The sequence below is a fragment of the Vitis riparia genome, chromosome 10, assembly GCF_004353265.1.
Source record: "Vitis riparia cultivar Riparia Gloire de Montpellier isolate 1030 chromosome 10, EGFV_Vit.rip_1.0, whole genome shotgun sequence".
Classification (NCBI taxonomy): domain Eukaryota; kingdom Viridiplantae; phylum Streptophyta; class Magnoliopsida; order Vitales; family Vitaceae; genus Vitis; species Vitis riparia.
This window is the reverse complement of record NC_048440.1, coordinates 14,122,126-14,231,238: the sequence shown is the minus strand read 5'-3', so window position 1 is coordinate 14,231,238 and position 109,113 is coordinate 14,122,126. Positions and strand designations below refer to the sequence as shown.

The 109,113-nt window shown below is 35.4% G+C and overlaps 10 protein-coding genes and 1 non-coding gene across 13 annotated transcripts; 4 read left to right on the top strand and 7 right to left on the bottom strand.

The window, feature by feature from the left end:
* Positions 1-7,161: 7,161 nt before the first annotated feature.
* On the top strand, positions 7,162-17,536 carry LOC117923927 (3-oxoacyl-[acyl-carrier-protein] synthase I, chloroplastic). The gene is made up of 7 exons (XM_034842423.1): positions 7,162-7,702; positions 9,574-10,005; positions 14,467-14,640; positions 15,954-16,067; positions 16,191-16,292; positions 16,785-16,851; positions 16,950-17,536. The coding sequence occupies exons 1-7, from the start codon at positions 7,268-7,270 to the stop codon at positions 17,015-17,017; spliced, it is 1,392 nt and encodes a 463-aa protein (XP_034698314.1). The 5' UTR covers positions 7,162-7,267; the 3' UTR covers positions 17,018-17,536.
* Positions 17,537-18,731: 1,195 nt separating this feature from the next.
* LOC117923790 (DNA replication licensing factor MCM3 homolog 2) lies at positions 18,732-32,508 on the top strand. The gene is made up of 17 exons (XM_034842239.1): positions 18,732-18,913; positions 18,986-19,098; positions 19,798-20,006; positions 21,212-21,342; positions 21,432-21,670; positions 21,755-21,991; positions 22,213-22,367; positions 22,449-22,657; positions 22,768-22,930; positions 23,016-23,218; positions 23,446-23,505; positions 23,593-23,682; positions 23,762-23,943; positions 25,439-25,510; positions 31,339-31,480; positions 31,615-31,710; positions 32,021-32,508. The coding sequence occupies exons 1-16, from the start codon at positions 18,848-18,850 to the stop codon at positions 31,672-31,674; spliced, it is 2,331 nt and encodes a 776-aa protein (XP_034698130.1). The 5' UTR covers positions 18,732-18,847; the 3' UTR covers positions 31,675-31,710; positions 32,021-32,508.
* A 283-nt stretch (positions 32,509-32,791) lies between these two features.
* Positions 32,792-35,880, top strand: LOC117923791 (uncharacterized protein At2g34460, chloroplastic). Of its 2 annotated transcripts, none has more exons than XM_034842240.1 (5): positions 32,792-32,969; positions 33,227-33,421; positions 33,556-33,675; positions 34,998-35,270; positions 35,365-35,880. In XM_034842240.1, the coding sequence occupies exons 1-5, from the start codon at positions 32,832-32,834 to the stop codon at positions 35,527-35,529; spliced, it is 891 nt and encodes a 296-aa protein (XP_034698131.1). In that variant the 5' UTR covers positions 32,792-32,831; the 3' UTR covers positions 35,530-35,880. The 2 variants fall into 2 exon arrangements, with proteins under 2 accessions (XP_034698131.1, XP_034698132.1); XM_034842241.1 differs by having other exon boundaries at positions 32,883-32,969; positions 33,156-33,421.
* Positions 35,881-37,571: 1,691 nt separating this feature from the next.
* TRNAR-ACG lies at positions 37,572-37,644 on the top strand. Its single transcript has one exon. It is a non-coding gene; the product is annotated as a tRNA-Arg (tRNA).
* Positions 37,645-38,441: 797 nt separating this feature from the next.
* LOC117922869 (uncharacterized protein At4g18257-like) lies at positions 38,442-42,658 on the bottom strand. Its single transcript, XM_034841059.1, has 3 exons — positions 42,337-42,658; positions 40,866-41,186; positions 38,442-38,858 (listed from the first exon to the last, which is right to left on the bottom strand). Exons 1-3 carry the CDS (start codon positions 42,615-42,617, stop codon positions 38,699-38,701), a joined length of 762 nt encoding a protein of 253 aa, XP_034696950.1. The 5' UTR covers positions 42,618-42,658; the 3' UTR covers positions 38,442-38,698.
* Positions 42,659-44,247: 1,589 nt separating this feature from the next.
* On the bottom strand, positions 44,248-48,770 carry LOC117924121 (urease accessory protein G). The gene is made up of 7 exons (XM_034842688.1): positions 48,357-48,770; positions 48,074-48,262; positions 47,445-47,505; positions 46,393-46,594; positions 45,743-45,864; positions 45,522-45,626; positions 44,248-44,578 (listed from the first exon to the last, which is right to left on the bottom strand). Exons 1-7 carry the CDS (start codon positions 48,701-48,703, stop codon positions 44,495-44,497), a joined length of 1,110 nt encoding a protein of 369 aa, XP_034698579.1. The 5' UTR covers positions 48,704-48,770; the 3' UTR covers positions 44,248-44,494.
* A 4,685-nt stretch (positions 48,771-53,455) lies between these two features.
* Positions 53,456-54,388, bottom strand: LOC117923113. Its single transcript, XM_034841357.1, has one exon. The coding sequence runs from the start codon at positions 54,386-54,388 to the stop codon at positions 53,456-53,458; it is 933 nt and encodes a 310-aa protein (XP_034697248.1).
* A 3,957-nt stretch (positions 54,389-58,345) lies between these two features.
* LOC117923426 (cytochrome b561 domain-containing protein At4g18260) lies at positions 58,346-60,903 on the bottom strand. The gene is made up of 4 exons (XM_034841706.1): positions 60,466-60,903; positions 60,170-60,331; positions 59,201-59,349; positions 58,346-59,007 (listed from the first exon to the last, which is right to left on the bottom strand). The coding sequence occupies exons 1-4, from the start codon at positions 60,595-60,597 to the stop codon at positions 58,656-58,658; spliced, it is 795 nt and encodes a 264-aa protein (XP_034697597.1). The 5' UTR covers positions 60,598-60,903; the 3' UTR covers positions 58,346-58,655.
* Positions 60,904-64,583: 3,680 nt separating this feature from the next.
* Positions 64,584-82,424, bottom strand: LOC117923488 (60S ribosomal protein L18a-like). Of its 2 annotated transcripts, none has more exons than XM_034841803.1 (4): positions 82,358-82,424; positions 67,433-67,548; positions 67,270-67,333; positions 64,584-65,153 (listed from the first exon to the last, which is right to left on the bottom strand). In XM_034841803.1, exons 1-4 carry the CDS (start codon positions 82,370-82,372, stop codon positions 64,812-64,814), a joined length of 537 nt encoding a protein of 178 aa, XP_034697694.1. In that variant the 5' UTR covers positions 82,373-82,424; the 3' UTR covers positions 64,584-64,811. The 2 variants fall into 2 exon arrangements, with proteins under 2 accessions (XP_034697694.1, XP_034697693.1); XM_034841802.1 differs by lacking the exon at positions 82,358-82,424 and adding an exon at positions 67,870-67,979.
* Positions 80,009-82,448, bottom strand: LOC117923487 (60S ribosomal protein L18a). Its single transcript, XM_034841801.1, has 4 exons — positions 82,358-82,448; positions 81,954-82,069; positions 81,791-81,854; positions 80,009-80,570 (listed from the first exon to the last, which is right to left on the bottom strand). The coding sequence occupies exons 1-4, from the start codon at positions 82,370-82,372 to the stop codon at positions 80,229-80,231; spliced, it is 537 nt and encodes a 178-aa protein (XP_034697692.1). The 5' UTR covers positions 82,373-82,448; the 3' UTR covers positions 80,009-80,228.
* A 7,352-nt stretch (positions 82,449-89,800) lies between these two features.
* LOC117923489 (60S ribosomal protein L18a-like protein) lies at positions 89,801-96,797 on the bottom strand. The gene is made up of 4 exons (XM_034841804.1): positions 96,507-96,797; positions 92,905-92,980; positions 90,956-91,070; positions 89,801-90,119 (listed from the first exon to the last, which is right to left on the bottom strand). The coding sequence occupies exons 1-4, from the start codon at positions 96,691-96,693 to the stop codon at positions 90,060-90,062; spliced, it is 438 nt and encodes a 145-aa protein (XP_034697695.1). The 5' UTR covers positions 96,694-96,797; the 3' UTR covers positions 89,801-90,059.
* Positions 96,798-109,113: the final 12,316 nt, after the last annotated feature.

The window sequence follows — 109,113 nt, the reverse complement described above, 5'->3', positions numbered from 1 at the left end:
TAAATACAAATATGATTTTTTAAAATAAAATATCCCAAAATATTTTTTATTTTGGGATATTTGATTAAACGATTCAAATTAATCCTTATTCAAAAAAATAAAAATAACTCACGTTTTTTAGAAATAAAAAATAATAATTTTTTTAATTAAAATACCCTACATCAAAATTTTTGTATACTTGTTTAATATCAAAATATTTTTCTAAAATAACATTAAATATATTTTTATCCATTTGATTCTATATTTATAATTTTGAAAGGATCAAAATTACTTTGGTAAAGTGAAAAAAATTTTGGTATTTTGGTCTAAATATTTCTTTTATTTTTTGGATTTTATACTTTGTTTTATAGGCAAATAAATCTTATTTAAAATGGGAGCTAACAAAAATAGGTAGCTATCAAATGACAGATAGAGATAGCTATAATGTGAAACAATTTTTTAACTCCTTTTCATCCCTCCAAAAGAGTTGAATTTGAATCATCTTTAATTTCTATTAAAAACTTTCAAGATTTTCATAACATTGAAAAAAAAAATAGTCTATTTTAATTAAATAAATTAGAGTTAGCCCAATAACGAAAAAGATTCATAACTCTGGGGAAAAAAAAAAACCCTTATAGCGATCTCAAAGAATAATAAGATGCATGAATTAGAGATATTGAATCATATGGGTCACTATCTGACTAAGTCTTATATTTGATTATGGTTTGTTGTTTTGTAGTCCATAAGAGTCTATTACTAGGGTAGTGGAGTAATGTTTTAGCTATTTGTTTCTTATTGTTACTATTTTTATGTTAAACGTGGGTCTAGTTGAGGTGGTCATTGTCACATGATATGTGATATAGTGTATAATTCCTTATAAAAAGGCTAAGTATAAATGCATAAACTTTTATTATTTTACTTTATTGTCTCCTTTATCAAATGATATAAATTTTGTTTTCTTTGACTTTGCCCGGTTTGGAACAGTTTTTATCAAAGAATATAAATTATTTAATAAAGAAGACAATAAAGTAAAATAATAAAAGTTTATGTAGTATATTGAATCTATTCATACTTAGGCCTAATTTTACATAACCAGGTGGTTGATCGATAAACACTTGTTCTTCCAAGTCTCCATGTAAGAAAATCGATAATAAATAAAAATTGTTAGAAACTGAGCAAAGTGAAAGAAAACAAATTTTATATTATTTGATAAGGGAGACAATAAAGTAAAATAATAAAAGCTCATGCAGTCATTGAATCCATTCATACTTGGCCCACCTTCACATAACTAGGTGGTTAATTAATAAATACTTGTTCTTCCAAGTTTCCATGAAAGAATGTAGATTTCACATCCAACTAAAATATAGGCCATGAGTTTCGTGTTGCCAATGTGATCATCAATACGATTGCGTCATGTCTTGCAACAAAATCTTTATATAGTCCACGCCTTGTATTTATCAATTTCATCATTTTCCTTCAATCTAAGCGTGTTTATTTCAATAGAAGTAATTTCATCATTCATCGCCTCTTGTCACTTTGTTTATTTGACAACTTCTTCAAAATTTACAGGATCACAATATGAAAATAGAGAAAAATAAGTGGATCATTAGTTTGATCAATTCCAATTACCTTATAATAAGTCATCTCTGTCGATATTTTTCTATTGCGTTCAGGCCTTTGTTCTTCATTTGCTTTTGTTTCAACTGAACTTTGAGAATTTGTTAAAACATTTGGAATTGATTATTGTTTGCTCTCCACGAGCTGCTACCTTCCATCTTCATTTTCACCATCAAAGTTTGTTGAAATTTGTTGTTTGGTAAAAGTATTACTCTATGACAAGGTCAATTATTCATCAAAGATGACATCACTACTAATAACAATTTTATTGGTGATAGGGTTATATAATTTATGTGAAACCAAGGTTTGGTTAATCTTGATTTTGATGATAACAAAACAAAGTTTAGAACTAATGATCATATTTCAAGTGTGATTAGGCAAGACAACTTCCAAAGTGGCAATCCAAAGACAAATCAAGCCAATGAGAAATCATGAAGAAGAAGACCACCTCAAAGAGAAAAGTTTTTCAAGACCAAAGCTTCTTAAGATCTCTTTGTAAGGTTGTTGGTGCACTAGGACTTTCATGCATTTCATTATTTATTTATGCACCAAAATCATCAAAGAGTAATATTGTTTTAAATATCTTAAGAATTGGATGATTTCATGTTTTCAACTAAAACCTTGTGTTAAATGATTTTCAAACTTGTGTTAAAAGATTTTAAGTTGAAAAAGGTTGAGTGTTGAGCAAAAAAAATGGCTCAACCGGTTCAACCGGTAGACCGGTTGTGCTCGTCCGGTCGAGGACCGGTTGAGGGAGGCCAAAAACTTGATCTCTCTCCCAGTGGCCTTCTCTTCTCGGTCAAGGTTGAACCTCAACCGGTTGAGGTCTGGTTAAGGTCCAGTTGAGGTCCGGTTGAAGCCCAACGGTCACTTTTCCTAACGGCTAGTCAATTGGTCGACCCCTAGCTCGACCGGTCGAACCCCCAACGGCTAGTATGATTTTTTTCTTCTATAAAAAGGCTTCAAACTTCATTGTTTCATAAGCTAAACCTTCCCAAATCTTTCTTGATTATATTTGAGCCTTGGAAGAGTATTTTTGAGTGCACCATTATTCTAAAACTTGCATATCTTTAGTGCACCATTCAATTCTAGTTTCTCTTGTATCATTTGAGCTTAAAGTTCTTGTGCTATGATTTTTGTGAAATCATTATTTGTATATCTTTGAGAGGAATTTTCTCAAGTGAGGGGTATCACTTGAGAGGTTGTCAAGAGTGGGATAATTCTTGAGAAGTGTAAAGGGTGCTTGGAACCAAAAGTCCAAGAGGGTGAATTGGAACCATAATCCAATTATAAAGAGATTGGAAGCTTGGTTGAAGCTTCAAGATAGTGGAACCCTCACTCGGTTAGGAGGTTGAGGAGAGTGGACGTAGGCAAGGAAGTGTCGAACCACTATAAACTCTCGTATTTGCACTCTCTCTTCCCTAACTCTTTTAATTTTTATGCAATTGTCTTTACATTGCTTATTATATACTTGCATATAATTGTCTCTTCATTCACATAGTTTATATTTGCGAAAAGAGACCATCACCCTATTCACCCCTCCCCCTCTAAGGTGATTATCATAATTTGGATTAGCCTCAAATTCATAACAATTTATAAGCTTTTGATTGATCATTAACATTAAGGGAAATGCATTTTTCTCCTTTATCATCAAGTTTTCTCCTCTTCTCATGTAGAATACAGGCATATGCAATACACCAAAAAATTATGAAATGATCAAACAATTGGTCTTCACCCATTCCATGCTTTCTTGGGTATCATATTTTGAACAACAAATGTGGAACTTTTGTTCAATATATGAAAGCTCCAATTGACTGCTTCAAGCCATAAACTTTTTGGAACCCCACTCCTTGCCAATAGACTTTGCACCATGTTCAAGATTGTGTGGTTTTTCTTCTCTGAGACTCTATTGTGTTGCACTGTAAAGGTTGTTGTCATTTGTTTTTTTATTCCATACATCTCACATAAATTTACAAATTCATGAGAGTTGCATTCGCCATTAGATCATTCTGAAGAATTTTTATTGGCATGTTTGTTTCTCAACAAGCATTTTAAAGCTTTTGAAGGCTATAATAGGTTATGATTTCTCTTGTAGAAAGTAGATCCAAGTTTTTTTACTATAATAATTAATAAATTTTATGAAATACCATTTACCTCCATTTGATATCGATTTAATGGGCCCACAAATATTTAAATGAACCAACTCTAACATTTGTGTTTTGTTCTCCATGATTTTTCTTTTTGAAAGGGAGTTTAGTGTTGTTTGCCAACGACGTGTTCTTCGCAGACTTGAGAAGGACATGAAATTTGAGAAAGTCTAATTACCATATTATTCTATTGCAATGTCTTCAATCCACCAAAATTTAAATGCCCAAAGCGAAAATGTCATAGCCATGCAATATATATATTTTATAGGGAAATAAAAATAAGTATTATTAGTCAAATATAAAGGAAACATATGATTTGTTGTCGTATTGACTTAAGCAATCAAGCCTCTTTCTGGATCTTGAATACGACATGTTCCATCTTTAATGGTGATCTCATACTCCTTCTCTTGAAGTTGACCAACACTAACCAAGTTTATTTTCAAATTTGGAATGAAAAAAACATTAGAGATAATTTGATCAAAACCTTTATTGGTTTTAATTTTGACATTTCCTTTCCTCATAATAGAGATCGTAGAATTGTCTCCAAACTTTACTATATTCCAAAAAGATTCATCCAAGTTAAAAACACAGAGACTTGTTTTCACATATATGGTTGTTGTAGCCAATATATAAATACCACAACTTCTGGTGAGTTTCTTCCTTTGCACGACACACCATTAAAAATGACACGTCTTGATCTTCTTTTCTCTACAAAGTTTGATTTTTCACCATATTCTTTTCTGAAATTTATATGATACTCAAAATGATAATAGTCATACTTGTGGCATTAAAGCATTCAATATTTGATTATCTACATAATTTGAGTCGTTGTTTGTTAAACGATGATTATCACGAGCTCTCCATTTTCTTTGGTTATCAATAACTTGATTTTCTTCTTATTTGTGGTGACTATACTTGTCTTTCCATTTTCCTTTGCCATGACCAACTCCTTTAGGATTTGTTGTTGCTTGAAATGCATGGTCCCCTCTGTCTTGTTTGTTAAATTTCTACTCATGAACCAACAAAGAACCTTGTAAACTATCAATTGAAAGTTCACCAAGGTTTTTTTTTTATTCTTCAATAGTACAGACAACATAATTAAATATTGTCATCATTAATAAAAAATTTCTTAATTGTAGTGATATCCCTTAGCTTCTTTCTATGAATCTATATCTTGTTTGCAATTACCATTGTTTCAGAAAAGTGATATGTACTCAACTCTCCCAATTTTATGTGTAATGTTTCAAATTCACCCGAAAGTATTTAAAGTTGTTGTCGTTTCACTTTTGTCATTCCCTTATATTTCTTCTCCATAAAGTCCCAAATTTGCTTGGAGGTTTCGTGGTTAAGAATTGTCTCTAGGATTGAGCAACCAATATATTGGAAAGATAATTCCTCACCTTGAGATTTTCAACCTATATCTTTCCAATTACACTCTTTGTGTTTATGTTAATACTTCCCTTACTACTATGTTTGTTATTCTAGCTTCGATGACTTGCCAATATTCTTTAGATCTAAGAAGTTTTCCATCAACATGCTCCAATGATCACAGTGACCATTAAAGTGAGGAATGGTGGGTTGCATGAAATTTTCAGATGCCATAGTTAACTTTGGCTTCTACAAAACAAAAAAGAAATATGTGTAAGAAATTTTATATTGGTTTGAAATGAAGAATTGCACTTCCATGCAAACTCTAACTAAGGTTGGTTTGAAGCCAATCAAGGATTCTGAAAGGAAGGAAGATTGACAACGCCCTTTACAAGCAAATCGTGGGAAGCTTAATGTATTTGACTATAACAAGACTTTACATGATGCACGTTATGAGTCTCATTAGCAGATACAAGGAATGCCTAATTGAAATTCATTTTCTTGTTGCAAAAAGATTTTTTTGTTACTTGCAAGGTACTGTTGGCTTTAGGCTATTCTACGAGAAGGGAGAAAAATTAGGTTTGATTAGCTTTACTAATAATGATTATGTTGGAGATTTAGACAATCGAAAAAACACTTGTATGTTTTCATGCTTGGTTATGGGTTTGTTTCTTTATCATCAAAGAAGCAGTCAATCATCACTTTAATCATCTATTGAAGTTGAATTAGTTGCTACAACATCATGTGCATGTCAAACTATTTGGTTGAAGAAAATTCTTAAAAAGCTACACTTCAAGCAAGAAGAACCTACTATAATTTTTTGTGACAACAACTCAACAATCATGCTCTCTAAAAATCTTGTTCTACATGACAGAAGCAAACATATTGAAGTGAGGTATTATTTCTTAAGGGACCTTCAGAAAGATGAAAAAATTGATTTCATTTACCACAAGAGTGAAAATCAAATTGTCGATATTTTAACTAAGCCTCTCAAATTAGTTTCATTTCTAAAGCTGAGAAAATTGCTCAGTGTCTACACATTGAAATATCAAGTTCTATAACTAAACTAAATGTTTGTAATACAATTCAGTTTAAGGAATGGAATATTGAGTTAAGTGGGTCACTATTTGACCAAGTCTTATATTTTATTATGGTTTGTTGTTTCATCCAAGACTTTGATACCATTGTTACTAGTGTAGTGAAGTAATGCTTTAACTATTCGTATCTTATTGTTGCCATTTTTTTTGGTTAAACATGGGTCTAGTTTTGGTGGTCATTATCACACCATGTGCAATGTAGTTCAATGCTTAATTGCCCCATAGAAAGGACAAGTATGAATGGATTCAATGCATTGCAAAAACTTTTATTGTTCTACTTTATTGTATCCTTTATAAAAAAAAATAGTTATATTTCTAATCGCAAATCTTTGTTGTAATTAAAATATTAAGACCTAAATTTTATTATAACCCTAGTCAAGAAACATCAAAGATAAAATTATTGTGATTTTGTACTATTTTGTGTTTTCGTATTTATGTTCAATTATTTTTAAATTAAAAGAATTAATCATTTATTAAAACTAATAAAACCTTAATTTAAATAAATAATGATATTAAAGTATAGATGCTAAAATGTTCCACAAAACCTAAACAAAATAAATAAAAAAAATTGATTTTTAATCTATCTAGATAAGGTAAAATTTTTTGTTAGTTGAGAATTAGATTCGATGCAAGACTAAATTGTATCTTAATATCGATTTAAGTCTTTGTTTGATGGTTGCAAATATTCCGTCGGTTTTAAATTTGTATTAATCATTCATAATTATGTTACATTATTATCATTATCATACTTCTAATTTTCTATATTTGCTATTGTTTTTGAAAAAATTAAATTTATTTAATTATTTATTTCCTTACAATTTTGAAAATCATATTATTATATTTTTGTCCTGGAAGTAGGTAAAAATCAGAGCAAGCCACTTTAATTGAGTGAATAAAGTTTTTACCTTTCTTGTGTGAAAAGTGGAAGATTTTCAACCGTGGCCACATCGGTATCATCGACTCATCGTCCATTTTTCTCCCCCACATCTCAGTGCTCCACGCTCATCTTCACTCTCCTCTTCGCCTCTCTCCTCCGACGTCACCACCGCCGTCGCAACCATGCACGTCCTCCAATCACCGGCTCTCTGCCCCACGCCGCCGCATCGCCTTGGTCGGTTCAATGCCAAACAGCCTCGAAAGAAAGTGTCATTCATATCCGCCGCCGCCTCCCCCGCTGTCGCTGCGCCCAAGCGCGAAAAGGATCCGAAGAAGCGGGTGGTGATCACCGGAATGGGGCTCGTCTCCGTCTTTGGAAACGACGTCGACGCCTACTACGAGAAGCTGCTTGCTGGTGAGAGCGGCATCAGCCCGATTGATCGGTTCGATGCCTCTAAATTTCCGACACGGTTCGGCGGCCAGATCCGCGGATTCGACTCCCAAGGTTACATTGACGGCAAGAACGATAGGCGGCTCGATGACTGCCTTCGCTATTGCATTGTCGCTGGAAAGAAAGCTCTCGAAGACGCCGATCTTGGTGGTGCTGATAGCTCGAAGGTCGATATGCTCAATGTGCATTTTATTTTAGATTTGTTGAACTTGATGGAATGGTGATCTTGCATTTTGTTGTGGATTTGGATTTAAAGCTGTGTTTGGCCGCATGGAATTGGAATTGGCAGTTGGAGTTGGAGGGATTCTAAATCCATGGAAAGATGAAATCCAATTCAATTCTTCGCAGCTAAACCCAGCCAAAAGCTGTTTTTTTTGGTAAATTGCTTTAAGCAGGCAATATGCATCACCAAATGATTGAACTTCGAATCTCTCTCCATCAATGTGTGTGTTTAGTTTCTTACCGTTGAATTAAATTGTTCTTTTATTATCAAGGGACTTATTGACTACTTCTGAAAAGGGCTTTCTCGAAAGAAAATCCTTTTATTTCTTTAATCCGGTTTAATCTGTATTTATAAACCTGGCGGAAATTCAAATTTTATGTTGATTGCAATTTTTATTTATTTTTATTTATTTTATTCATCTAGAATGTTTGACCCCTTTCTGTCATTTTGGCGCATCAGACATTAGAACAGTATGTGGGTCTATCGTGGGTATGTTTATAGAAGATAAAACAACATGAATGCCAAGTGATTTGAGTTTTCGAAGATGCAAAATACTTGAATAATGGTTTTAGCTTTCAATGTGTAGCTGAGTTGTTGAATCATGAAAACTTGATAGTGATATGAATAGCTGGAGGTTGTCTGATACCTGGGTAAGAAATAATTATTGGATGGCCAAATTTGTATCCATAAGAATGAGGCACACCCAGCAACTTTGCCAGTATAAGGGTCAGAGATGCCTCATCTAGGGCCATATAGTATGTCAAATCTCTCACTTTTTTTTTTCTTTTCACAATCTTGATATAGTAGTTCCTTGATTTCTCCTTGTTATTGCAGGTCAAATGATGCGCTGATCCCATGAATTTATCATATTAGGTGCATAGCTGTGCTTAGCAGCATGGCTTGATCAAAGAAACATGTTGCCTACAGGCTCATTGCTGTTGCACATTAGACTAGTTCTGATTTCTGGGTCCATGCATTTGTTATCCATCCATTAAGCAAGTTATTTTATAATTGTACTTTACTTTCTTGTTCATTTAGAATTAATATGCAGCTAACCCTCAATATATCCTAGATAGAGATGAATTTAGGAAAAGGTCTGTATAGTCAAATTGGTTGGGGTAAGGTTTTCTTATAATTGTAAATTTGAACCGTCATCGTTGATTAGAGTTGTTACTTGAATAATTCTACTTTGTACTACATTCTTTATTTTATTTATTTTTAAGTTTAGGCCTTCAAATCATGTCTAAGTAAATAATGAAAAAAAACTTCCAAATACTAGGACAAAATTTAAACTGCTTGATTATCTGTTAAGGCTGGTGGCTTGTACTTTGTAAACTTACTCTGCATCATTTGACCAGCCTCATGCCTTGAAGCAAATAGAAACCACTGGAGGTGAGTGCAAACACTCAGGTTTGCTTTTATACATGTGAGCATGTGTCTTCATACCATTGAAGTTTGAAATGTTTTTCATTAGCCTTTGCTGTGTCTTCCATGTCTCTGGTGATGAACTTGTAGCTGCTTCTAGTTCTTTTTGTACTTCGAGGAAGTGTTGGAGCATTGCCCTTCGTTTGACAGAATCTCATAACTAATCTTAGGAAACCTGTATGTAGAGAGAGTTTTGTCCTTAATACTAATTTGATCTTCCCCTAAAAAATTTTTGAATTGATATTGGTTTCTTGGCTCAAGCATCTGGGCATTGTCTTCATTGAAGCTTTTGTTGTTTATGGACACATATTTTCAGGTGTTTGCCCTTTTTATTCTGCTTAAAGATGTATACCTTGTTCACTGAATTTATCGAGTCTATGCTCTTTGCAGATTGATAAGGAGCGAGCTGGTGTGCTTGTTGGAACTGGGATGGGTGGTCTTACAGTGTTCTCTGATGGTGTTCAGGCTCTAATAGAGAGGGGTCATAGAAAAATAACCCCATTTTTCATTCCTTATGCTATCACAAACATGGGGTCTGCCTTGCTTGCAATCGATCTTGGTTTTATGGGTCCAAACTACTCAATTTCAACTGCTTGTGCTACCTCCAATTATTGCTTCTATGCTGCTGCTAATCACATCCGCCGTGGTGAGGCTGATTTGATGATTGCTGGTGGAACTGAGGCTGCCATTATTCCCATTGGCCTAGGTGGTTTTGTTGCTTGTAGAGCTTTATCTCAGAGAAATGATGATCCTCAAACTGCTTCAAGGCCATGGGACAAAGATCGAGATGGTTTTGTCATGGGGGAAGGTGCTGGTGTATTGGTAAGCTTGTCTGTACACATGCTAATGTTAAGGGTTGAATCTAGGGCCTAAAATTATTTATTTGGGTGGTTTTGTTCATCAAACACACTCTCATTTTCTTAAGAGGAAATTATATATTGATCATCTGCATGATAAAGATACTTATCAAAAAAAAAAAATCTGCATGATAAAGATAAAACACGTTCATGCAAGATCACTAGACAGCTTAGTCATATGGTGCTGGTAAATCAAGGTTGACACTTGCACAATGAATTGCTTGGTGGACCAACTGCTTTAAACTTGGAGCATGGTACCAGACAAGGTGCAGCCATAATTTATGCATTTTATATTTTCTAAAGCGAAATGCTTATAGGTCCTTTTGTTTGAATTAGATGAAATTGAGCATCATGTGGAAATCTATTAAGAGAACATTATTTAGAAAGAAGCAGTACCATTTTTACTCATTACCTATCAAAAAAAAAAAAAAAACAAGGAAGAAGCAAAAATTCTGCTAGCTACAGTATATTAGTTGAATAGTAAGGCTGGATTCATTGGCTTGCAAGCAAAATAGTTTTTGCTTCTTGACTTATTTACCTTTTTTTTTTTTTTTCTGATAGATAAAGAGAAAATATATTAAAAAGGGCTGCCAGAATAGCAGCCCAAGGTATACAAAAGTATACAGCTACCACCAACCACAACCACAATAAACCAAAGTTACAAAAGAAAAGGAACAAAACCAAGCCACCCTCACCAAGCCCCAATCAATCTAGAAAGCTAAAAAAAGTTAGAGGAACATCATCTAAATAGCCCTTTGCTTCTGACCAAATACAAGAAATGAAAGAACTTTTTAGCCTTTGGATAGAGAGCTCTTCCCCCTCGAAGGCAATTCTATTTCTTACCTTTCACACTATCCAAAACAAACATCATGGTCCCACCTTCCACACCTTCCTGTGCTCCTTGGCCACAAACGACCCATGCCACCCTAAAAGAGGTTCTCTAACCAACGATGGAAGCACCCAAGACACCCTAAAAAGGGCAAACAACAACTCCCACAAGACTCTTGTTGTTGCACAATGGACAAGGAGATGGTCTATGGATTCTTCCTCAACATGACACAAAAAACATCTATTTGCTATAGACCACCCCCTTTTCTAGACTTGATCCAAAGTTAATGCTTTTCCCCAAGTTGCCTCCCAAGAGAAGAAATTGACTCTAGGATGCACCCATGCCTTCCATATGTTGCTCCAAGAAAAAGAAATTGAAGTCCTCAACGCCAAAGCCATATGGAGCGACTTCTTAGTATACTAGCCATTCTTAGTCTCTGTCCAAAGCATCCTATCTTCCTCGTCCTTGTACACCCTCATCCCCTCCAAGCTTGAAAGAAACCTCTTTGCACTTCCCACTTCCCAATCATTGAGGGGTCTAGAGAAAGATAGGCTCCAACCCCCCTCCCTAGGGATAGAAGAATCCCACAAATCCTCCACCCATGCATCCTTTGAACTTGCTAAGACAAATAATGATGGAACAAAGTCACACAATGGACCATTCCCACACTACTTGTCTATCCAAAATTTGACCCTTTGTCCATTACCTACCACGAAGGAGATTCTACTACTCACAAGCCCCCACTCCTTCCTCATAGCTTTCCACACACTACCAAACCCCTCCCTCACTTCCCTAGTACACCACCTCCCTTTTTTGACCCTTTGTGATAATGAATGTAAGACATAGCCCCACTTTCCCACCTTCCAACATATAGCACAGACATGCACGCGATGAAACGAATCTCATTAGCAAATATTTATGATTTTTATTACTTTAGGAGAAATGCAAACCAGTGGTATAAGATAACAGTGCTTAGATTTGGTAGCTTGAAAGGTAGATGGGATGGGCTTCTAAATGGAGGTATGAGAATTATAAGTTGGAATATTTGAGGTTTGGGGTCTAGAAAAAAAAGGGTAATTAAGGATTTATTAAGAGTCTTTATGGAGTTTCACAATTGTGGGATAATAAACCAAAGCACCAATGCCACTTGCATAGTGCTTGTGCCAAAAAGAAGTCATACCAACAAAATTAAAAATGTCAAGCCTATTAGTTTAGTCAAAAGCCTATATAAGATCATAGCTAAAGTTTTGTTAGGTCATACCTGAGGTGTCTTTCATGAAACCATTCATATCTCACAGAGAGCTTTTGCAAAGGGGAGACAAACCTAGATGTGGGGTTGATAATCAATGAGATGGTTGATGAGAAAAGACGATCAAGAGAGGAAAGAGTAGTCTCCAAGATTGATTTGGAAATGGCCCATGATTATGTGGACTTGGGCTTTTTCTTAGAAAGAAAGGGATTCAACACAAGATGGAGGACTTGGATGAGGAGATGCATGTCTTCAACAAATTTTGTGGTTTTATTGAATGGAAGTGTCGAAGGATGGTTTAAAGTTACTAGAGGTTTACCTCTTGCCTATCCCTTTTCATCATAGCAGTTGATGTCTTAAGTAGGATGTTGTTGAGAACGGAGGAGAGTGGTATCCTAGAATTAGAAGACTTCCTAGTAGGAAGGAGTAGAACTAGGGTGCCACACTTGTAGTTCATAGATGACACCATTTTTTTTTTTAGGAGCTTGCATGGAAGATTTTTTTTTTTATTGGTAAATTTTTGTCCCTATTAGGACTTGAACCTGGAACCTTGCACAAACCCTCCCAACCCTTTACCATTCGAGCCAGGCCTCAAGGGCAGCCTGCATGGGAGATTTGCACAACCTTAATTGCATCTTGATGGTTTTTGGGTACCTTTCAAGACTTAAGATCAATTTAGATAATAACACTTTATCAGAAATTAACATGAGTCAAAATAAGTCACTACATTGGCTTTGATGCTAGAATATAAAGAATCTGATTGACCATTGATATGCCTAGGTTTCCTATTAGGGGGAACCTTAAAGCAAGTGTTTTTTGGAATCCAGTGATTGATAGAATTTCTTGGAGATTGGATAATTGGAAACAAGCTTGTGTCTTTATGAGAAAGAATAACTCTAATTTAGTCATGTTTGCCTCACATCGCTAATTACTTTCTCTTTTTACATACAGTCCTATCATTAATAGCGACTAAGATTTAGGAAAATGTAAAGGGATTTTCTGGTCAGGGTATGGGGAGGGTAAGAGAGATCATCTTATTAGAAGTATGTATGCCAAAGGAGGAAGAAGGTTTGGATTTCAAGAGGATTTCTTTAAGGAATAGAGCTCTCTTAGGAAAGTGACTTTAGAGGTTTGCTAGGGAAAGTATTGCTCTTTAGCACAAGTTCATATTGAGCATCTATGGTATACACCAAAATGGTTGGGACTCCAATATTATAGTCAAGCAGTTGCATTGTTGACCTTGGAAATCCATTGTATAGGTTTTCTAGGATTTCTCTAGTCATACTTAGTTTCAAGTGGAAGATGGACAAATATTTGTTTTTAGGAAGACTTGTGGTGGTGGGATCGACCCCTTAGCTCTTTATTTTCAAATCCTTTCAAAGTTGTCGTGGTAAGAAATTCTCTTATCTTATCTATTCATTGTGTCTTTGACTCATGTTCTTGGAACTGTAATTCATGTCAAAATCCCACAGATGTTGAGATAAAAGATCTCAAAAGGCTCATGTTATCTATCTCTGTGAACTTTCACCATCCTTCCTAGATGTTAGAATTTGGTCATTATTATCTTCATGTTTATTTAAAACAAAATCTTTCTTCCTAGCCTTATCCAAACCAACTCCAAATTCCTTCTCTCTAGCAGAATTCATGTGAAGATTTAAAGCCCCATCAAAGAATAAGGCTTTTGCTTGGTTAATGGTCAACGAGATGGTTAACACCAATGACTTGCTTCAGGTAAGAAGATTTTTCAAAACCTTTAGTCTTGATTGTTGCACCATGTGCATGGGAAGTGGAGAATTGATTGATCGCCTTTTTTTTTTTTTAATACTATCCAATGATCTTGGGGCTTTGGCACAAACTATTCAAACTAGCCAAGTTAGATTGGGTTCCTCCTAGAAGGATAAGTGACATGATGACGATCTTCTTTAAGGGCTTTAGGAGTGCTATTAGAGGCAAAGTTCTATGGTAAATTGTCTGCTTTACGTTGATTTGGATGGTGTGATGGGAAAGAAACACAAGAATTTTTTATGACTAGTGAAGGACCTAATTTATTTCTATTCCTCCTTCTAGGCCTTTACTACTAACGCTTTAAGGGCACTTCTCTCAATGTTATTCAACTCAATTGGAAAGTGGTATGTGGATCTAAGGGTTAGGAAAGCAAAGGGAGGAGATGCTTTTATTGTAAAGTTTATTGTGGTTCTCTAATGGTATACACTTCTCCTTAGCATCTTGTAGGAGGTTTCTCCACCTCTTCTTTTGATTAGAGTTTTTAAATTTGGGAAAGATTCCTTATCCTTCACTTGCACTTGTAAATTCATGTTAATGAATGTTTGTTTCTGATAAAAAAAAAGGTAATGGAGAGCTTGGAACATGCGATGAAACGAGGTGCTCCAATTATTGCTGAGTACATGGGAGGTGCAGTTAACTGTGATGCTTATCATATGACTGATCCAAGATCTGATGGGCTTGGTGTTTCATCGTGCATTGAGAGCAGCCTTGAAGACGCTGGTGTGTCACCAGAGGAGGTACTCTTGTTTCCCTTAATGCAATCCTCATATCATGATGAGACGTGTCTTATTCTTTGATGCTAGATATTGATGTATTTTATTCCAATAGTTTTATATTTAATTTGTATTTACCATTGTGTGTTCATTGACACATGCTGGTGCCTGCCTTATTTATCTTAATGGTCTCCTCTTTCTCTCTTTCTCTCTCTTATTACTATGATATAAAAATGCTCCTTTTTCCATAGTTGCATTTACCATCTAATCATGAATCTACTCTTATTTGTACCTACTCACACTGATGTGGAGAAAAGTGAAGTTTTATCTTCAACATTGGGCTTAAGCTTTCTATTTTCATCAATATGGGGTTCAAGCTGAAAGGCATCTTTGTATACAAACTAACCTGTGGTTAACACCTAGATAATATGGTTGTGGCTAGATATATATATATATATATATATATATATATATATATATATATTGAAATTGCCTTTGTTGTGCAAAGTTGTATGGACTCCACACTTCTTTGTTTTGTCTTATTAGCTTCGGTGTTTGTCAACAATGAAAGCCACTGAACTTAAGACTTGAGTCACTTATAAGGTACTTGCAGTTATATAGCACTTGTTTCTTGTTTTGGTGCAATATGCATGATTACCAATTTTCCATAGATGAAGCAACTTCTTAATCATTAAGTTTGATTGCAATCTCAAAATGAAGGGAAAATCTAAAGTGTTAAAAGAAGTCAAATTCACTTTTTAGTTCATAGAGGAATGCTTACAATGACAATGACTGATTTTTGTTTTGCAAAAATTTGAAGATGCTATTATCATTTTATCTTATGTTGCTGAGGTATTGTTGGCATCCAGCTGGTCCTACTGTAATTCTAGTTTGTACTAGTTAGAGGCAGATGAGATGCATTTGGTTGGGGTGTTAATGTACATTCTATTACAGTGAGACATCATTTAATCTTTATAGAAGGTTCCCTCAAAACTTTGCTGGTATTCTAGACTTTGTCTACCACATTTCAATTGAGGTTTATCCATATGTAAAATTTAAGCTAGAAGGAAGTGACATGGAGCTAATTGCTTGAACTCCTTGTATTGCACCTCAGAAGCCTTGTGCTAAGATGAAGGAAAGGTGGCATTGAAGTGGTCTCTTATACTCCAATTATGATGCACTCTCTATTTAATTTATTTATTTATTTTCCCACTTAGGATTCAGTGGTATCGTTGTCATTCGCTTTGAGTTACATTCTATTCTTAGCTAAGGAACAGAATTGTGTTGAAATTTCTGAAGGCCATGGGTTAGTGAATCAAAATTGTCTGTTTTTTCAGGTTAACTACATAAATGCGCATGCAACCTCTACTATTGTTGGTGACCTGGCTGAAGTGAATGCCATAAAAAAGGTATTCAAGAGCACTTCAGAGATCAAAATGAATGCAACCAAGGTTCGCTCTCTCTCTCTCTCCCCCCTCACATTCTTCCAAATTTAGTGAACTGTAAAATGATGTTGTTCTCTTGGCATTAACTGATTGAAGTTCATCCTCTCGTGGGATTTCATTTTGTGTCAGTCTATGATAGGGCACTGCCTTGGTGCTGCTGGGGGTTTGGAAGCTATTGCAACAGTGAAAGCCATAACTACAGGCTGGCTGCATCCTACCATAAATCAATTTGTATGTGCTATTTTCTTGGTTTTCACTTGCTTTGGGGCAATTTATCAGACTTATATCTTGAATTGAAATATCAGAGTGATAGGATTTTCATAATCATTATATATTGTTATTATGTTTATGCAGAGGTTTCTTTCAATTTATGGTCTTTTTTCAACATTTTATTGGGATGTTCTAACCAGACCTTGAAAAAACTATCTAGATACCATTTCATTTTTCCATCCTAACATTCTCTCGGTTGGTAGTGCATATTCATACGGATCCTTATATCCAATTTAATTAGTATGAAGTTAAATTATAATGCTGGTTTCACAGTTAGGCTGGCATGCCAATTGTAAAATTTGGTTTACTCATATAAGATTTATTTTTAAATTAGGTTTCATTTTGTTGTCAAGGAAATAGAGAAGAGAAGAAAAATTGGAATGGTCAGTTGAGTTTGGGAAAGTTGGGAACAACTGTAATGATTTTTTATGTGTTCTTTTCCATAAAATGCAGAATCCAGAACCATCAGTTGAGTTTGACACAGTTGCAAATAAAAAGCAGCAGCATGAAGTGAATGTTGGTAAGTGCTGAATCCCCAAGTTCTGTGACATCTTCGTTTTTAGTTACATTAAGCTAGGACCCCATATTTACTCATTGTGAAATTTTCATGTTTTGCAGCCATTTCAAATTCATTTGGATTTGGTGGACACAACTCTGTGGTAGTCTTTTCTGCATTCAAGCCCTGATCATCCAGCTTGTCTGGATTTCCTGCAATTCGAGATTTAAACTCTCGAATAAGCATCCAAAATTGTTCTTTTACAAGAGTGAGGAGTAAACTTTGGGGTAGAGGCTGTCATTTTCTAACTCTTCGGAGTCATTTCATGGACTCTGAGCCATTTGTAGTTTTTCATGTTATAATTACCTTGAGCTCCGCTTTAACATTATTGTTAAGTGAACTATTGGAATCTGATGAGCTAGACATGAAATTTTGTAATGTTTTTTATTCTCTAGTGGTTAGGAGGAGATACCCTGAAGGCCCTCTTGCGTTTTGCTGTGAGTTCCCATTGCTTTTCTGCATTGATGTTTGGAGCATGTTGTGCATTTTTGGTAATGCAGATGTAGACTGTTGGGATGCAATAATGTTGGCTTTAAGTCCTAGGGACAAGTTACCCAAATGATGACTTTGAGAACAGGGTCGAGGGGTGTGATATTGAATCCCATAAAATGTTTGACCTATTCTCTCTTGGTATATATTGGTTTTTTATAAGATGGTGGAATCATGATCCAACATAAACAGTATAAGGGTTTGTAAAGTGTGGTAATCAAGGTTTTCAATATGCTTGCATTGTGCTGATGGAGGCTAGATTAGATTGGCTGGCCTAGAATGAGGCCAATTCATTCCAAAATTCTCCAAAGAGCCCTTGAATGTTCAACATATGACATTGTGAATCCAACACTGCTGCTTGGCCATCAAATATTGGAGCTGTCTGAATCCTCGCCGGACTTGTTTGATTCATGTCATGCAAACCCAAAAGAAAAAAAGAAAAAGGGCACAACCATTTGATCAAGTTGGTTTTATCAACCAAAAGGGATTTGTAAATGAATTTAATCTGAATGACACAGAAGTTGAATTTTAAATGAAATTGCATCTTGGAAATATGAATTTACAAAATTAGAAATCATATTTTGAATTAAAATTGTATTATTTGCATTTTTTATATGTGGTTGACTTGTGGTGTTTGTTTTTTTTATTTTTTACCGAAAACAATTTATTTTCAGAATTTAGGTAATTTGTTTTTCTATTTTTTCATCACTTATTATAAATTTTTTACTAAATAGAAAAAAAATCAAAATATATAGTTTTTTCAAAATAGAAAAAATAATGTATTGGTTTTTTTAGTATTTTTTAATATTTAATATAAATAAAATATTACAAAAACAAACAACCTAATATTTGACATTATTAAGTATTAAATTTTTATTTAAAATTAAGTAAAAAAACAAAATCATCTTAGATGGTGTTTGTTTTTTAGGCTTTTTACTGAAAATAATTTGTTTTAAGAATTTATGTTGTTTGTTTTTCTATTTTTTTATGACTTATTATAAATTTTTTATTAAATAAAAAAATCAAAATATATAACTTTTTCTAAATAGAAAAAATAACATATTGATTTTTTTTTTACTTTTTAATACTTAATAGAAATAAAATACTAATATTTAACATTATTAAACATAAAGTTTTGGTTAAAAAAAAAAAAAAGGTAACATTTTTAATGCACAGCATTGACTTAAGTTGTTTTGTTTTGTTTTTGTAGCCTTTATTTTATAAATTATTTTTATTTATAAAAAAAAAAAAAAAAAAACCAAACGTGGCTCCCCTCGGTCAGAGTCTCCAAGACTCCCAACTATATCAAGTATATCGTTTTCCCGCCAAAAGCAAAGGCAACAAAAGGCACCATCCCTGTTTCCCGCCAAAACCCTCGAAGCCCAGAGCCAAAAGCGCCCCCTCAACACAAACCAGAATCTCTCGTTATCTCTCTCACCGGGAAGCGGAAGCAGGAGACTGAGACGAAGCAATGGAGATCAGCGAGGAAGTGAGAGCAGCTCACAAGCGCGACTTCATGGATTTCTTAGATCAAGATGTAATCATTCCCCCTCTCTATCTTCTTCTCTACTAGCTCTCTCTAACCTTTGATTTTTCTCATTTTCATCAGATTGGAAAGGGTATTTACATCGATGAAATCAAAGCCATGATCAACCACAAGCGCCATCGCCTCATCCTTAACATTTCCGATCTCCATGACTACCGCACTGACTTAGCCCACAGGTTTCCTTTTCACTTCTCTTTTCCATTCTTCTGGGTTTTTTTTGGATTTATTTTATTTGCGTTTCATTTGGTTCCTCATAATCGCGGGAAAAAAGAAAGAAGAGAAGAAGAAGATGAAGAATTGGAATTTTAGGGCTTGTTTGGTTTTGGTATTTCGTAAACGGACCGTTTTTAGGGGTTTTCCTTTTCTGCATTTTTAGGTCAACAAAACAAAAAACTTCCTGAAATTCTTCTTTGATGAAAAGAGTAAAGATCTTTTGGAATATGGACTGGTTTGGTACTGAAAATGAAAATGACACGGAGACTTGTTTGCCTGGACATTTTTGCAATGTGAATTTTCTTCTTAACATTCTCGTGCACAGTGATGGCCAAATGGTTGTCTTCTCCCCTTTCATCTCGCTTCATTTTTTTTAAAAAAATAAAGGCCTCGTTATTAGCAGCGGACTTCCCAAACAGGTTATTGGAAGTGTTCCTATAAACTGTCATTGTTTACATTTCTTTGGAGATGCAGAATTGAAAACCATATTCAGAGGCTTTTTGGTGTAATCAACTTAAATGTGCTACACAATTTGTTTGGCTAGATATTGCTAATTCTTTAGTTTTCCTAGGAACAAACATAACATGTTAATTTCACATTTTATTTTATTTTTCTTGGATAGCAAAGCTGATGATTGGTTTCATTTTCTCTGAATTGATAAGGATCCTCAAGAATCCAGGTGAGTACATGCAACCCTTCTCTGATGCAGCCACTGACGTCTCACGCAACCTTGATCCCAAGTACTTAAAGGAAGGAGAGCAAATTCTTGTTGGCTTTGAAGGTCCTTTTGTTTCCCGACGTGTTACACCGAGAGATCTTCTCTCTAGCTTCATTGGATCCATGGTCTGTGTTGAGGGCATTGTCACAAAATGTACTTTCTCTTTACCATTCCTTTTCTTTTTTGGGTATTCTTATATTTATTTTGAAGAAGTGAATTTTAATCTTGGTACTTAACTGTCACTGCTTCAATCAGTTTCTAGTTTCCACTGTCTTATCTTTTAAGACCCTGAGAAACAAAAGCCCCCAATTCAATTAAATTGAATTTAATTAATTGATTTTTCATTAGGAAACTGAAATTCGATAAAACATAGACCTTGAAATTTTACTTGTGCTTTTTGGTTCCTCCAGTGAGCAAGCAAACAGAGGTAACTGGACATTAGTCCTTGGTAATATGGTTGCTTTGAGTAGGTGATACAAGGATTGTGAAAATAGATTAATCTTAAGTTTTGAATTTATACAATGTAGTTTGAGCTGGAAAACCTGTAAAACCTAAGGGTTCGAAAGCCCATGTCTGAGATTTCCAAGGATTTTGAAACTGAAACTGGCATTAGTTTCTGACAACATTCTGTTCTGTTTTGTTTTGTCTTTTATGCTCATTTTTCTGAGAAATAAAAAGGTGGGAAACTGTGACATTTCCAGATGATTGGCTTTTTTCAGGAGAAATTTTAGAAACAGAAAATGGTTATCCAAATGTTTTCTATGTCATTTTCATTTTTATTGTTTCTGAAATGAAACACCATTTTTGAGCATAGAATTAAACAAGGTCTCATATGCTTTACTGACCCAAATTCTTCAATAGAGATCTTAGATATTTTGAAGGTATTCTATTAGATGGAATAGTAGCTGATCCTATTTAGTGTGGAGATGGGACATATGAACCCCTGGAAGCTTTCTGACCATTTTCCATGTATCCAGCTAGTTCATTTCAGGCAACTGTATGAAGTGCTTGAGTAAATGAAAATTTATACATTTTTAGGAGAATGATAACATCAGGATTTCTCAACACAAACATATGTAGTAGGTTCTTACATTTTTCTTTGTTGTACCTTTTTTCCATTTTAATGGAAGAGGGATGGATTCCTCTCAAACCAGAATGTTTGAAGTAGAAATCAGTGCTCCAACTTGACAATATCTCATATTTCAACCATAAAACAGGTTTATTCATATCTGGCTTCTTTCACATATCAAAAGTTGTGTTTGCTTAGTTATAAACTAATTCATTTCCTTGTCAATTCTTGATGGTATATTGACGTTGGAGCATAGATATCTAACCTGCTCATTTTTCCTCATCTCTAGGTTCTCTTGTAAGGCCAAAGGTTGTTAAAAGTGTTCACTTCTGCCCTTCATCTGGGAATTTCACTACCCGTGAATATCGAGATATTACTTCCAATATGGGTTTGCCCACAGGGTCTGTGTATCCTACACGGGTAATGTCATGTCATGTCATTTTCTACTCAATATTTTTATATATATATAACATAAGGGATAGCCTTTCAAGAGAAACACACTGTTTCAGGATGAAAATGGCAACTTATTGGTGACTGAGTATGGGTTGTGCAAATACAAAGACCATCAAACCTTATCAATGCAAGAAGTGCCTGAGAATTCTGCTCCAGGTCAGCTTCCACGAACTGTGGATGTTATAGTTGAGGATGATCTGGTGGATTCATGCAAGCCTGGAGACCGAGTGGCAATTGTAGGAATATATAAAGCTATTCCAGGAAAAAGCAAGGGCAGTGTCAATGGGGTATTCAGGTTGCTCCCATCAAATTTTCTGCACCATTTTTCTTCTTACCTTTGGATCATAATGTTTGCTGATAGCATGATTTTGTTATGTAGGACTGTGCTCATAGCAAACAATGTTTCTCTGCTGAACAAGGAGGCAAATACACCAATCTACACTCCTGAAGACCTAAAACACATTAAAAGTATAGCTGAGAGAGATGATACGCTTGACCTACTTGGTAATTCACTTGCACCATCTATATATGGGCATTCATGGATAAAGAAAGCTGTGATTTTATTAATGCTTGGTGGAGTGGAAAAGAACCTTAAAAATGGGACCCACTTACGAGGGTGAGTTATTCTCTTTGTGTTTTTATGATATGCTTTAAGTGATCAATTCCAGTTGAACAAAGTACTGTCCCAATTATTGTCCTTTGCCTATAGAAGCCCTGCATCCCCTAACATTCCCCCCTCACTCCTCCGACTTGTTCTATTGTGGGCCATATCTGAAAGCTCCTGTCATAAAATCAAATTTTTACATCTTAATAAAACCGAATTCTTGTTCCTTATAGTGACATAAACATGATGATGGTTGGTGATCCTTCCGTTGCCAAGTCTCAACTGTTAAGAGCAATTATGAATATTGCTCCTTTGGCTATATCTACCACTGGTCGAGGTTCTTCTGGTGTTGGTTTGACAGCTGCAGTTACTTCTGATCAAGAAACAGGTAATTTATCTCACCAGGCTCAAGCATGTTAGCGTTATTTGGCAATTGCTTCAGACTAGTTTTCTCTTTCCTTGTGATCAGGAGAAAGAAGGCTAGAAGCTGGTGCCATGGTTCTTGCTGATCGAGGTGTTGTTTGTATTGATGAGTTTGACAAGATGAATGATCAAGATCGTGTTGCTATACATGAAGTGATGGAGCAGCAGACAGTTACCATTGCCAAAGCTGGTATCCATGCATCATTGAATGCTCGATGCAGTGTAGTGGCAGCTGCAAATCCAATATATGGAACTGTGAGTTTTACATTTATTACTAATATAAATCCAGTAATACTCATATTGCATAATAACGCATCATTGCTGCCTTAATTTGATTTTCTGCTGGCTATTGAATTGATGTACAGTATGACCGGTCATTAACCCCAACAAAGAATATTGGACTTCCAGACTCTTTGCTCTCCCGTTTTGATTTACTGTTTATAGTATTGGACCAAATGGATGCTGATATTGATCGTCAAATCTCAGAGCATGTCTTACGTATGCACCGCTTTCGATCTGCAGCTGGAGGTAGTGACCGGTATCATCTTAGTTGGTAGCTTTCTAGCTGTTTCTATCTATATGGAACTGCTCAACTGATGCAACTTAATTTTAGGTCTGGGAACACTTGATGGGGGTTCAAGATATGGAAAAGATGATGAAGCTGATACGGGTTCATCTGTCTTTGTCAAGTACAATCGCATGCTACATGGGAAGAAAACAGAGAGGGGTCGGAAGCGTGATACCCTCACCATCAAGTTTCTAAAAAAGTATATTCATTATGCAAAGCATAGAATTCAGCCTGAGCTGACAGATGAGGTGGTGATTTTTTCTTTTTTCTTTTTATCTATTTATATTTTGTACTCTCCTGTGAATTTTCACTCTGTGCTATGTCTGCAACTTGACAATGGAAAATGTAGGTTTTTCTCATGATGTCTTTATGGATCTTAGGCATCTCACTTTTTAGGTTTAAATGGCTGTTGCAGAGTAGGTTCTAACAACTTCTTTGATAAAAAAAAAAAGGTTCTAACAACTTCTATATGCAGGCATCTGATCAGATTGCAACGGCATATGCAGAGCTCAGAAATTCCAATTCTAATGCAAAGGTCGGTATTATAACCTGCTATATACAGACATAGAAAATGCTTTGGAGAATTTTCTATATTATTTGACATGGTTCTTTCTGTTTGTAGACTGGAGGAACACTTCCAATTACTGCCAGAACCTTAGAAACAATAATTCGTCTTTCTACTGCTCATGCCAAAATGAAGTTGAGTAGACAGGTACCTGGTTTGTATTCAATGGGTATTCTATGCTTGTTCTTTTGAGTTGGCGTTGTGGATGATTAATTTGTCTGAGCAGGTTTTGAAGTCTGATGTTGAAGCTGCTTTGAAAGTTCTAAATTTTGCTATATATCATAAAGAATTGACTGAGATGGAGGAGCGTGAGGAAGAAAGGGAGAGAGAATTGGAGAAAAAACGCCAAGTTGATCGCAATGCTGGTGAAACTGATACTGTTGACCATGATTCTGCTGATAGAGAAGGGTAAGCATGTGATGAATCGTATTTTATTAGCGGACATAACATATGGGTATTGCTTTTAAACATTGTTCTCTTAATTACCATGCTGTTGATATGCTGATTTTAGATCACTCATTATTTATCTTGGGCCTTATCATGGACTAAATTGTGATCCTCCTTTTATGGTTTTTGCATAATTTTCCAGTTTTTCTCAATCCCCATGATTGGGCCATGTGGGCTTGCCATTATCTTTGTTCTCACACAAAATATTCTGTTATCTGCTCACTGTTCAAATATTTCTGGTTTGATTTGTATGTTCAATAAAAACAGATTTCAAGAATCAGAAGTTTTGGTTTGCATTCAATTCTTATTTTACTTTTGTGAACCTAAGTATTCTCAATGTTTTTTTTTACCTAGCAAAGTTCAGCGCTTTGTTTTGAACATGTCATTCTATTAAATTAATTTCTGGGCATTATTGCATTTTCAGTCTTTCCTTGATGTTAGAACTATTAGTGGAAACCTCTGCATGTGAATGAAGATCCAGGCAGTCAAGGAGATACATAATGCTTGAAGTAGTCATGCTAATTTCTTGCCTACAGAGTCCATTTGTTGCATTTCTCATCTAGTAGTTACATGTGCTTAGGTTATGTGCTATTGTCCTTCTGGTTGTTGGATGGTTCTCTATATGCTATCTGCATCCTTGTCATCTTGAACAATGTTGCAGTTGTAGTCTCTTTCTCTTTCACTCTTTCTCTCTCTCTCTCTCTCTCTCTCACACACACACACACACACACACCCCCATTTTGATCACATCTTTACCTTATTGGAGGCTCTTTAGTCAGATAATGTGGTTGAGAGGCAAGACTTCTGTTCAGTGGATAAATTCCCCCTTACTTACTGTTATTTGAATCATCTTAAAAGGTGTATAATAGCATGTGTATGGACTTGATGTGATGATACAACCATCAGGAAAGCTAGAAGAGCAGTATATTTTCTAGCCATCTCTTTTATTTTTATTTTTTTGGGAACTTTAACATCACTTTTCAAAAATAAAAAAATACAATGTACAAAATAAATCAGGACGAGATAAAGTCAGCCTAATGAGAAAAGGGAGGGAAAGATAAGCTTACAAGAAAAAGTAGTCGCCCCATGCTTGCAATTAATAATTAATGCCCTTATGATTGAAATTACTTGAGATTTCTAGGACAAAGAAAAATAAATCAAGAATCTTGAATTGTATTCTTAAAACCTTGGGAACTGAATGGATGGTGGATCCAAAATAATTGGATGCCCCAGTACTAAACACTTATTGGTTATCCATTGTGATTTTTCTAGTGGTAATTTGATATTATCAACAAGTAAGCTGAGGAAGTTTTCTTTATTTTTAGATTTTTTATAAATCAATTATTAGTTATTTTCCCCCTTTTCTCCTCTTTCTTTTCTCATGGGTATTGTTTGTGATGCCTAATTTACACAATCACATGGTTGACATTTTTCTCTTGTTTCTTGATTTGATAAGTGCAACAGCGGATGCCATGGAAGTAGATGCCTCTCCTGCAGCCCCATTCAGTGGCAATATTTCTTCAGAAAGGTTTGTATAGTAGAAACCACTTGGATCAGCATATGCTGTGTTTTACCCCGAGTTAGCAGTTTTACTTCAATGCTTTTATTGCATCAGCATGGACATTTCTAAAGAGGATTTTGGCAAACTGCATGTCAGTGCCCTGTCCAATATGGTGGCTGAGCAAGTGTCTTAGCCATGTCCACATTCTGTTTGTTTTGAAAAAATAAGTAATAAATGGACATTCCTGAAGAATTTCTGAATTCCTTTTTTTTATTCTTTAGGTACACACCATACACATATATATACACAACTGACTGAATAAGAAAAAATCAATCTAGCTTGATTCTCTCCTAAAATTAGGAAACTGAATCATCCTAAATGATCTCTCCTTCTTTATTCCTAAAATACTTTCCTAAATTAAAAAAAACCCTAACTTTGAATGCCAAATTTCAACACTCCCCCTCAAGCTGGAGAATATATATCATATAATCCCAGCTTGCAAGTTAAGTCTTCAAAGTTAGGCCTAGGTAAAGCTTTGGTGAGGATGTCTGCGGTTTGGTGCTTGGTAGGAACATAGTTCAATCTAACCGTCTCACTAGTCACCTTCTCTGTGATGAAGTGTCTGTCAATCTCAATGTGCTTGGTCCTGTCATGATGCACGGGGTTCTTTGCTATGCTTATAGCTGCCTGATTATCACACATCATCAGAATTGGAGATGAACTCGTTTGCCCCAGTTCACTAAGAACCCTTTTTATCCAAATCCCTTCACAGATTCCCTGTGCAAGAGCTCTGTACTCAGCTTCTGCACTACTTCTGGCTACAACTGATTGCTTCTTACTCCTCCAGGTAACAAGATTTCCCCAGACAAAAGAACAATATCCAGAAGTAGACCGCCTGTCAATGATATTTCCTGCCCAATCCGCATCTGAGTATACTTCAGTGTCACGGTTCTCTGTTTTTCTGAAGAATAGACCTTTCCCTGGTGTCATTTTTAAATATTTAAGAATCCTGTAGACTGCTTCCATGTGTTCCTCAGTGGGGCTGTGCATGAATTGACTTACAGCACTCACTGCAAAGCCAATATCTGGCCGAGTGTGTGAGAGATAAATCAAGCGCCCGACGAGCCGCTGATATCTCCCCCTATCTACCGGTGTACTTTCTTTCTCGATACCAAGTTTCTTTTGACTATCCATAGGAGTATCAATTGGTTTGCATCCAAGCATACCGGTCTCCTTAAGAAGATCGAGTATGTATTTTCTTTGAGAGACTACAATTCCCTTCCTTGATCTAGCCACTTCCATACCAAGGAAATATTTCAAATTTCCAAGGTCTTTAACTTCAAACTCCTCTGACAAATACTTCTTCAAATTCTGTAATTCCTCCATATCGTTTCCAGATAGAATAATATCATCAACATAGACTATCAATATGGCCATTTTCCCGGCATGAGACTTCTTGACAAATAGAGTATGATCAGCCTGACCTTGTTTATAGCCCAGCTTCAGGACTGCTTTTGTGAATCTATCAAACCAGGCTCGGGGAGATTGTTTAAGGCCGTACAAGGATTTTTGGAGTTTGCAAACCTGATTCTTTGCCATACTTCCTTCGAAACCGGTGGTATTTCCATGTAGACTTCCTCTTCTAGGTCACCATTTAGAAACGCATTTTTTATGTCCAGTTGTTGCAAGCACCAATCTTGATTGACAGCCAATGAGAGAAGAATCCTGATAGTGTTCAGTTTTGCAACAGGAGCAAAAGTCTCCTGATAGTCTATCCCATAGGATTGCGTAAACCCTTTAGCTACCAAACGAGCCTTGAATCTCTCGACTGATCCATCTGCTTTGTATTTTATGGTGAAAATCCACTTGCACCCCACGGGCCTCTTCCCAACCGGCAAATCTGTGATAGTCCACGTCCCATTCTTCTCAAGTGCATCAATCTCATCTTGTACTGCCTTCTTCCATTCTGAAAAGTTTAATGCCTCTTGTATTGTGTTGGGAACCTGAGTATCATCAAGAGAAGTAGCAAATGCTCTGTAAGATGGTGATAGCCCTTCATATGTAACATAATTCCCAATTGGGTGATCTGTACATCTCCTAACACCCTTCCTCAATGCAATCGGCAGAGTAGAATCATCAATGCTGGGAATTAACACCTCTCCAGCCCTATCCTCACCTATGTTCTCTTCAGGAAGACTTGAATTGGAGTCAATATATTGGCCACATGTTGACTGTGATCCGTGCTCTAATTCCTGTCTTTTCCTCCTCCTGATGTAAACTTGTAAGTTCTCATTAGCAAGTTGTGGGGCTATAGTTGAATAGGCATGGGAGACTGGAATGGTCACAGGAGATGGCTGGACTGATGACGGTATGGGTGTGGACAACTCAGTGGGCACGAATTGAAGAGGATTTGGTGACTCTGAGTGAAAAGAAGGTACACCCTCAAGAAGAGACTCCCAAACTTGATGTTCATTCATGCTCTCCCCCTGAACATGAGATTTGGGATAGAAGAAGACATGTTCAAAGAAAGAGACGTCCATGGTGGTGTAAAATCTTTTGTTGGTTGGAGAATAGCATTTGTACCCTTTTTGGGTTGGAGAATACCCTAGGAAAATGCACTTATTCGCTCGAGGAGCAAATTTGCTACGATTTTGAGGATACACATGAACGAATGCCGTGCAACCAAATACTTTGAGTGGTAAATCAGAAAAGGCTGCACGGGTGTGAGGAAATTGTTTTAAGAAAAGTTGACGTGGGGATTGAAGGTAAGCACCCTGGATGGCATACGGTTAATCAAATAAGTAGCTGTGAGAATAGCTTCCCCCCAGAAATAGTTTGGAACATTAGAGGAAAACATAAGGCACCGGGCAACCTCCAAGAGATGTCTATTCTTGCGTTCAGCCACCCCATTTTGTTGTGGGGTGTCAACGCAAGAACTTATGTGGATAATGCCGTGATTTTGAAGATAAGTACTGAGACTACTAGTAAAGTATTCCTTTGCATTATCTGACTTGAGGACTTGAATTTTGGAATTGAATTGATTTTGAACCATAAGATGGAAGGTTTGAAAAATGTGCCCGACCTCTGACTTTTCTTTCATAAGGAAACCCATGTTACCCGTGTATGATCATCAACGAATGTCACAAACCATCGAGTGCCAGAAATATTTTTTATCCGGGAGGGACCCACACATCACTATGTACTAGAGAGAAAACAGTCGAAGGTTTGTATGGGATTTGAGGATAGACTGTTCGAGTATGCTTTGCAAATTGACAAATTTCACAGTGATAAGATGCTGGATTTTTATTGATAAATAATTTGGGAAACAATTTTGCAAGGTAAACAAAGCTAAGATGACCAAGGCGATAGTGTAACATTATAATCTCACTATCTTTATTGACCTTAGAATTTGACACAGAATTGAAAGACTCTAACATACTCTGAGATTGTACGCAACTTGTTTGAGAGACTTGGTTTGAGAATTGGCCACATGAGAGGAGGTAGAGCCCGGAACACAGTTCAGCACTGCCAATCATCTTCCCCGATTTCAAGTCCTGAAAAACACACAGTTTGGATAAAATTTAGTAACACATTGGAGATCACGGGCCAATTTGCTAATGGACAAAAGATTACAATCCAAGTTTGGAACATGGAGAACAGAGTCAAGATATAAGTCTTTAGTAAGTTTTATAGAACCTGTCCCGGCAATTTTTGACTTTGAACCATCAGCAATATGGACGGATGAATGACCATTACTTGGCTTGTAATTTTGAAGAATGGTAGCATCTCCTGTCATGTGATCAGAAGCACCTGTGTCCACTATCCACGACTTCATTCCTCCTCGATTAGCAGTGAAGGCTACACCGGTAGTACTGCCACTGCCAACTTGGCTTAATAGTTTCTGTAGCATCTCCATCTGCTCTTTGTTGAATGGACTCGGCTCGGGAACAGAGGTGCTCTCAGAGTTGGCAGCCACGTGTGCTCTGCCATCTCTGTCAGACCGTGGCTTTGGTTTCCAATCAGCCGGTTTGCCATGAAGCTTCCAGCAAGTCTCCTTATAATGGCCTGGTTTCTTACAATAATCACACCAAGGCCTATCCCGTTTCTGACGATCTCCACCACTACTATTAAATGACCGAGTCGCAAGGGCAGAGGCATCCAATGTTGGGGCAGGTTGCTCTTTGGATCCCATCATCACTTTCTTTCTACTTTCTTCACGCCTAACCTCTGAAAAAGCCTCCCTGAGACTTGGCAGGGGTTTAATGCCCATGATTCGGCCTCTAACATCATCCAATTCCCTGTTTAGTCCTAGGAAAAACTTGAACAGTCTCTTTTGTTCCACAATTTTCCTGTATGTTGCTGCATCATCAGGACATTTCCATGAGTGAGTCTCGAATAAGTCAAGGTGCTGCCAATACCTTGTGAGTGTGTTGTAATACTGAGTAACTGTCTGCTCTCCTTGGCGGAAGTCATGTAGGGCTGATTCAACCTGAAAAAGTTCTGAAATATTTTCAGAACTTGAGTAAGTTTCTTTGGCTGCATCCCATATGTCCTTTGCAGTCCTAAACAACAAGAAATTTTCACCTATGTCATTATTCATGGAATTGATAAGCCATGACATGATCATGCTGTTTTCAATCTTCCACTTCCTGAAACCCGGTTCTGTAGTTTCTGGCATGACTGCTTCTCCAGTGAGGTACTCATCCTTTCCTTTACCGCAAATGAACAGCAACACAGATTGTGACCACTGTAAGTAGTTATGGCCATTTAATTTGTGTCCTGTGATGAGAATAGGAGAGGAATCACTACCACCAAGGTTTGGAATTTCAGATCTGCCTCCTAATTCTGGTGACGTGACGCTGGATACTTGTGATGATGCCATTCCGTATTTCGTCATGGACCGGAAAGGTAGAAGAACACTTCCCAAGGCACGTGCAGGGATTGGAGTTGAGGAAAAATAGCCGGAGGACGTCGGAAAAGCTGATCGGAGGGCTCGCGGAGGCAAAAAGACCCCAAAAGAGGCACGTGCAGGGCTTGGATGGCAGAAACAGGTACGTAGGGTGGCTGGTCGGCGTCAGGCGAGCTTGGAGTAGGAAGCGCGTCGCCGGAAAGTGGCTCACGCGCCCTCACGCGCCGGCGCGTGAGATGCAGTCGCCGGCCGGAAAAACGCGCGTGGGCGGCGCGTGGATGGTTTTCTGGCTCCGGTGTTTTTGGAAAAGTTGTAGATCTCCTCCAGACGCTCCTTGCGGTGTGAAAAAAACCGTCGCCGGAAAAGTTCGCCGGAAAAGTTCGCCGGCGGTGAATGTTTTTCTGACGACGATTCGACCGACCGGAAAGCGTTTTCCCCTTGGCTCTGAGAACAGGGACTGATGACCGGAATGAGAGATGGTCGGATTGAGAGATGGCCAGAGAGATTTGGCCGGAATGAATGATGGCCTGAATACGAGGTGGCCAGAAGGGATTAGGGTTTCAGAAAACTGGCTCTGATACCATGAAGAATTTCTGAATTCCTTTTTTTTATTCTTTAGGTACACACCATACACATATATATACACAACTGACTGAATAAGAAAAAATCAATCTAGCTTGATTCTCTCCTAAAATTAGGAAACTGAATCATCCTAAATGATCTCTCCTTCTTTATTCCTAAAATACTTTCCTAAATTAAAAAAAACCCTAACTTTGAATGCCAAATTTCAACAATTCCTAATGCAATAAATACGTGTACTAGTGTGTTCCCATGTTTTTTTAAGCAGTTTGTGGCCTGGCATGTCCATGTAGTATAAAATCAAAGAATCCATGCCATGCATCAGTCTGTTTCTAATGGTAATTTCATTTCTTCTGCTGGCTTGCAGGGTAGAAGCATTTGATTCTGTATTTGGTCAGCATATACGGGCAAACCATGTGGATCTTATATCCATTGCAGATGTAGAGAAGGTTGTGAATTCTGGAGCAGCTGTCCAGTATTCAAGGGCAGAGATTTTATTCCTATTAAAGGTAAAGTCTTTTGGTAGTAAAAGTAAATAGAACAGTAGCTGCTGTGTTTTATTATTCAGATGTATGAGGTAAATTCAAATCTGCTTACTAGCAGAAGAATGATTAATAACAGAAAATTGTTCTTATTTGTTCAGAGACTGGAAGATGTTAATAGATTGATGATAGATGACAATGATGTGGTGCATATCATTTGAAGAATTGCAGGAGTATTCCAGTGGCAAGTGTAGGGGGTAAGTGATTGTTTTGAATAATGCCAATATTATCCTGACATTGCTGAAATGGATTGGCTACTGTGCTATTTATAGTTCCTCAAATTTTTTGACTTATTTCTATTCCCCTTTGGCTTGTTTCCATCGATTTTGTTGACAAGTTTGGGGAAGTAGACCTGCATGGTCCTTTGGTAGGTTGATTCCAATTTACCGAAGTGTTGATTTGAGTGAGTTTATATATTATTTAATAAAATCTTACCCTTCAGTTACTTTGCTAATAACAACTTGATTATCTAATTTTTACTAATCAATTGAAAGGGATGGTTTGCAGGGGGAGAGCATAATATGACAAATCAAGGCACAGAAGTAAACGTCGTTTTCGGAAGGGAGACAAGGGATGGAACTTTCTAGTTGGCCAAACTCATTTGTAGAGGCTTGTAGAGAGCTACTTCCACTAAAAGTAAACAATGGTGAAAACTAGATGGAGCATTGCAATAATGTATCTTCACATTATGTATTTTGTGAGAAGTGGAAGAAGTTTTATGCAACATGATGAAACATTTTGTGAGCATTTTAATCATTGCAACTCCATGGGAAATTTGGAGCAGTTCTATGCTTGGATTGGCCAGTTTTATTAGAACTTGCAGAACTTTATTTTGTAATTGCCACTGCTGGAGGTAGAGGAGACCATATGTTTTTCATTTGTACCCATCTTTGCACATCCCTCATTTTGTAAGGTTTCTATTTTTCTTGTTTTGAGCCAAAATTATAAAGACAAGCTCGTGGTTTGAATAAAGATGCCCACTAATAATTTGAGAATTTGCATTTAGATTTGGAAAAGATCCAAAAAAAGCATGATGTTTATCAGTGGATTTGCTTCAAATTTTTTGGCTGGTACAGTTGAACAAGAAGGGTCAGCTGTCATTTTCTGGATTTGTTCCAGAATCCTGTCAAAGTGTAACTCGTGCTAAACTGGTGGTTTTGAAAAAAAATCTTTCTAAGCTATCTATTTAGGAATAAGGATTTGAAGTGGTTTAAATTCAAAATTATTATTTCCTTGGGTTAGGACGTGGCTTAAAAGGAATGGCTTGTTGTTGAGGGACAAATGTGTGGTGAGTGGCGAGGGAAGCGTAAGGAATATCATGGCCAGTCCTCTGCTTCTCTTCAGAAACACTACTCTCTCCACTTTGCACAACCACTACCGTCACCACCGCCCTCCCCTCCCTGCCGTTCTCTTCTCCACCAAAACAAGGCGGTCTCATTCCCTCTATTCCACTCAGGTAAAACCTCTCGCGTGCTGCCATTACTATAATCCTCTCTTTCCGCCTTCTTTTTTGTTTTCAGAACTCAGCCCAGTTTAATGGCATTAGTTGTTTCCAGTTGAGATTTTTTTTGTTTTCTGGATGTCGAAAATTTTACTACTCAAAATTATTTAATTTCTTTTTGTTTTCTTTGCGTCCAAGCAGACCGTCAATGGATTATATGAAATCAATTCATCCCGTTGCTGTATTAATTCACGAGCTGTGTTTGTTGATAGATGGAAGGAAGTGAAATCACGGAGGAAGAGGAGGTGACTGTAAAAAAGACAATTTTTGTCGCCGGAGCTACCGGGAATACGGGGAAAAGGATTGTTGAGCAGCTTCTGGAAAAGGGCTTTGTTGTCAAGGCCGGAGTTCGCGACTTGGATAAGGCCAAAACTACTTTTCCCGGTGGGAATCCGTCTCTTCAAATTGTAAGAAAGTGCGGGAATGAATTAAACAACTTAAATTTCAATTGACTATTGGGTTTGGTTGATTCTGGGTACATTGGGTTAAATTTATGTAGTTTTGAAAGCATATGTTTAATATTAGGTTTTTTCTTGGACAGGTGAAAGCGGATGTAACCGAGGGTTCAGTGAAACTAGCTGAAGCCATTGGTGATGATTCCGATGCTGTAATATGTGCCACCGGTTTTCAACGATCCTGGGATTTACTTGCACCTTGGAAGGTCAGCTTAAGTTTTTAATCATTCAGGTGATCTGTATCCTCATTCTATGATTATCTATCAATCAACATTTTTTTATTCAAATTCTGAAATTTAAGTATTGCTGATTTATGACACTAAGGTACCTACAATTGATCATTCACTAGAAGGTCTCCCTTGTTCTAAACCAAGAAATGAAGAGGACTACAATTCTTGGTGTAATTGATACAAATTTCAAGCTACTAGTATGGCTTGTTAGATATATATTGCTAAGAATTCCACCCAATATATTGTTTGGGTTTCATTTTGATTCAACTGCTAATTATCTTTCCAACCCTGTGCTGGAAAAATACTTCTTATTAGAGAAAAGAGAAAAATAAAATGAAATGAGGGCACACTTGCCAGAAAATACCTCCAGTTCAAATTTTGCACAAGGATGTTAGCCAGGGAGTCATTTTCAAAGCCTGGAGCTGTCTTATCTTATCCCAAAACACAAAGGAAATTGAGTTTTGAATGAGATTTCTACTGAGTTGATTTGTGAAACCCCAGTACTTCCCATTTAATCATTATCGATTCAACTAAGTTTTGAACTGTGTCACCATTTTTGAGCTTACTGGACAAGGCTGCTTTTTTCTATCAGAGCATAAAGTGATATGTATTGATTTTATCTGAAAGCATTTCCATGATGGAAAAGTCTGTTTTTGGACAACAAACTGAGTGCCTTTGGTAAAGAGGAGAATTATTCCGTATTGGAAAGATATTGTTTGAATATGAGAAATGGGGTGAAGCATTTGTTTAGTTCTTTTGGTTTCTCTCACTTCAATCTATTGGAGAATTTCCAAGTGTCCCCTTTTTGGTTTGCAGCAAACTTGCAGTGTTTGTACATGCATAAATAAACAAATGCTCACATGATACTTAAACTGCAATAAGTATTCTTAACCCCAAAGGAAATACTGGGGGTTTTACTAATCCAAAATAAATATGTACAGCAATTTTCAAGATGAATTAAGGATAGTCAAACAGTAACAGTCTTCTCAAGGGAAACTTATGGTCTTCTACTTGGAGCAATCGTGTATGCAGGAAAGTTCCAATGACCATTTACCTAATCAGTCTTTGCTCCAGTGCATTGCTAGTTATTCCATGTCAAATCTTGCTGTTACAAAATCCCATGTGTTGGAATAGTGGTGAAAATGTTGATTATGCTGATGTGGAATAGAAGTCAAGAATTCGTACTTTGTCTGGGTTGAATGTTTGGGAAAATTTTCATGGTGTTAGTTTCATAATTAAAGCATATCATACTGGCTGGCTTTGTTCAGTGGTTTTAAAGTTTGTCTTTTTGACTTCAGGTTGATAATTTTGGCACCGTGAACCTTGTTGAAGCATGTCGGAAACTTGGTGTGAATCGATTTATTCTTATCAGTTCCATTCTAGTCAATGGAGCTGCAATGGGGCAGATACTTAATCCAGCTTACATCTTCCTCAATGCATTTGGGCTCATCTTAATAGCGAAGCTTCAGGCAGAGCAGTATATAAGGAAATCTGGTATAAATTACACAATAATAAGGCCTGGTGGGTTGAGAAATGACCCCCCCACAGGGAATATTGTCATGGAGCCAGAGGTAGTGGCATTCATCTGAGACCTTTTTGAGTTTTGCTTTTGTATTCTCTCAAATAATAAGAGGTCTGTTGTCTTTATGGTCTCTATTTGTGTAGGATACTCTCTCTGAAGGCACCATATCCAGAGATCATGTTGCAGAGGTTGCTGTTGAGGCATTAGTCCATCCTGAAGCTTCTTACAAAGTTGTGGAGATCGTTTCTCGCACTGATGCTCCTAAGCGATCCTTTAAGGATCTTTTTGCTTCCATCAAGCAACGGTGATTTCAAGTTTAGATTTGGATCAGAGTATGAAATGTAGAGTAAGAACTTTCTCTTATAGCTTGCTTCTTTCAATTCAGTTTTGGGTACCTATGTTAAGCTTATGTATAATTCCTTTACCTTTTCTTCATAAATTTGGTTATAAAAAAAAAAAAAAAACAATTTTCTGTGTGATGAGACTGCATCCAAAGCAGGATTGAAAAACACTATCCCTTGAATGCAACAAAGAATACTCACTTCAATTAAATTTCAAATCTCATATTCTGTAGAGAGATTGGCTCATGGATAAGACACAAATATTATGAAAAATTAAGGAGTATGAAAAACTGAAAATTAGAAAAAAAAAAAAAAAAACCAGTTCACCCACAACAACATTTGATCAAATTCAAAGAAGCCAAGCAACCAAAGAGACCAGTGCTGCAACTCCAGCTGAAGTGCAGAGAGCAACGCCTGCATTTTCCATATGGGGTGAGGGTGCAATCCCTCCCACATCTTCAATCCCTCCCACATCTTCACTCGCCGCTGCAACATTATACGTTGCAAAAGCCAAGACGACCATCAAGTAGATAGTGAAAGCCATAGCCAGCCTGCTGCCCTCCATTTCAGCCTTCTTGACTGGTTAAGAAACTGCAGAAGAAATGGGTGTTAGTGAGGATTATGAGTTTGTGTGGTGGAAGCTAGAGATTGCAAACGTTTTTATAGGGGTTTCTATGGGATTAATAATAATCTTCCAGCTGTTTGATGTTGGTTTAACCACAAACACAATCATTTGAGGGTGTTGGGCTTCATATAATTTTCATTACACACATGTATTCCCTCTGTACCAGCCTGGACAAACTGTGAAAACCCCACTCAGACCTTACTTATATTCATGTCTTAGGAACTGCTATTTCCATGCAGGTTTTTGCTAATTCAAATGGAGTTGATCTTATAATTGCATGTCATTTGACAACATTGTCTTTGGTGGAATTAGTAAAATTTCAAATGCAAATAGACCCACCCCATATGATTACTTATGATCATAACATTTTTATGTTCCTTGACTTAAATTCAAAAACGTTAAGCTTAATCATTGTCCCCCTTTTTTCCCACCAAAAAGCAAACGGTAAAACGGGCATCACGGATGATCTAATCTAGACTGCCACCTTTGCAACCTTCAAAAAATTTAGGCGCAGTGTCATTTAAAAACATTTTTTGTTCCTCAAAAAGAACAATTTTCAAAAATCTTATGAAAAACTATTTTTGAGAATTGTCGTCGAAAACACTTCCCGAACAGGGTTTAAGCCTTTTATCTATTAGGATTGTGGGAATACATTAACCAAAATAATTGAATGCCTGAACTGAAACAAGGAGTGGCTTGTTGTTGAAGTAGAGGCCAAAGTCCAAGAATGATGGGTTGAGTTTGTTGGCACTGGGGCAAGGTCAAATGTTGTTGAAGATGGATGTTGGAACTTTGAACCCTCAGAACACCTTTATATTGCCTAGGAAAGTTGGGATCTGTAATCAATACTCTGGGCTGAATTGTCCCTAATTGGAATATACAAATCATTTTTTCTGGTTCATAATTAAAAAAGAATATAATTATTCTTGTAAGTAAAAAGGTTGGCATTCTCAAAACAGTGGACCTAAGATACAAGTATTTTGGTAAAAAATAAATAAATAAATAAATAAATAGAATAAAGTAGAAAGGTTTTATTAATAAAATTGTGAAATCCCAGGTGAAATGCCTTGGAAGCTGCGTAATGAACTGAACACACCCCACCTGAACCATTTGGCGTAGAGGTTAAGTTTGTTAAATTCGGTTTGTCCTCAACGCAACGCATTACTTATTCCTCCATATTTATAAAAATATATATTAATATTTTGAATGGCTTTTAATCCTTAAAGTGCTGACATTTTTAAATATCAAGAATCAATATTTCTGAAGGGTTTTTTTCTTTTTGTAGAAGTGTTTATCAAACATGTCTCTTTCTCCCTTTTTACCCACCTATATTATACATTTAGTTTTCTTTTTAAATTTAATATAAGGAAACAATGGCATCAAGGACTCCGTGGCCCAATGGATAAGGCGCTGGTCTACGGAACCAGAGATTCTGGGTTCGATCCCCAGCGGAGTCGTGTACAAAATTTTCCATTTTGTTTTTACAAACCCTTGAAAGCATCCAAGATCCTGCTCTTTTCTTCTTCCCTGCGTCTCCTAGTCCTGATGACCATGCTGTTGTACGATGCTAGAACTTGGTACAACCTGGTTTGTCTTCAAGTTCAACTCCATGGCTTTTTAAGGCCCAACCATTGAAGAGCTGATTACTTGTACAAGTGTTCCCACAACTACCTCTATGGCATTCGAAGCTTTAGGTTATGTTTGGTTCTCGGAAAATACTAAGAAAAGAAAAAAAATGTAAAGGAAAATGATTTTTTCATATTTAGTTGTCTTATAAAAAATATAAAAAAAATCAAATATAATTAAAATTAATTAAAAACTTATGTATTTTAAAATTATTTAATCTTTATATTAATGTATTAAAATAAATAAAATGAGTTTGAAGTAAAAAATAAAAATAACTTATCAACTTTTAATCCATTTTTTATTTTTCTTTACTTTTTCTTTCCTTCTATTTTTTCTTTGTATTTTCTTTCCCTTACATTTTCCCTCAAATTTTATGAGAACCAAACATAGCATTAGGATTTGAATGTGGCCTCCTCGTAACATACATGAAAGAGCTTTTATGCATGGTATGTGGAAACCTGATATATGATTAAATAAGTTATAACTAATTTAAAATAGATCAAGATCATCATATATCTGAAATGGAAATCTACATGTACGTAGATATCTGTAAGGGATCATATGGATTATTCCTAAAGGTTCACATCAGTATAGTGCAAATTGCTGAAAGTTATTTTGGAAACAAAAGGGGTTAAGTAAAATTCATTTAGGTATATTATTCAAATCTGTTAACTTCATCATTTGATTTATATCATTAAAGCATCTTTTCTCTACTGTACAAAAATTTTAAAGGAAAAACAAGATGGAAGTTTGGGTGGTTTTTTTTTTCTTTCACCCAACAGCCACAGCACTCGGTGGAGAAAAAATGACAGTAAAATGTTACATTCTTGAGCTGGACGACTTATGGTGACTTAATAAAGCCCCTAATCATCTCCTATCTACCAGTCATGTCTGTTCGGTTTTTGATGCCGCTTTCAGTTTCTCTAGCTGTTTCCGAAGATATGCCTGCTTCAGTTTCTCTCGCCGTGCCATTGCCTGCTCTTGCCTTCGCAATTTGAGTTCAGATACCTCTTCTCTTGCTTGATTTGCTTCTTCATGCACTTCCCTGCAAGAAATCATAACCAAAATAATGGTTTGATGGGCATGATGACAATCAGTTATGGGGGATAAGGACAAATTTAGGTAATAGCAATCACAATGAATTAGCAATTAAACAGAATCAAATAGTGTACTCAAAGGGAAAGAAAAGGTTCTAAGTGAAGAGAAATGCAAATGGGCCTACTAAATTATTCAAGAAGAAGAATTAGAGGAAGCCCAAATGTTTATCAAACCCTATATTTATTATAGTCAATTGTTAAGCTTAAACAAGGAATAATAAACCATGAAAAGGTCTAAATACCCCTCTCTAAACAACTAATATAGGGTAAATTCGTTCAGCCGCCGAATATGTTACAAGACACCCAAGACTATTAAAATCCAAACAGCTAGAAATCAATTTTATTTTCGGATAAGTTATTGAGGGTCTTAAATCAATGACTAACTCCACCCTAAGGGGTGGGGACTTATGAAACTGGGACAATCCTCAACAGAGAAGCCTCTATGGAAATGGCAGATCAATGTATTGACACGCAGTTTAACCGTGGTGCTGGTTCTATGTGGGATCTGGTTGTTAGGTGCTTGGGTAAAAGTAGAGAAAGGAAAAGCAAATTGGCTTCACCTTTCGAGAATGGGTTCTGTCCTCCTCTTTGGGGGGTAAAACTAAGAAATGTGAGCTGAAAAATGACCTTGAATTCTTTTAGGGGAGGACCTTACTCTATTCCTTACAACATAGTGGCCCTTGGGAAGTTGAGTGTGGTTAAGGCCTTATCCAATTCCTTAGCCAGGAATTGTGGCCTTTTGGTAGAACAACTTGTAGTCCTCATTAACAATCCCTATGAAAGCAACATATACCTTAAACAGATTCCAAGACAAAAAGGTGGTTCCCATTTGTGCCTTTTGTTCCCAAGGGGCACTCACTCCTTATGAAGAGGAAAGGAAGGAGTGACTTATTATCACTTCACTTGACCAAAGGGCAGATCCTAGGGCACCCTTCTGTCTTTACCTCACCTGCTTTCCACTTCCTAAGCTAGGGATACACACTAAGCTCGATCCTTGTTGAGAGGCCCATAGGCCCCATACAGGGGCCTAAAACAAGAAGTAGCAGAGAATCCCCCCAAACAATCCCCCAGAGGAGAAGCAGACCTAGTAACTCGAATATACGTAAAATATTTTCAACATGCAGCACCTCTAATTATACAAAGTTCTTATGAATACAACTACCCTACAGACCTTTTGCTTGTGTAAAGAGATGTCATAATTCTTGCTCAATATGTCTCTCCAAGATTGGTGCAGCTCCAATTTTCCTCCAGCAAGAGAAATGTGACTCCCCTTAAGTATCCCTCCTCACCAACTCATCAATTAAAAAAATAAAAAAAGAACCTAACTTTACTGGCCAATGGTCAAGCAGGAAGTTAAACAAGCTATGTCCTCCTTAAATCCCCTTCATTTCTTCTATTTGTTTTTCTCAAAAATTTAGTCTGCTTTCTTACCAAACACTGACAGTGTTAAAAGTCCCCAATCACTCCTAATCTAGGTTGACTGACAACAAATATGTGTGTGATATGTGTCAACACCGCAGCCAGACTGATGCAAAGAGATAGAGTCTTTTCAGATATCAGAGAGTTATCATTAAATGTTGAAATTTTTATTAAAAAAAAAATCGAATTGGTAAATATTCCTTGGGATATAGTAAGTTCCATTAGAAGCCCTGACATGGGTGCTTTTTTTTTTTTTAAATCAAGGCAAGGGTATAATTTAATTCTATTTTCACATTCAATTAAATTTTAATTCTATTTTCAATCAAGTCTTAAACTTTTTTATTTTATTTTTTGATAAGCAAAGTTTTAATATTATTTCAACAGAGTTTTAAAACTTTTTTTTTTTTGATAGGTAAATGAGAATTGTATTAAAGTGCCAAAAGGGGTGCAATAAAGTATTCAATAGAGTTAACCTCATTTATTGGTTATTACTACCAATGCTACATAAATCATATTACAAAAACCAAAACCCTTACCTTACAAAACGCTTGTGCTCATCATTGTCCATTACTCCTGCTGTCCGCCCAGGTCCAAAAGTTTTTTTGTTAAAAAGCACAGAGGAATCATCCTCAGCATCCTCAGTTTCTGGTGGAACTGTAGCCAAACTATCATGACCTTGCACCTGTTGTGACTCATCCTGCACAAGGCTCTTGCGAAAAAAATCGACACAATACTTCTCCTTGTCTTCCTCATCGGATAGTTCCCCCCTCACTAGTTTATCATATAATGCAGCCTTCTTCTCCAATGCTGCATAACTGACTGATCCATCATTTACTGCTTTCAGCTCAAGCTTGTCCCTGAAATTAAATCAGGGAAGCATTATTTATCTGTGCAACATGTAAAACCATTGTCTACAAGCCAATCAAAATACTCTTATGAAGAATAAATATGAAACTAGCAAAATAACATCCGTGAACATGAAGAAAAGCTATCCTATTACTAAACTTGGCAGGTGTATTAAATAAGATGACCTAGAACCAGTCAATTCTCAGTATGATATGGATATTTCCATGAATATGTCTCTCCCAATCTACAGAACTACATTAGGTTGTCCAACTCAATTGACAGTCCCATGATTAGATGATAAGTTCTTTGATCATGTCAAGCCAATATCTCACTTCAACCTAATGCACATCTTTTTCTCTGAAGATAAAAAAGAAAAATATGCAGAAACAGAACTAAGATGTGATGAGCATTACATCTAATAGTGGGCATGATGAAAAGCAATGTGGTGGGTCTTCAAGATAAAAAACTAGTTACTGTTTTAGCAGTGGGCATTTAAATAACAAGCCATCAAATCCATTGACCAGTCGCTGCCCTAGTTTCCAGCCTTCCTCTTAAGTCTTTGGACAGTAGGATGATAAGAGGATAAAATCTGTCCTATCAGTTTCTTCGCTGCATTTCTTTTTATCACCTAACCCGACTTTTGCAAGTGACCACATCACAAAATTATCATCATTTTTGAATAGGCAAATAAGTTATATGTTGAAAGGGACCAAGCAAAAATTGGTGTGCAATCCATGTGCCAGCAAAGTATCTATGGATTACTGAAAAATCAAAACAACAATGCGGAAAGCATCAGCAAGAGGAAAATCCCCAACCTCCAACTCAAGCTATCAATAAAATCTGATGTAGAGAAATCATAACCCCATGGGCTACAGTGGAGATATTGATACACCTCAGCAATCAAGTCAGGTGTTAAGACTAGCTTCTTCCTTTGAAGAAGAGCAAACTTGAAGATCAACGTTAGAATTTAGGGTTTTTTCTTTTCGTGTGATAGCAGAAGAATTAGCTACTTCGTGTCATGTGTCTTTGAGAATTTTCACAAGAACACCTAAAATATGAATTAAAAAAGCGCCCTAACAAAAAAGGAAGTGAAATAAAAGAAAAGAAAAACCCTACGAAAATAGAAAGAAAAATCTGGTGGGAGGACGGGATATCACGTACTTATGAGCACGGGAGTCGACGCCGGAGTTCTTGAGAGAGAAGGTATCGAGTTTGGATATCTTGCTTTTGGCGCGGTGGTAGTTGAGGTCGGTGCCGGAGACTTCCTTAGATTTCCTGGACTCTTCTTGGGATCTGTAGAGTTGGGCCTTGAGTTCCATAATAGATGATGCTCCGACGCCGGCGATTGCGCGGTGCTTCTTCGGCATGATAGAAGATTCCGTTAGCCATCCCAGCGATTCCACCACCACCCTCTTCTTCTCCTTCTTCTCCTCTTCTCCCATCACGCCTCTCTCTGTCTGTCCCTCTGGCTCTCTCTCCCCCTTGCTTTTTCCCTTCACGACAAAAGTACTACGAAAATGTTCACTGCGTTCCTGTATGTATACCTGGCCCGTTGAACTGAATGCTGGCCCAACCCATTCTCATGGTAATGCGCTCAGGCCCAACTTTGGGGTAGCCCAAAGGAGGAGGGGGCCCAAATTTCCTCTTTCTCTTATTTTCCACATATTTTCCCACAATTTTTTCAAAAACATCCCCGGTCACACCAGCGATGTCTGTTATCCACAGTCTTCCATTCTCTTTGTCCATTTTCTCATCCCTCTTAGCAACTCATATGCAATGTGCATTAAGAAACCCTCCCATATTTTAGGATCAATCCACACCTAAAAAACTTTGGGCTGTTATTGCTTTAAATTCCAGAGCCAATTTTGTTCATAACAACCATAAGCCAAAACCAAATTAAAGAAGTCACAAAAGGAGAGCAGTCACACAACCTATGATTTTCTATGTCATATCTGAATTTGCTTTGAGAGTTTGAGCATGTTTGGGAAGTCCTTGGTGGGTAACATCATCCTAGTGACATCGGGTTGATTTCATTTGTTGGGGCACAACAATGTTACTCTTAAAATCATAAGTGGATCATCCAAATGATGACTCTTAAAATAAGTTTGTGTGCGGGGATGTAATATCAAATACCATAAAAGATTTGATTTATCCTCATTGGACATAACATTCCCATATCATGCAAAGTTCGATCTATTTTCATTAAACACCAATTGATTTTCAGGTGAGATGATTAAAATCCAATCATAGAATTGGCATTAGAGCCGAGACTCATAAGGTCGAGTCATGAGAGCCGTATCAACAATATCATAGTGTTAGTAATTAAAACACTATTATCCATGGAATCATAGTGTGCAGTCTAGTTGCTTCTCTGTATCTGCATTTTTTTTTTTAGAATGAGGGGAGTAGAAGAGGGAAGGATGAAGGTGGAAAAGGAATTAGGGTTTTTTCAAATGTCTAAGTTTAAGAATTGAAAAGTTAAGGAAGAAACAAATAGAGATTAAGATTTGGTGAAGATGTATCAACATGAATCAATTAAGATTAATTAGTTATTAATGTAAGATTACTTCGAAATTGATATTAGTTGTCTGGAAGAATAATATGTTTGCATGTAAGGATAGGAAACAGAGCTTTTACATAAGGGAAATATAGTCAATACAAAAAATTGTTTCCATGACTTAGACCAAAAGCCCACAGCAGCCAGGAGGCAGAGAAAGGCCCAGTTGTTTGACCACCAAAACCTGGATGGAAATTACAGGCAGGAGAGGGCCTAATTATCTTAGACCAAAAACCTCAAAGGAGATGGAGAACAAGAGATCACTGCCCAATTTATCCCAGAATTTAAAAAAAAAAAAAAGGAGAAAAAAAGTGAGATGAACTGAATAATTTACAGAATAGAAAATGGTTTAAGCATATGATTTGAAGGCTAGTCCTATCAATTCATGAGCAATATAAAGCATTAAGCATTTAGGTTCCAGGATCCCAATGTATCTGGAAGGCTAATATTTCACCCAAGTAGTAAGTAGATAGGTCATGCAGCTATGGAAATTCAAGTTAACAAACAAATCTAACTGAAGTAAAACACATAAAATGGCAACATTTAGTACTTAATTATTAAGATTCATTTCAGCATAAAAGGGTTCACTAACAGATCCTTGTTTAACAACTTCCACACTCAATCCTCACATATCCAAGTACATGACACTAGAGCCAGGTTTATTGGTGAATGTGGATAAAAAAGAAAGCAGGACTAGACTTAGAAAAGCTTCCAAATTCAATAGTAACAGAAAAACTAGGTAGCCGACTCCCAGAGGAAGAATTAGTGCCGCTTCCCCCCAGTTGCCACTTCCCAAGCATCTAAAACATGGTCCACGATATCCTCTATGCCAACCCCATGCCTCACCTGCACAAACATGTATGCATTGTCATTGCCACAAAAAACAATCAACATTCTCAATGAGAAAAAATTAACTTTCAAGATAATTATAGCTCCCGTGAGGGATTATATATAACTCAAGGTGATTGTTTCATTTTTCTGTAATGGCTCTCAGTAAGTATATATTATGAAATTTCATTTTTCATAAGAACCTCCAGTTGAGCTTGATGTCCGTGTTGTTGTCTACACCAAAATCATTCTCCAATTCCTCACATAAAGCATAAAAAGCAATACAGATTCAGTCATGTTCATATGAAAGAAGAAACTGTAAATCATATTCTTATACACTGTATAGTGGTCAGAGTCCTGTGGAATATTGTCCTTGGGTTATCAGGTGTGCAATGGGTCTTTTCAGAAACTGTAAAGGAGGACTTAACTAGCTGGAGGGGCCCTTTTGTGGGGAAGAAAAGAAAAAAGATATGAAAATCCATACCGTTGTGTATTTTTTGGACGGTTTGAAAGGAGAGGAATAGATTAGCTTTTAAGGGGGGGGGGGGTGTGTTAGATATTCAGAAACTTAAGAATTTTTTTATTTGTAATTTATGGAGCTGGGCTAGATTGTATATTAGAGAGAAGTCTCTATCCCTTATAGGCTTCTTGGAGTGGTTAGCTGCCAATTAAGGGGTGGTGAGGTTCTGTTGGCTTTCTTTTTTACTTGAGAGGTGTTAGTTGCCTTGTATACAAGGGGTATGCTTTGTGGCTTTTCGCCTATGTTTTAATACAATTATGATTTACTTATCAAAAAAAAAAAAAAAAAAAGAAGAAGAGTCAACTGAAACATGGTAATTAGCATTGTCATTATCTTCCAAAAAGAAGAGGATTGGTAAAACCTTTTATTTATGTCAATGATATGCAAAATCCTACTGCAAATTTGCTACGAAAGAAAAAAAAAAGGATCTAATCAATGTACCTGAGCAAAGATAAATGGCCCTCCATCTCGCATCCGAAGTGAATCACGCTCCATCACTGCCAAGTCAGCTCCAACTGCTGGTGCAAGGTCAGTCTTGTTTATCACCTACAATTCAAAATCAAACCCTCGTTACTGCCAAACTTCCTAATGCTTGGATCTTCTTTCTGAGTGCCAAAAGTAACTGCAGCAGGTATAACTGAAGAGAATTAGAAAACACATACTAGGAGATCAGCTTGGGTTATGCCTGGGCCTCCTTTCCGAGGAATTTTGTCACCACCAGATACATCTATTATATAAATAATATAGTCGGCCAATTCCCTGCTGAAATTGGCAGCTAAATTATCTGCAGTGACACAAATTGAAGTAAATGTTAAAACTTCTTATCCCAAATTATCAAAAACATTCCTTTAAGTATCCATAAACGAGTCAATGGTAAGTTGTTAAGGAATGCATAGATTATGAATAAGTACCATGAACATCATGATTAAACCCAAAATTATTCGTGAATGTTCTAGATATTACCAGAATGACAACATGTGCTCCTTTTTTCATTCAAAAAATTCATTTCCATTTCCCAAATCTTTTTTTTTTTTCTGAATTACTACAACAAAAGAATATTTTTATCACAAAAGGCACTCAATTTACTTCACAAAATTTCAATAAATTCCACAATTCAAATTATTTCCTGATTCGTCATGACTCCAAAATCCATCACTAGGTTCAACATGATGATCATTGCTCAATTTGTAGCATTTTAATATGCCAACTTAAATTATCAGTTGTTACCAGTTTGATGCCAATGATAACCACTTAACATGAGAAATCATTTATAAAAATGAAAAGTGAGGAAATATGTCCACTAACAAATTACCTCCCCCAGATTCACAGAGAAGTATGTCAACTTTGAACAAGTTGGAAAGCTCCTCAAGAGGGCCAAGATTGATGCTGATGTCTTCACGAATTGCAGCATGAGGACAACCTCCTGTTTCTACAGCTCGTATCCTTTCCTCAGGAAGTGCTCCATGCTTCACCAAGAACTCACCATCCTCTTTAGTGAATATATCATTTGTCACCTAAAATGATTTCATACTTACATTTTTGTTACAATTGAAATTTCCAAGAAATTAGAACAATATGAGATATGAGAAGTGGATACTTATATACCTAGATTAACAACACAAACTGTCAATTGATAAGATTAATTATTTTGATATTGTTAGCCTCGAAGAAATAATTGGCAGCAAGGATACTCCAACACTATAATGCTGAAAAGAAGGGGATTCAACATGTCTTTTAAAGAGTGTAGGGTGTAACAAGAAGGGCTGCAGCAATTATGAGGATGAAACACTGCAGGTTCTAGGAAATTCAAGGTTTTCTATCAGATTGGCACACAAGTTACAACAGTTGTGAAGAAACATTGGCTGGAAAAGCCATAAAATTTCAAGCGCAGGATGCTGGATGCCAGGGTGGACTTTGCAGCAGGGCTGCTGGGGTTTGGTGGTGTATAAATGGCAAGGCATAGAAAATCCCTTGATTGTATATATAAGAAACTAAGCATATGCTTGAGAGGAAGCTGTTTAGTTCACATGGAGCACCAGAAAGCTTTGCCTTCCTTGTGGAGGAAATATGTCATATACCTTTTGCATCTTTCTGAAACAAAAGTGGTGTGGAACTGTGTCTCAAGAGTCCACAAGTCTAAGAAGATGGAAAAGACATGGAGATTGATTAAAGCATGAGTGGCTTACTGTTTGGTAAGGTGCGGGAAAGTCAAAAGAATATTATCCTGACATTAGCAGAATTAGCACTCACCAGAATGGGAAGCTACTCATTTAGCATAGTTCATTAACAGTCTCTACTAACGGAATATAAAAAACAGCTCTGCAGGTATAATGAATGAATGGGATGCTTCAAAACGATACTCACTGCAGCGAGGCTGTATTTTTCGCGCAAACATTGACACAGTGCCAACATCAGAGCTGTTTTCCTGCACAGTGAAACAGAATATGTTGGCACTCATTCATTGAGCTTAGTTCAGGCTTGCAATGTAGATAACGAAATAAGATAAAAATAGTGTTGAACAAAAGGGGAAAATCCCCTTTTCTTCTTTTTTGAAAAAATTCGAGTGCTGCAAACAAGGAAGACTAAGCTACCAAAATATAAACAAGAAAAAGGCTAAAAATAAATATAAATACAACAAAAGGACAAATTATTGCTCAATGAATTCAAATGTCATCCAGGTATCAAGGAACCATGTCATACAACATTATCAACTATTCAAGTTAACTGTGGATCCTGTATCATCTCAACATTTATATAAAATAACCATGAAAATTCTCAAGAATAAAATTTACAGAGTAGAGGTCCAAGGTAGAGGCTCTACTTATACCAGGAACATGAAAGTAGTGTACTGCAGAAAAATCCATTAAACTAACAATTCAATAAGTAGCAGCATTTGATTTTTTATTTTTCCCTTTGATTTAAGAAACAATTATGAGGAAGTAGAGACTCCATTCATGGTGTTTGGGGGGAAAATGGAGGGAAATAAGAAATACCCAGTCCCAACAGGGCCGCCAATACCCACTGTGAAAGCCCTTTCATGGAAATTCCTGGTGAGAAGTGGTGGAGCTCTTCTGCTGAAGTAGCCAGGTGAGTATATGGGCTCATGGGTGTGTGGTGCCAGTCCATCATGGCTATGGTACAACTTCCCATCTGGCCCCACCCACGATTCTGCTTTCAGATCCCTGGAATCAATTTACCAACAAGAAAATGTCACAAAAATCAACCAAAGAAAAAACGAAAAAGTAAATTGAATGCCAAAAGTTTGAGAGGGATTACGGATGGCCATGGTGGTGGTGCTTATGGTCATCGCTGCTCTCATGATGATGATCATTACCAGGCTCATAATCCTCACCATGGCTATCATTCCCATCACGATCGTGGTCATCATCGTGACTATCAGACTCTTTTTGCTTCTGGTCATCACTGCTAGGATGATGCTGATCATTGCTAGGCTCCTTATTATCAGGGTGGCGACGGTGATGGTGGTGGCGGTGGTGATGGTGGCCATGGTGGCCATGGTGGCCGTGCTTGTGACCGTGGTGATGATCGTGGTGATGGTCGTGGTGGTGGTCATGATGATGCTTGTGATCATGGCCAAGGGCCACCTCATCTTGGGATGCCATTGGCTCAGTGTTTTGAGAATTCTAGCTCTGAAAGTGTGTTCACAGAGAGAGCGTGGGCTGGAAGTGATCCGTGACCGATGACTGATTTGGCTACATATAGATGATGATCTATTTGATTTTACAAAAATGCCCATCCCTAATACCAATGGTGATAATGTCAGCATTATTGGTTTTGGATTATTAGGTCATTTAGTGGGACGATAGACGAAAGTGGGTCACTAGTGGTGACGGGTGAACCCATACACGTCACTAATAATTATCACTTATTTAAAAATTAATAACCAAACCTTATATTATATTATTAGTACATAATGCATTAAGAGTACGTTTATTAGTGATTTTACGAACCGGTTTTAACTTAGTATTTTTCCTACTTAGAAGATAAATTTTTTTAAATGTTATAAAATTAAAAATACTTTCTAAAATTACTTTCAAATATATTTTAAATTTATCATATTTTCATATTTATTTTTATGACAAAATTTATGGGTAATACATCATTGAATAAAATTTATCTATTATCTTAAAATCATTGTTAAACGCTCTCCAATCGTATTTTCATATTTATCTCCATGGTAAAATTTACGGGGAATTGATAAAAAGGATATGATTGGACGGAATTTATCTACCAAAATCAATAATGTTTGTAAAACAGGTGGAAATTGGCCAGATTTATGCTAAAATGGAAGTTTCCTAAAGAAACCTCCATAGGACAGGAAGCTTCCCAGACAAGAGACCCACGTGAAAAATGAGCCTTCCAAGAAGGGCTCCATACCCTATGAAGGCAGCAACATCCAATAAGGTTCAGGCTTTGCTGGTGTGTGGTATTTTTTTTTTTTGTGTGTGTTTATTTATTTAAATTATTATGACTATTCTTTTTATTTTTATTTCATTTTGTTTTTACTTTAGATGGGAAATGAAATAAAATTGTAACACTTTTGTTATTATAATAAATATTGCGTTACATAATATTTCTAAACTATCTTTTTATTGCAAAATGATTTAATTATGTAAATTACTATTTTTTTTATCTTTTTTATTATTATAAACAATTTTTGGTATTTTAAGATATTAAAAGATATATCACATTACTAAATTTTTTGTCGTGTTATTATGAACCTACATGAAATGACTATGAGTCAAGAGCAAAGTATAGGAAAACACCTAATATTATATTCTAAGGTGATAAAATGGAGCATCTATGATTATATATTTTCAAATAGCTTATTTTAATTATATAAAATAAGAAAAACATAATAATTAATTTTTGACATGAAAGAGACATCAAATTACTTTGTTATTTTGATTTATTTGAAAATATGCTAAAATTTTATTTTATTTATTTTATTTTTGTCAAATTATTGTTAAGAAAAGCATAATAATTATCTTTTGTAATCTAATGTCTTTAACATGTGAAAACAAACCTCTGCATTATTAAGGTCTACACTTGTAGATTTATTTAAATTTAAATTAAATTAAAATTTATTAAGATTTAATAGAGAAGAGTGAGATTTTTTTTTGTTTTTTTATATAAAAAAAAGGATCTTACTAACCTACTTGAATCGATTTGAGCCCATCCAAAGCCCATACAGATTGGGCCATTTTGATGGCGGTAGTTGGCTGTGTGCAGGCCATCCACCCGTGCCAGGCCAAGACAGGCCAGGCCCAGCATCATCTCAAACCATTTTGGCCCAATCTTTGCAGCAAAGCTCTATAAGAAAGGTTAAAATTTGACAGTAATTTTAAAAAGTATTTTTAAAGTGCGTTTGGCATCCCATGAGTTAGAAGGAACTCATCCTCTCTTAATTTTGGGCTCCACCAAGCTATACAAGATGGTACACAATAAGTTTTCTCTTTTCATGCTTATTGTTTAATAATTTAAGTTAATTTTAAATTAAATTACTTTTAAGTTGTTAGTTAAAATTTATTACTTAATTTTTTTATTTTAAGTATTAAAGTAATCTTTCATGAGACTTGTTCCCCAAGTTCTATTCATTCCTCTTGTTGGAAAGTATTTCAAATTCCTAATTGATGAAAATTCTATATATAAAATATTTCCTAAGTTGTTCATTATTGAAATATTAGATTTCTTTATAAAATAAAAAAAGTTATTAAGAATATCTTTATAAATATTTTAGATGAGTTTATATAGATTATACGAGGTGAATAGAGATGTGACGAAGAATAGTACCTGATGGAGCGAACGAGCTCATGGTTCAAGGTGTGGATATAAGGAGTGGGGAAACATGAAATGTTTTGAGAACCTAATAGTTGTATTTGGTTCTATCATTTGTAATATCATATATGGTATAGTAGAAAGTTTCTCTCTTATCTATAAACGTAAACATGATTCATCTAATCATGTTAAAACCTTATGTATCATTGTATCGATTGTTTTATTTTTGTGTTCTTAATATATTTTTTTTAATAGACAAAGAGAAAAATAACATAAAACACGCCAAAACAGGGGGTGCTTCCTACGTACACAGACAATATACAAAGAAAGTCAAAACAAGGCAACAAAAGAAAGAAAAAACCTAGAGAGAAAAAAGTTAACCAACAAGCTAATCACCCAAAAAATTCAGAAAAGAAAGAGAGTCCAGGTCCAAAAACTATTGAGATCACTCAAGAAGAGACCGAAAAAAGAGGTTCCTCAAGCAAGTATCTGACATCTCTTCCTCTTGGAACGTTATTCAGTTTCGCTCTCCCCAAATACACCAAAAAAGACAAATAGGCATCAATCTCCAAACTGCTCTCCTTTTCTTCCCTAGCCCCTTAACTTTCCATTCTAGAAGCAGATTTCTCACTGAAGCTGAGACCACCCACACCACCCCAAAAGAAGAAAGTAACAAAGTCCAAAGCTCCCTTGTCTTACCACAATGAATTAGGATGGGGTCCATCGATTCCTCATTCTCTTTACAAAGACTGCACCTATTAACCATAGAACAACCCTTCCTCATTAACATATCTACAGTAGAAATTTTACCCCAAATTGCTTTCCATGCAAAAAAACGAGTTCTAAAAGGGACATACGAACCCCAAACCTCTTTGGCTGAAAATAAGGGGTTATTCTCATCCTTTAAAGACCTATAATAAGATTTAACATTAAACTTTCCCCTCCTTTCTATCTTCCAAAATAAAGAATCATTCGCTTCTTGAACCTTTACTGCAGAAATATGATCCAAAAAACTAGTCACCTCCTCCAATTCCCAATCTTGGAAGGATCTTCTAAATTACACCTCCCAACCCCCGCATTCACCTCCTTGTCTCCCCCAAAGATCAGCCACTAAAGCATAATTATGGGTTGCAATTTTGAGCAGCAAAAGGAAAAGATCCTTCAACTTAGAATCTCCTACCTAAATGTCCCACCAAAATCTTGTGTGTCTACCATGTCCAATACGAATACTAGTTCTAAAAAGAAACTCCTCCTAACCCTTTCTAATGTCTTTCCAAAGGTCCATCCCATAAGACTCTCTCACCTCTCTAGTGGTCCAACCCCCTTCCTCATCTCCAAATTTACCAACAATGACTTTCCTCCAAAAACTCTCCATCTTTAGAGGAAATCTCCAAAGCCATTTTCCTAGCAAAGCATGATTCAAAACCTTTAAATGCCTTAACCCCAACCCTCCATGCCTCTTATCTTTGCAAATAACTGTCCATCTTACCAAGTGGATCTTCTTTCTCTCCTCTAAATCTCCCCACAAAAACTCCTTTTGGATTTTCTCCAATCGAAGTCTCACTTTTCTTGGGATTACAAAAAACGACATAAAATAGATAGAGAGATTTGAGAAAGTGCTTTTAATGAGGGTAAGTCGACTTCCCTTACTTCCCAAACTCTTGAATCTTTCCTCTACAACATCCCAAACTCTACACGAATTATGAGGGGCTCCAAAAGGTAAACCTAAATAAGTAGTAGGGAGATTCCTTACTTTACACCCAAAAACCGTAGCTACTCTATCCACATCTTCCACTCCTCCAACTGGAATAATTTCACTTTTCTGCATGTTTATTTTTAGGTTTAATACCACTTCAAAACAAATAACAACCCACTTCCAAAATTCCAACTGATCTCTGTTATCCTCACAAAAAAAAAAAAAAAGAGTGTCATCTGCAAACAACAAATAGGAAACTAAAACCCCTTCTCCACGTCTCCCCATTACCTTGAAACCCCTAATGAAACCTTTCTCTTTAGCTCTTGATATTAAACTGCTAAAAGCTTCCATAATTAGCATAAACAGATAAGGTGAGAGTGGGTCTCCCTACCTTAAGCCTTTAAACGTTGAGAATAACTATGTGGGAGTGTCATTCACTAAAACTGTCATTCTCACAATTGAAATGCATAATAAAATCCAGTTTCGCCACTTGGGTCCAAAACCCATTTTCTCCAAAACTGAAAAAAGGAACCTCCAGTTTACGTATCGTAAGCCTTTTCAATGTCCAATTTACACACTAAACCTGCACCGACGCTTCGTTTCCTTAAGTCAATCGCCTCATTAGCTACCAAAACTACATCCAAAATCTATCTACCTCCCACAAACGCATTCTGACTGTTCGAAACCACTTTTCCCATCACTTTTTTTAGCCTATTTGCTAAGACTTTGACAATAATTTTATAAAGACTTCCCACAAAACTGATGGGCCTAAAATCATACACGTCACTAGACCCCTCTTTCTTCGGGATAAGCATTAAGAAGGTTGCATTAAGGCTTCGAAAAACAGCGTTCTACAAATAGTGCTTCTCAAACACCTGCATCACTTCTCCCCAACTATAGACCAACAAAAATTCCAGAATGCCAACATAAAACCATCCGGCCCTAACACCTTATCTCCCTCCAAATCTGAGAGAGCTTTGGAAACCCCCTCCTTCGAAAATGGCCCCTCCAAAGTCTCATTATCCAATGAGTAAAGAGTTCTAAAAAGACCTGACTCCACAGCAGGTATTCTCACTAGAGATTCTTCAAACAAGGATTTAAAGTAGGATCTAATCCCTTCTTTAAGCTCCTCCTTTTTATCTAGCTGAACACCCTTAACTGTCAGGCTACTGATAAAATTTCCCTTTCTACTTGCATTAGCTATACGGTGAAAGAACTTGGTATTGCTATCTTCCTCCTTCAGCCAAAAAGCCCTTGACTTTTGCCTCCAAGAGATTTCTTCAAGGATGGCACAATGACTAAATTCATCTCTGGCTATCCGTTGACTACTCCTATCTTCATCAGATAGATATCCAAGTCTTTCTAAGCTATCCAAATAGTTTAACTTCTCCAAGGTTGCATCCTTCCTAGTTGACACATTGCTAAAGGTCCCTTTATTCCACATCTTCAAGTCGTATTTCAAAGCCTGTAGCTTCTTCGCAAGCACAAAACTGGGTTTCCCCCTAAAATTGTAAGACCGCCACCATTCTTTAATATTATCCATAAAACCGTTCACCCTTAGCCACATAAATGAGCTTTTACCTATTCTTATACCACCGCAGTCTAACAAAATTGGGCAATGGTCAAAAACGGGTCTTGGAAGAAGAATTTGGATTGCCCCCGACACAAGGTCCTCCCAGTTTCTTGAAAACAAAAAGCGGTTTAATCGAGCCTTTAGGGAACCTCCTTCCCCTCCACTCCAAGTGAATACTCCACCTCCCAGTGGTGGGTCTACTAATTCAAACTCCTCAATAAAGCCTGAAAACTCTCTCATCGTGGTTGATATCTGCCTGCCATTGCTCGTTTCAACTGGAATCTGCACCACGTTAAAGTCCCCTGCTATACATCAAGGTTCATTCCAAAGCCCCTTAACAACGGCTAACTCCTCCCACAACTCCTTTCCCTCACTTCCTTTGAGCGGGCCATATAACCCAGAGAAAACCCAAACAAAACCCTCCTCGCAATTTCTAAAGCGGCATGAAATAGAAAAATAACCCACTTCGACCTCCAATCCCTCTAAAACTCTCTTATCTCACAGTACTATCACCTCACCCATTGTACCCTTTACATCTAAAGACACCCAACCCAAGTTCCTACCAATCCCCAAACTTCTAACAATCCTATCAGACATTTCCTTCATTTTTTTCTCCTGAAAACAAACCAAATGTGGCTTATGTTTTCTCACCATCGACTTAATGACCATCGTTTTATCTGGGTTATGCATGTCTCTAACATTCCAAGACAATATCCTAAGCTTCATAAGGGACCACATCAATTTGCCTTCCTAACTCCCCTTCATCTGCCACTCTTCCAGCCAATCCATCATAATTAATAGTGCTGACGAGCTGCTTCAACTCTCTATCATTCCTTAAACCCGACAAAGTTCCCATTTTGCTCTCATTAGGCTTACTGATAAAACATCTCGTATTCTCAATCTCCTCAAGGATTCTCAAAATATCATCTTTGAAACCTTCAATCGAAACCCCTACAAACTTATAGAACCAAAAGAATTTCTTATTCACCCAAGGGGATTTGTCTTTTTCCACTTCTCCTGCTGCAGTGGTATGAAGATGTGGCGTCTCCTCCTTTGAAGAAACGGGAAAATTGTGCAAGATGGGAACCTCATTATCTCGAGACCTAAGGGATACCGCCTCATCCCCTCCCTCTAGGCAACTGGCCCCATCATTACCTGGCAGGGTGAAGGAGCGTCCATCCTTGAGAACCATACAAAGCGGCAACTCAAGCTCCAAAGGGTCTTCAGACGTCCCCTCAGACTCCCTTGTCTGCGAGTACCCCACAGAATCCCCCAACCTTGAAAAAAAAAAAAAAAAAAAAAAAAAGGCTAGAAGATTCCCCGGATACCCCCCACCTCCCAAGAGCAGGAGAACACGAGATGAGGAACATACCTGAAAGATAACTCTTCAAAAGTGAACGACTAAGGCCTTGGTCCAGTGAGAACGTTTCCTGCTCTGAAATCTTCCTAGTAGAAACTGGCTTTGGGATCTCCGACTTGAACTCCCTAGACTCAGAAAAATGGAACCGTAGGAGAGAAGTTTGGGCCAACCCCATTTCAAGCCCTTTTTTTCTATTGTTCCTAATAGAAACAACCCAACACCCCACCTTATTAGAGAAACCCAATCCCATTTTCTTAAATGAAAACTTGGTTCGATGGAGACTAGGCTTCCGAGTGCTAGTAGGCCCTCCCAACGGGTCCCTAGATACGGCTCGACCCACTTAGAAATTTGGCCACCCTGTCCACCCTCAGGACCCCTTCCACCGCCAAAAAATTCTTTCCATCCAACCTTACAAATTCAGACACCCCACTTTTTGTTGCATCAGAAGTCTCTTTCACCAAACCGGCTTCCTCTTGCAGAGAAACAAGACCTTCACAGTCTTTTTGCCTAGTTTTTTCCTCAGGAATCCGTAACTCCAATCCATTAACCTAACACCTACGCCTGCATCAAGAGTTCCTTCTCCACAAAGCTCCCTTTCCACGCGCACCACACTACGTGATGCACATCCCCCGTCTTCCTGCTTGAAAGGGAACCTTACTCACTGGTTCATCCCTTTGAGGCTTTAGATCAGTCACCACCCTAAGGGCCGAGAACCACACCGAATCCTCCCACTACAACGGGATAGAGAACGAAGCAAACCCAGCTATCACCTCTAACCTTCAAGGCACCTCATTCCATTATTTTTAACTATGATTCTAGCCCTTTTCCTGTAACGGGTCTCTTTGGTCTCCTCATCCACAGCTACAAAACCCCCACAAGCATCCCCCACATTTTTAAAGAACTCCATACTCCAGAACTGTAAAGGCAACCTTGGGATTCTCACCCAGGATACATCCCTCTGGAACTCCATCCTAGAACACCCCACAGTTGGAACCCACCAGTCTAGGGATAATCGAATGCCATTGAGAAAGCGACTCCCCTCCTCCAACACTTTTTAGCAACACTCGCAGTAGAAAATTCAAACAGAAACAAAGAATCTCTTAAAGTAGCAACGCTTACTTGACCGCAGAAAATCTAATGGGAGTTTGCCCAAATCTCCACCACCCTTAAGTTAAGCGCTGCCTCCTTCTCAATATCCCATATGCCCACCAAAAATTGGCTAAGATCTTTCAACTTCGAAGTATAAGCCTCATTCCCAACTTCAACCCAAACTTCCTCACTCCTCATTTTTGCCTTGCTCTTGGTTGCATCTACAAAGCTTAAGCCGGGTTTAACAAGAGAAGGTCCATGCCCTCTACCATAGGTATAAGAGACCTCTGCTCTAATCTTATAGTCACCTCCAATTTTAGCTAACTCCCTTAACTTTCGTCTCATGAAGTCCCAACCCAAAAGGTCAAAACCCTTTGGGATAATAATGAATCTCCTATCATCCTCTAAAACGACAAAAATCAAAAGGTAACGTCCAACTTCATTTTGACACATTTCTATCCTGAACCTCCTACCTTGATCATTCACGTCTCCCTTGAACAACTTTTTCCCTCTCCATTTGCAGCAAACTTCCAGTGACTTCAGAATCCAACCCACTACCCCTCTACTCGCTTTGATCCACCTTTAGAAACCTTTGCCTTTCTCCACTATCTGCACCTCACCCCTACTCTTTGTCCAATCAATCCACAACTCAACGGATTTGGAGTCGATGAGGAAGAAGCATGAGCTTTCCCCCATTTGTTTCAACTAGGAAATGATAGAAAACCTCTGCACTAACTAGACTTCTCTCAGTTTGCCCATGACTGCCTAGGTGAATCTTTCAATCCCCAAGCAGGCAGAAAATTTTTTCTCCCTCACAATCCCATGCTTTAAGCCTCGGCCAAACAAAGTGTTCTTAATATAACATTGTTTGTATTAAAGTTTCCATTGGTACAACACCTCGATTGTTTTATTTTTGTATTCTTGATATAACTTTGTTTGTATTTAAGTTTCCATCAGCACAACACCTCTAACAAGAATGTGGAGATTTTTTTTTTTTTTTTCCTTTATATTTTTTGTTAGAAAAAGCTAAAAGATCATAGGCCATGAGAAGTGTTCTAAGAGAGTATAGATTATTGTGTCTCAACTTGTTGCAAATGGGGAAGATAGGTCAGCATTTATACAGGTTTCAGTTGCTTGGCATTTGTATTCATAGTCGTGTGAAATTTAAAGGCAATGAGATGCTTCAGTGTTGCTTAATTAAATGCTCTTGTGGCTAATGGAACAAAAGGGGGAAGACAAAAATGGGAACCAGAACTATTCCTTACAATGGCAAGTCCAGAAAATTTCCTCATTGTATTTAGAAAGCCAATTACAAGAGCATCTACAAGCCCGACATTGCTGGGGTTAGAATGCCATGTCCAGTTATCACTGAAGTTGGTATCAGAACCAACAGCAAGAGTATCTCACAGAAAGGGGCATTTGAGCGGACTAGGCAGGCCTCCATGATGGTCTAACACGACAGGCTCCCCTTAGGCCGAAATGATCAGGTCATGCCGACCTATCTCACTACAATAATTGGGGTGGGCTAGCATGACCAGATCTTTTAGCTTTGCCGACCCAACACATTTAGTCATTGCCATATGATAATCGATGGGTGGGTGAATTTTACCCTCTAAACCACAAATATTCTAAATTTTGAAACACAATATATCATTGCCACTAGCAAAAATGTAATTTGGAGAGCTCTTTCCTAATGCTATATTAACATGATACTATAATAAACTGAATCAGATTATCATACAAAGCACTACACCAAATCATTCATATGTCTCATTTCCTATAAATTAAAGACCTCCATTTTTCTAATGTCATCACTATATCCAATCTCAAATTTTCAGTAAACACCCAGAACCCATACAAAGAAAGAGATTAATTGCAGTAAGACCACACCACTTTTTAATGCTTGCAATCCAACAATCATGCACTAACACGGAGTGTAAGCATAAAAAAGTGAACTGCAAATAAGGCTATGTATACCCATTACCCAAAAGGTTTAAGGAAACGGTGAGAGTAGAGAAAGGGTGAATTAATGAAATGAAAGAATCCCAGGCAGCAGTGTTAGTTCATGAAGTGATTCATGAGTGCATTCTTTTTCCTACATGGCTCAGTCAAGATCTCCTTCAGGGAGTTCTCCCTTTGAGTAGGAATGACTTGATCAGAGGGTGTGACTGCTTCATTCCCCATAATCACTCCTTGCTTTTGCATGTACTCCCATTTGTCTTGGAAGAGGTAGAAGAAGGCCATCAAACACACCTCTGCTGTGAAGAGTACAGTCCATAGCCTGATGCTTCTCGATGTTTTCTTCTGGTAGGCTTCCAAGCCTGTGTATATGTTGATCATTCCCACTACAGAAACTGTTGTTCCAAGTATCCAATGCACGAAGTACCACACACTTCGCCCTTTACTTCTTCTGCACCCAAAAGAAAAAAAAAAAAGGAACAGGAATGAGGGTCTTTTGTTTGCAGACTAAAACCACAATAAACCAGAGATGGGTCTTCTTGAATTTCTGGGAAAACTATGAAATGAAATTAGCTTCATCAGTTGGGGTAGAAAAAGGGCAGAATCATTTTGTTCTGAAATGTGAGGAAGTCAAAGAAAACTACCTTCCAGGCCTGCAAAATCCAATCAAAGCTTGCACCCAAATGGCACCATAGAGCGCTAAACCTATTCTCTGGTGGTAGTTATTGAATGAATTCTCAAAATTCTTTATGGACATGATTGCTCCAGCTGTGGCTATAAGTACTGAGAGTACCTGGTAGATGGAAAAAAATGAAGAAAAAATAATAATAATGATCCAATACATAGAGAAAAAATGAAGAAAGAAAGTTTATGGAATATACATCTTCAATTCCTCCATTTCAATCTTTATGCCTAATCTTTACAGTATGATAATTGTGAGGGTGAAGTACATATACAAAATGGAAGGAAACAAACCAAGGAAAAATTATGGCATACATAAGGTTTGATCATCGCTTGCTTATTCCTTAATCTTTAATGCAGAAATGATAGAAAAGCACTGCAAACTTAATTAAGAAGGAAATTATTAGGCCTCGACAAGCTTTGGAGATCATTAACCATGGAAAATGATACTCTCTCCACAAGGGTTTTCTGCTACTTCTACAAAAATAGTAACATTACTTTTGTAAACTTAAGGAGATTTGTTCATTTATCAGAGAAGCTGTTATTTAACTTGGAATTTGACAAGGGGGATCGATGATTATATGGATCATAAGAATTACATAATCACAAGTCTCTTGTCTTGCTATCCAAGTTTTGGTGATAAAAATATGGTTGAATTTGCTTTAATCAACCATTACCTAACTGTGGGGTAAACCGAAAAAAGAGAAAATGCAGACACCATCATTAAAGTTAAAGTGGGCTGTAATAATGCATATACAAAATATCAATGGTTGAATGATCACTTCTTGCGACTCTGAAGAGTCATTGTCTCTAGCTATTGAAATTAAATTCATACTTGCCTTACAATTTCTTCTTCTTTTTTTTCCGAAAAAAAAAAATGGTTGGGAATTCATGGATTGAGTTGCAGAAGTGAAAAGAAAACTTAAGATTACCTGCAAGGTGGTATGGACATAGAAGATAACTCTGACCTTTCTTCCACATTCCTCTCTGTTGCACATTCTGATTGTAATTACCCCAATAGGCATTAAGAATCCCGTGGAAGCCCAAAGGAGAACTCCATGAAGTGTTATATCAAATGTCATCTGAGGACTCAGCTGAGAAACAACTGAAAAATATTAGCTCTTCTGTGTGTGTGCGTGTAACATACACATTCATATGCCTACATAAGAAGATGAAGAAGGTGTTATTAGAATTGGAAAGGAGAGTTGTTGCTGATAAAATGAGTTACCTTGTGAACATTGTTGTTGATTCTCTTGTGACCTTTGGATTCATGGGATGAGCAACCAACAAATGACAGAAGAACAAGCAAAGCAAAGCATGCAGGAATGGTGGAAGACAATAGCTTCTGAAAAATGGGCATCTTTCAGTCTCCAAGCAAAACAACAATAGCAGAAAGGAACCAGCTCTACCAGTCAAATCTTCTGGTTTTCAGCTACAAATAGATGAGTGTAATGGGATCAGGTCTTGACCATGAAACTATATACAGAAAAAAGCTCACCGACCTTTCCTTTCTCTCTCTCCCTCACAAAATTTTCAAGTCTTCATCATTAGTTCTCAAGATACAGATAGACCATATGGAATATTTTAGTTTGGAAGGCTCTACATGACTCTTTCAGACAGGGGCTTATAAGGTAAGTTGGATGAAAATTATTTGCATATGCTGATACAGAAACTACATGTCTTTCTGTATAAAGAAGCAAATGTGGGATGATTAGTAAATATAAAAAGGAGCTACATGCCTACTAGTTATGTACTTTTGGGAGTGGTTTGATGGTGTTTGGTGGTGGCCATGAGCATATTTGAATAGGATGAAAAGGGAGTGGAGATTATGAATTGTAAAAATTAAAGTGGCTTTTTGTTTTAATGGTAGAAATAGTATCGAATCGCAGAACACAAGATGGTCAAAGTTCTAATGGATGGGAAAGATGAAAATGTAATACCATTAAAAAGAAAAGGATAAAAGGAAAGGTGCAGTGGATGAAAATTTCCCTTTTTTTTTCTCTTTTGATTTGATTTTCTTAATAAATAAAACCTTTCCAAGATTGACAAGTTTATACCTAAAGTCTCAAACTTGACTACCCTGAAAGCATTGTTGTAAGTCATTTGGTTACTTTTACTTCATGAGTACAACTAAAAGAGTTGTGTCATGATCCCCCTTTTCCATGTTTTAGTCAAATTTGATCAAAATTTCTGCTTTGTTGTGATATGCATAGACGCGTTTTAAAATCGTGAGGGTCTATCAGATCTAGAGTGGATAATACTACACACCTAAGAATGGGTTGTTATATTTGTTCCCAAGTTGTGTTAAGTGCCATCATCTAAGCACAAGACCAGTGGGTTTTTTATAATGGACATGTAAAAAAGTTTCCATTCTCATTACAATATGAACTTGTGATTCTGGGGTCAATCTAATGGAACCTAGTGATTCTGTTTCCCACATTCTTTCCCTGCTTGTGGCTCACTTTCATAAATATACAATGCATCAGTGCAAAATGGAGAACACATATGGAGAAATAAAGTGCCCCACTTCCTCTAGATGTATTCTCACCAACCATCAACCACCAACCCTACCTTGTACCATATAATAAAATCTATGAAGCACTATATGACTATGTAGGGAGAGAAACAATTCCCATTACCATTGTCTTCACTTGATCTTGTTTGTTTGGAAACTTAATCTGTTAGATCAGAGTATAATACAAGAGGTGGACCAGGACACAATGCAGTAAGCAACTTTTGATGCTGGAGAAATCAAGCATAGTGGTTGAACAAAACCCACCAAGCTGCCTATGGCCCCAACTGTAATTGAAAGCTGCACTTGATTTCTCCACATTCATGATAGTGACAGTGAGTGTGAGAGAGAAAGAGGGAGTTTATGAGTGGGTTCTTTTTCTTTTTTTTTATCTGTCAGATTTGCTCCACACTATGTCTTCATTCATTCTATGTCTTATCATTATACACAATTGAAGTTGTCTCACAGTTTATACATATGGCAAAAGTGGAAAAATGTAGGCCTGTCTCCTATGTAAAAAATTTTTTATGACACTACATATATTCTCTCAAGACTCAAGAGTGATCCAAATCTATGTTGGGGAAAAAGGAAAAGGAACTTTTCAAATGGGTAACAGCTAAAACATACAACTTTTTGGTAATCCCCAATGGGATCTTTACAAAGAGACATTAGATTAGTTAATTTGTAATTATTATCATTCCATTATTTTCAACAATCAAGTTATAAAGAGGGAGAAGAGATTGGGGGCAACTTTATAGAGGGAGACTTGGTGGGAAGTCGAATCCATATCTTGTTTTGATTCCAAGTTCAAATTGAAGTTGTTGTTATGTCTTAATCTAATGGTCCTTGTTCTTGATTGCGAAGTTGACAGAAATTTATGATTCATATAATTGCTTATATTTCCATTTCTTTTTGAATTTGAGATATTTCACTATCTATTGACCAAAGTCGTGCTTCCATGCATCTTATAAAGCAAACCACTCATACTTTCACTACCTTTGTCAATGATACATGGTGATTTATTGGCATAACAACTTTTACTACCTTTGGATTTCTTTGATTTATTAGTTATAGAATTTAAAATATTTCATTTATTAGTTTTCCCTTTTAAAAAAAAATATTTTATATTAATAAAAATTATTGGAAGCCTAACAAAAATCATTCTTGGTGTTATTTTATTGGTAATTAAACTTTATAATTTATAATAAACATAACTCAAATAATATTTAAACATCAATTAATAATAATAAAAAAAAAACAATTCTCCGTTTTGGAGAAACGAATTTTCTCATAAATAAGACAAACCTACACATGAGAATTTAAATTGGTAAGTTACACCAGGTAAAGATTAAGTTTATCTAAGAGTAATTTAAACTTGGTTTGTGATTAACTTGTTCTTAATCATGCTATTTTTCCAAATAAACATGCAAAATTCTTCATTCTTCTCAAAGAATGGACAAAAGAGTTCCCCCTAAACCTTCATTAAAAGATAGTGAAAATTAAGGTTAAAACTTTCATAAATTGGGCAAGTTAATGACTAACTCCAACCTAACCTGAATTAAAAAACAATTCACCTGAGTTCAACCCAACCTAATCTCTATTTCTCTAAATTTGGATTGTTCAAGTTAAATTTGAGGTTGATCGAGTTAGACTCGAATTAATTAGGTTGAATTCGGATTGAATAATTCAACATTTATCTACAATATTTTTTATATATATATTTATATGAAAACTTAAATAATAAATAAGACAAAATTTAAAGATAGAAAAAAAAATTATATATTTTTCTAAAATAATTAAAAAAGTAAATAATATAATATGATTTGATATTTAAATAAATAAATAAATATTATTATATAAAATAATATACATTATATATATAAGTTCAAGTTAAACTTAGATTATGTAAATTTTGGTTTGAGCTCAACCCAAATTAAACCCAAGAAACCGAATTCAAACTCAATCTAAATATTAAAATGATGATCCAAGGCTGCTAAAACATTGAGTTGGGTTCAAACTAAGTCAGACCAACCTGTCCAAGTTATGCCCTAGTGAAAATGAACGTTGGCCCATGATAATTTGGATTTATGTAGCATTTATGCATTTAATAAATCCATAACGTAAAAGGATAAACACAAGCAAAATCGGTGCCCATAGGATCTCAGACAAGATAACCATTAAACCTCAAACTTAATTCCTTACATCAATACTAAGAAATGATTAAAAACAACTCAAAAAAAAAAACCACAAGAATATAAAGTTGTCTCATTTGTTTTATCATTAAGGTGTGAAGAACAATAAAAAGTATTTAAAAGCAAAAAGTTTTTATTCTTCAGCATTTATATAACGAATAATTAAAGTTGTGGAAAATGGGTAGAACAATTTTATTATATTATTATTATTCCTCCTCTTTTGTTGTCAATCTTTTCTCCTCATAGCCTAAACATTTGGGTGTGAATGAATGAACGCTAGGCTTCTCCCTTCCAAAGTTCAAAAAGCTTCTTCAAAGCCATAGGCACCATCTCCAGTAAGGAAATGCTGAAAACTCCAATCTCCGGAACTTTCTAGTTCCTGCAACCCTGATTCAGCTGCTCCCTTTTTATTTTTGGATCCCAATTCCAGGAAATAAGCTGGAATCACAAGCTTCACTCAGCTGGGTACAGCATATAAATTGATAGCCTTTACCTTACCAATGATGAGTATAGTCGGTCCCATCTATCATGACTCCATATTTCATCAGAATAATGGAACCTTGCTGAAACTGAATATACCATCAACACACAAATCTGCAAAGAAATATATGCATGGAAGAGATGGTTGTGGAAAAAAGAATGTAGGAAACATCCGGATTAACTCAAACTTTCAAAAAGTAAATAAAACAGGGATTTTAAGGCCCTCATTGATCACGGTCCTCGACTGTCTGATATGCAAAGGTTATCAAGCCAAATAATATCCAACAAACAAGATCCAAAACGCAGGAAGGTTTCTACTGAATAGTAAAACAAAATTTCAAAAAAATTAGATCGACCTTTATAGCTCATCCAACAAATGATCACCCAGACTTACATAAACAAGTTGGGTCTTGATGCCTTGTAGGTGGTCTTGAGCTTCCTGGTTGGTGGCCTGACCTTCCTGAAGGTCAGGGGGAACTTGATCTTGGAGTTGTGGAATTGTTTTGAGCTCTCCCTCTTGCAAAGCTTAGCTGGGATGGTTGCAGTCTTGATGATTTGGATGCAAGGAGACCTAACCCTATGGCGGGAAGCCATCTCAGCGTACATTTGCTCAACAGCACCATTCAGAGTAGTGTCACGGTATTCCTTGTACATGTTGTGATAACCAGTTCGACTTTGATACCGCAACCAAATCCCATAATTCTTGATTGTGGTTGGGTTCTTCTCAAAAATCTGCAGCGACATGTAGTAGCTAAACATAATGAGGGGAAATACGACATTTTTTTTAATCAGAAGGTGCAATACAACATATTAAAATACAAGCTTGACATTATATAACACATCCCCGATATCTTCATAGTCAATTTGGTAATAAATATAAAAATTTGAACACAGTATTAGAGGTGGTTATAACCAAATAAAAAAAAGGCTAATTGAATTTGAGCATAGCTCAAGATATATATGAATATATGTTCAGAAAAATCAGATCCTACATTCTATTAGCAAAAGGGCTGGTACAAAACAGAGTGGCTGATAAACAGTTTAGACAACTGAGGTGGAGCAAAATATCAATTGCCTTATGCACATACACAGAAAAATAAGAGGAAAGGAACAAATTTTGTGAATATTCTATGTATTTGAAAAAGAAATTCATGAGTTTACATAAATGTGTAAGATGTGACTGAACTTTTTCCATCTAATTTTAACCATATATTATTTATAGACCCAAACCTGATAATCAGTTGGACTTCAGAAAACCCATAAACCATTCTATAAGGAACAGACATAGAGCTACCATATCATAGCAAAACGAGCATATCAAAATCTACTTCCCAAAATCTTATGACATGATAAGCATTTCCACAATCTTCCCAATAAAGTGAACGGAAAATAGGGAAAGAACAAGCATCCGTCAAACCTGAGTATTGATCAATGACACTTAAAATCTCTCAATGTAGATATAGTGAAAGTTAACATGACATTTGTTAACTTCTAGTTCCAGAAAGAAAGGGGAAAAAACCTTCTCAATAAACAAACAACAAATGCACCTTTCTAGGTATGGCCTCTAGTGTAATCATGAATTGAAATATCGGTAAACACGGATATATCAGTACTTGAATTTTACGTATATCTCGGAAACACCGGTGGATATTTTTACACAAATATTGGTGAGATAAAAACTATCCAAAATTGATGGGAATGCTTAGAAAAATCCAAAGAATGATAAAATAAACAAGAATATATATGTTAAAGTTATTTATAAGTGTAATTGACATAAATATAGTAAAAAAAATATATATATCGGTAAACAGTTTACAGTACTTGGATTTTAAGAATAGAAAATATGAATTTTGGAATTATACACTTAGAAAGTTAAAATGGAGTTAAGAAATATTTGATTTTATTAAATGAAAACAATTTACACATAAACATAATACATATAACATTGCAATAGTCCTTAATACCAAAATAAAGATCGATGTGGTTCCATCATATTGTTAGATGAAGGGAACTCATTTTGTTGAAGACAATATTCATACTAGGACATGGAGTTTCGACAGTATTGATTGTAAGTACGAACATGTCATGCATAAATGAGATAAATATAAAAAGTAGTTAAAAATAAAATGATAATATATATTAAAAATAAAAAATAAATTAAAAATGAATAATTCAAAAATAAAAAAAGGATAAATATTTTTTAAAAAAAGTTTTCAAAAAAATCTCCAATATTTCCCCGATATATCGACGATATGATATATCGCCGATATATCTCCGATATTTTGACGAACTTCCTCCGTTGCTCCGCGCGTCGCTTCACGCTTGATTTTTTTGTCGATTTATCGGTTCCAAACTAATATATTGCCGACATTTCGCCGATTTTGCTGATTTTTTGCCGATATTCCTCCCGTTCAATAATCGGTGTTGAATTTCGTTTCGAGGCCGCCCAATATCCGATATATCGGCGAAATATTGCCGATAAAATCCAAATTTTCAATCCATGAGTGTAATATTCAATTGACCATTTGGTGTGATGCAGGTATTTAATTAAATTTCCTCCACTATTATTTACAATGTTTATACAGAAAATTACACTTACCAACCACTTTTGTATTAGATTTTTTATCCTTTAAATAAATAAAACATATTAGTAATATCCAGCGAGATTAAGAGTCAATAAACAACAAGCAATTTCAGCCATCTAACCAAGTATACTGCACAATTGATTTCTTCTAAACTGATGCTTAGCCAAACACTGGATGCAACTCATGGACACACCTCAAAGAATCCCAATAATAATTTCAACAACAAATATCGCATAACAGTGAAAACAACATGATATGGTTACCTCATTGATTGCCAGCACTTGACCATTGCTCTTCTTGACTTTCTTAAGCTTCCTCAGAAAATACCTATTTCAGATCAAACCAAAACTCCAACTCAAAACCTGAACCCAATTACCAATCAAACAATAACTACAAATCCAGACATCATTGTCGTATCCCACATACCAGAACTTGGATTTGGCGCGAACCTCATTCGTGGCCCAGAGCTTCATGCGGTAGATCTTCGGATGCTCATCGCTCTCCGACGGGAGAGCTCTCCCCACAACCTGGTACTGGTGAAACTGCACACCCAAACAAACGAATAAACCCCATTAGATCAGGTCAAAACCCAAAAAAAAAAACCCACTTCCATCCATATGTTGGGACAGAAAAATGAGGAAGAGGAAATGAAAATATTCGTCGCAGCTAAACCCTACAACAGTGGGGGTTTCGCATAAGGAAAAAAAAAACAAAACAAACAAACAAAACAATTTTCTTTTCTTTTCCCACGTTTTCTCACAGACCAAACAGGTTACGATTAAACCCTAAAGCGGAGAATGAGATCGGCGTAGCGATCGGCGAAGAAACCCGAAGAAACGAATGAGAAGAGAAGATGAACTTACCCTGAAAGTAACCATTCTGGAGGGGAGAGAGATTGGGAAGAAGCTACTTCTGTGTGTGTGTGGTGTGTGGTGTGATAGGAAGAAGAGACGTGCCTAGGGTTTCTTAAGGGGTTGTTTGATTAAAGGGATATTTGATTCGAAATTAACTTCATATTTCAAAGATTAACCCTTTCCCTTTCAAAGATGAAAAATGACTTGGAATAAATTACCCCTAATAAAAAAACTACAAATAAACCTTAAAAATTTAAAACAAAAAATGAAGTGGAAAGGTTGTTTCAAAGAATTAATCCCATAAAAAAAATGAAATAATCTTTAAATTTGTAAATATAACCTCTTTCCAAATCCATTTTTAATATAAATGACTTTCAATATTTTTATTTAAATGTAGATTTTTAAAAACTAAGATTATTTTTTAAGAAAAAAAAAAAAGAAATTTTTATCAAAAGAAAAAAGATAAAAATAAAAATGAAGATTTAGTGTTACGTCCCAAAACTCATTCCAAGGGCATGACGGTCATTTCACACCTCAATACCAAATGCTCAAAGTGGAAACGATACAAACATTCGTATTGTAATTGAAAATTTACCAATTACCTGAAAATTTACCAATTATCAAATTCTTATTCGACAAAATCCTAAAATCTCCGAGTATCAACTTTAAAAAAACTAACACATCTACCAGAGTGTTATTGTCCAAATAACTCAAAATTCAAATAATTTAAACGGCAATTAAATTTTAACATCTAAACAATGTCCAAAAATAAAGTTTGAACCAAAATCATAATAAAGAAAAATTCTCAAGTCTAGCCATCACTCCTCGCCTGAATTGAAAGTACTTGAAAAATTATCAACAAAAGGGCATGAGCTTAAATCTTAATAAGGAACATCAATGCAGTTTCATAGATCAAACATTTTTAATTATGCTTGCAAATAGGATATATAACATATACTTATTTTCATAAAAACTTTTGAGTTCAAAATACTAATATATTCAAACTTTTCAACAAAACTTTCTCATATCCATTTCAAAACAATTTCTCATCAAAACCAAATCAACTACATTCAAAATATTTTTACTCTGGTTATCAAATAACAAATGGTGCCCAATTAGATGAGACTTCACAAATGACTGGTTAGCTTCAAATTTGTTCCATTTAAGGTGAACAAATCCAAATGTTAACAATTATAACCCGTTGACTAGGGTCATATAATCCAGAGTCAAACACTTTATTTTATTAATTCAAACTTACAAAACAAAATATCATATCTCCTCAATTTTTCTCTTTTCATAAATAAAGAAAATTCTCAAATATACTTTTCATACAAAACACATATTTGATTCATGCGAAAAGATAAAAATAATATTTTTACACATTTCAAAATACAACATAAAAAGAAAATTAGTTTCTTTTAGAAAAATCTGCATTAATTTTCTTTACCTTAAAAAAACACTCAAAATCTTGAAGTATTTAACTCTGAAAAATTTCCTCCTCACCTAACATAATATCATACACAATATTGATTATTGATTATTTATTCAAACATATAAATTTGAAAATCCTAAAAATATTTTATTTAGTCTTAAGGATCCTAATTAATTTCTCATGCTAATATTATTACTACCCAATATTATTTTTTCAACTTACTAAACAATAATAAATTAATTTAGTGAGTTTCCAAATTATTATAAAATTCATTTTCTTTCCAAATCTTACCCTCACTATTTATTTCTTTATATACTTAACTTAAATTAAAAACTATATAGGAAACTATTATTATTATTAATATTTCCTTTGTTAGCTTAAAACTAAATATTATAATTTTTATTAATTTTCAAATTCAATATATAATCAACCCATTACCCTCCTATCTTCATTATAGACACAAAGCCCTAAGAATAAAACAGTAAACCTCATGTTTCTTCTCATTATTTATTATTATAAAATATATTTACATATACAATCTTTTCCAATGCCTAAGTCAACACCTCGGCAACACATGTACTCCAATTTTATTTATTTTTTTCAAATCTAAAGCCTGCACAAACGATTTATTTATTTATTTTCTAAATCTAAAATTTCTTTTCTTCCATTGATTTTTCATTGATTTTGTTTTCTATTTAATAGAAAATTTCTAAATTTTCCTATTTTCATCATAAATTAATTCACATTCATAAATTTCCAGTCTTTTGATCTAAAAATTAATTTAACAAACCCTAATTTAGATTGAGATCTTCCAAAGAATATTTAAAGTTTTTAAAACTAATTAACGAATATAAAATATTAATTTAAGGATTAAAATCTTACCTAAAAAATTGATCTTCAAATCCTAAACCTCCAAATCTTCAGCCCTATACTCTCTGATCTTTCTAATCTTTTTGTGTAAAAGGGTTTTCTGAATAAAGAAGATAGGAAAAATCTAATTTATATCTAGGAATTTTAAATACGAAAAGACCTTTTTACCCTTATTAAATTACTTTAACTAATTATTAATTTCTAAATATCAATTTTACCCCTAAATTGGGTTTGGGGCATTACATTTAGATTTACAAATTAGAGAAGTTATGTCGTCCCTTTTAATTAAATAACTCAGACAATTTGTTTTATGGATTTTCATTTCTTTATTGATTTTCTTACTAGAGGATTTATGGAGTTCATATATTTGATTAAGGTGTGTTTTTTTCGGTCCGAATTTATAAAAAACAAGAAGGTAACTCACTAATGATTTTGAATTTTGTTAACCATAAATTTTAGGGTTATTCTTGTATTTATTGACCCGTTGATCTTTGAATGTAATCGGCCAATACCTTTAGATTTTGCTAACCATAAATTTTAAGGTTGTTGTTGTACTTTTTGGCTCATGCATCTTTGATTTTGAACCCTCAAAAATCATTTTTTGTATCTTCCTTTGTTCTATTTATCATTGACTTGCATTCTCTGTACATTTTGAGTTGCTTGTGTTCAGTATTCTTTGGGTTTTGTTGGGATGTTAAGAAAAGTGAGAACAAGAAAGAAAAAAAATATATCGACTAAAAGCTTAGTTAAGTTGATTTTTATTTTTGCATTTTCTTTATAACTAAAAGATTGGAAAATGTGAGATTATGTTTTCCTTTCCTTTCCATTTCACTTTCCCTAATTTCTCAGCAACCAAACATGATTCATTTTTTTTTCTTTCTACTGTTTTTTCCTTTAAGGAAATAAAAAATGTGACAGTGTTTATATTATAACGACTTGAGTTAACTTGTTTGCAGTTTTATACTTTGTTTTTATATTGTAGAAAATATAGTAGAACAAAAATAATTGTATTGACCATTGAGTATTTGTGGACCCTGTATTTTTGCTCATGCATTTCCACTCGATGGTGAACTCGATTTTTATTTGAAAAATGTTTATTTATTAAGAAAATGACTTTGAGTCGCCACTTATTTTTATTTTATTTTTAAAGGGAAAACAAAATAAGAAAGAAAAACCCTAAGTGTGACTCCTTATTTGAAAAGGCAGGTCTATGAAAAATCGAGTCGAGTCCATCTATCTATTTTCTTTAGTTATTCACTAGAGCAATTATGATCTGGAAGTTGATCCGGGGGATCCTCGTACATGGTGAATAACCAAATTCCAATTGAAATGAAATCTTTAGGATAAATCAATAAAATTTAGGAGGAATCAATGAAAGGACATCAATTCAAATCTTGATGTAGGTTTGCCTTTGGCCTTAATCAACTTAAGTTAAATGGAGTCTCTATCGTTCTGATTAAAGAATCAAATATGAACACCCTATACATGTATCATAAATCTTTACTGAATGTGACATTGGAGTCAAGTTATTTATTAAGAAGGTACGGTAAAAAAAAATCGAAAGCACCCCTCTAAGCCCCTAAAAACGGGTCTCTACCAAATTAGGTGAGGCAAGCATGACAGTTAACTAGGAGATCAATGGATACCAAAGAGATCATAGATCAAAAGCAAGTCATGATAATGAATATATGAACAAAGTGAGAGTGAGAGCGTACCTTGGCGCAAGTAATAAAGATCTATAATGAAATAGAATTAGTGCGCAATAACGAATACAAAATATATCACATGCATATCAAAAGTGCAAGATAAAGATCAGGTAATATACATTAAGCATAACAATTGACAATAAAAAGAGATCGTATGTAGGGCCCCCACCAAAGCCCAATTTATTTTTGCATGAATTAGTCTCACAAATTCCATTATTTTAGAATTATGAAAAATTTATTCTTACTTATATAAAATCAAGAGAAACAAAAGATTATTTGAGAACCGGAATGAAATTAAAATCGTTCGAGAGAAAACAGGATTTTTGAAATTTATTTGAAAATTGGAGTCTCGAGAATTATTTGAAATTTGGAGTCTTGGGAATTAAATTTAAGAATTGGAATTTTGGAAATTAAATTAGAAAGAAATTGGAATTTTTAAAATTATTTGAGAATTAGAGTTATGAAAATTAAATTAAGGAATTGGAACTTTGAAAATTAAATTTGAAAGAGATTAGAATTTTGAAAATTATTTGAGAATTGAAACTATGAAAATTAAATTATGAAAATTGGAATATTGGAAATTATTTGAAGATGAAATTTTTTTAAAATAAATAAATAAAATGACGACGATGATGATAATAATAAATAAATAAATAAATAAATGTGAAAATTGGAATTTTGGAAATTGGAAATTAAATTTGGAAATCGAAATTTTAAAGATTCATTTGAAGAAGAATTTTAAAAAATAAAATAAAATAATAATAATAACGAAAATAATGACGATTAAATAAATAAATGTGAAAATTGGAATTTTGGAAATTGGAAATTAAATTCGGAGATTGGAAAATTGGAATTTCAAAAATTGAGAATTAAATTTGGAAATCAAAATTTTGAAGAATTATTTAAAGATGGAATTTTTTAAAAAATAATAAATAAATAAAATAATAAAAATAATAATAATGATTAAATAAATAAATGTGAAAATTGGAATTTTGGAAATTGAAAATTAAATTTGAAAATCGGGATTTTGAATAATTATTTAAAGATGAAAATTTTAAAATAAATAAATAAAATAATAATAACAAAAATAATAATGATTAAATAAATAAATGTGAAAATTGGAATTTTGGAAATTGAATTTGGAAATCGAAATTTCGAAAAATTATTTGGGAATTGAATTCTTAGCGATCATTTGAAAATTGGAATATAAATGAGATTATTCGAGAAACCAGGATTTTAAGAATCATTTAAAAAGAATTTACGGAAATCAAACTTTGACACGTGAAGAAAAAAAAAACAAACAAACAAACAAAAAGAAATAATTTTCCACCATGAGGCCACAATTGGATGTCACTGCCACTTATTTATTCAGAAAACTTGAAGTGCCCTTGCCATTTATGGAGATTCTCATGCCACCATTGACTTTGTATCAATTGGAAATGTTCTAAGGGCAGCATCTTTTGTCCTTCAAAATCCCATTTAAATGAAACAAACAAAATGAAAAAAAAAAAAACAAGCACTGACACTATAGTGGAACATATCTTTTTGTTTGGTTGAGGGGAAAATGTAGGTAAATGAAATGATATAATATAAAGATTCATTATCTCAAGAACCAAACAGTAGAGGGAAAATGGAAGAAATTGAGAAAAGTGGAAGGTGATGAGATGGGGTGGCTTTGATAGTGGGCATGAGTAGGAAATGGGCATGGCGGGCATGGAGGGTGTGATGGATGAAAAATTAGAGAGAGAAATAGGTATGAGGGGTTTGGTGGGTGTGAAGGAAATGAAAACGGCCATGCATGCATGGTTCCTTTGCATGAGTGAGAAATGAGCAGTGAGGCAACTGGGTGTGATGGGTAGCCATGCATGGGGCTTCATGCACGTAAGAAATGGTGGGAATGAGCTGAAAATGAGTATCGATGAGAGAATTGGGTCTCATGGGTATTTGAAAAATGGGAATGAGTGGGAGGTATGGTGGATGGCCATGTATGGTGTAAGAAATTGGTATTAAAAAGTGAAGGTATGAGAGTGGAAATGGATGGTGGACACGTTAATGGGTATTGGAAGATATGGGATATGATTAGTGAGATGAGTAGTGGGATATAGTGAGAGAAACGGGTGGTGATGTGTTGGGTATGAGGGGTGGTGAGCATGAAAGATGGAAAACCGGTAGGTATGAATGGGAAGGGTGGTGAGATAAATGGATTTATAGGAAATAAGGGAAGTGGGCTTATGATGAACGGTAGGGGTGGCGGGTTGAGTAAGTGTGAAAGAAGTTGATTGTGGAAATGTGGTGTCGGGTTGGATGGATGGGTGAGAGAAATGGGTTTAAGGGGTATTGGAAAATGGGTATATGCATGGGGAGGTTATGAAAGGTGAGGTGAGAAGTAAGAACATGGGCATGGCAATGGGTAGTTGGTTGGGTAAGTAAAGATGTATGATAAGATAGTGGGTGTTGAGAAAATGGTGACCAGGTTCACTTAGCATTCTCTTCATTGAGCGCTCAGTCGTGCTCTGAACCATTGAAAACCAGATAACGATCAAGGCCTTGGGTTGACTCGCATCACCATATATGATAAGTGACTTGGCCTAACGGGACCTATAAGATTGGACCCACCCATTGACAGTGAAGCCAAAACCCCGTAATTGATTCCTTAAATGCTCAACCATTGTTTTTCCAGTCTTATATCGAATTCTTCTTCTCCGAAGCCTCCAAGTAACTTTAATAGGTTGGTTCTCATTGCTGCTACCATTTAGCTTCTTTCCATCTTCTAACTCAACTAGGTTCTTTATTCTATCCACATTCTTGGCCTCGAAGGAGGGTACAGTATGTAATCCTTCACCCTTTTCCATTTGCTTCAATGACTGATTCATTCTTTATGTGGGAATATTGATCAGCCGTATCTTCATGAGGCAATTCTCCATTCGGCAAGTTCCTTTTGGGTATCTCCCAAAGACTCCGATGCTAAGCTATTTCAAAAGTGTTAGCCCAAGGGTTCTCCTAATCGGGTTTTGATGATAACAAACCATGGTTAAGTGACTAATTGATTTGAATAGTAAAGAATCTCAGGTATAAATTCGAAAATTCATCAAAGGACCAAATGGATACAAGATCAAGACTTTGGAAAGACTTTTGATCATAGGAAACGAATGTAAGATGAATGCATGGGTGCACTTAGGATTTTCATACTGTTTCATGCATCTTAGAAAACTCGGTTTATCTTTTAAAACTTCGATTTCATTAAAACCCGAGTTTTATCAAATGTATCTTAGGCAAAACGTTTTAAAATCGACATATTAATTCACCTAAAGACCTTGTCTAAGTGTTAGAAAAGAAATGAATTCAAAAAGATAGGTTTTTTGGGCCAAAATGCTGAACCAGTCGAGGCTCTGGCCAACCAGCTCAACCGGTTGAGGAACCGATCGACCGGTTGCCCTTGTTTGGTTGAGGTCTGATCGAGGAGTGCCAAAAACACTCTCTCTCATCTAGTAGCTTCCTCTTCCTAGTTAAGGTTCACCCATTCCCGGTCGACCTCCGGTCGAGGCAACGATAACTTGCCAAAGCATTAAATGTTCCAACGGCTAGTGAACCAGTTGACCCCTAACTTAACCAGTCGAGGCTACCTTTTGTTGTTTTTGGCTCCCGAGCTTAGACACCTATAAATTGAGAAGTCCACTTCATTTATGATATAGAGAACACTTGCAATCAATTGTCTACCTACCTGTTCTTGGCCTAAAAGCTCTCATTTCTTTCTTAGTACATTAAATCATCACTTGCATATCCTTTAGTGCACCCTTGTGAGTCATCCTAGCTTTGTTTTGTATTTGAGCTAGGTTGAGGGATTCATTCTTGTAAAAATTGAGTGTTAAAACCTTCAAGAGGTTTGAATCTTGAAAACATTGTATAAGAGCTCATTGGAGCTGTAATCCAAGTGTAAGAAGATTGGAAGCTTGGTTGAAGCTTCAAGTTAATGGAACCCTCACTCAGTTAGGAGATTGAGGAGAGTGGGCGTAGGGAAGGAAGTGTCGAACCACTATAAAACCCGAGTTTGAATTCTCTAACTCTATCTCTTTATTTTTGTTTATATTGTGCTTGAAATTTTTGTGTTGGAAAAGTTTTTTTAAAAACCCAATTCAAACCCCCCTCCCCCCCCTCCCAATTTTGGTGTTTTTCTTAATTAAGCATAACCTTTATTTTCTCAAGAAGCATTCCAATCCAGACGGTCAGCCCAAACATGATATTCAACACTCCCAAAAATACCAGAAACGAAAAATACAGTAAAAAAAAAAAAAAAAAAAAACAGAGCATGCTGAAGGGGAAGTAATGTTGTTAAATCTGGCTCTCTTTCATGAAAATCAACGAGAGTTAAAAACTAGTGGGAGATTTTGAGTAGTTTTAACACATGAACAATGGCATAATCACCATGCAGCTCATACAGATGAAACAGATACCAAGAAACAGAAATGAATGACAGGCTCAACACATCCAAGCGTCAAAATAAGCAAAATAAACAAAATAAACATTCAAATATCACCAAAGAGCATGGTGTTACCATGAAAAATGGGGAAAATAAAATGTGAATTAGCTGAACCTGGACAATTCCCCTTGAGCAAATGCTACTTAGTTTGCAACAAGCTACCATCATCTTCCTTTGTTCTTTGTTTCCTCTGTAAAGGCTCTCTTCCATGTAATCTCCCCACATGGATCTCCTTTTTTTCTCAACTACTCTTCTCTGTAACCTCGCCCTCTCAAAAAATATCTTTTTTTTTTTTTCTAAATCACCCCGCCAACCTGCCGAACACGCTCCTCCTTTTTGTCAGTCTAAGCTCCCCAAGAAAACTGCAAAACTCTCTGCAACTGCCACCTTTTCACTCGGATGTCCCTCATTTTCACTTAGTTGTCTCCTTTTTTGCTCAGTTGTCTCCTATGTCCCAAATAGCTCACCCACCATCTGTTTTTCCTTCACCTCGAGTTCTCTTTGGCTACCCGAGAACGACTCCTTCTTAAGGTGGCCAGAAAAAAATCCAAAACCTTCTCCCGAGGGGGTCTATAGTATTGGTTGTAAAAAATTAATGAAAAAATTTAAGGCATATTTCTTTGACGATAGGATGAAGATGTAGGCGTTTTTTTTTTTTTTTTTTTTGGTGATTTGAAATTATCCTCACAATTTATTATAGTTTTAGGAGGATGACAAATAATTAACCCATTCAAACAAGACAAAAAAATTGAACTAGTTCCTCCAAGCCTTTATTAGTGATCATCTTGCTATATTGTTCGAATTAGTATAGTATAATTAGTATTAAATAAATTTATAATGTCAATGTAGAATCTTTGTTAGTATATTTTTCTCATTGTGTATTGAACTTTCAAGTTTTTTGTTATTTAATAATTAAACTTGGTTGTGATTTTCTAAATAAAGTTTACATATGAGATTATCTAATAAAAATTCTAAAAACTCCTGCTTTTTTTTATTTATATTTATATGACTTTTATTTTTAAATTTTGTTACTTATAGAACCATTTCTTAGTAGAAAGTAGTGGATTTTTAATGACTAGCTTTGTGACTATTCTTTAAATATTTTTTTTATATTTATTTTTAAGGAGAAAAAAAGAAAAACGTTAGGTTTTCAATCTTAAACAACTTCGAAGATAATTGTCCTACAAAATAAAGAACTCATCTTAATGGAAATTATTGAAGAATCTAACGAGAAAGTAGGTTTTTTGGTACCATTCGGGACTTCAATTGTTGTATATATCTTTTATGTACCACATGTTTCAATATTTTCATAAAAATCATTTTAGTAAAGAATTTCGTCATGTTTAATGTAAAATTTCATTGTTTCCCCAACAACCAAAAAGTGCTAAGAATAACAAAACTAATGTAATTTTTTTCAAATGGATTTATTTACCTTTGCTTGAGTGTGTCATTTGTCTTCTTAACACTTTTTTGCTTCTCTTAACCGACTTGAAATGGTGGGGTTGCAATAAATGATACAAAAGAGAACATATAACCATGGTGCTGGTGAGAGAGATACAATGCATGTGAGAGACACGACGATAAAAGAGAAATTAACATAGTCGTACAGTGGCTTTTGGGGGCATGTGATTTTTTGAAGTCATCTAAATAATGTCATGTACCTCAATACATTTATAAGTAGGGTTATTTTTATGATTTTATCTTCTATTTTAGTCATCTATCCAAATAACCCTTGGTTAAAAAGATCATTGAAAACCCAAATTTGAAAGAATAGCCTTCCTCCTTTGCAAACATGAAATATAACATCTTTGGAACAAAAATACCTTTTAATAATTTATTAATTAAGCACCTTTTGAATAAAAAAGTTATGTGTAATAAGGGTAAAAATGTTAGAGTGCGGTTATGTGTAATTTTCAAAACATTAAGTTATTTTCTGATTATGGGTATTATCTTATCTTTTTAATCAAATATTTCTTTCTTAAACTTCTACATGGTGTGAGAAGATTTCATGTCATGTCATGGGCAAAAGAGATAGAAAGTACTTATTATATATTACTTATTAGTACAATAATAATAATAATAATAATTAAATGAATTAAAATTGGAACATATTAAATAAATTAAATGACTCAAAAGTGAAATTCATATATATATATATATATATATCATATTTTATTAGAGTCAAATTATTTTCGATTTGAGTGAAAATTTTAAAAAACCTCTAACAATATCGTGCTTCTTAAATTATACTATTTTTTTTCCTCTTTTTTGTAACGTATAGAAGATTGCAAAAATTATTATTATTATTATTATTATTATTATTATAAAAAAACTATAATTATTATTATTATGAAAAATTGTGTGGTTTTATACCCACATGAAAAAAAAAAATTAATTTATTTGAAAACGATTAAAAATTTATGCACTTTTTATTTGAAGTTAATATTTTGAGTAGTTGAAGTACTATCTTTATTTTATACAAAAGACTTGGGATGACTTTTAAAGGATTGTATCTTATGAATATTTTCAAATGAGCCCATGAAGTTACAGTGTTCCCTGTTAAATTTCCTCTTTCTTTACTTGTCAATCCTCTCTCAGGAAATGCTAAAAACCTCCAATCCCAGTTCCGGCAATTTGTTGTGAAGTCCGCTTCGGCTCTTCCCAATTCCAGGAAATAAGCTTTCACTCAGCTAAGTAACTTCTTCTACAACCTTTACCACATCAATGATGAGTAGTCATTCAATCCCATCTATCATAGACTCCATATTTCTTCATGATAATGGAAATTTGCTGAGAGTTAATATATCACACACAAAGCTGCAAAGAAACATATATACACATATATGGAACAGATGGTTTAAATACCTCAATTTTTTAAATCGTTATCATGTAAACCTCTAAAAATTGTTGTGTTTTATACAAAGGTTACTTCAAATTTTATTTTAAAATAATTTTATTTTCCTAATTATTTTTAAATATTTAAAGTCAACTTAAGGGTAACTTTTTTGTCTCATTTTTAATTTTATCTTTAAAAAATAACAATCTTTTCATATCTATTGAAACTTCTAAAATTTGAAAACAAAATTTTAACATTTGGATTTTTATTATCATTTATTAAAAATATTCAAGTGCTTTAGGAAGAATCGAAGCAGTAAGCAAAAACACTAATTCCTTCACAATGAGCTATCATGTACAATACACTCTTGTAAAATTAATTTTATTGACCTTGTTCAGTTAATGCAATTGTCTTTTACAATTGTTCAATATCCACATTCGTATTCTTAGATATGTACCATTGAAAATAGTCATAAGGAACTCATAGAAAGTCTGATTCCAGAGAGCAAACCATGTTCATTTAGGGGGGGGTAGAAGATTTGAAAACCCCATGTCTCTTTATGGGAAGTAAGCAAACCCTGGATGAGGTAAAAAGGCAAAAGAAGTTGACCAGCAATACTAATGTGTGGACACAAGTGCATTAATCATGATTCAATGGTTTGGTGTGGAACAATGGTCCAGTTGCTTATAAACACCGGTTGCTTTTAAAGAGGATTTTTGCATGATTAAAAGTATTTATGTTTCTCACACTTTATGTCCTTAACATCAATTATGCAAAATATACTACCTTTAAGCCTATAATCATATTCATCCAACTCTAGAGCACGATTGTCGCTTAACTCAAACTTTTAAAACTAAATAAAATGGGGATTTTAAGGCCCTCACAGATCACGTTCCTCGATTGTCTGATATGCTAAGATTATCAAGCCAAATAATATCCAACAAACAGAAACCAAATTGCAGGAAAGTTTCTACTGAATGGTAAAACAAAATTTCAAAAAATTTAGATCCCACTTTTATAGCTCATCCGGCATATGATCACCCGGACTTACATAAACAAGTTGGGCCTTGATGCCTTGTAGGTGGTCTTGAGCTTCCTGGTTGGTGGCCTGACCTTCCTGAAGGTCAAGGGGAACTTGATCTTGGAGTTGTGGAATTGTTTTGAGCTCTCCCTCTTGCAAAGCTTAGCTGGGATGGTTGCAGTCTTGATAATTTGGATGCAAGGAGACCTAACCCTATGACGGGAAGCCATCTCAGCGTACATTTGCTCAACAGCACCATTCAGAGTAGTGTCACGGTATTCCTTGTACATGTTGTGATAACCAGTTCGACTTTGATACCGCAGCCAAATCCCATAATTCTTGATTGTGGTTGGGTTCTTCTCAAAAATCTGCAGTGACATGCAGCTAATCATAATGAAGGGCAATACAAAGTTTTTTCCCCCTTTATGATCAGAAGGGGCAATACAGCATATTGAAGTAGAAGCTTGATATATATATATATAACACATCCCCATATCTTTATAGTCAATTTGATAATAAACATAAGAATTTGAACATGGTATTAGAGGTGGTTATAACCCAATAAAAAAAGGCAAATCCAATTCAAGCATAGCTCAAGTTATACATGAATGTGTCCAGAAAAATCAGATTCTACATGATATTAGGACAAGGGCTGTGCTACAAAACAGAGTGGATGATAAACTGTTTATAATTAACTTGGTGTAGCAAAATATCAATTGTCTAAATGCGCATACAAATAAAAATAAGGGAAGAGGAACAAATTTTGTGAATCTTCTGTGAAATTAAAAAAAAAAAAAATCATAAGTTTACATAAATGTGTAAGATGTGAGTGAACTTGTTCTATCTAATTTCAAGTGGCGATTATTTTTAGACCAAACCTGATTATCAGTTAGGTTTTAAAAAACCCATGAACTGTTCTACAAGGAACAGACACAGAACTACCACAATGCAGCAAACCAACAAAGCACGCATCAGAGTCTACTTCCCAAAATGTTTTAACCTGATATGCATTTCCATAATCTTCCCAATAAAATGAGTGGAAGCTAGGAAAAGAACAAGTATCCATCAAAACTGAGTATTGATCAATGACGCTTAAAATGTCTCAATGTGTCTATACTGAAACATGACATTGTTTACTTCTTGGTGGAGAAAGACAGGGAAAAACTTCTCAATAAACAAACAGCAAATGCACTTTTCCCAGCTGTATGGACTCCAGTGCAATATTCAATTGACCATTTGGTGTGATGCAGGTTTCTAATTAAATTTTCTCCAGTGTTATTTACAATGTTAACATGGAAAATTACACTTACCAAACACCTTTAATTAGAATTTTTATCCTTTAAATAAATAGAAGACAATAGTAATATCCAACCAGACTAAGAGTCAATAAACAAGAAGCAATTTCAGCCATCTAACCAAGTATATAACACAGTTGATTTCTTCTAAACTAATGCTTAGTCAGCCAAATAATGAATACAAGTCTTGGACACACCTCCTAGAATCAACCCCCATTTAACCATACTTCCAAAATCCCAATAATAATTTCACCAACAAATACCACATGACAGTGAAAACATGAGATAGTTACCTCATTGATTGCCAGCACTTGACCATTGCTCTTCTTGACTTTCTTAAGCTTCCTCAGAAAATACCTATTTCAGATCAAACCAAATGCCTAACTCAAAACCCGAACCTTATTACCAATTAAACAATAACCACAAATCCACAGATCATTATCGCAACCCACATACCAGAACTTGGATTTGGCGCGAACCTCATTCGTGGCCCAGAGCTTCATGCGGTAGATCTTCGGATGCTCATCGGTCTCCGACGGGAGAGCTCTCCCCACAACCTGGTACTGGTGAAACTGCACATCCAAACAAAAAAATTAAACCCCATAGATCAGGCCTAAACCCCCACCTCCCTCCATTTGTTATGACAGAAAAATGAGGAAGAGGTAATGAAAATATTCGTCGCAGCTAAACCCTGCAACAGTAGGGGGTTTGCATAACGAAAATCAAACTTTCTTTTCTTTTCCTACGTTTTCTCACAAACCAAACAGGTCACAATTAAACCCTAAAGACGAGAACGAGATGGGCAAAGAGATCGATGGAAGAAACACGAAGAAACGAATGAGGAGAGAAGATAGACTTACCCTGAAAGTAACCATCTTGACGGAGAGATTTTGAAGAAGCTACTTCTATCTGTGGTGATGGGAAGGAGAGACGTGTCTAGGGTTTCTTAAGAAGCTTATATATGATGTGAAAGTGTGAGATGCAAACCCTAATTCATAGACTACGGTTCACCTCAAGTGTCTAAGCCTAAAGTTCGTTCATTTCATGCACCATAAAAAAGAACTAGAAAATATTTACCCTATATTACTTATTACTATAATAATAATAATAATAATAATTTTATTATTATTATTATTATTATTATGAAGAAATTAGTATTTCTGATAGTAGTAATAGATGATTTAAATTCATAAATTATGTATAATTTCATTCAATCTAATTTAATTAATTAAATGACTCAAAAATGAAAATCATATTAGTGAAAGAATCAACTCAATCATAAGATATATCACATTTTTTCGGTCGAGTTATTTTTTATTTGAATGAAATTAAAAGAAAAATACCCCTAAAAATGTCATGGTTCTTAAATTATACTTTCTTATCTATCTTTAACACATAACTATTTTTTTTTTCATAGAAAATGATTGTTTTAATCAAGAGTTGTTAAATGCTTTATAATAATATGAAATTGGTAATGTAATTTTATAATTTCTTATATCAAATTTAAGTTTCATTTAGAAGAGTGTTTCCAATTTAAAAACAAAAGATTGAACACAATTTTTAAGAAGGTTTTGATGGAATTTACAATTATATATCCTTCATTTTCTAATATGATTTAAGTTTAAATTTAATATTTTAGAACAAAAGCAAAAAAAAAAAAAAAAAAAAAGATTTGTTTGGTAACTATTTCCAAAAACAATTCTTAAAAATAGTTTTTCAAAATTATTCTATGATATTTTTTAAAACAAAATTGAAAACTGAAATGTTTTTAAAATATTTTTAATATTTTTAAATATAATTTAAAAATAAATTTTATATTTAATGTTTTATTTTTAATCATTCTATATGTTTGTATAATTATTTTTTAAAACAACCTTAAAAAAAAAAAAGTAAAAACAATTGTAAATAATTTTAAAATATTTTATTTTCTGTTCTATTTTTTCTTAAAAATAGAATAAACAAAAAAATGTTATAATTGTAGTAATGAATGCCACCACATTAATGTTAATTAAGTATTATTTATGATTTTCATTAATACTCATTAATGGGGATATTAATGGAAGCCATTTGGAAAGCCTATAAAAGGACTTCCCGTCTCCTGTAATAGACATCCCGAGAAAAGAAAGAAAAGTTCTTCTTCTCATTCTCTCTCTCTCTCTTTCTTTCACTTTCTCAATTCTCTTCTTTGATTCCTTCTTTCATGTTATATATCAAAATAAGATATATTTTATCTCTACTATTTTGATTTGCATTATATTTGTCCTTATTTTACAACACGTTATCAGCACGAATTGCTCTGAAGGTAATTCTCGTATTTTAAACTTGAAGTTATTTATATAGAATAAAATTTTGCATGTTTATATTATTGTTGATTTGTTTTGTTACATATTGTTAAAAGTTATAAACAAATTATTTGATTTTGTTTATAATCAAAGTTATACCAATGCTATCAAGTTATTATAACTATTCTAATAATATTATTTTGTCATATATATGAAGTTATTTGACAATGTCGAATATCACAAAACTCGAATTTGTGGCACTTGACATTTCGGGAAAGAACTATATATCTTGAATCCTTGATGCTAAAATACATATTGATGCAATGAATCTTGGAGCTATGATCAAAGAAGGAAATCAAGCGTCCCTGCAGGATCATGTAAAAACAGTGATTTTCTATCGTCATCATCTCCATGAAGGTTTAAAAAAAAAAAAACAAGTTTTTGATAAGAAATCACCAGTCTCATCCAACTAGATTTGAATCATTCCCTAAAGTGAATGCAATATCATCCCAAACTCATGGACGTGGATGAGGACATGGTTGTGGTCGTGGAAGAAATCCCCGATACCATGGTTCTTATAGTAATAATTATCAGAAAATGAAAGCTTCATTGCACCACCAAAAGTAGAACAATACTGAGACAATACAAGAAAATGGGAAGCGTTTACAAGATAAACCTCCTAAGAACCATGAAAATAATTGTTATAGATGTGGTATGAAGGGGCATTGGTCGCGTACCTGTCGCACGCCCAAACATTTGGTCGACCTTTACCAAGCATCAATAAAAGCTAAAGGAAAAGAGATAGAGATGAACTTTACCGATGGTGATGGATTGGACCTAACCTACTATGACATTGATTTCTTTGGAGGTCCCAATGAAAAAACAGACCATTTGATAAACGATGAGAAAATTAACATTGATTGATGTTACTTTATATATGAAATAATATATTATTATGTCTTATATTTACATCTGATTTACTTTGTTATTTACATTATGCCTTGTTTTTTTTTGTTATATCTGAAATCCATGTGTTATTTGGTCTCAAGATGAATGAGGATGATGTATGTCTCGCAGACTGTGCGACCACGCACATAATTCTTCGAGATAAAAGATATTTCCTCGAATTGACATTAATAAAAGCTAATGTAAGTACCATATCTGGTACTACAAACTTAGTTGAAGGCTCTGGAAGAGTAAACATAACATTGCCAAATGGAACTAGATTCCATATAAATGACGCGTTATATTCTAGCAAATCCAGAAGAAATTTGCTCAGTTTTAAAGATATCCGCAAAAATGGATATCATATTGAAACTATGAATGAAGATAATGTAGAATATCTTTACATTACTTCCATTATATCTGGCTAGAAGCTTATAATGGAAAAACACCCGGCTTTCTCCTCTGGGTTGTATCATACAACTATAAAGCCTATTGAATCATATGTTGTCGTGAACTAGAAGTTCAACGACCCAAAAGTTTTTGTCCTTTGGCATGACAGGCTAGGTCACCCAGGGTCTTCAATGATGCGTCAAATAATCGAACACTCATATGTGCATCCACTAAAGAACCAGAAGATTCTTTCGCCCAATGAATACTCATGTGCTGCCTACTCACAAGGTAAATTGATAATTAAACCATCTTTTACTAAAGTCATATCTGAGTCACCAATCTTTTTAGAAAGAATACATGGGGACATAAGTGTGCCTATCCATCCACCATGTGGACCATTCCGTTATTTTATGATCTTAATAAATGCTTCTACTAGGTGGTCACACGTTTGTTTCCTTTCTACACGTAACGTAGCCTTTGCTAGACTCCTTGCACAAATAATCAGATTACGAGCACAATTTCTAGATTATCCAATTAAGATAATACGTCTTGATAATGCTGGCGAATTTACTTCTCAAACATTCATTGACTATTGCATGTCAGTAGGGATAAATATTGAGTATCGTGTTGCTCATACTCATACCCAAAATGGTTTAGCAGAATCCTTCATCAAATGTCTCTAATTAATAGCTCGACCATTACTAATGAAAACCAAATTACCTACTTCCGCCTAGGGACATGCTATTATGCATGTTGCAATTTTAGTCCGTATTCGACCTACAACTTACCATGAATACTCCCCTTCACAACTTGTGCTTGGAAAACAACTAAATATCTCTTACTTACGAATCTTTGGTTGTGCAGTATATGTAACAATTGCACCTACACAACACACTAAAATGGGTCCCCAACGAAGACTAGGGGTTGATGTAGGTTTTGATTTTCCATTTATCATAAGATATCTTGAACCTTTGACAGGCGATGTTTTTACAGCCCGCTTTGCGGATTGTCATTTTAATTAGAGTGTTTTCCCATTATTAGGGAGAGAAAAGTCGATTCCTGAATAACGACGAGAAATTAGTTAGAAAACATCTACTATGACCCATCTTGATCCTCGTACAAATCAATGTGAACTAGAAGTTCAAAGTATCATTCATTTGCAAAATCTTGCAAATCAATTACCAGATGCATTCATTGATACAAAGAAAGTGACAAAGTCACATATCCCGACTGTAAATACTCCAGCATAGATTGATGTCCCTGTAGGACAGTTAACAAAGATATGCCTGAAGCGTGGTAGACCTATCGGCTCAAATGATGTAACTCCCTGGAAGAAAAGAACCCAAGAAAAACTTGGCACTCTAGAAGAGACCATCAAAATGACTGATCAATTTAAAATCGATAAATCTATAGCCCTATAAGAGGCACACATAATGCAGAAAGCCCCTGAAGAGGCACAGGTACCTGAAAATTATGAGATCTCAGTAAGTTATGTACACACGGGAGAAAAATGGGATCGAAATAATATTATTATTAACAATATTTTTGCTTTCCAAGTGGCCTCTGAAGTCATAAGAAATAATGAAGATCTTGAACCATGAAATGTGGAAGAATGTCGACATAGAAATGATTGGCCAAAATGGAAAGAAGCTATACAAGCAGAGTTAAACTCATTAACAAAACGAGAAGTTTTTGAACCTGTAGTACAAACACTTGAAAATGTAAAGCCTGTTGGGTACAAATGGGTATTTGTACGAAAGCGCAATGAAAATAATGAGATCATAAGATATAAAGCGCGATTAGCAGCACAAGGTTTCTCGCAGAGACCTGGTATTGATTACGAGGAAACATATTCTCGTCATGGACGCAATCACATTTCGTTTCTTAATTAGTTTGGTAGTCTCAGAAGGACTGAATATGCGTCTCATGGATGTTATTACAACATATTTATACGGATCCATGGATAATGATATATACATGAAAATCCCTGAAGGATTTAAATTGTCTGAAGCAAGTAATACAAAGCCTCGTAGCATGTACTCAATCAAGTTACAACGATCCTTGTATGGATTAAAGCAATTTGGACGCTAGCGAATACTTGCTAAAAGAAGGGTATGTGAATAACCCTATATGCCTGTGCATCTTCATTAAGAAATCAAAAACCGGATTTGCAATTATTGCAGTGTATGTTGATGACTTAAATCTTGTTAGAACTCCTGAAGAGCTCACAAGAACAACAAATTACTTGAAAAAGGAATTTGAGATGAAAGATCTTGGAAAAACAAAATTTTGTCTCGGCCTGCAGATCGAGCATTTTCCAAATGGAGTTTTAGTACATCAATCAACATACATTAAGAAAGTTTTGAAGCGTTTTTATATGGATAAAGCACATCCTTTAAGTTCTCTAATGGTTGTTCGATCACTTGATGTGAAAAATGACCCATTTCGTCCTTACGAAAAGTATGAAGAGTTACTTGATCCTGAAGTACCATATCTTAGTGCTATTGGTGCACTTATGTATCTTGCCAATTGTACACGTCCACACATTGCTTTTTCTGTTAATTTATTGGCAAGATACAGTTCCGCTCCAACTCGAAGACATTGGAATGGTATCAAACATATATTGCGTTATCTTCGTGGAACTACTGATATGGGTTTATTTTACTCAAGGGAATCAAAGCAACAATTGCTTGGATATGCAGATACATGATATCTTTCAAATTCACATAAAGACAGGTTACAAACAGGGTATGTGTTTAATTGCAATGGTACTGCTATTTCATGGAGATCTGTCAAACAAACAATGGTGGTCACATCATCAAATCATTTAGAAATACTGACAATTCATGAAGCAAGTCGTGAATGTATATGGCAAAGATCTATGATCCAGCATTTTCGAGAATCATGTGGACTCTCCTCTATCAAAGGTAACCCGACAATATTATTTGAAGATAATGCTGCATGCATTGCACAAATAACAGGGGGTTATATTAAAGGAAATAGAACTAAACACATTTCACCAAAATTCTTTTATACACATGAACTCCAGAAGAGTGGTGAAATTGATGTGCAATAAATATGCTCAAGTGATAATCTAGCAGATTTATTCACAAAATCATTGTCAACCTCAACATTCAAGAAGTTAATACACATAATTGGAATGCGTCAACTCAAGGATATCGACATGAGGGGAGTATGCTTATAAAAGGGTGTTAGTGTACTGTACTCTTTTTTCCTTCGTCCAGGTTTTGTCCTACTAGGTTTTACTGACAAGGTTTTTAACGAGACAGTCCTAATATACCAAAAAAATAATATTGTACTCTTTTTCTTTCGCTAGGTTTTTCCTATAGGGTTTTTTACTAGCAAGGTTTTAATGAGGCATATTCTTTCAATGTGGTGGACATCCAAGGGAGAGTGTTATAATTGTAGTAATGAATGCCACCACATTAATGTTAATTAATACTCATTAATGGAAACCATTAATGTTATTTATGAGTTTCATTAATATTCATTAATGAGGATATTAATGGAAGCCATTTGGAAAGCCTATAAAAGGACTTCTCGTCTCCTGTAATAGACATCCCGAGAAAAGAAAGAAAAGTTCTTCTCATTCTCTCTCCCTCTCTTTCTTTCACTTTCTCAATTCTCTTCTTTAATTCCTTCTTTCATATTATATATCAAAGTAAGATATATTTTATCTCTACTACTTTGATTTGCATTATATTTGTCCTTATTTTACAACAAAAAACAGTTTTTTAATTGTTCAGCGTGTTTTTCTTATTTTTCTTTTATCTAGAGAAGAAAACCCCATTTCCTATCAAACAAACCTTTAGTAAAACATTATTCCAATTAGAACTTTAAACAAGCATATTACATCCTATTATACTTAAATTAAAAATAAAAGAAGATATATTGAAGGTTTCTAACAAATGTAAAAATCTGATTTTTGTTATGTTTTTCTTGAAAACTTAAAAGTTTTGAAATTTGTTGGAGGAAAATAATTTTATTTTGTTTTAGTTTTCGGTTTTAGGTCTTTGAAAAATAAAGATTCTGAAAATTCAATTATTATTGTTCTTTGATTTTTACTGTGCCTTATTGAAATATTAATGTTTCGAGTTGATAGGAATGATAATATTATTGGTTTTCATGTTTTCTATTTTCAATTGAAAGTAGTTTTGAAGTTCTAAAAGATGTTTGGCTAATAGGAAAAGGAGGGTTGCTAGTTTTTAAGGGTTTTAATGTGATAACCCAATAAACTTCAATGGTTTGAAAAAATTTAGTCTCGCAACTGTTCATTAAGTTTTTCTTTTTCAAAAAATTTAATTCAAAAATAAATTTGGAGAAACTGAACACGATTAGAAGAATAAACTTAAGTCTTAAGTTGTTTACGACTAACCTCAAATTGATGGATATGGCTACAATTTTTGTATCTACAGACTACAGAACGTAAATATTTTCAATTTTCCTCTTTTTCTACCTGTTCACTGCTTCAAATCCTTATTTTTCCCATCTACTTTTTCAAAGTCTTCCATATTTTGCAAAACTTTCACAACATCAAAATTGCTACACCCACTTACCAGGATGGTGTTTTCTATCTAATCCCCACCCAGGCTGACTCTCAATGCCACCGCCCGGCAACAAGAACAATTAGAATATGTAAGACTCAGCAACTGAATATAAATCAAATTTCAGCAAATATTATGCTTCTATCCTTCATTCCTTGTTTATTAGTTGTGGCAATATATTAAAATTTAGAGATATATTGTTGAAAGGGCAACAACTACACGTGTAGTAGCTATAAACACCCAATAACTTCTTGACTAACCTTTATAGTTTTGAAGGTCTCAAAAGCAAAATAAAGCAATGCCCAACAAACATTTTCTGAGATATGGAGCCAGAATATACATTCATCTTTTTTTTTTTTTTTCTAAAGGCCTGTAAAACTTCACCATGCGTGTGTTCCCTTTGTTACACCAAGAGTAATGGCAATCACGGCTAGAACAGTCTGCACATATCAAAACACAGAATTCTTTATAAGCCCCAGCAAGACACAAAGTTCACTACCAAGCAACCAAAGAAAGAGGTGACTTTCAACTTTACTGAAGGCAAAGCCGCAAAAGGACACAGACCAGCTTAAACTATTTCTAATGTTACTTTGAAATCTACAACAAGAGAGTACCTCTGTGTGTGTGTGTGGTTTTGTTTTTGTTTGTTTTTTTTTTTTTCCCTTCAAAATACAAACATAAATTACTCTTCCACCGATCAAATTGATCTTTCATTTTTTCACCATCTAATTTATTTTGTTCCACCAACTTCTCAGCCATTATCACCCATAGTTTTGAAAGGTGCAAGGTGCACCCAAGGCACAAAAGTCTCATAGGGCTTACACTTAAGGCACAATACAAGGTGCGATGCTTGAGTGAAGTGAAATGCTACCTAGGATGCGTAAAATTTTTATAAAATAATATTTAAAATCCAATCTAAGCAACAAAAAGACCAACTTTAAGGAGATCATGCAGCACAGGTATTATTTGCTCAGAAATCAGCATGGTAATGCAATACATGTAAGAAGTACTTAATATCAGCTGCTGTTTTGTAATCCATGCCTTGAATTTATCATATTGAGAGACAGCATGGTAATAAATACAACCATAGAAACAGTAGGCATAAGAACAAATAGAATCTTGAATTGTCCAAGCATGCAAACAACTGGTTTAGATTTTAACTACAGCCATCATTATCATAAAAGACTTAGAAAACATGAAATACATGAGGAAAAGTACAATTAGAGCAGATTATTGCGGAAGTAAAAAAATGAAGCAATGGATAAAGAATACTTACAGCTATTGTGCATGCAATAAGTCCAGGTTTTTCTCTGTAATCAACTCGAACACAAAGTAGAATGAAAGCTCCAATATACCATGGAATGGCAGCACAAAAGAAACCAATGATAAACCTGCAAACAAAATTAAATCAAATCCACTAAATTGCACATTTAATGTTGAACATAAAAAGTGGGATAAAACTAAGAACTGTGATACATGTCGGATGATTATCGGCTCTCGTAGCAGTCAAAACTAGGAAGAGCTTCTTCCTAACAACCTTATCTGTTCCAATTGTTTGAAGGTTCATTTCAACATTTTTCCATTGGTTTAAGGAAATGTGTGTGTATATATATATTTCAAACTTTAATTTTTCCTGGTGGTATTGAATTTTTATCCTAAAATATATTGAAATAACATGTATCAACCATTACTTGTTAATTTTTACGGTTTAGTTGAAAAGAAGTATATTTTTTTGGATCATTTCATTATAAGTAGATTGCTCTTTCTACCATTCTACATGTTGTTTCATGTCATGCCAAGCAGAGTCCTCAGCACCAAAGCAAGCTTCCAGGTTTCCTTCAATTGGCACAATTTAGCAGCCAAGCCACCTCAACTGAGCACCCAAGAGCCAAATACAACATATCCAGAAAATTGTTCTTTCAAGCATAATACAACAATTTATTGCATACACATTACTGTGTCCCAAAAAAAGCTTATGAGGTCATACTAAACTTGGCAGCCATGTCACCTCAACTGAGCACCCAAGAGCCAAATACAGAATATCCAGAAAATTGTTCTTTCAACCATAATATGACAATTTATTGCATGCACAATACTGTGTCCCAATAAAAGCTTAAGAGGTCATACTAAACTTGTTAGAAAGTACATAGTAGGAGAAATCCTCTCTCCTAAACTCATAAATCCCATATTTCGCAAATTCTTTAACATAATCATACTATTGAGCAATTTTGAAACTTAATTGGCCTTTATTTCCCCTAGTATCTGCTCCCTAAAAAATCATGTCTCAAAATCTTCTTTCAATTAAGTGCTCATCCATTCATCTATTATACTTTGAAATATAAAAAATTAGATTATCAGGGGCCACCAGCTCTTGAGGACTGGCTCAAGTGGCAAGGGATTGGGTAGCGATGAGGGAGGTTCTAGGTTGAATTCCATATGACAGAAGAAAAAGAGGAGGAGGACTGATTATCAAGTGTTACTCAATTTCTAAATATACAACTAAATATTTAAAATTTGAGGATGATTTGGATTCTGCTGGAACTGACAAGTAGATGAATTTAGTGATAACCTGGATTTTATCTTCTCTAATATTCTTATAGCTTCATTTGTTTTTGTAATCCATATGTAATAGGCAAAATGCTCAATTCTATGATCTACCAAAATGATGTTTCAGGACTTTTCTTCCCTTTTTATTAACAAAAATAGATTTAAAAGTTACCAAATAATGATGTCTTCACTTCCAACATTAAAGCTGTGATAATCCATGTAATTCAACCATATGTTAAGTTTTAGTGATGTAAATTGTTTAAACATAAATATGGCACAAAAAATCGCAGAATTGCTTTCATGTTTTCAGCCTTACCAATCAGAAAAAGGAAATGATAAAGTATTCAAAGTGGTTTATTATGCAGGAGAGGACCACATGAAACCAATTTATGTACTTGTTACAGCCAATTAGCAATGTCAGTATTGATGATGTGAACTGGTTTACATTATGTCTTGACTTGATCTAAATAATTCAATGAAGAAAAGTGTAACAAGGATACAGCTAATTCAGTGTTAGGACATAACAAAAAACAAGATATATGCTTGTAGGAAACTTATCCACATATGTATAGAAACATAACGGTTTGGTTACTCTGAGTTCACCTTGTTTGTACATGTCATCATAGAGCCATTCATAAACACAGGAAAATCCTAAAATAAGGAGACATGTGAACTTACAATAACCAACCAATACCAATACCGCAGCAGGGAAGACGCCGCTCTCTCACTGGCCTCCCTTCAACAACAGCATAGCCTTCACCAACATTATATCATATTAAGAATGTGGTAAATCAAGTGGAAAATAATTTCAGAAGATAACAAATCAGAGTTGATCCATATTAACAAAAATTTCGCATGAGATTCATGGATATTAGTCAGAATTTCTACATAAATCCAGCTTCTAAACAGTAATTTCAAGTAGATGACATTATCCATGGTTCCGCATAGGTATGAAAAATTTAGGTGGACTGAAACATGATACTAGCACTAGCAACTGAGAACCTAGGTTACATGCACTTGGATGGTGTATTGGGCATCAATATTGCTGGACATAGCAAATATTGCGACAAATCAATCCCTCTTAACAAGTAACAGAGTGTTAACCAAGTCAGGTTATTGAAACAGAGCTTCAAATAGAAGATATAATGTGGCTGGACACACTCACAAACACCTAAAACTCTTTTATGGAATAATTTTAAGTGATTTCAAGATTCTTACCTGATACCATCTTAGATAACAACTTTCCAAAAACCAATTGTTAGAAGAACACTTCAAAGTAGGATACCTACCCTAATCTCTAAATGATATCAACAAAAACATGAATAAAATATAATTGCAATTTGCTCTCTAACCAAACAAGGGAAACATAAATCCAAGTAGAGAAGACAAAGAAGAAAATCTCTAGCACAACTTGACTTCTTTTCCAGATCCAAACTCTACTATCCAGAACTCATTCCAGCAAAGATGTGCCCTGATGAGAATCAACAAGCATTCAAGGATCCATTGCATGTTCCAGTTGGGCCTATTACTAAAGCAAGATCTAAGAAAATCAAAGAAGCACTTAATGGGCTAATTCAAGAGATTTGAGCTGATTCTAACGCGGGACATTCTAAGTTTGGCCCAAAGGAAGATGAAGGTGTAATAAATTTAATCCAAGCTATTGAGGGCTAATCTGGCTTGATTGGGCGTGATTTATGGCATGGATTAATGACTGATTGACTTTCCAGCTTCATATCAGTTATTTCATATTCTAGAGCTTCTAAATTCAGGTTAAATCTACCTTAATTTTAGGCTTTTATTATTTAGAATGTTTTTTAACTATTTTCCTATTTTGGATCTGCTAATTTCAAACCAAATCAACCTTTATTTAAGATTTTAATATTTAGTACCTTTTTTAGTTTAGGGTTTTAATATTTAGTAAGTTTTTTTCATGACATATAAATAGCACGCACTCATTGTAATAGGGATAATTTTTATTGAATAAAAGAAAGGTGAGGCTTTGCTCTTCTTTTGGTTCTTCAAAAATTGTGAACTTATCAGGGATTCTTCCTTGTGGTGTTCAAACTTTATACCTTCGGTTCGTGATTCCATTGTAATCATTGGGTCAAGGTCTGTTACTTATACTTTTGGTTTGCGTTTCACTTATAAACGTTGGGTCAGGGTTCTATCAAAAATCTGTATTTTAGCTTTCTTGGGCAATTATTCCAATACTGTTTGTTGGGTCTCAAATCGTTTCGATTGAGGTTCGCATCATGCCCATGCTAGTATAAGGTGGGTGAGTGGTCAAGTACTTCTTTACCATCTTTGAATTTTATTTTATTTTATGTTTTCCTTTTTTTTTTATGGGTTTAGCATCTTTGAAAATGTGAATAAACCTAATACATAGTTACAAAATTCCCCTAACATCTTTCACTCCTTTCAAGATCTTATATAACAAGCTAGTTTGGAAGTGATTTTGAGAAGGTTAGAAGCATTTCCCAATTACTTGAGGTAATTCTTGAACTAGCACTTTATAGGTGCTTCTTCCATAAGTTATTATCTCTGATTTTTTCTAACAGCATTGACATATATGTGTGACTATACCTATATATAATGCAATAAATCTAAGTTTTTTTATTTTAATAATTCATGAATACTAAAATCACTTTTACTGTCATATAAAACATTACCAAAACACTATGGGGGGAAAAAAGTTTTAGGTTTATATCCAAACATTAATGGTTTCTATATAAAATCACTTTTGATTCAAATACCATTGACAAGTGCGCTACAGGCTAAAAACAATTTTACTAGAATCCCTACCAAATAGACTAACAACTTTTGGGGGGAAAATGACAAGAGTAACTGTTTTGCCCCATTTTTTAACATCTTAATCCACATAAGAATAACACAATCCACACTAATTTAAGTAGGAAAATATAGATCCATTCCAAAAATGCCTTTTGAGTCTTTTCTTTTAAACAATCTTTTCCCAAATTAAAAAAGTTCCAAAAACTGTACTCTGTTACCTAGGTAGATTGGGTGCAATGTAAGAAAATGAAACCCATGTGTTCCCTTTGTTAAAAAGGCACACTCTTGAGTGTCAGTAATTAAAATCATACAAGTATAAAAAAAAATGGGGCACAACATTCTTCAATTATGATTTAACCATCTTCATGCCTATATGTGCCAATGGAGCTAAAATTCGAAGAAAAGGAAAAGAAAAAGCTAAAATCAAAGTTTTCTTGCTACATAGCACCCATCAATTGATTTGATTCCCTTTACTGTCACACATACAACAGAAGTCACGTTTGAAGAGAAGGGCGCCTATGTTGATTTAACAATGCAAACTATTTTGAGGGGTGGCATAAATATTGCATTGCCAACTGAATCCATGTTTCAGCACTTCCCCTTCCCAATCTTGACAACCAACCTTATGTAGCACAGGGGAAGTACATGGTAGCACATGATGAGAACTTCTCAATCTCAAAGTGCCACACTAGCATCCCATTAAGTAAATAACCTCAAGGATTAGAGGATTTCAAATCAAGGAACAATAGAAAGAAATTCCGTGCCAAAGTGAACAAAAGCAAGAAGTCCACATCTTCTCTAGCCCAAAGAAATTCCTAGATATGCTGAGGAAAAGATAAACACATCTAGATATCTTGGTAATTATTAACTTCTGCATCATACCCTTTCCACCAGCCACCCACCAACAAGACAAGTTATTGATTAATAACAACTCCGCACTTCTTCAAAATTATGCGATACAGCATCCACATCTTGCAGGAAGTGAGCCGAACATAACAACTTCATTCACCTCCAGATATGTGAATTTTTTGGGGGGAAAAAAAGCCTAAATTTCATTAAGTTGCATTCTATTCTATTGGAGCACTGTAATTGGGACTTGACTTCCTTTTGGACCATTTTATTGCTTTGCATACTACCGGATTTGGAATAAAATTATAATTTCATGCGCCCAAAACCATCAAAGAGAATCCCACAGCATTTTGTTAATTGCAAAGAGGTGAATTTTTCAATCAAATCAAACTCTACTACCAAACACAACCTTAGTAACCTTAAAATCACATAAATATACGTTCACATAAGAAACAATTGTTAAAACCTATATTTTGATCCGAAAAGCCTCCAAAACAGCAAGAAAGATACTATATCAACCAAGAAGTATACGATCTGGTGTCTTCAAAACAACGGCAATCACAATAATCATCATAAAAATGAACTTCACAAAAAGGAGCTCCACTTTTAGAGAAAGTAAAGATGAAGAAGAAAGCTAGTACCTGGAACAGTTTGGTATCCATGAGAGTAGTAACCAGGCGGAGGAACAGGCTGAGGAATACCGATGACCGGCTGAGGATGATGAGCAGGTGGCAGAGGAGGGTAGTTGGCGACGCCTTGAAACGTGCCGTAGGGAATCTGATTAGATTGTTGGCCGGCGAGGCCTCTGCTCTTCCCTTCTTCGCTCATATTTGATGGAAATTAGGATTAGGGCTAGGGTTTGAGAGAAGGTGATAATCGTCGTCTTCTTGGCCAGAAAATTTGGGGACACTCTATGAGAGGGGTATTTTTGTCAGTTATTTTGGTTTAATAAATGGCGCCGTTTCCCATCATGACTGAGCTGGCATTTAACGAATATTCACTATTAACCCCGCCCCTCTCGGCTGCCACGCTTCCCCCGGCTGCGTGGCACTGCCTGCCACGTCATCCAACTAATTTTGTTCAAATTTAAATCTTCTAAATCAAATGAAAACCTAGATAAGGAAATAGGTCGGTCTCTCTCTCTCTCTCTCTCTCTCTCTATAAATTTTGTCATCTCTTGATCTTAAATCTAATGAATACTAATTTCCACACAAAAATGATGGACTTTGAATTTTAGACATGATAGGGCCCATAAAAATGAGATGAAGGGGCTTGAATCTTGAAGATGCAGCTCATAAGTACAAAGACATTTCACGCAATCCAAATCTACGATGACAAACAAGTTTTGTCTCCTTTTGAACATTTTCTATCTATACCTCATTTCTTTTGTCTAATTAATATAAAATATCATTTCCAACATCTAATCATCCTAAAAATGCAAGGAATCTTCTTTTACATTATTGTACACACAAATTTAAATTTTATGAAGAAAATTGATTTTTTTTTTTATTGATTAAAATCGAGAGTACAACTTCTAAATATCCCTTAAAATTGAGAAAAAAAAAATGGTAATTGGGGTTTTGATATATCTTGGGTTTTAATATTTGTTGGGCCTTGAGTTGGCTCCAATTTTAGCTTGCTTTGAGCCTTAATGTAACTTAGACTTTAGTGGGACTTGATTTTTTATGGTCTTCGGTTTTATTTTGATTCGGCTTGAACTTTTAACTTGATTTAGATTTGGGTAGGCTTGGTCAAGTCTTGAACTTCAACTTAGGTCATGATAGAACTTGAATTTCAACATAGCTTGGATCTTTACTTGACTTGGGAGTTATTTGTGTTTTTAACTTAATTCTTAAAGTAAGTTGCTTTAAGATTTTAGATTTTACAAAAAAAAAATACATATATTTCCCATTAAAACAAAACCATCTTAAAAAGTGATAAAAAAAAATAAACAATTTTAAAAATGATTTAACCATCCTATCAAAAAAAAAAAAAATGATTTAACCCTTGTAACAAGATGCTTTAAGACTTAAGTTAAAAAAATAAGTAGATAAAAAAATAAAGAAAAAAACTTAATATTTGCTACCATTCACATTTAAGTTAAATTAAGGTAGGTTTACACTTGGGCTAGGGCCTTAAACTAGGCTTGTTCATTGACTTACTTAGCCTAAATCTTGATTTAACTTGGGCTAGCCTTATATCTTAGTTGGACTTGAATAACATTAACAAAGGGTATGAATACTTCATTTTGGATTGAAGATGTTTCAAACTTGTTCTTAAATTTTTGAAGACTTGAAAAACTCAAATCTTTTGGGACTGCAAGAGTTTCTTCAATTTTCAGACTTTGAAGGATTGACGAACTTCCTAAATTCTCTAAGGTAAGAAGACACTCTTCCATTTTTCTCAAGTATGGAAGTCTAGAAGTCTAGAAGTATGTTTTGAAAGTTTAGTGTAGGTTCCTTATTTATAGGATTGAGAAATCCTCTTCAATATTATTATTATTATTATTTTTGTGACCATTATAAAAATCAATTAGTTGTTAATTATATTCCTATTATTATTCAAATTAATTAATTTAGTTGATTTTCAATTTAGCCCTTTACCTTAATTATAAATAGGATTAATTGATTAAAACTGATGAAAAAAAATCCCAAATTTGTAAAATTAATTTATATCATTTTTAAACTTGAAGAGTAATCCATTTTTGATATAAATACTCTTCAATATTTTCATTATTTATATGTGTATTTTAAAAGAAAAAAATTTTTACAATAAAAAAGTGAGGGTATTCTTGTCCAAAATAGGTGCTTGTTAGCCCAAGGGTTCTCCTAATCAGGTTTTGATGATAACAAACCATGGTTAAGTGACTAATTGTTTTAAACTGTTAAGAATCTCAGGCTTAATCTCAAAAATTCATCAAGGACCAAACGAATACGGGATCGAGATCATTTGGAAGACTTGTAATCATAGGAAATGAATGTAAGATGATAGCATGAGTGCACTTAGGATGTTCATACCTTTTCATGCATCTTAGAAAACTCGGTTTATTCTCTAAAACTTGTTTTTCTTTAAAACCCGAGTTTTATTAAATATACCTTAGGCAAACTGATTCAAAATTGGCATATTAACTCACCTAAAGACCTTGCCTAAGTATTGGAAAAGAAAGAAATAAAAAAGGATAGGTTTTCGGGGCCAAAAGGCTCAACCGGTCGAGGCTATGGCCAACCGGCTCAACCGGTTGGGGAACCGGTCGACCGGTTACCCTTGTCCGGTCGAGGTCCGGTCGAGGGAGCAGAAAAATTTTCTCTCTCTCCCAGTAGCTTGTTCTTCCCGGTCGAGCCTCACCCTCGTCCGGTCGAGGTCCGGTCGAGGCAACGGTAACCTGCCATGCATTAATTGCACCAACGGCTAGTGATTCGGTCGACCCTTTGCTCGTCCGGTCGAGGCTACTTTTCTGCTGTTTTTGTCTCCCTAGCTTAGAAACCTATAAATTGAGAGCTCCTCTTCATTTATGACTAAGAGAACTATTGCATTCAAAGCCTACCTACCTGTTCTTGATCAAAAAGCTCTCCATTTCTTTCTAAGTGCATCAAACCATCAATTGCATATTCTTAGTGCACTCTTACAATTCATCCTAGCTTTCTCTTGTAACTTGAGCCATCCTTAAGCTAGGTTGAGAGTTTCATCCTTGTATAAACTAAGTGTGAAAGCCTTCAAGTGGTTCAAATCTTGAAGTGATTGTGTAAGAGCCCATTGGAGCCGGAATCCAAGTGTAAGACGATTGAAAGCTTGATTGAAGCATCAAGTTAGTGGAACCCTCACTCGGTTAGGAGGTTGAGGAGAGTGGACGTAGGCAAGGAAGGGTCGAACCACTATAAACCCGAGTTTGAATTCTCTAACCTTATCTCTTTCCTTTATTTGTTTTGTGCATATATCATTGTGTGGAAAAAGATTTTGAAAAACCCAATTCACCCCCCCCCCCCCCCCCCCCCCCTTTTGGGTATTTTCCTTAGCTAATTCATAGCCTTTGTTTTATCAATTGGTATCAGAGCTAGACCTCTTGCTTAAGACTTAATCGTCTAAGAGGAAAATGGTTATTCCATCAAGCTCAACTCAACCTGAAAATTGTTCAAAACATAGAGCTCCATTCTTTACGGGAACCGACTATCCCTATTGGAAATCTAGAATGACTTGGTTCTTACAATCAACTGATTTAGATGTATGGGATGTCATTGAAGATGGCTCAACTCTTCCCACTAAATTAGTTGATGGAGTTTTGGTTCCAAAACCCAAAAAAGAATGGAATGAGCTTGATAGAAGAAATTTTCAATTAAATGCTAAAGCCGTTTATACTTTGCAATGTGCTATGGATAGGAATGAATACAATAGAATATGCCAATGTAAATCTGCTAAGGAAATTTGGAGATTGCTTGAAATAACTCATGAAGGAACTAATCAAGTGAAAGAGTCAAAAATTAATATACTTGTCCATAACTATGAATTGTTTTCAATGAAAGAAACTGAAACTATTGTTGAGATGATTACTAGGTTCACTAAAATTGTCAATGGCCTTGAAGCATTGGGAAGGGTTATAAATGAATCCGAAAAGGTGATGAAAATATTGAGGTCTCTCCCCTCAAAGTGGCATACAAAGGTCACCGCTATTCAAGAAGCTAAAGATTTGACCAAGCTACCTATGGAAGAACTCTTAGGGTCATTAATGACCTATGAAATCAGTTTGACAAAGCAACTACAAGAAAGTGAAGACAAAAAGAAGAAAAGCATAGCTCTCAAGGCTACAACCAAGGAAGAAGAAGATGTTGAAGAAGAAAAACCAAGTAAAGAAGATGATGATTTAGCTCTCATCACAAGAAAGCTAAACAAGTACATGAGAGGTGAAAGGTTTAGAGGGAAAAAGTTTATCTCTAGAAGAAATCCCTCAAGAAGAGAATCCTCATCACATGGTGACAAGGAAAAATGGGAAGAGAAAGGAGATTTGATATGCTTCAAATGCAAAAAACCGGGACACATTAAATATGATTGTCCTCTCTACAAACTTGAAGCCAAGAGAAGAATGAAGAAGGCAATGATGGCTACTTGGAGTGAGAGTGAAGAATCTTCCGAGGAAGAAAAGGAAAAAGAAGTGGCAAACATGTGCTTCATGGCAATAGATGATCTTGATGAGGGCTCAAAAGAGGATAAATGGTTCTTGGATAGTGGGTGCTCAAGACACATGACCGGTGATGAATCCAAGTTTGCCTTTCTTACAAAGAGAAAAGGAGGATATGTCACTTTTGGAGACAATGCAAAAGGAAGAATCATTGGTCAAGGTAACATAGGTAATGGTACATCCTCCCTTATTGAAAGTGTTTTATTAGTAGATGGTTTAAAACACAATCTTTTGAGTATTAGTCAACTTTGTGACAAAGGTTTTAAAGTAATTTTTGAAGCATCTCATTGTATCATCAAGGATATTCAAAATGACAAAACCATCTTCATGGGTCATAGATGTGAAAATGTATATGCTATAAATATTTCAAAATATGATGGCCATGATAGATGTTTTTCAAGCATGCATGATCAAAGTTGGTTGTGGCATAGGAGGTTGGGACATGCTAACATGGACCTCATTTCCCAACTCAACAAAGATGAACTCGTTAGAGGCCTTCCCAAAATTAATTTTCAAAAAGACAAAATTTGTGAAGCTTGTCAAATGGGAAAGCAAATCAAAAACTCTTTTAAAAACAAAAATTTCATCTCAACATCTAGACCTCTTGAATTGCTACACATGGATTTATTTGGTCCTTCTAGGACACCTAGTCTAGGAGGAAAATCTTATGCTTATGTCATTGTGGATGATTTCTCTAGATACACATGGGTCTTGTTTTTAAGTCAAAAGAGTGAAGCTTTTTATGAGTTTTCAAAATTTTGTAACAAGGTTCAAAATGAAAAAGGCTTTTCTATTACTTGCATTAGAAGTGATCATGGGAGAGAATTTGAAAATTTTGACTTTGAGGAATATTGCAATAAGCATGGTATCAATCACAATTTTTCGGCTCCTAGAACTCCTCAACAAAATGGGATAGTTGAAAGGAAAAATAGAACTCTTCAAGAAATGGCTAGAACCATGCTAAATGAAAACAATTTGCCAAAGTATTTTTGGGCCGAAGCGGTAAACACTTCTTGCTATGTTTTAAATAGAATATTGTTGAGGCCCATTCTTAAGAAAACTCCCTATGAGCTTTGGAAAAACAAGAAACCCAACATTAGCTATTTCAAAGTCTTTGGGTGCAAATGTTTTATATTAAACACCAAAGATAATCTTGGAAAATTTGATGCAAAATCCGATGTTGGAATTTTTCTTGGCTACTCAATTTCAAGTAAAGCTTTTAGAGTTTTCAATAAAAGAACCATGGTTGTAGAAGAGTCCATCCATGTCATTTTTGATGAATCTAACAATTCTCTTCAAGAAAGAGAAAGTTTTGATGATGATTTAGGATTGGAGACCTCCATGGGAAAATTGCAAATTGAAGACAAAAGACAACAAGAAGAAAGTGGAGAGGATCCCAAGAAAGAAGAATCACCTTTGCCACTACCTCCTCCTCAACAAGTGCAAGGTGAATCAAGCCAAGACCTTCCAAAAGATTGGAAGTTTGTCATCAATCATCCACAAGATCAAATCATTGGTAATCCATCAAGTGGGGTAAGAACAAGATCATCCCTTAGAAATATTTGTAATAATCTTGCATTCATCTCTCAAATCGAACCTAAAAACATAAAAGATGCTATAGTTGATGAAAATTGGATGATTGCTATGCAAGAAGAATTAAATCAATTTGAAAGAAGTGAAGTATGGGAATTAGTACCAAGACCTTCAAATCAAAGTGTCATTGGAACCAAATGGGTCTTTAGAAACAAAATGGATGAAAATGGCATCATAGTAAGAAATAAGGCAAGATTGGTAGCCCAAGGGTATAATCAAGAAGAAGGAATAGACTATGAAGAGACCTTTGCCCCCGTAGCTAGAATGGAAGCAATTAGAATGTTGCTTGCTTTTGCATGTTTCAAAAACTTTATTCTATATCAAATGGATGTGAAAAATGCTTTTCTAAATGGTTTCATAAATGAGGAAGTATATGTTGAGCAACCACCCGGTTTTCAAAGCTTTAACTTTCCAAACCATGTTTTTAAACTCAAAAAGGCACTTTATGGTTTGAAACAAGCACCTAGAGCTTGGTATGAAAGGCTTAGTAAATTTCTTTTGAAAAAGGGTTTTAAAATGGGGAAAATTGATACAACTCTTTTCATAAAAACCAAAGAAAAGGATATGCTCCTAGTTCAAATATATGTTGATGATATTATTTTTGGAGCTACTAATGACTCTCTTTGTGAAGATTTCTCTAAGTGTATGCATAGTGAATTTGAAATGAGCATGATGGGAGAACTCAATTTCTTCCTTGGACTTCAAATCAAGCAACAAAAGGAAGGAACCTTCATCAATCAAGCAAAGTATATAAAGGATCTTCTCAAGAGGTTCAACATGGAAGAAGCCAAGGTGATGAAAACTCCAATGAGCTCATCCATCAAGCTTGACATGGATGAAAAAGGTAAATCTATTGACTCAACTATGTATAGAGGCATGATAGGATCTTTGCTTTATTTGACCGCTAGTAGACCCGATATCATGTATAGTGTATGCTTGTGTGCTAGATTTCAATCTTGTCCTAAAGAATCTCATTTAAGTGCCGTTAAAAGAATTCTTAGATATTTGAAAGGGACAATGAATATTGGTTTGTGGTATCCTAAGGGTGATAATTTTGAATTGATTGGTTTCTCGGATGCCGATTTTGCCGGTTGTAGAGTTGAAAGAAAGAGCACTAGTGGCACTTGTCATTTCTTAGGACACTCACTTGTCTCATGGCATAGTAAGAAGCAAAATTCGGTAGCTTTGTCAACGGCTGAAGCCGAGTACATAGCAGCCGGTTTGTGTTGTGCACAAATCCTTTGGATGAAACAAACACTTAGTGACTTTAACTTGTCTTTTGAGCATGTTCCTATCAAATGTGATAACACTAGTGCCATAAATATTTCAAAAAATCCCGTGCAACACTCTAGGACCAAGCATATAGAAATTAGACATCATTTTCTTAGAGATCATGCACAAAAGGGTGACATTACACTTGAATTTGTAAGCACAAAAGATCAACTTGCCGATATTTTTACAAAACCTCTAAGTGAAGAACAATTTTCCGATATTAGAAGACAACTAGGGGTTATTTCTCTTTGATCTGATGTTTGTATAATGAATTCTTGTTGGACATGCATTATGATTGCATAAATTTCATCTCATACGCATCATATAGCAATCCCTTAGAACATAGGTCAATTTTTGACCAAAAATACAAATTCCCGTGGAATTGGACATCAAAAATTGGGGATTTCAACTGAAAAGGGCAGAGGGAGGATCACGAGATAAGAAGATGCAAGAAAAATTGGAAAATGTGAACGTTGACCGTTGACCAAACGGTCGACCGGTTGGGGAACCGGTCGACCGGTTCGTCGAGGCTGGGAATTTAAAAGGCCCCCGCGCGTCAGTTTTTTCACTGTTCTCTGGAATTCCTTGAAGCCTCTTCATCTTCCCGCCTTCAGAGACCTGTTTGGACTATTTCTTGGACCGATTTCAGGGCTTGGAGTGATTTTTGACGAGATTTTGAGGCTAGGGTTTCATCTCTGACGGCTTTGGACTTCGGATCTGGACGGGTTCCTCTCTGTTTGCGCGCCATCTTCTGGTTTTGCTCCTTTCCCGCGTGCCTAGGGGTTATTCAGGTTGGGCTTTTCTCTTTGATCGCTTCATCTCTCCGTGATTATCTCCATTTTTGGTTTCGGATGGCTCCTCGAAAGGAGACGGGGACTTCCAGAGCTCAGGGCAAGCGCCCTGCTGAGCCCTCTCAGCAGCCTGAGCAGACCGAGGCTCGCCGAAAGGCGAGATATGACACCGCCCTCTTCGGCTCAATTGAGGATTATCAAAGGTACAAGGCGCATTTCGCCAAAAGAAAGGTGGTTCCAGGGAGAAACATCAATTTCTCCCAACTTCAGAGCCTCGGGTTTGAGGGACTTTTCGTCAGGATGGGATGGCTGCCAGTTGTGATGATTTCCGAGCCTATTTATCCGACCTTAGTGCGTGCATTCTACTCCAGGATGACCTATGGTCTCGGAGGACCGATTAGGACCATTGTCCGAGGAGTTGAGATTGAGCTGAGCCCGGATAGCATCTGCCGCATCCTTGACATTCCTCCTGTTGGTCTCCCAGTATATGAGGCCAAGGCATGGCCTACTATCCCAGGGTTCGAGCCTAGCGAGGCCATTCAGAGACTGTGCGGACTTGCAGTTGCCCATGGGACGGGCAAACCTTCAGCACACAGTCTGACCGTGCCTAGCCGAGTCCTTCACCATATGATATGCTCCATCTTATTGCCACGTGGAGGACATCGGGATGAGGTATCCTACTATGAGGCCTTTCTTGTTGACTCACTTCTTACCGGGAGGCGGATACACGTAGGATATGTGATGATGAGGCATATGATGGCCTGCTGTGAGAGTACCACACGTGTGCTTCCTTACGGCCGGTTCCTCACTCGTGTCTTCAAGGATGCTGGGGTAGACTTGAGTAGAGAGACAGAGTTTGAGGTACCCAGCATATATGACACTTATGACGAGCATTCCTTGGGACGCATGAAGCTTGAGAAGGCCCCCGATGGGTCATGGGTTAGGAAAGCCGAGCGACAGGCCCGAGGACATCCCGGAGTAGAGGAGGAGGATGAGATCAGAGAGATGGAGGATGGGTTGGACCCTCAGAGGGGCTTTGAGCAGACAGGACCCGAGCTTGACATTCCGCCTCCACATCAGTCAGAGGGCATTCATGTTGAGGCTATCTTCTCCGAGCCTATGATGACTGAGCCATCCTTCGTCGCAGGCCACTCATCTCAGCCATCATTTACCGAGCTACCATCTCAGGCTCCTCCGACTCCTGATCATCCACCTTGGATGGATTTGTCGGCACAGATCAGCTCTCTCGGGTCTCGTATGGAGGAGTTAGCAGTGGTTCATGATACTCGCTTTTATTCCATGGAGGATCGCATCGATCAGTATCAGGCCGGCTTTACTTCTCAGTTTGAGCATCTTGTACAGAGGATTGAGCGTCTTGAGAGCCGCCAGGAGAGTCAGCACGAGGAGATGATGGCTTACCTCCGCTCTGTGTTTCCACCACCACCTCCTCAGCCTTGATTCTGTTTGGGATCCCCCTTCGTTTCTTTTTTATGTTGCCAAAGGGGGAGATATGTTAGGATAGGGACATTAGGAGACTTTTTCATTTCCATGCATATCATACTGTTTTCATGTACTCTTGCTTTTGCTTATATATGATATGACACTCTTATTGATTCACATTGTCTTCTCGCTTTAAATTTCCTAAATTTTGTGTTGATTATTCCATGATTGGTTTGAGGGGGAGATTTCTCTGTCTCCTAGATAACCAAGGTTTGTCATCATCAAAAAGGGGGAGATTGTTAGCCCAAGGGTTCTCCTAATCAGGTTTTGATGATAACAAACCATGGTTAAGTGACTAATTGTTTTAAACTGTTAAGAATCTCAGGCTTAATCTCAAAAATTCATCAAGGACCAAACGAATACGGGATCGAGATCATTTGGAAGACTTGTAATCATAGGAAATGAATGTAAGATGATAGCATGAGTGCACTTAGGATGTTCATACCTTTTCATGCATCTTAGAAACTCGGTTTATTCTCTAAAACTTGTTTTTCTTTAAAACCCGAGTTTTATTAAATATACCTTAGGCAAACTGATTCAAAATTGGCATATTAACTCACCTAAAGACCTTGCCTAAGTATTGGAAAAGAAAGAAATAAAAAAGGATAGGTTTTCGGGGCCAAAAGGCTCAACCGGTCGAGGCTATGGCCAACTGGCTCAACCAGTTGGGGAACCGGTCGACCGGTTACCCTTGTCCGGTCGAGGTCCGGTCGAGGGAGCAGAAAAATTTTCTCTCTCTCCCAGTAGCTTGTTCTTCCCGGTCGAGCCTCACCCTCGTCCGGTTGAGGTCCGGTCAATGTCCGGTCGAGGCAACGGTAACCTGCCATGCATTAATTGCACCAACGGCTAGTGATCCGGTCGACCCTTTGCTCGTCCGGTCGAGGCTACTTTTCTGCTGTTTTTGTCTCCCGAGCTTAGAAACCTATAAATTGAGAGCTCATCTTCATTTATGACTAAGAGAACTATTGCATTCAAAGCCTACCTACCTGTTCTTGATCAAAAAGCTCTCCATTTCTTTCTAAGTGCATCAAACCATCAATTGCATATTCTTAGTGCACTCTTACAATTCATCCTAGCTTTCTCTTGTAACTTGAGCCATCCTTAAGCTAGGTTGAGAGTTTCATCCTTGTATAAACTAAGTGTGAAAGCCTTCAAGTGGTTCAAATCTTGAAGTGATTGTGTAAGAGCCCATTGGAGCCGGAATCCAAGTGTAAGACGATTGAAAGCTTGATTGAAGCATCAAGTTAGTGGAACCCTCACTCGGTTAGGAGGTTGAGGAGAGTGGACGTAGGCAAGGAAGGGCCGAACCACTATAAACCCGAGTTTGAATTCTCTAACCTTATCTCTTTCCTTTATTTGTTTTGTGCATATATCATTGTGTGGAAAAAGATTTTGAAAAACCCAATTCACCCCCCCCCCCCCCCCCCCTTTTGGGTATTTTCCTTAGCTAATTCATAGCCTTTGTTTTATCAGTGCTTTTTGAGAAAAAAAAAATGAGAGGTTCAATTTGTAATTTCATGTTTCTTTTGTCCATTTTAGCCAGTTATCCTATTAAATAACATAAAAGATAAAAAAAATTTATTGATCTGATTTACGAGTTTACCATATGTTAAGGATTCATATGAAATTATTCCATCAAATCTTTCCTTGATTTTTATTTTAACTCTTTTAAAAAACCTTCTATGATCTTTTTATTTTAGTATACTTGGAACATAATTATGATCTTTAAATTATAATAATGGAAGAGTTGACTAAGGATGATAATTCTTGGTTTTAGGCCTTGGATGATTATTAAGTATCTTGTTGATATGTAAATCTTGAGCAGTTTAGAAATGTTTTTTTATTGTTCTATTTTTAATTTTTCATTATTTATATTTTTCAAAGCAAGGGATTTTAGGACTTCTAACTTTTAATTTAGAAATGGGTCATTGGATGTGTGTGTTTTTTTTATAAATATTAATTGTTGTTTAATAAATAAATAATATTAGCTAACATTGTAATAAAAATTTGATAACTAATTACCCACTTTAATGGAAAGTCGGATAAATAAGTATATTTTAAACCCATCTTCTTTATACTTAAAAATAGATATCGGTTTTTCTCTTTATCCCGAAAACGTTAGTTAAGCTTAAGGGGTTGACATAGGGAAATGTTGTTTTCTTCTTGACTCTTTTCTGCAATAAATCATCCATGGAACAAGGTATGTTTTCTCTTAATTTTATCTTATGAAAATCATGTTGTTCATTGATCTTCGAGAATTATGATTTATGCAAAAAATTACGGTTTGTTTTGCATTATGAGAATTGAAAATGCCTAATATTTGGTATTAGAGCCTATGGTTTAAGAACTTATGATTTTCTTTTAAAAATTATTTTTAAATCTAGATAAAGTTTTATTTTTGTTTTATCATTTTATTAAAAAAAAAAAAAGTTTTAAACAAACAAGGCCTTTTAATGTTAATGGATTGTCTATATGAATGATAAAAGTCAATATTTAAAGTCGAGCACAACACTCAACCCACGACACAATACATGTAAAAGTTATTTTTAAAGTGTATTAAAAAATATATAAAAAAAGTTAAAAATTCTTTAACTTTTATTTTACAAATATCATAAAAGAGTTTCTGAAAACTATTATCAAAAACTGTTTTTCAGAAAACACTAATCAGATTTATGTTTTTCTTTCTCTAAAAGAGCGTATAAAATGAAAAAAAATGAATGCAACCTTGTCAATTGCAAATTCTAATATCAAATTCATTTTAATTTGGCTTTTTTATTTAAATAATTCATGAGAATACAAATTATTTGTTACATCTAAAAGGTCTAAAGGTGGAATACTTTGGACGTCGAGGTGGAGCCTGGAGTGGCTCTGATAGTGATATGATACCTCGGGCAAAGCTTAAGTAGTGTCCCATGCACATTG

Coding starts and splice junctions, on each gene's coding strand:
- LOC117923927 (XM_034842423.1), top strand. CDS start 7,268: ATGCACGTCCTCCAATCACCGGCTCTCTGCCCCACGCCGCCGCATCGC. Junction 16,068..16,190: donor TCAAAATGAATGCAACCAAG/GTTCGCTCTCTC, acceptor ATTTTGTGTCAG/TCTATGATAGGGCACTGCCT. Junction 16,293..16,784: donor ATCCTACCATAAATCAATTT/GTATGTGCTATT, acceptor CATAAAATGCAG/AATCCAGAACCATCAGTTGA.
- LOC117923790 (XM_034842239.1), top strand. CDS start 18,848: ATGGAGATCAGCGAGGAAGTGAGAGCAGCTCACAAGCGCGACTTCATG. Junction 18,914..18,985: donor TGGATTTCTTAGATCAAGAT/GTAATCATTCCC, acceptor CATTTTCATCAG/ATTGGAAAGGGTATTTACAT. Junction 21,671..21,754: donor AGTGTCAATGGGGTATTCAG/GTTGCTCCCATC, acceptor TTTGTTATGTAG/GACTGTGCTCATAGCAAACA.
- LOC117923791 (XM_034842240.1), top strand. CDS start 32,832: ATGGCCAGTCCTCTGCTTCTCTTCAGAAACACTACTCTCTCCACTTTG. Junction 32,970..33,226: donor ATTCCCTCTATTCCACTCAG/GTAAAACCTCTC, acceptor GTTTGTTGATAG/ATGGAAGGAAGTGAAATCAC. Junction 33,676..34,997: donor ATTTACTTGCACCTTGGAAG/GTCAGCTTAAGT, acceptor TTTTGACTTCAG/GTTGATAATTTTGGCACCGT.
- LOC117922869 (XM_034841059.1), bottom strand. CDS start 42,617: ATGGGAGAAGAGGAGAAGAAGGAGAAGAAGAGGGTGGTGGTGGAATCG. Junction 41,187..42,336: donor GTCGACTCCCGTGCTCATAA/GTACGTGATATC, acceptor ATTTAATTTCAG/GGACAAGCTTGAGCTGAAAG. Junction 38,859..40,865: donor GAGCACAAGCGTTTTGTAAG/GTAAGGGTTTTG, acceptor GATTTCTTGCAG/GGAAGTGCATGAAGAAGCAA.
- LOC117924121 (XM_034842688.1), bottom strand. CDS start 48,703: ATGGCATCCCAAGATGAGGTGGCCCTTGGCCATGATCACAAGCATCAT. Junction 48,263..48,356: donor CACCACCACCATGGCCATCC/GTAATCCCTCTC, acceptor AATTGATTCCAG/GGATCTGAAAGCAGAATCGT. Junction 46,595..47,444: donor AAAAATACAGCCTCGCTGCA/GTGAGTATCGTT, acceptor AAATCATTTTAG/GTGACAAATGATATATTCAC.
- LOC117923113 (XM_034841357.1), bottom strand. CDS start 54,388: ATGAGAGAGTTTTCAGGCTTTATTGAGGAGTTTGAATTAGTAGACCCA.
- LOC117923426 (XM_034841706.1), bottom strand. CDS start 60,597: ATGCCCATTTTTCAGAAGCTATTGTCTTCCACCATTCCTGCATGCTTT. Junction 59,350..60,169: donor ATGTCCATACCACCTTGCAG/GTAATCTTAAGT, acceptor TCCATCTACCAG/GTACTCTCAGTACTTATAGC. Junction 59,008..59,200: donor GGATTTTGCAGGCCTGGAAG/GTAGTTTTCTTT, acceptor TTTTGGGTGCAG/AAGAAGTAAAGGGCGAAGTG.
- LOC117923487 (XM_034841801.1), bottom strand. Junction 81,855..81,953: donor CGCGCCAAATCCAAGTTCTG/GTATGTGGGTTG, acceptor GATCTGAAATAG/GTATTTTCTGAGGAAGCTTA. Junction 80,571..81,790: donor AAGTGCTGGCAATCAATGAG/GTAACTATCTCA, acceptor ATGTCACTGCAG/ATTTTTGAGAAGAACCCAAC.
- LOC117923488 (XM_034841803.1), bottom strand. Junction 67,334..67,432: donor CGCGCCAAATCCAAGTTCTG/GTATGTGGGATA, acceptor GATCTGAAATAG/GTATTTTCTGAGGAAGCTTA. Junction 65,154..67,269: donor AAGTGCTGGCAATCAATGAG/GTAACCATATCA, acceptor ATGTCGCTGCAG/ATTTTTGAGAAGAACCCAAC.
- LOC117923489 (XM_034841804.1), bottom strand. CDS start 96,693: ATGAGCGAAGAAGGGAAGAGCAGAGGCCTCGCCGGCCAACAATCTAAT. Junction 91,071..92,904: donor ATTGGTATTGGTTGGTTATT/GTAAGTTCACAT, acceptor TTTTGTTTGCAG/GTTTATCATTGGTTTCTTTT. Junction 90,120..90,955: donor TTATTGCATGCACAATAGCT/GTAAGTATTCTT, acceptor TGATATGTGCAG/ACTGTTCTAGCCGTGATTGC.